Source organism: Ranitomeya variabilis, chromosome 1 (genome assembly GCF_051348905.1).
Source record: "Ranitomeya variabilis isolate aRanVar5 chromosome 1, aRanVar5.hap1, whole genome shotgun sequence".
Taxonomy (NCBI): Eukaryota; Metazoa; Chordata; class Amphibia; order Anura; family Dendrobatidae; genus Ranitomeya; species Ranitomeya variabilis.
The window spans coordinates 1119397326-1119541504 of NC_135232.1; the positions used below are offsets into that span (position 1 = coordinate 1119397326).

Here is a 144179-nt window from a genome sequence, read left to right on the forward strand (position 1 = left end):
GGCGCAGACTTACTAGGCCTGAAATAAAAAAAGCAGGCTCTATGCAGGTTTAAATAGGTTACAGGGGTACACAGGCAGCATTGGTGTGGTCAGCGGAGGACGATTGCACCGAGGGGCAGACACAGTTAGTAGAGCCAAAAAAGTAATAGGCAAAATGCAGTTAAAAATAGGTTACAGGAGTACGCAGGCGGCCTAGCGTACTCCTGTAAGGAGTGTCTGACACAGTTAGTAGGCCAAAATAATAAAGTGAGGTTAATGTCTGGCAAAAAAAAAAAATTACAAATAAACAGGTGGCATACCTAGGTACAGGGGTGGGCTCCTCTGCTGACTTGCAGACAGTGGTAGTTGGCGCAAAGTATTAACTGGTGTAAATGTAGGACAGGGCCCCTGAATATTTTTACTAGCATCAATCATGTCAACAAATTGGTATTGGCAGTGCCATTGAAGGATTTATCAGCACAGACTAAACAGTGGTGGAGCAGTGAGAGGTAATTTTGCAAGTGGTAGAGCACTGTTTGAGCTTGGGGGGGGAACACTCTCTCGTGGGCGGCGGTACTGGCCCAGGGCCCCTCATGTTACGACGGTGTGTCTGACGTTGGTTGTGCACCACCACCGCCAGAGACACTTCATTGTACTATGAGGGACCCTGTGCCAGTGCCGTCACCCAAAATTGGGCACACCCACCTGTTCAGCCAAATGGCACTCGCACGGGTGCTTGCGCCAAGTGGTGACTGTAGCGCCCCCACTGCCGCAGGGCCGAGGGGTACCCGGTACCGGGCCTCTGAGTCTCTGCTCTGGGGTTGTCACGGTGGCTAGACCCGGTCCGTGACCCTGCTGAGGGGCGTACAGTGATAGATGTAGATAGTGGTGGTGGTGCGGTGCGGTGCAGTAAATAACGAGGACACCAGGTTTCAGTCTCTTTACCTCTTTACTGAAGATCTCTGGGTCCTCAGTCCGGAATACGGTTCACCAGGCTGCGCAAGTCCGGCCGGTCCGATGGCACCTCCAGAGTTCTCCTTGCAGGTGGAAATCTGTGCCTTCCTGCTAGCGCTATGTGTTGTGGTCCTCCCCTGCTGTGCTTACGGGATAGTCCCCACAACTGTTGTGTCTGTTTCTCGTGTTCCCTCACAACAACTCGATTAGATGATGTTCTGCTAATCCTCCGTCCCTCCCGGTGTTATGGTTGGGACGCACCCGTATGACGGGTAGGCTCGGAGCTCTTCTGGGACCCTAGAGTCGCCCCTCTCCACAGGTTGCCCCCCAAGTCTGCATAGGTGATTTAGGTGAGACAGCCCGCCTGTGACTGACTGTCCTGCCGTTGGTTTGAAGTATTGCTTGGAGCTAGATATATGAATACTCCCTCGGTGTTCCGGCCGCCAGTTGTGCGCCTCAGTAGGATGTTGCCTCGGTCTTACAGCACGACTCCTACTGGTATTCTCCTTCTTGCTTTGATCTCGTTTCTCACTCAGCACAATATATCTCGCTTCTGATCCTTTCTTAGGGCGCCGCCGCTATGCTGAGCAGGCACGGTCCCGTGACGTTCTTTCTTGTTGCCAGGCCTCTGTCAGGATCCCACCCCTGACAGGGACCCTACCAAATCTTCCCCACAACACGCCCTGCCACAAGGTGTTGCCTGGTTCCAACCCAGTCAGCTTTCTGTCTAACTTCCTGCCTGACCCCCAGTTTACCCACACGGTGAGGAGTGGCCTAATAAATAGCACCCTTAGCTCCCCCTGGAGGCCCGACTGTGAAATGTATTGGTGTATGTGATACCTGGTCAGATGAACTCCTTCAGGGCCATCAGACGTACCATAGCCCCCCTTAGCGGCGGAGCCACAGTACTGCAACGACCAGGACTCTGGGGCGCTGCAGTGACCATGGCCCCGTGGGGGGAGTCAGCCCATTTAGGGAGGTCTAAAAATGGCCTATGGTGGACATACAGCAGCTGCAAATGGAGAAATTGGAGCAGTCAGTAAGATGAGTCCAAAAGCAAGACCTTTTTACAGGAAAGCTAGGTGTCAGCAGGGGAAGGTGGGGCAAAATAATTAGAAATCCATGATTGGTTCATTTTAATGAAGGTTAGATCATCAACATTTTGGGTAGCCAGACGAGTCCTTTTTTCGGTCAGTATTGAACCAGCAGCACTGAATACTCTTTCTGATAGCACACTAGCTGCTGGGCAAGCAAGCTCCTGTAATGCATATGCAGAGCCCCAGAGACCTGGTCGTTGCAGTAACATCACTCTGCCACTAAGGGGAGTGATGGTACGTCTGATTGCACTGAAGGAGTTCACCTGACCAGGTATCACAGGCACCAGTACACTTCACAGTCTGGCCTCCAGGGGGAGCTAAGGGTACTATGCATTAGGCCACTCCTCACAATCTGGTAAAACCGGGGGTTGGATAGAAAATGAGAGAGAAGCTGACTGGGTTTTCCCCAGGCAGCACCGAGTGAGAGAAGGGGTTGCTTGAGAAGATTCAGGGGGGTGTCTGTCAGGGGTGGGATCCTGACAGGGGCCTAGCGAACAGAACAGAATGTTAAGGAACCGCGCCTGCACGACATTGCGGCGGTATCTCAAGAAAGGACAAGAAACGAGGTTTATTGTGAAGCAGTGAGAAACGAGATCACAGCTAAAGGGAGATAACACCAGTAGGAGTCGTGCCGTAAGATCGAGGCAACATCCTACTGAGGCGCGTAGCCGGTGGCCGGAATGCCGAGGAAGTATTGGGCTCCAAGCATTACTTCAAACAGCGGCAGGACAGTTAATTATAGGTTGGCTGTCTCACCTAAATCACCTAAGCAGACATAGGGGGCAACTGTGGGAGAGGGGCGTCACTAGGGTCCCAAAAGAACTCCAGGCCTACCCGTCATACGGGTGCGTCCTAGCCATATCATCTGGGGGACAGAGAAGAACATCAGAACAGATATAAGTTGTGACAAAGAACATCAGAAACAGACACAACAGTTGTGAGGACTATCCCGTGGTGCTCAGCAGGGAAGTACTACAACACACAGGCGCTAGAAGGTAGGCACTGATTTCCACCTGCAAAGGGAACTCTGGAGGTGTCTTCGGACCGGCCGGTCTCAGCCAGCCCTGTTAACAGTGCTCTGGATTGAGGATCCTGAAGCCTTCAGTAAAGAGGTAAAGAGACTGCAACCCCGTGTCCTCGTTATTCACCGCGACCTACACCATGCACCATCATCACACCTTTCATTGGACGCCCCTTAGCAGGGTCACGGACCGGGTCTAGCCACCGTGACTACCCCAGAACTGAGACAGAGAGGCCCGGTACCGAGTACCCCACGGCCCTGCGTCTGGGGGCGCTCCACATATTCTGCCAATTCAGGCCAGGTGTCTATTTTGGATGCCCAGTAATCAAATGGGAATGCCGTGTGAGGGAGAACATCTATAAGGGAGGAAAAATAGTTAGTAACCATACTGGACAAATGTTGTCTCCTGTCACTTTGAATTGATGCTGCAGTACCTGTCGTGTCTGCGGAAATTGCGAAATCACTCCACAACCTGGTCATAAAACCCCTCTGTCCAACGCCACTTCTGATTTGTGCATCTCTAACACCTCTGCCATGTTGCCCCCTGCAGCTCGTGTGAAAACCATCACCGCCGCTGTGTGCTGGGAATGCCTGAACCAAGCGGTCTACAAGAGTTGCTTGTTTGGTAGCCAATAGTGTTGAGCGATACCGTCCGATACTTGAAAGTATCGGTATCGGAAAGTATCGGCCGATACCGGCAAAGTATCGGATCTAATCCGATACCGATACCCGATACCAATACAAGTCAATGGGACTCAAGTATCGGACGGTATCCCTGATGGTTCCCAGGGTCTGAAGGAGAGGAAACTCTCCTTCAGGCCCTGGGAACCATATTAATGTGTAAAATAAAGAATTAAAATAAAAAATATTGCTATACTCACCTCTCCGACGCAGCCTGGACCTCACCGAGGGAACCGGCAGCGTTCTTTGCTTAAAATGCGTGCTTTTACTTCCTTCCGTGACGTCACGGCTTGTGATTGGTCGCGTGCCGCCCATGTGGCCGCGACGCGACCAATCACAGCAAGCCGTGACGTAATTTTAAGGTCCTCAATGCCTAATTCTAGGCATTCAGGAATTTAAAATTACGTTCCGGCTTGTGATTGGTCGCGTCGCGGTCACATGGGCGACGCGTCCAATCACAAACCGTGACGTCACGGGAGGCAGGAGACGCGCGCATTTTTAAAATTACGTCACGGCTTGTGATTGGTTGCGTGCCGCCCATGTGACCGCGACGCGACCAATCACAGCAAGCCGTGACGTAATTTCAGGTCCTGATGTCTATTTCTGCATTGAGGACCTGAAATTACGTCACGGCTTGCTGTGATTGGTCGCATCGCGGTCACATGGGCGGCACGCAACCAATCACAAGCCGTGACGTAATTTTAAAAATGCGCGCGTCTCCTGCCTCCCGTGACGTCACGGCTTGTGATTGGACGCGTCGCCCATGTGACCGCGACGCGACCAATCACAAGCCGGAACGGATATCGGAATGCTCAACACTAGTAGCCAATATTTGCTCAAGGTTCTCATGTGGCATGATATTTTGCAATTTCCCTTTATAGCGTGGATCCAGGAGGCAGGCCAACCAGTAATCGTCATCGGTCCTCATTTTGATAATGCGGGGGTCCCTTTTTAGGATACGCACGGCATAATCCGCCATATGGGCCAATGTTCCAGGTGTCAATTCACTGCTTGTGCTGGGTTGAGGAGCACTTTCTGGCAAATCAACATCACTTGTCTCCCTCAAAAACCCTGTACCTGACCTTGCAACGCCACCAGTTTCTATTGCCCCCTGAGAAGCTTCCTCCTCCCATAAATATTCATCCCCATCATCCTCCTCGTCCTCCTCCTCTTTGTCCGCCACCTCGTCCAGGGGACTTCCCTGAGCAGACAATGGCTGACTGTCATCAAGGCTTCCCTCGTCCTCGGCTGCAGACGCCTGCTCCTTTATGTGCATCAAACTTTGCATCAGCAGACGCATTAGGGGGATGCTCATGCTTATGATGGCGTCGTCTACACTAACCAGGCGTGTGCATTCCTCAAAACACTGAAGGACTTGACACAGGTCTTGTAGCTTCGACCACTGCACACCTGACAACTACATGTCTGCCATCCAACTGCCTGCCCGTGTATGTGTATCCTCCCACAAATACATAACAGCACGCCTCTGTTTGCACAGCCTCTGAAGCATGTGCAGTGTGGAGTTCCACCTTGTTGCAACGTCAATTATTAGGCGGTGCTGGGGAAGCTTCAAAGATCGCTGATGGTTCTGCATAGGGCTGGAGTGTACGGGCGAACGGCGGATGTGCAAGCAAAGTCTTCGCACCTTCAGGGGCAGGGCGGGTAACCCCGGATAACTTTTCAGGAAGCACTGCACCACCAGGTTCAAGGTGTGAGCCAGGCAAGGAATGTGTTTCAGTTGTGAAAGGGCTATGGCAGCCATAAAATTCCTTCCGTTATCACTGACTACCTTGCCTGCCTCAAGATGTACACTGCCCAGCCATGACAGAGTTTCTTGCTGCAAGAACTCGGACAGAACTTCCGCGGTGTGTCTGTTGTCGCCCAAACACTTAATTTCCAACACAGCCTGCTGACTCTTACCACTAGCTGTTCCATAATGGGACACCTCGTGTGCAACACTGGCAGCTGCGGATGGAGTGGTCATGCGACTGCGGTCTGTGGACGAGCTCTCGCTTCTGCTGGAGGACGAGGAGGAGGAGGAAGGGTGGCGAACGCCTACAGCCAACTGTTTCCTAGACCGTGGGCTAGGCAGAACTGTCCCAATATGGCTGTCCCCTGTGGACCCTGCATCCACCACATTAACCCAGTGTGCCGTGATAGGACACGTAACGTCCCTAGCCATGCCTACTGGTCCATGCATCTGTTGTGAGGTGCACCTTTCTATTGACAGATTGCCTGAGTGCATGGACAATGCGGTCTTTGACATGCTGGTGGAGGGCTGGGATGGCTTTTCTCGCAAAGAAGTGTCGACTGGGTAGGTCATAGGGTGGCACTGCGTAGGCCATCAGGGCTTTGAAAGCTTCGCTTTCAACCAACCGGTAGGGCATCATCTCTAACGAGATTAGTCTAGCAATGTGGGCATTCAAACCCTGTGTACGCGGATGAGAGGATGAGTACTTCCTTTTCCTAACGTGAGTCTCTTATAGGCTGAGCTGGACTGGAGAGCTGGAGATCGTGGAACTAGTGGGGGTGGTGGTGGACATGGCAGACTGAGAGAGGGTTGGTGATGGTATTCTTGCTGTTGGCCTACATACAGTGTTTCCTACCAAGAACCTGGTGATTCCCTGACTGCTTTGGCCTTGCAACGATACCTCCACATTTGCTGCAGGTGGTTGTCGTAAACGGTGGGCTTACAGTGAGGGAAGGAATGTCGCGTTGCTGACTAGCTTCATTGTGAGCGGGTGCAACAACGTTACGGGATGTTAGGTAGTTAGTCCAGGCTGCAAGTGCATTGTGGTTAAATGTCTATGCATGCAAGTTGTATTTAAATTTTTGACATTCTGACCTCTGCTAAAGGTCCTTGAGCATTTCTTACAGATCACTTTGCACTGATCATTCGGATCTTGGTTAAAAAATTGCCAGACTGCACTCTTCCTACTATCGAATACCTTTTCAGGCATTGCACACTATGCTACTTTAAACAGATGGATATGCTGTCCTACAACTGTTTTTGGTTTTGACACACGTTTTTGGACAGATACGGGCCTGCCAGATGAAAGCTGTTGCGATGTTGATGCCTGCTGCGGCTCCTCCTCCTCCGCTTCAGAGCTACTGCCAGCGGCACCCTGTTCCCCCAATGGCTGCCAATCGGGGTCAACAACTGGGTCATCTATCGCCTCCTCTTCTATGTCCTGTGCACCTTCCTCTGTGTCACCGTGTAAGCCGGTGCTATAGCATTCGGGACGGGGCACCATAGTCTCATCAGGGTCAGATTCTGGCTCAGTACACTGCAAGGGCAATGTTGTGATCTGAGTGAATGGAACAGCATAATAATCTAGCTGTGGCTGTGCAACTGTGCACTCCATGTCCGATTCATTTTGTAATGGGCATGGCCTGTTAACAATTTTCCTTTCTAACCCAGGCACGGTATGTGTAAAGAGCTCCATGGAGTAACCTGTTGTGTCGCCTGATGCATCCTTCACTGTTGCTCTGGGTGAAGGACACAAGGAAGCGACTTGTTCCTGACTGGGAGCATCCACTGACGACGCGCTGCTTTTAAATTTTGCACTTTCTGAAGAGGAGGCGAAAGAGCTAAAGGTAGAGTCAGCAAGGAAAGCCAAAACTTTTTCCTGCTTCTCCGGCTTTAAAAGCGGTTTTCCTACTCCCAGAAAAGGGAGCGTTCGAGGCCTTGTGAAGCCAGACGATGACGCTGGCTCAACAACTCGAGACTTAGGTGCTATATTGCTTTTCGCACGACCACCTGATGCTCCATGACCACCACCACTACCATCATTACCAGCTGGCAATGACCGCCCACGGCCACGACCTCTTCCACCAGACTTCCTCATTCTTGGGAAAATGTAACCAAACTAACAACCGTTATATGGTACTGTAAAACAAGGTAGAAGGTGTATGTAAACTTGTTGTGAATTTAAATCTCCCTTTCTATATGTGTGGGAGACAGCAGAAAAATCAGGCTTACTGTATTACACTACACAGTTTGAGTGGCAGAATGTGGCTGGCAGATATATCAAAAAATACAAGGGCTGTAGTAGAATTTCAATCTCCCTACAATGATCAAAGGACAAGTATGGCAGCAATAAAAAGGACTGCTGCACACAAGAGTGTGGACAAAGAAACAAGAGAACTGTGCAGAAAGGAGCAACTGGATTTTTGCTTTGAAAAAAGCAGTTGGTTTGCACAGCGGCGTACAAACAGCAATGCAGCTATCAGGGAGCCCAATAAGCTACAGAGCTGATGCACAGAAATCTAGCCTCCACTGTCCCTGCAAAGAAAAGGTGGTGTTGGACAGTGGAAATCGCTACAGCACAAGCGGTTTGGGGGTTAATCTTCCCTCCCTAACTATATCCCTTCTTCTGACGAAGCTGCAGCAACCTCTCCCTATGCTCAGATCGGCAGCAGTAAGATGGCGGTCGGCGTGCACGCCCCTTTATAGCCCCTGTGACGCCGCAGAAAGCAAGCCAATCACTGCCATGCCCTTCTCTAAGATGGTGGGGACCGAGACATAGTTACATAGTTACATAGTTAGTAAGGCCGAAAAAAGACATTTGTCCATCCAGTTCAGCCTATATTCCATCATAATAAATCCCCAGATCTACGTCCTTCTACAGAACCTAATAATTGTATGATACAATATTGTTCTGCTCCAGGAAGACATCCAGGCCTCTCTTGAACCCCTCAACTGAGTTCGCCATCACCACCTCCTCAGGCAAGCAATTCCAGATTCTCACTGCCCTAACAGTAAAGAATCCTCTTCTATTTTGGTGGAAAAACCTTCTCTCCTCCAGACGCAAAGAATGCCCCCTTGTGCCCGTCACCTTCCTTGGTATAAACAGATCCTCAGCGAGATATTTGTATTGTCCCCTTATATACTTATACATGGTTATTAGATCGCCCCTCAGTCGTCTTTTTTCTAGACTAAATAATCCTAATTTCGCTAATCTATCTGGGTATTGTAGTTCTCCCATCCCCTTTATTAATTTTGTTGCCCTCCTTTGTACTCTCTCTAGTTCCATTATATCCTTCCTGAGCACCGGTGCCCAAAACTGGACACAGTACTCCATGTGCGGTCTAACTAGGGATTTGTACAGAGGCAGTATAATGCTCTCATCATGTGTATCCAGACCTCTTTTAATGCACCCCATGATCCTGTTTGCCTTGGCAGCTGCTGCCTGGCACTGGCTGTTCCAGGTAAGTTTATCATTAACTAGGATCCCCAAGTCCTTCTCCCTGTCAGATTTACCCAGTGGTTTCCCGTTCAGTGTGTAATGGTGATATTGATTCCTTCTTCCCATGTGTATAACCTTACATTTATCATTGTTAAACCTCATCTGCCACCTTTCAGCCCAAGTTTCCAACTTATCCAGATCCATCTGTAGCAGAATACTATCTTCTCTTGTATTAACTGCTTTACATAGTTTTGTATCATCTGCAAATATCAATATTTTACTGTGTAAACCTTCTACCAGATCATTAATGAATATGTTGAAGAGAACAGGTCCCAATACCGACCCCTGCGGTACCCCACTGGTCACAGCGACCCAGTTAGAGACTATACCATTTATAACCACCCTCTGCTTTCTATCACTAAGCCAGTTACTAACCCATTTACACACATTTTCCCCCAGACCAAGCATTCTCATTTTGTGTACCAACCTCTTGTGCGGCACGGTATCAAATGCTTTGGAAAAATCGAGATATACCACGTCCAATGACTCACCGTGGTCCAGCCTATAGCTTACCTCTTCATAAAAACTGATTAGATTGGTTTGACAGGAGCGATTTCTCATAAACCCATGCTGATATGGAGTTAAACAGTTAATCTCATTGAGATAATCCAGAATAACATCCTTCAGAAACCCTTCAAATATTTTACCAACAGTAGAGGTTAGACTTACTGGCCTATAATTTCCAGGTTCACTTTTAGAGCCCTTTTTGAATATTGGCACCACATTTGCTATGCGCCAGTCCTGCGGAACAGACCCCGTCGCTATAGAGTCCCTAAAAATAAGAAATAATGGTTTATCTATTACATTACTTAGTTCTCTTAGTACTCGTGGGTGTATGCCATCCGGACCCGGAGATTTATCTATTTTAATCTTATTTAGCCGGTTTCGCACCTCTTCTTGGGTTAGATTGGTGACCCTTAATATAGGGTTTTCATTGTTTCTTGGGATTTCACCTAGCATTTCATTTTCCACCGTGAATACCGTGGAGAAGAAGGTGTTTAATATGTTAGCTTTTTCCTCGTCATCTACAACCATTCTTTCCTCACTATTTTTTAAGGGGCCTACATTTTCAGTTTTTATTCTTTTACTATTGATATAGTTGAAGAACAGTTTGGGATTAGTTTTACTCTCCTTAGCAATGTGCTTATCTGTTTCCTTTTTGGCAGCTTTAGTTAGTTTTTTAGAGCTTCAATGGTGCCATCCTGCTTTAGTAGTGCAAATGCTTTCCTTTTACTGTTAATTGCCTGTCTTACTTCTTTGTTTAGCCACATTGGGTTTTTCCTATTTCTAGTCCTTTTATTCCCACAAGGTATAAACCGCTTACAGTGCCTATTTAGGATGTTCTTAAACATTTTCCATTTATTATCTGTATTCTTATTTCTGAGGATATTGTCCCAGTCTACCAGATTAAGGGCATCTCTAAGCTGGTCAAACTTTGCCTTCCTAAAGTTCAGTGTTTTTGTGACTCCCTGACAAGTCCCCCTAGTGAAAGACAGGTGAAACTGTACAATATTGTGGTCGCTATTTCCTAGATGCCCGACCACCTGCAGATTTGTTATTCTGTCAGGTCTATTAGATAGTATTAGGTCTAAAAGTGCTGCTCCTCTGGTTGGATTCTGCACCAATTGTGAAAGATAATTTTTCTTGGTTATGAGCAGAAACCTGTTGCCTTTATGGGTTTCACAGGTTTCTGTTTCCCAGTTAATATCCGGGTAGTTAAAGTCCCCCATAACCAGGACCTCATTATGGGTTGCAGCTTCATCTATCTGCTTTAGAAGTAGACTTTCCATGATTTCTGTTATATTTGGGGGTTTGTAACAGACCCCAATGAGAATTTTGTTACCATTTTTCCCTCCATGAATTTTGACCCATATGGACTCGACATCCTCATTCCCTTCGCTAATATCCTCCCTTAAAGTGGACTTTAGACAAGACTTTACATAGAGACAAACCCCTTCTCCTCTCCGATTTTTACGATCCTTTCTAAACAGACTGTAACCCTGTAAGTTAACTGCCCAGTCATAGCTTTCATCTAACCATGTCTCGGTTATTCCCACTATGTCAAAGTTACCTGTAGATATTTCTGCTTCTAGTTCTTCCATCTTGTTTGTCAGGCTTCTGGCGTTTGCGAGCATGCAGTTTAGAGGATTTTGTTTTGTTCCAATCTCCTCGCTGTGGATTGTTTTAGAAATGTTCTTACCTCCCTTCTGAGTATGTTTTCCTGGGTCTTCTTTGTTCGAGTCTAATGTTTTTCTTCCCATCCCCTCTACTTCTAGTTTAACGCCCTCCTGATGAGTGTAGCGAGTCTTCTGGCGAATGTGTGTTTCCCAGGTTTGTTGAGGTGTAGTCCGTCTCTGGTGAGGAGTCCATCGTACAAGTAATTCACCTATGTCATCACGCTGCCCACACTCTGCGTCCTCCTTCATTGGCTGAGAAATGGCGCTGAACGCATCATATGAAACGCGACTTTGGCGCGAAGATCGCCGACCGCATGGCCGATCCCACACTGGGATCGGGTCGGGTTTCACGAAACCCGACTTTGCCGAAAGTCAGCGATTTATGAAATTGACCAATCCGTTTCGCTCAACCCTAGTGGACACCTCTTCTTGGCTCAGGGTGTATGTCCCACCTGCGTGCCTTATGATATTATCGAGAGTTACGAAAATTAAGATGAAGCTACACATTTTGATTATTATTTGGAAATTTTCTTTTATTCCCTTATTTTCATTTCTTAACAAGATTATTAAAAAAAAAGTGTACAGAGCACGAGCGCTCTAGGACACACAGTGAAGATGTACTTGCACTGCACACTTGAACACTAGTGCTGTGCCTTTAAGACACACAGTCACATGACTCTGGGTGCAGAGGGCAGATCCCTGCTGAACACAGAACTTTGCAGGATCTCTCCTTACCCGTAGAAAGTATTTGGGCGTTTTCAATGGAAATTGAATACCAACACAAACTAAATTAGTTTTTTCTGTGAAGTGACCCCAGGAGGCTTCTGATCAGGTACCAATCCCAGGACTGACCATTATGTGTGTAACTGTCACCCTGACCTCAGAAGATTAACCCTTCCTCTCCTATATTTGTGCAGCACCAGCACTCTGCAGTACAGGCTGATTATTGCTTTATCAGATGCTATAAAGGTTTTATGTGCTGGGTTGTTTTTACGATAAAATACTGGGAAGACAAAGCCTGTAACTGGTTAGTAGTGATTTATGGAGAAGTTAAAAATTTCCACCACCCGTGGTATGTTATATGTGAGAGTACATGTAAGTCTGACAGCAGGAGTCATAAGAGATGACTGTAGTGACTGAGCAATAGCTCGTATATCATTGTATATGGAGGACAGTATTATAGAAACTATATTCTTGTACACAGGAGCAGTATTATAGTAGTTATATTCTTGTATATAGTGGCAGTATTATAGTAGTTATATTCTTGTACATAGGGGCAGTATTATAGTAGTTATATTCTTGTACATAGGGGCAGTATTATAGAAGCTATATTCTTGTACATAGGGGCAGTATTATAGTAGTCATATTCTTGTACATAGGAGCAGTATTATAGTAGTTCTATTCTTGTACATAGGGCAGTATTATAGTAGTTATATTCTTGTACATAGGATCAGTATTATAGTAGTTATATTCTTGTACATAGGAGCAGTATTATAGTAGTTATATTCTTGTACATAGGGGCAGTATTATAGTAGTTATATTCTTGTACATAGGGGCAGTATTATAGAAGCTATATTCTTGTACATAGGGGCAGTATTATAGTAGTCATATTCTTGTACATAGGAGCAGTATTATAGTAGTTCTATTCTTGTACATAGGGCAGTATTATAGTAGTTATATTCTTGTACATAGGAGCAGTATTATAGTAGTTATATTCTTGTACATAGGAGCAGTATTATAGTAGTTATATTCTTGTACATAGGGGCAGTATTATAGTAGTTATATTCTTGTACATAGGGGCAGTATTATAGAAGCTATATTCTTGTACATAGGGGCAGTATTATAGTAGTCATATTCTTGTACATAGGAGCAGTATTATAGTAGTTCTATTCTTGTACATAGGGCAGTATTATAGTAGTTATATTCTTGTACATAGGAGCAGTATTATAGTAGTTATATTCTTGTACATAGGGGCAGTATTATAGTAGTTATATTCTTGTACATAGGGGCAGTATTATAGTAGTTACAGTTTTGTACATAGGGGGCAGTATTATAGTAGTTATATTCTTGTACATAGGAGCAGTATTATAGTAGCTCTATTCTTATACATAGGGGCAGTATTATAGTAGTTATATTTTTGTACATAGGGGCAGTATTATAGTAGTTATATTCTTGTACATAGGGTGCAGTATTATACTAGTTATATTCTTGTACATAGGAGCAGTGTTATAGTAGTTATATTCTTGTACATAGGAGCAGTATTATAGTAGTTATATTCTTGTACATAGGAGCAGTATTATAGTAGTTATACTCTTGTACATAGGGGCAGTATTATAGTAGTTATATTCTTGCACATAGGAGCAGTGTTATAGTAACTATATTCTTGTACGTAGGGGACAGTATTACAGAAGTAATATTCCTGTACATAGGGGTAGTATTATAGTAGTTATATTCTTGTACATAGGAGCAGTATTTTAGTAGATATATTCTTGTACATAGGGGCAGTATTATAGTAGTTATATACTTCTATATAGGAGCAGTACTACAGTAGTTATATTCTTGTGCATTGGAACAGTATTATAGTAGCTATATTCTTGTACATAGGGGCAGTATTCTAGTAGTTATATTCTTGTACATAGGGGGCAGTATTCTAATAGGTATATTCTTGTACATAGGGACAGTATGATGGTAGTTATATTCTTGTACATAGGGGGCAGTATTATAGTAGTTATATTCTTGTACATAGTGGCAGTATTATAGTAGTTATATTCTTGTACATAGGAGCAGTATTATAGTAGTTATATTCTTGTACATAGGGGCAGTATTATAGTAGTTATGTTCTTGTACATAGGGGCAGTATTATAGTAGTTATATTCTTGTACATAGGGGGCAGTATTATAGTAGTTATATTCCGGTACATAGGGGGCAGTATTATAGTAGTTATATTCTTGTACATAGAATGCAGTATTATAGTAGTTATATTCTTGTACATAGGGGCAGTATTATAGTAGTTATATTCTTGTACATAGTGGCAGTATTATAGTAGTTATATTCTTGTACATAGGAGCAGTATTATAGTAGTTATATTTCTGTACATAGGAGCAGTATTATAGTAGTAATATTTCTGTACATAGGAGCAGTATTATAGTAGTCATATTCTTGTACACTGATCATAAAAACAAAGGGAACACTTTAACAACAGAATATAACTCCAAGTAAATCAAACTTCTGTGAAATCAAACTGTCCACTTAGGAAGCAACACTGATTGACAATCAATTTCACATGCTGTTGTGCAAATGGAATAGACAACAGATGGACATTATTGGCAATTATCAAGACACCCTCAATAAAGGAGTGGTTCTGCAGGTGGGGACCACAGACCACATCTCAGGGCCAATGATTTCTGGCTGATATTTTGGTCACTTTTGAATGTTGGTTGTGCTTTCACACTCGTGGTAGCATGATATGGACTCTACAACCCACACAAGTAGCTCAAGTAGTGCAGCTCATCCAGGATGGCACATCAATGTGAGCTGTGGCAAAAAGGTTTGCTGTGTCTGTCAGCGTAGTGTCCAGAGGCTGGAGGTGCTACCAGGAGACAGGCCAGTACACCAGGAGATGTGGAGGGGGCCGTAGGAGGGCAACAACCCAGCTGCAGGACCGCAACCTCAGCCTTTGTGCAAAGAGTAACAGGAGGAACACTTCCAGAGCCCTGCAAAATGACCTCCAGCGGGCCACAAATGTGCATGTGTCTGCACAAACGGTTAGAATCTGACTCCGTGAAGATGGTCTGAGGGCCCAACTTCCACAGATCGGGGTTGGGCTCACAGCCCAACACCATGCTGGACACTTGGCATTTGCCACAGAACACCAGGATTGGCAAATTCGGCACTGGCTCCCTGTGTTCTTCATAGATGAAAGCAGGTTGACACTGAGCTCATGTGACAGACGTGACAGAGTCTGGAGATGCCATGGAGAGCGATCTGCTGCCTGCAACATCCTGCATCATGACCGGTTTGGAAGTGGGTCAGTAATGGTGTGGGGTTGCATTTTTTTGGAGGGCCGCACAGCCCTCCATGTGCTCGCCAGAGTTAGCCTGACTGCCATTAGGGACCGAGATGAGATCCTCAGACCCCTTGTGAGACCATATGCTGGTGCGGTTGGCCCTGGGTTCCTCCTAATGCAGGACAATGCCAGACCTCATGTGGCTGGAGTGTGTCAGCAGTTCCTGCAAGATGAAGGCATTGAAGCTGTGGACTGGCCCACCCGTTCCCCAGACCTGAATCTGATTGAGCACATCTGGGACATCATGTCTCGCTCCATCCACCAACGTCACGTTGCACTACAGACTGTCCAGAAGTTGGCGGATGCTTTAGTCCAGGACTGGGAGGAGATCCCTCAGGAGACCATCCGCCGCCTCATCAGGAGCATGCCTAGGGGTTGTAGGGAGGTCATACAGGCACATGGAGGCCCCACACAATATTGAGCATCTTTTCCTTGTCATGAGTCATTTCCACTGAAGTTGGATCAGCCTGTAATTTGATTTTCCATTTTGATTTTGAGTATCATTCCAAATCCAGACCTCCATGGGATATTAATTTTTATTTAAATTGATAATTGTTATGTTTTATTGTTCTGAACACATTCCACTATGCAATGAATAAAATTTGCAACTGGAATATTTCATTCAAAGATATCTAGGATGTGGGATTTTAGTGTTCCCTTTATTTTTTTGAGCAGTGTATATAGGGGCAGTATTATAGTGGCTATATACTTGTACATATGGACAGTATTATAGTAGTTATATTCTTGTACATAGGGGCAGTATTATAGTAGTTATATTCCTGTACATAGGAGCAGTGTTATAGTAGTTATATTCTTGTACATAGGGGCAGTATTATAGTAGTTATATTCTTGTACATATGGACAGTATTATAGTAGTTATATTCTTGTACACAGGAGCAGTATTATAGTAGTTATATTCCTGTACATAGGGGCAGTATTATAGTAGTTATATTCCTGTACATAGGAGCAGTGTTATAGTAGTTATATTCTTGTACATAGGAGCAGTATTATAGTAGTTATATTCTTGTACATAGGGGGCAGTATTATAGTAGTTATATTCTTGTACATAGGGGTAGTATTGTAGTAGTTATATTCTTGTACATAGGGGGCAGTATTATAGTAGTTATATTCTTGTACATAAGGGCAGTATTATAGTAGTTATATTCTTGTACATAGGGGCAGTATTATAGTAGTTATATTCTTGTACATAGGGGCAGTATTATAGTAGTTATATTCTTGTACATATGGACAGTATTATAGTAGTTATATTCTTGTACACAGGAGCAGTATTATAGTAGTTATATTCCTGTACATAGGGGCAGTATTATAGTAGTTATATTCTTGTACATACGGGGTAGTATTGTAGTAGTTATATTCTTGTACATAGGGGGCAGTATTATAGTAGTTATATTCTTGTACATAGGGGCAGTATTATAGTAGTTATATTCTTGTACATAGGGGCAGTATTATAGTAGTTATATTCTTGTACATATGGACAGTATTATAGTAGTTATATTCTTGTACACAGGAGCAGTATTATAGTAGTTATATTCTTGTACATAGGGGCAGTATTATAGTAGTTATATTCTTGTACATACGGGGTAGTATTGTAGTAGTTATATTCTTGTACATAGGGGGCAGTATTATAGTAGTTATATTCTTGTACATAGGAGCAGTGTTATAGTAGTTATATTCTTGTACATAGGAGCAGTATTATAGTAGTTATATTCTTGTACATAGGGGGCAGTATTATAGTAGTTATATTCTTGTACATAGGGGTACAAAGAAGAGCAGATCTGGAGGCAAATATACTGGTCTTGGGGGTTTAGAGATAATTTAGGTCTGGTAAACTGGAGACAAGATGATACTACCTGTCAGAGGAGCTGGATGCAACAGTGTGGCAGGAGTGCTTGATGAATGGGGCTAATGTGGGAAACCTCGGATTTTGGTATTCGGACTGTGAGCTTTTTTTGGAAAAGCTTTCACTATCAATATAACTGTAGGAACTGGGTATCATTACTGTGAAGGGAGCAGGATCTGGATGTGTCTCGCGATCCTTTCTCAGGGCTTAATGTGGCTCACGACCTACTCTGAGAGCTGCAGGTGGCTCTCTAAATCAGAAGTTTGGGGACCACTGCCCTAGATTTTGTAGAGGAAATCCGAGAGTTTGTCTATGATAATCTCCCCACCCAAAAATTGTTTGTTCCACCTTAGTTCCATATATGAATCCTGCTACAAACTATAACTCCTGGCATGATTATATATTATATATTTTTTTATTTTTTTATTTTTTTATTTTTATTTTTCATTGTTTTTCATTTTTTTCATTATTATTATTTTTCACTAATTTTCGTTATTTTTTCGATATCATCATTTCTCGCTCTCACAGATCTTTATTCCTTAAATTTCATTTATTTCAATTAATTTTTCATTACTTCATTACTTCCGTCCAGGTACAATCTTTATATATTTCTTTTTCTTATTTATAATTACCAGAGTGTCTCTTTTCACCCCTCCGTTAACGTACTATATGGCACTGTAGATGTGCGGTCAGACAGACACTGACATCATTGTTCAGCCCCCTACACAATACTATATGGATGCGAGAGCCCTTTTTGAGTTCCCTATAATACTCGGACATCCCAATTATAACAGCACTACGTCACTTCCGGTAGTGACATCAGCTCTATCCTTTCACAGAGTAGCGCCATAGCAACTATCCTCAGCCCCATGTGCACCACGTCATTTCCGCCTAAACAGAGCTTACTAGTAGCGCCATGGCAACCGAGCGGTATGAGCTCATGCGGACGCTCGGGCATGCGCACATCCTCAGTTTCATGTGCGCAACGTCACTTCCGGTTAGCGACATACACGAGAGCGGCAACGCTATTTAAAGATCTCACATCTCACACAGCATGCCGCAATACAGGACACAGGAACGCCGGGCTTCTACCCTCACAGGTAACAGCATTAGTCTCCCACCGCACGTTGTACAGGATGCCCGTGGTTGTGATAGCTTTATTTATTCATTTGTATCCCGTGCCTTGGTAACTTCAACAGGGTCACCTACCTACACAAGCAAGACGCTGATGCGCCGCTACTATCCCCTAATAAGGTAATGATCTACCCCGGTTACTCTAAGGCACCATAGACTATACCAGCACCGTTCTCAATCATACACCCATAATTTTTCAGGTTGTACCCAGAGAAGCACCACCCATTCTACCATACCTTTGCTCCAAAAACGGACACTATACCCAGCAGAATGCTGATGCATCACTATTGACATTTAATAAGGTAATGATTTAATTCCGTTGCCACCAGACACCACGAATTACAATACCACCATTCCTTACCGATATATTCACCAGGGCAGTTTCTAGCCCAAAAATGACACAGGGCGAGAGTAGGAAATTTCTCCCCCCCCCCCCCCCCCCCGGCACCGAAAATAATAAACATTATTTTTGTGGGCTTGAGTAATAAATAGAGAGCAGGCTTGTATCTTCCCTTTTTTTAATAAATTATAATTTGCCTTTAACTTATATAGAACTTGGGGAAAAGGGACAAGTATGCTAATTATTAACGGTGAGAACAAAGTTGTAGGTAAATAATATCTATTAATTATTTTGGAAACAGATCCTAAAAATTGTAGGTTGCAGATTTATGAGAAACTGACTCTTCTAGATTTAGCCGCTGCAAAAGCATTAATAGCTTCCGAATAATTCAGCTTTTCTGCCAGTTCATTTTCTAATTCCAGGTCACATTTACTAATCTCTTCTAAAAGGAGATTGGCGAGACTTTCCCCAGATGTATCAGTAGCAGGACGATAGCCAATAAAATGTTCCTTTATTGCTACGTGATCATCATCTATATCAACAAATCTTAAGGTGTATGACAACTGTTCAGTGTGACCTGCATCTTGTGTGCAGTCCAACATTATTGAAAAATACTTAGATCTTTTGGCTTTTTCTAGAATACATTTCTTCACCTGAGAGGCCATCAAGCAGATAATTTCATTTTGAATTAAATTTCCACAGTAATGTGTATGGATTTCCTGGGAAGTAATTCGTTTTAAATGATCTCTCATTACTGGTTCAAATTTTCCAAGAAGCTCTATAAGCCCAAGGAAATGTCCATTATTTGGTGTAAACAATGTATTTGACGATCCTCGAAAAGCTAAATTATTGGTTGCCAGGTATACAGTTACTGCCATAACTCTTTCCAACACTTCTCGCCTGGGTGAGGATGCCACCAGACTGCCAAAGATGAGGTAAGTCAGCTGGGCCCCCTCCCGGGTTTCATGCTGTGGGGCATGCCAAATCAGCATGCCCCAAGGGTGGTTGGGGGGGGGGCAGGTGTGGGGGTCCCCATCCAAAAAAAAAGGCTAGCCCAACCCATCCCATCCCTCAGACCCCCTCACCTGTTCAGTGTGTCAGTGCCCTCTGCCCTCTGAGTCTGAGCGCGCTCAGACTGCTAAATGGGGCTGCTGGGAAGGGAAGGACTAATCCATAGGCAGGGGGTGGGCATTTTTGCTATACTGCTACCACTGTCAGACTAGACTGCAGCCTGTCCTGTCCAGCATTGAAATTGGCAACAGCCAGGCAGCCTAGTCTGACAGTGATAGTGTGTGTGCTTAGCTCTTTGATCACTGTCTCAGGGAGCGCCCGTGCTCAGCCGAGAGCGCGGCGCCCCTGCTATCAGTGTGGGAGTGGCCGAGCTGCCTCATCCTGGCTGTTCATTCTCGCTGTTCATCCAGCGCGGAGCGGAGGTGAGTCATACCTCCCAACTTTTGAAGATGGGAAAGAGGGACAAAGTTTGCGGCGCGCTTTGCGCGCCGCGGCAAATTTTAGGCCACGCCTCTGACCACACCCATTCATAATTAGTCACACCCATATCCACATCCCAACCACACCCATTTAGCACTGCCGATCACACTGTTTCATATACAATAATTATAAACAAAAAAATATGGCCACACAGTGCCCCATACTGTATAATGGCCACACATGATGCTCCATACTGTATAATGAACACACATGACGCTCCATACTGTATAATGGCCACACATGATGCTCCATACTGTATAATGAACACACATGATGCTCCATACTGTATGACCGCACATGATGCTCCATACTGTATAATGACCGCACATGATGCTCCATACTGTATAATGACCCCACATGATGCTCCATACTGTATAATGGCCGCACATGATGCTCCATACTGTATAATGAACACACATGATGCTCCATACTGTATGACCGCAAATGATGCTCCATACTGTATAATGACCGCACATGATGCTCCAGACTGTATAATGACCGCACATGATGCTCCATACTGTATAATGACCCCACATGATGCTCCATACTGTATAATGACCGCACATGATGCTCCATACTGTATAATGACCGCACATGATGCTCCATACTGTATGACCGCAAATGATGCTCCATACTGTATAATGACCGCACATGATGCTCCAGACTGTATAATGACCGCACATGATGCTCCAGACTGTATAATGACCGCACATGATGCTCCAGACTGTATAATGACCGCACATGATGCTCCAGACTGTATAATGACCGCACATGATGCTCCAGACTGTATAATGACCGCACATGATGCTCCAGACTGTATAATGACCGCACATGATGCTCCATACTGTATAATGGCCGCACATGATGCTCCATACTGTATAATGGCCACACATGATGCTCCATACTGTATAATGGCCGCACATGATGCTCCATACTGTATAATGGCCACACATGATGCTCCATACTGTATAATGACCGCACATGATGCTCCATACTGTATAATGACCGCACATGATGCTCCATACTGTACAATGACCGCACATGATGCTCCATATTGTATAATGACCGCACATGATGCTCCATACTGTATAATGACCGCACATGATGCTCCATACTGTATAATGGCCACACATAATGCTCCATACTGTATAATGACCGCACATGATGCTCCATACTGTATAATGACCGCACATGATGCTCCATATTGTATAATGACCACACATGATGCTCCATACTGTATAATGACATACAGGCACGCAGCTCACACACAGGCACGCAGCTCACACGCACGCAGCTCACAAACACATGCAGCTTTGACACAAATGCATCACACACGCAGCCATCACACACACACGCAGCCATCACACACACACACACGCAGCCATCACACACACACACACGCAGCCATCACACACACACACGCAGCCATCACACACACACACACACGCAGCCATCACACACACATGCAGCCATCACACACACACGCAGACATCACACACGCAGCCATCACACACACACACACACGCAGCCATCACACACACACGCAGCCATCACACACACGCAGCCATCACACACACACAGCCATCACACACACACAGCCATCACACACACACAGCCATCACACACACACAGCCATCACACACACACAGCCATCACACACACGCAGCCATCACACACACACAGCCATCACACACACACGCAGCCATCACACACACGCAGCCATCACACACACGCAGCCATCACACACACGCAGCCATCACACACACGCAGCCATCACACACACACACGCAGCCATCACACACACACGCAGCCATCACACACACAGCCATCACACACACACACGCAGCCATCACACACACACACACACGCGCAGCCATCACACATGCAGCCATCACACACACACGCAGCCATCACACACACACACGCAGCCATCACACACACACACGCAGCCATCACACACACACGCAGCCATCACACACACACACGCAGCCATCACACACACACACACGCAGCCATCACACACACACACACGCAGCCATCACACACACACAGCCATCACACACACACACGCAGCCATCACACACACGCAGCCATCACACACACACACACGCAGCCATCACACACACACAGCCATCACACACACACACCCAGCCATCACACACACACACACGCAGCCATCACACACATCACACACACACAATCTCCTCTGTGATGCAGGGGCGGCTGATGTCCATGTGCAGCTCTCTGCTGAAGTCTTCAGTCTCCTGCTCACAGCTCTGCACTATCCCGGCACCTCCCCCGTCTCTCCTTCTCTGCCGGGATAGCAGCTAAGAGCAGAAGCCGGAGCTCCGTGCACACACAGCCAGAGGTAGTGAATCGCTGACCTTTCTTCTTGATTGCTGCAGGCTCTCTCCTTCAGCGTGGCAGCGCCGCACAGGGGGCGGGAGGGGGGGGGGGGTGTTGCGCGGGCGGTCAGGAGGCAGCTTTTATATAAAAAAAAAAAAAAACAGGCTCTCTCTACGTCCCGGAAGTGGGCGGGGCTTCACCGGCGGCCGCAAATTCGGGATTTTAAATGCCCGAAGCGGGACAGCGGGACCCCGGTGCCAAAGCGGGACTGTCCCGCTGAAATCGGGACGGTTGGGAGGTATGGGTGAGTGGCGGCGCCGAGGTGGCCGCAACCATTATGTGCGGTGCGGGGGGGGGGGGGCGCGGCGACGCGAGGCGATGATCTGACCGCTCAGCTGTCAGATTTGCAGCTGAGTTCGGGCAGGGCGCGCCCGCGCTCAGCACTGAGCGCGGCATCCGCGCCCCTGACAGCCCTTAAACAGCAGCAGCAGCGGGCAGGGGACCACCGGGGCCCGAGGCCTCTCCTGCGCCCCCCGGCCCCACGGCGCCCCGTGTGGCCGCCCTGCCCGCCCTGTTGAAGAAACGGCCCTGATATTCACAATATTCCAGGTCACATACGGATCACCCACCAGGCCATATTTACTACTAGAGAGTTGTACCTGGTAAATATTCACAATTCCTTATCGTTCATTCATTCTGTTTAGCTCACTATATGGTTGGTTACTGACATTACTATTGTTTCCTTTAGCCCCTGGATACCTCAGGGACGACGTTCTTCTTTCTTTATTATAAGAAATTGCTCATTAAGGTAATTGATCGTAGCTCATTAATAGGAGGACCTCATAGACACCATGTCACTAGACGTATTCCCCTACTCCATATTGACGGTCTAACCTCATGACATATGCTAAATGGTACTCATTTGGGGAGTTTTAGCCATAGGCTACAGTGCTTTGTACATAGTGTATTATATGATTTTGTCAAATTATTTGTTGTTAATTCTCTATTTATTTGTTGTATTATGCTTTTCTTAAATGTATATACTGTTTGTTCTTGTGTTTACAGTGCGACCTTAGATTAAGACCCGGGAGGGTCGAAACGTCACATTCTGAGTCGCTTGCACATTGTGATAACTATTGCCTTCTGTTTGATCCTATATATTTGATTCTTTTTCTATTGAATAAATTAGCATGTTCAAAAAATCATTGCACATTTCTGCCTAAGATATTCCACTGAGGGAGTGCGGTGGATAGTGTTTACAATCCTGGCATGATGGGCGTTGTAGTCTCCCAACAGCTTGAAAGCAACATTTCACTCTAGATCCATGTTGGATAACTTGTGAATATTATCGAGCCTTAGCTGAGGCAGAACTAGGTGTCTCCTCTCTCAGCCCCATCACATCTGTAACCTAACCCTGCTCCTAACAATCACTATCTTTGGTGACAGAAAATGTAAAGTGAGATCATAAGGGCGGTGCAAGGTGAGAAGGTAAAGAACCGCGTCTATAAGTTGACACCAGCTCTGTTCTTTGATCTCACATGGTCAGTTCTTAGATGAAGCTGGCCATCTAGGTTGCAAGGATGTAAGTTAGAAGTTTAAGTGTTTCTCCCCTTCCCCCTGACAATTCGCCATCAGTTACTAAATGTACCTTCACACTCAGCAACTTTACAACGAGAACGACAACGATCCGTGACGTGGCAGCGTCCTGGATAGCGATCTCATTGTGTTTGACACGCAGCAGCGATCTGGATCCCGCTGTGATATCGCTGGTCGGAGCTAGAAGTCCAGAACTTTATTTGGTCGCCAGATCGGCGTGTATCGTTGTGTTTGACAGCAAAAGCAACGATGTCAGCAATGTTTTACATGGAGCTAACGACCAGTGAGAATGATAAGTGAGTCACTGCTACGTCACAGGATCGCTCCTGCATCGTTCTGGAGTTGCTGTGTTTGACGTCTATACAGCGACCTAAACAGCGACGCTGCAGCGATCGGCTTGTTGTCTATATCGCTGCAGCGTCGCTGAGTGTGACGGTACCTTTACTGATGTTGTTCTTAGATCCAAGTAAACAGTTTAGAAGAAGGATTTCCCAGAACTCCATTTACTTGGTTTCATTGTCCTTGATTTCATGGGATGCATAAACGTCTGGAGGAGATCACTACTTGTCCAGCCATTAATGGTATAAGAATTTCATGAAAAAGTGTTGACCAAATATCAGTACTGGTCCTATTTACATTTGTAATTACATGGCTTTATTTATTGTCCATATTCCATTTCTAGTTTCTTTAACTTCCCAATGGTCAAAAAGCAAAGTAGACCTCTCAAGTTTGGCAATGATCATTGCAGACAAAGGAAAATTTAGATAGTTGTGTTCTAAGCACCAGAACTAAACGACTTACACCCCAGAGAACTCAGGGAGCTGAGAGCACTATTTTGTATCAAGGGTTACTGTGGTCCCAGCAAGGGAAAACTTTGTGGTCACCTTATTGTCAAGGAATTGTCCAAAGCAGAGAAGAAGCTGAGTAGATTCTCTTATGGCTGACATAATGCCAGAGGATTGGTGCAAAGCAGATGTGGTGTCACTGATTAAATCCAAGTACATAAACTGAGTTTGATTATTTTTTTTCGAGTGAAATATGATTTCAATTGTCCATGCAAAGAGTTGTGGTTAATGATGTACACAATGAATGGTGACAATATTCTTCAGAATATTTATGAACTACATATTCCAAAGGACTAGAAAGGGTTATCCTGCTCTTGTTTAAAGCTTCGTAATGGGAAGCCATGCAAATAAAAGTACAGAAGAAGCCATACTTACCCCTGGGATCCAACTGTATCCAAGCGAAGGAAAGGATCCTGGGAATAAGTATAGCTTTTCTGTTCCTTATATAAGCATGGTTTCCCAGCGTAAAATTTTATACAAGGGCAGAGATCCCCTTTAGTAACATCAGCCCACTATTTACAAAATGTGTCCCATGGTTTCGGTCTTAGCTGGTGACGCCAAGCTACAGTATTTAATATAGTACAGACAATGGAAGATATTTCTATGTTATAGAACAACATGGGCACAGTGTTTGACCATCCATTTGAGTTCAAAGTGGACAAGTTTAAATTTTGACCTTTTGGCTAATAATAATCTGCATGCCATAGATGCCTTAGGGCAGGGGTAGGGAATGATCCTGCTTTTAGGAGTCGGTTTTGTCAGGGCCTATCTGAAACATTAAAAGATGCATTAGTGCTTTACGAAACTCCTGAGTCATTGGAGGCCACCATGGCTCGGGCCATACGTATAGATAGACGCCTCAGGGATAGACCTGTTGTGACTTTGTTTCCTATGGTGCTTCCTAAAAGCGAAGTTCTCCCTGGGTGCTCTGAAGAATCGATGTAGTTAGGGGGGCTGCTCTCGGTAGGGGTCTCTTGCGGTTCACCAAAAAACAGGGTTGTGTTTTTTCTGCGGTCAAAAGGGTAATTTCATTGAAATGTGTCCTTCTTTACCAAAGCACAAAAAGCCATGGGAAAACTTCTAACCCCAGGTTGTGAGGAGGATTACAACCTCAGTGTATATCTCCTCTGCATGCGTTTCTCAGTTTATCTTACCTGCGACATTGGTTATAGGTACGAAAACTGAGAGAATAGCTATCCCTTTGGATAGTGGGGCGGGAGTCAATATCGTGGATGCTCGGTTCGCACAAATTTTTGTGTTTGATGAAAAGTTTGAACAGGAATAGTGTTTTTTGAGTATATGTCTGCTCTGACCAGTTTATCCCTGAGTTTTGGAGGGTATTTAATGCAAGGAAGGAATGGTATGAACAAAGGCTTCTCTTTTTGCGTTAGAACTTAGTGTGGCTGTTCGTGAAATTTGTTCTTCTGACAGTTCGATTTGGATAGTCCTTTTCTAGGAATTTATTTCTCATTTCAACCAGTCTTATTTCTTTTGTTTGATGTCGGGATATTATTTTTTTTACTCTCTGAATTTAGGAGGATGGAATGGATTTCTTTGTCGCTTTGGAGAAATGTAACAAACTGTTAAGATCAGTCTCTTTTGTGAATCCAATCGTTAAATTTCCATTATCTTCCCTGCAAATTAGAGTGTCCAGAAAGTGGATTTTTTTGTAATCGTAAATTGTAGTTCTGGACAAATGTTCATATATGTGTTAAAGGTTTGCACAGTTTCATCCAGTCCATGCCATATACAGAAGATATCGTCAATAAATTTCCACCAACGGCAGGAATGATTTTGGAAGAGTATGTTGATATAGATGTAGTCCTCCTCAAGGGAGCACATGTAGGCAATGGCCCAGTACTGTGCCCTGTATTTGAAGGTAGAAAGCATCCTGAAAAAGGAAGAAGTTCTCCTTAAGGACTAAATCAAATAGGTAGAGCAGAATCCTCTGATGTTATCGTCAAAATGTGCCTCCACCAACAATACATCTATTGTCCTCAAAACTTTCACATGTGTGATAGATACACAGGGTGGGCCATTTATATGGATACACGTAAATAAAATGGGAATGGTTGGTGATATCAACTTCCTGTTTGTGGCACATTAGTATATGGGAGGGGGAAAACTTTTCAAGATGGGTGGTGATCATGGCGGCCATTTTAAAGTCGGACATTTTGGATGTAACTTTATTTTTTCCAATGGGAAGAGGGTCATGTGACACATCAAACTTATTGAGAATTTCACAAGGAAAACAATGGTGTACTTGGTTTTAACGTAAGTTTATTCTTTCATGAGTTAGTTACAGGTTTACAGCCATTGACATGTCACAGAGGAGCAGATAGAAATTGTTTTGATGTCTAGTGAACGCAGTACCCGGGTCATTGCAGCAGATTTCAATGCAGGACACCCTACGCAAGAAAATTGTCACCATTCCCATTTGATTTAGGAGTATCCATATAAGTGGCCCACCCAAAAAAGTTTGCCTCATCACTGAACATAATGTTCTGTGTAAAGTGAGGGTCCTGTTCCAATTTTTGTTTTGCCCATTCTGTAAGTTCAACGTGCCGATCTGGGTCAACCTCATCCAGATGCTGCAGCAGCTGGATTTTGTAAGGATGCCATTTGTGAGTAGCTAACAAAAATTGGAACAGGACCCTCAATTTACACAGAACATTATGTTCAGTGATGAGGCTAACTTTTTTGGGTGGCTATTTATATGGATACACCTAAATCAAATGAGAATGGTGACTGTTTTCGTGATAGGGTGTCTTGCATTGAAATCTGCTGCAATGACCTGGGTAGTGCGTTCACCAGACATCACAATGTCTGTCTGCTCCTCACGCATTAACCTCTGTGACATGTCAATGGCTGCAAACAAAGAGAAACTTGTAAATAACTCATAAAAGAATAAAGCTACATTAAAACCAAGCACACCATTGTTTTCCTTGTGAAATTCTCAATAATTTTGATGGGTCACATGACCCTCTTCACATTGGGAAAAAATAGTTGGATCAAAAATGGCCGACTTCAAAATGGCCAAGGGATTGGTTACAATCCTAAGAGATCTCAAAATGATAACCATGTCTTTTAACCCCTTCACGACCTTGCCCTTTTCCGTTTTTGTGTTCTTGTTTTTCGCTCCCCTCCTTCCCAGAGCCATAACTTTTTTTATTTTTCCGTCAATATGGCCATGTGAGGGCTTATTTTTTGCGGGACGAGTTGCACTTTTCAATGACATCATTGATTTTAGCATGTCGTGTACTAGAAAACGGGAAAAAAATTCCAAGTGCGGTGAAATTGCAAAAAAAGTGCAATCCCACACTTCTTTTTTGTTTTGCTTTTTTGCTAGGTTCACTAAATGCTAAAACTGACCAACCATTTTGATTCTCCAGGTCATTACGAGTTTATAGACACCTAACATGAATAGGTTACGTTTTATCTAAGTGGTAAAAAAAAAATCCAAACTTTGTTAAAAAAAAAATAAAAAATTGCGCAATTTTCCGTTACCCGTAGCGTCTCCATTTTTTGTGATCTGGGGTTGGGTGATGGCTTATTTTTTGCGTGCCAAGCTGGCGTTTTTAATGATACCATTTTGGTGCAGATGCATTCTTTTGATCGCCCGTTATTATATTTGAATGCAATGTTGCGGCGACCAAAAAAATGCAATTCTGGCGTTTCGAATTTTTTCTCGCTACGCCGTTTAGTGATCAGGTTAATGCTTTTTTTTATTGATAGATCGGGCGATTCTGAATGCGGCAATACCAAATACGTGTAGGTTTGATTTTTTTTATTGTTTTATTTTGGATGGGGCGAAAGGGGGGGTGATTTAAACTTTTATATTTTTTTATTTTTTTCATATATGGGAGGCTAGAAGCTGGCACCACTCGATCGGCTCTGCTGCATAGCAGCGATCATCAGATCGCTGCTATGCAGCAGAAATGCAGGCTTGCTATGAGAGCCGACCTCAGGGGCGCTCACAGCAGGCCTGCATCAGTAACCATAGAGGTCTCAAGGACCTCTATGGTTACCATCCTGAGGCATCGCCGACCCCCGATCATGTGACAGGGGTCGGCGATGCGATCATTTCCGGCCGCGCGGCCAGAAGCGTCGGTTAAATGCCGCTGTCAGCATTTGACAGTGGCATTTAACTGGTTAATAGCGGCGGGTGAATCGCAATTTCACCCGCCGCTATTGCGGGCACATGTCAGCTGTTCAAAACAGCTGACATGTCCCGGCTTTGAGGTGGGCTCAGCGCCAGAGCCCATATCAAAGCAAGGGACCCGACCTCTGCAGTAATAGTACAGGAAGGGGTTAAGGGCAATTGGGGGCTTTACGGTTTTGTGATTTGTGGCGTATTAGTTCATTTGCAGATCAATTTTTTGGGAAAAATTTGTTGGGCCTGGCAAATTTGAATTTCAAAAAGTTTGATCATCCATGCAAGTATAATGAAGGCATATAAAGTAATTTTCTCTAACATCAGTGTTGGGTTCCCAATCTGTCTTCTGACAAAACTTGGGCAAACCTGTGAAATGTCTGCTATTCTGCCAGTTCGCATGTTACCACTGAACAGTTTTATTTTTATGTATACTGAGCATCCTGAGAAAGAAAATCTTGGAAGATATTGACGAATTTACATAAATATCCAACTGTCTACTCCCACATCACTGGCCGCAAATTCTACTTGCCATAAAAGATGGAATTCTTGAATGCCGGGTGAAGAACATTCTAAATATTACTGCATTAAATAGAAAGAAACCTGAATGTGATGATGGTGCAATAAGGATTGCGTAGTATTTGTGGATAAAGGCCCCGTCTCACATAGCGAGATCGCTAGCGAGATCGCTGCTGAGTCACAAGTTTTGTGACGCAACAGCGACCTCAGTAGCGATCTCGCTATGTGTGACACGTACCAGCGATCAGGCCCCTGCTGCGAGATCGCTGGTCGTGTCGGAATGGCCTGGTCGTTGAGGTCCCGCTGACATCGCTGAATCGGTTTGTGTGACACCGATCCAGCGATGTCTTCACTGGTAACCAGGGTAAACATCGGGTTACTAAGCGCAGGGCCGCGCTTAGTAACCCGATGTTTACCCTGGTTACCAGCGTAAATGTAAAAAACAACAAACACTACATACTCACCATCTGATGTCCGTCAGGTCCCTTGCTGTCTGCTTCCCACACTGACTGAGCGCCGCAAAGTGAAAGTGAAAGTACAGCACAGCGGTGACGTCACCGCTGCGCTCTGCTCTCACTGTACGGCCGGATCTCAGTCAGAGCAGTAAGCAGACGGCAAGGGACCTGACGGACATCAGATGGTGAGTATGTACTGTTTGTTTTTTTTGGTAACCAGGGTAAACATCGGGTTACTAAGCGCGGCCCTGCGCTTAGTAACCCGATGTTTACCCTGGTTACCCGGGTGCTGCAGGGGGACTTCGGCATCGTTGAAGACAGTTTCAACGATGCCGAAGTCGTTCCCCTGATCGTTGGTCGCTGGAGAGAGCTGTCTGTGTGACAGCTCCCCAGCGACCACACAACGACTTACCAACGATCACGGCCAGGTCGTATCGCTGGTCGTGATCGTTGGTAAATCGCTATGTGTGACGGGGCCTTAACACCATGACTAATCCTTTAATTCCTCGGTTAAATATACATTGTGTTGGGTTTCGTAGACTTCTGGCTCAGGACATGTAAACTGTGTCATTGTAAGACCAGGAAGACTCTTCCATTTATCCTAAGCCCTTGTGAAGCTTCAGTAGGATCACAGTCTGATCTCCTGAGTATTTAGGTTGGCTTACAAGTAATATCAAAGCCAAATATGAGATGTGGAAGCCACCTGTCATCAGCTATGGGAAGGACAAGATCCGTGAAGGGCTTTGGATCAGGATTATATTCTTTGTCCTCTGTTTCTTATTTCAGGTGAAGGGTCAGGTAGGAAAACCATTCTTGGTGAACTTTATTTGCACATATCAGTGGAGCATTGGTGAAGCATTTAGCGGAAGGAATGATGAGCCTTGTAGACGCTAACACACCATGATGACAGACTCGGTAAACTGATCGGAGGAAAAGTCCAACTACTAAACTGGTTTATTAAAACAATGATATGTTTATAGGGAAGCAACACCAGATCAGACACTGTTCTGAATTGTGTGAAGACTTTCACAAATAATGTTTTAATCCTCCAATTCTTTTAAATTAAAAAATACAAAATCAAGCTGTACAAATACAGTAGTTTTACAAATTTTGTACTGATTTGAGCTTATAGCTCCTATGCAGAGATAGCCCCAACTCCGTTATTTTGATGGGTTTTCTCCCATGAGAACTATTCGCTTCAGGTACTTCTACAATATTACTTTAGGACTTCGATTTGACCATTCCAAAACGTTAACATTCCTTTGTGTCCTATGGCTCGTTGCCTTGCTGCACAACCCATGTTCTCTTGAGGTTCAGCTGATTGTGACATTTTCCATTAGAATTTAATTTTAAAATTCAGAATTCTTTTTCCATTGAATGATGGCACGTTGCCCTTGCCCAGATGCAGGAAGACAGATCAGAACAGTTTGATCGCGTCTCCAACAAAACATTGTTTCTGTAGACCATAGCTGTAGAAAAGACATAAACCTCACATCCAAAACGTATACATTATTGCAAACTATTTATAAAAGTGAACATGAGATTCTTAGTTTAACATTCCGATCAGACTGTATGAAGCCCCCTGCCACGTCACGGCGAACCTCTTGGAGTGCGGAGCATTCTGGTTTGTCCAGGTGATATTTAGCAAACTGCAGATGTGCAGTGATGTTCTTTTTCAAGAGCAATAGTTTTCTTCTTGCAATCTTGCAGTGCACACCATTGTTGTACAGAGGGCTCCTAAAGAAGGACTTATGAACATGTGAGAGAGGCCTTTAGTTGCTTACAGGTTGTCATGAGATCTTTTGTGATATCCTGGACTGTTATTTGCCTTGTTCTTGGAGTCATTTTTGTTGGTTAGCCACTTGTGGGGGGAGTAAAAATGGTCCTGAGTTTCCTCCTTTAGTACACAATCTGTTTCACTGTGGACTGGTGGTGGCCAAACTTTTTAGAGATGGCTTTGTAACTTTTCACATATTGAAGAGAGCCTTAGAAATCTGATTTGTTTGTGCCATTGAACTCATCCACAAACATTTAATGCTAACATTTTATAAAACAAATGTGTAAAAAAAATCTAAGCACACAGAAGATCATACTTTAATATATACCTGTTCTTTAATTAAAACATGTTACTCACTCACACTCGATTGTCATCCTATTGATTGAAAACAACAGACTCTAATTTCACCTTCAAATTACCAGCTAATCCTGAAGGTTTACATACTTTTGCACTCACGACCTTTGACATCACAGTCTAATACTTTTTACTCTTTTGATTTCTATTATTAAGACATGTGAAAATCTGTTGTCATTTTAAAACAAATTTATGAAAAAATATGAAAAATTCTGAAGGGTTCACAAAACTTAAAAGCACCATTGTAGGTGACGACCCTTCTTCCTCTATGCAGGGACTTCGTCTTACTCTCTGCCTCGGACCCATGGTGTGGTTCCTCAGCATGCTTCCTGCTCTGTGCACGCCCCAACATGGAAGCTCCCCTGCTCTTAAAAGGGGCAGCATATAATAAATTCCTTCAGCTTGTAGCCGAGAGGCATTTAGTATAAGTAGTCCACCTGCAAGATGGCTCCCAGCCAATTACTGGTAGTCATCCTGTATATAAGACTCACTCTCCCTTAGGGAGTTGCCAAGCAACGAGTTTAGTCATTAGGAAGTGTGGTGTTCTACCAGAGTAGTTATGAAGTCCACTAGTCCCATTGCGACTAGTTTCCTGAACCCGAATCCCTGGTTCCGGTGTAGCCAGTGTCCTGAACCCGAATCCCTGGTCCCAGTGTGGTCCTGTTCCCGAAGTCACCTGGTCCCAGTGTGGACAGTGCCTGTATGTAATCCCCTGGTCCTAATTCAGCCAGTCCTGAATCTGATGGCCCTGGTTCTGGTGCGGTCAGTCCTGTTCCCAAAGTCCCCTGTTCTCAGTGCCTGAACATTGTCCCCCAATCTGTATGTGTATGGCCAATCCCTGATCCAGTAAATTGGTGGGTCTGAACATAGCCCTAGTCCATGTCAGTGAACCAGGCCCCTGGGGTGAGCAGCTGCAGTACCGGGATCTGCCTATGAATGGTACCTAGCGGCTACCTGGGGCCCAGTCTGTCTCCACCATCAGAAGCTCCAATGAACACCTGGGAGCTGCTTAGCTATGCCCCTTCCTGGGCAGGCCCAGTCCTGTGGCACAGTGGGTCCACAAATGCACTTGCACCACCATTGGGCGTCAATTATGGACTCTGGTTGCACCTATTAAAAGCTCCATTATCAAATTTTGTCTAACAAAGGAAAAGGTTCAGTTTTCAGGTGATGTTATGTATAAAAACCCTGGCCAAAGTAAAAAAAAAATTTTTTTTACCCTTCCCTTTCACCTTGAGCACTCAATTTCTTATTTTTATGCGTTTCATGAGCAGTTGTAAATTTGCGCCACAAACTATTTGAAAAGTGAAAATATTAAGATTAGTCTCGCACATTTTTCTTGTCCATTTTCTTGTTTGGAATGAGGAGACAAATATTGCAAAATTTTTGCACGAGTTTGATTCAAATTTGGTGCAATTTTTCATTTTAACCCCGTGAAACTTATACCAAAATTAGGCTTATAAATTGGTTAAACCAGTTTTTCTCTAAATTTTTCCTCTGAGGCCTCACCAGAAAATGCTATATGATGCCCAGTAGATTCACAAAAGATCCGATGTAATAGAAGACTGGCTTTATTGAAAGTACTGATTAAAAACTTTATATAGCAGCCACATTTCAGACCTATAGTATGTTCTTAATTATAATACTAAATTTAAAAAATCTGAAAAGCGTCAATTGCAGCTCTAACCTTACTTTTATGTTTGTTTATCCAATACATTAAAAAAATCATGTTTTCCCTATACCAATCCATTAATCGATATAGGAAAACACCAGTAAAGGTCTTGTGACACCCATTGAAACGCAAACGTAGGGCACCAAAACTCTGGTACCAAATACTACTATGCTCTCTTCCTGTTTGTCAATATTCACGTGTGCTTTTTCTATTTTTTGTCTTGGTTCTTACAAATGTATATGTTTCTTAACTGTTTTTTGTTTAATTTCATCTCTTATAGTTGTACCTATTCGTGAGGTTATGCTTTGTAGCTTTGTTGATATTGTATTGTGCAAATAATTATTCTGTTGATCTAACTGGAATAATGTCATATAATTAGATTGTTACCGTTGTGCTCACTGGATGGGTGAACTATTTAGGTGCACTTCCACTACTTCCAAAACACCATGAGTGAAGGTCTCATGCGCACCTGAAACGCGTTGGTGTTTCTACACATGAACTAATGCTTGGCTGTAAAAATGTTTTTTATACTCGCCAACAAGGGTTGAAGATTTTATGTCCATGAAGCTGGATCCTTTTCCACTGTGACCTAGGTTTGCCTGGTGCTGATGGAAGTCTTAGAATCATAGAATGGTAGAGTTGGATGGGACCTCCAGGGTCATCGTGTCCAACCTCTGCTCAGTGCAGGATTCACTAAACCATCTCAGACAGATGTCTGACCAGCCTTTATATGTTCCAGTCTCCTAGTTTGGAACATATAAAGCCTGATTTATGGTTGTGTTTACACCTTCATTAGTTACAACATTTTTGCACAGTTGGAAGTTGTATAAAAGTTTTGCAACATTGGGCATTTTCACGCCAATCCCACCCAGTGTGTGGTGGTGTGCGCCTCTTAGTGAATCAGGCGCATTTCACTCCAGTGGAGCCGATCCATCGTTAAGACAACGTCAATCTAAAGGCCCCGTCTCACTAAGCGATTTACCAACGATCACGACCAGCGATACGACCTGGCCGTGATCGTTGGTAAGTCGCTGTGTGGTCGCTGGGGAGCTGTCACACAGACAGCTCTCCCCAGCGACCAACGATCAGGGGAACGACTTCGGCATCGTTGAAACTGTCTTCAACGATGCCGAAGTCCCCCTGCAGCACCCGGGTAACCAGGGTAAACATCGGGTTACTAAGCGCAGGGCCGCGCTTAGTAACCCGATGTTTACCCTGGTTACCAAAAAAAACAAACACTACATACTCGCCTTTCAGTGTCCAGGTCCCTTGCCGTCTGCTTCCTGCTCTCTGACTGAGCCGCCGTACACTGAGAGCAGAGTGCAGCGGTGACGTCACTGCTGTGCTCTCACTTCTCACTGTACGGCCGGCAGTCAGTGAGAGCAGGAAGCGGACAGCGAGGGACCTGACGGACATCAGAAGGCGAGTATGTATTGTTTGTTTTTTTTTACATTTACGCTGGTAACCAGGGTAAACATCGGGTTACTAAGCGCGGCCCTGCGCTTAGTAACCCGATGTTTACCCTGGTTACCAGTGAAGACATCGCTGGATCGGTGTCACACACACCGATTCAGCGATGTCAGCGGGGCCTCAACGACCAAAAAAAGGTCCAGGCCATTCCGACACGACCAGCGATCTCGCAGCAGGGGCCTGATCGCTGGTACGTGTCACACATAGCGAGATCGCTATGGAGGTCGCTGTTGCGTCACAAAACTAGTGACTCAGCAGCGATCTCGCTAGCGATCTCGCTATGTGAGACGGGGCCTTTAATGAATCAGGCTCATAGTGGTGTAAAAGCCCCAAAGTGCTAAAGGTGCACATTAACATACAGATTGGGAGCAATTTATCTCAAGGGAGGACACTCTGGGTGTTCCTGTCTTCTAATGGTTAACAATTAAAGTATTAAATAGGGCAACAGGTCAGAGGACTTAATGCAAATTCTCTTTAACAGATCTGTAATTCTATCCACTTAAGGTGAAGAATTCATAGCCCTGAGGGACTGGGTAAGTCCTGGATCCTATGCTGGTCCTTTGTCCAGGGCTACAACCTATTCAGAGGAACTTTTTTGCGACCTTTTGTTCCTGTCAGCCGGCCAAGGGATGCTGGCTCCAGCTACTCGTCTGCTGCCATCCAATTTGTTTCAACTTGTAGCCCAGGTCTGAGAAAAAGAGGTCTTCATTATTGAAGACCCATAGACATCTCATCGATGGTCTTTTACCCAGAGTTTGTAAAGTTTGCAGAAGTGCCTAGAGTACATTCATGTGATTGTATGGTTTTTGAAAGGTATTTACTTGGAGAAAGACTCCTTTAGCTTTATGTCTACTTTCTTATGTATTATGAAAGATATCTGGACCATAGTACAAAGCAAGGTAGACATTCCAGGACAGTCTGTAAAATAAGGGCACTTTTCTTTCCCCCAGTTGATGGAAAAAAAATTGATGTCATCATCTCAGAATTATGGTCTGTGTGTTGCTTCATGTATAAACATCTTAATGATTTATTATGGTTTTTAATGTGTCTGTAAAATAAAACTTGGCTGTCCGGGATTTTTGAGAAGTTATCCAGAAAAAAAAAATCAAGTTGGCAACCCTTGTACAACATAAGAACTTTTCACCTCTTGTGTCACCCCAATATCCTCATAGATAGAGTCCTCACTGCTATCGCAAAAATTGTTAATTAGTTATGTCTGATTTAAGCCCCCCAAGCACATTATTAGGCTAATGTCGGCTGAACTTTCCAATATCGATGGGATTGGCTGATGGTCTAATGTATATGGGGGCACCTGCTGACTGGTGGTCGGGAGATAGGATGATTCGGCAGGTCTGATTTTGGAACTCTGATCATATTGTCCTCTCTGAGATAAGCTGCCGGTTCAAGTGTTCAGCCAGCGGCTTTCTTACAGAAAACACGTCCATTTACGCTGAGTAAAAATGAAGGACAGTAGCATTGAGATCTCTATGAATCCCATTCCCTTTTTTGTGGAACTGAAGTGCGTTGCATATTTGATGCAAAAATATGCAGCGCCAAAAATGCACCTAAAAAAACTAATTGTGGTCACACAGCCTAACATGGATTTTCTGCATGCTCAGCAGTTTGTCATTAAACACTCCACCATTTACATAGTTTCTTTTGCCATTATAGACCCCCAGACACTTTTGCCTTTGTTTCTGGTCTGGAAGGTGGAGAGAGAAAATGTTCTCAATTGTGAGTCAACGTGTAAGAATAAATCTCTTTAGATTGTTTACAGAACTTGTCATCCTCGGCTTCTTCATTTTGAGTAGGGATTAAAAACATTACAGCTCAGGTGGAATTAAAGGAAACTTCAGTTTAATTGAAAAGTGGTCTCCCAAAAAATAGGAGATCTAAGAAACTGGCACAGGAATTCTGCTCTGGGTTTGCACAGCGTTGTCTTATACTGAGGTTGTCTTCTGGAAAGCCTTCTTCTCAAGGAAATGGCTTTTGCAGATGTTGTCCAGGATTGCATGTTATGAAAGAATGGTCTCCAAATAAATATGAAGGATGCTCCTTTTATTGTACAATATTTAGAATTGAGAGTCCTCAGTGGTTGATACCTTTTAATGGCTAACTGAAAAGATGGTAACAAATTGCAAGCTTTCGAGACTACTCCGGTCCCTTCTTCAGGCTTAGACTAATACAAATTCTGAAGAATCCCATATTTATGCACAACACAGCACAGAAATAATGCCATAGATAAGACAGGTGACGTGAAGCAGAATTACCATTATGTGAGTGATAAACAGATATTTCCATAAATATTGGAACAGTTCATATATACACATACTCACACTCACATTTCCTCCCCCACCCAGCACTCTCCTACCTACAACACATTCAGAAATCTACAAGCCATTAACTCTCATACACTTTCAGACTCCTTACACTCATCACTGTCCCCAATCTCCTCTTTTTCCTGTCCTGATCTGGCTGTACATCACTACAATGACATTCTTAGAAGCACCCTGGACCAAGTAGCTCCCCTCACCCTCAGAACCTCCAAACACAGAGTGAAACAGCCCTGGCTCAAATCGCAAACCCGATTTCTCCAGCGATGCTCTAGGAGTGCTGAATGCTTATGGAGGAAAACTCGCACACCAGAAGACTTCATCCACTTCAAATTTATATTAAGGACCTATAACTCTGCCCTTCACCTCGCCAAACAGACCTACTACACCACCCTGATCTCCTCACTATCCAACAACCCCAAGAAACTTTTTAACACCTTTCACTCCCTCCTCAGGCCAAAAGCACAAGTCCCTATCACAGACATTTGTGCTGATGACCTGGCCTCCCACTTTATAGAGAAAATAGACAATATCCATCAGGAAATCCGCTCCCAATCACAAAGTTCAGTGACTCCCATCCCTCCCTGCATCTCCCCTGGCTCACTCTCCACATTCGATCCCATCACAGAAGAAGAAGTCTCCAAGCTCCTCTCCTCTTCTCATCCGACTACATTGCACTACCGACCCCATTCCCTCACACCTTTTCCAGTTGTCACAACTCACCTAACCACAATCTTTAATCTCTCACTCTCCTCTGGCATTTTCCCCTCCTCCTTCAAACACTCTATCATTACTCCATTACTAAAAAAAACCACCGTCGACCCATCCTGCACAAACAACTACAGACCGGTCTCCCCTTCAACTTCAAATGCCAGAGAGACTGAAGAGTCTGGGAATATAAGCTGATGATGACCTTTGACACACTAAGTGCAGGAATGAATGTGTCGCATGGATTTATGTCTTTTTACATCAATTAAGAAATTTGCTCCTCAGATCGTGTGGGGTCATCATAACATAGAACCAGACCCCAATCAGAGGACAATAAAACATTCACACTCCTTATATATGAACTGTTCCAATATTTATGGACATATCTGTATCTATTTATCACTCACATAATGACAGTTCTGCTTCACGTCATCTGTCTTATCTATGGCATTTTTCTGTGCTGTGTTGTGAATAAAAATGTGATTCTTCAGAATTTGTATTAGTCTATGCCTGATGAAGGGACCGGAGTAGTCTCGAAAGCTTGCAATTTGTTACCATCTTTTCAGTTAGCCATTACAAGGTATCAACCACTGAGGACTCTCAATTCTAAATATTTTTCAATCAACTGGCTAACACGGTACCAAGATATATATCTTTCCTGTACCTTTTATTATACTATGGCATCTATCTGAAAAAACCTTACAACCACTAGACCCTCCTAGATGCCGCTCAGTTTGTGCCATTGATCAGTTGAAGATATCTTTTTTAATAGCCTTTGGCTCGATATCAAGCCATGGTGACTTTATGGATGAACACTCTGTAGGAAGATCGATCAGTTGGCCCCTGCGCTATAACCAAATAAATAAATAAATGGTTAGACCAAGACCTGGAGAGGCATACAAGCCACAGTGTCTTGCACCTACTGTGAAATTTGGTGGAGGATGGGAGATGATCTGGGGATGCTTCAGCAGGGCTGGAATTGGGAATGTTGTTCATTGCAAAGGACGTATGAATCGAGGCTCATACATTGTTATCCTGGAAAAACACTTGATTCTTTCTGCTCAGGCAATGAGGACTGTTTTTTCAAGCAGGACAATGCACCATGCCACACAGCTAGGTCAATCAAGGTGTGGATGAAGGACCACCACATCAAATCCCTGTCATGGCCAGCCCAATGTCCAGACCTGAACCCCATTGAAAACCTCTGGAATGTAATCAAGAGGAAGATGAATAGTCAAAAGCCATCAAACAAACAAGAACTGCTTACATTTTTGTACCAGGAGTTGCATAAGGTCACCCAAAAGCAGTGTGAAAGACTGGTGGAAAGCATGCCAAGACGCATGAAAGCTATGATTAAAAATCATAGTTATTCCACAAAATATTGATTTCTAAACTCTTCTTGAGTTAAAACATTAATATTGTTGTTTCTAAATGATTATGAACTGTTTGTTTTGCATTATTTGAGGTCTGCAAGCAAATGCATTTTTTTGTTATTTTGACTATTTCTCATTTTCAGAAAATAAATGCAAAATTTATTTCTTGGAACTTCGGAGACATGTTGTCAGTAGTTTATAGAATAAGACAGAAATTTACATTTTACTCAAAAATATACCTATAAAGAGAAAACTCAGACTAACTGAAAATTTTTAAGTGGTCTCTTAATTTTTGCTAGAGCTGTATATTGGGCACCTAATACTACTCCATATGTAATTGGTTTCATATATTGCTCCCCATGTAATTGGCCCCATAAGATGCTCCATATGTAATTGGCCCCATGTGATTCTCCAAACATTAAAAAAATGAAATACTCACGTCTCCTCGCTGGCTGCTGCTCTGTTCCTGACTCCTCAGCGTCGCCATCTTCTGGCTCTCAGCACTGACTGTTCAGGCAGCGGGCGCACATAACATCATTGCGCTCTCTGACCTGAACTTTACAGTCAGAGGACCCAGAAGATGCCACAGCGGTAGAGCGGAAACAGGCAAGTATCGCAAGTGCTGGGGCCTGGAGCAGGTGAGGGACACACTGGTGGGCAATAGCACAGGCACTGGGTGCTTGATGGGGAGTGCCCCCCCATGCCTGCTCAGGGTCCTGGCCTGCTGATGCTGGCCTTGGTTGTAACGAACATCGTTGACGCTTGTTACATGAGTCTATGGAAAAAGACTGCTGTAAAAAAGAGAGAAGGGTATTAAAAAAGAAAAGCAAAAAATAAACTTTTAAATATATTTTATAGAGCTTACATTATAATGGAAAACTGACCAGGGGCATCATCTAAATCACGGGTCTCAAACAGGGGGCCCACAGGCCAAGTCACCAAATAAACACACAGATTGCCTGCGGCTGCCTATACCAGCTGGGCCATTTAACTGTATGTAGGGGGACTTTGCGTCCTTCATACTTTATTTAGGTGTCTGTGGGTCCATCATACTGTATATAGGGGTCTGTGCGGCCAACAAACTCTGTGTAGGGATCTGTGGGGCCATCATACTGTATTTAGGAGTCTGTGGAGCCATCATACTGTATGTAGGAGTCTGTGGGGCCATCATACTGTATGTAGGAGTCTGTGGGTCCATCATACTGTATGTAGGAGTCTGTGGGGCCATCATACTGTATGTAGGAGACTATGAGTCCATCATACTGAATGTAGGAGTCTGTGGGGCCATCATACTGTATGTCGGGGTCTGTGGGGCTATCATACTGTATGTAGGAGACTGTGGGGCCATCATACTGTATGTAGGGGTCTGTGGGGCCATCATACTGTAAGTGGGGGACTGTGGGTCCATCATACTGTATGTAGGAGACTGTGGGGCCATCATACTGTATGCAGGAGTCTGTGGGTCCATCATACTGTTGCAATGAGTCTGTGGGGCCATCATACTGTATGTAGGGGTCTGTGGGTCCATCATATTGTGTGTAGGAGTCCGTGGGTCCATCATACTGTATGTAGGAGTCTGTGGGGCCATCATACTGTATGGAGGGGTCTGTGGGTCCATCATATTGTGTGTAGGAGTCCGTGGGTCCATCATACTGTATGTAGGAGTCTGTGGGGCCATTATACTGTATGGAGGAAACTGTGGGGCCATCATACTGTATATAGGAGTCTATGGGGCCATCATACTGTATGTAGGAGTCTGTGGGGTCATCATACTGTATGTAGGAGTCCGTGGGTCCATCATACTGTTTGAAGGAGTCTGTGGGGCCATCATACTGTATGTAGGACACTGTGGGGCCATCATACTGAATGTAGGAGTCTATGGGGCCATCATACTGTATGGAGGCGTCTGTGGCTCCATCATACTGTATCTTGGAGTATCTGGGGCCATCATACAGTATGTAGGAGACTGTGGGGCCATCATATTGTATGTAGCAGTTTTGGGGCCATCATACTGTATGTCGGGGTCTGTGGGGCCATCATACTGTAAGTGGGGGACTGTGGGTCCATCATACTGTATGTAGGAGACTGTGGGGCCATCATAATGTATGTAGGAGACTATGTGGCCATCATACTGTATGTAGAAGTCTGTGGGTCCATCATACTGTTGGAGTCTGTGGGTCCATCATACTGTATTTAGGAGACTGTGGGGCCATCATACTGTATGTAGGAGTCTGTGGGGTCATCATACTGTATGTAGGAGTCCGTGGGTCCATCATACTGTTTGTAGGAGTCTGTGGGGCCATCATACTGTATGTAGGAAATGGGGCCATCATACTGTATGTAGGAGTTTGTGGAGCCATCATACTGTATGTAGAAGTTTGTGGGGTCATCATACTGTATGTTGGGGTCTGTGGGGCCATCATACTGTATGTAGGAGACTGTGGGGCCATCATACTGTATATCGGGGTTTGTGGGGCCATCATACTGTAAGTGGGGGACTGTGGGTCCATCATACTGTATGTAGGAGACTGTGGGGCCATCATACTGTATGTAGGAGTCTGTGGGTCCATCATACTGTTGGAGTCTGTGTGTCCATCATACTGTATTTAGGAGACTGTGGGGCCATCATACTGTATGTAGGAGTCTGTGGGGTCATCATACTGTATGTAGGAGTCCGTGGGTCCATCATACTGTTTGTAGGAGTCTGTGGGGCCATCATACTGTATGTAGGAAACGGGGCCATCATACTGTATGTAGGAGTTTGTGGAGCCATCATACTGTATGTAGAAGTTTGTGGGGTCATCATACTGTATGTTGGGGTCTGTGGGGCCATCATACTGTATGTAGGAGACTGTGGGGCCATCATACTGTATGTAGAAGTTTGTGGGGCCATCATAATGTATGAAGGAGACTATGTGGCCATCATACTGTATGTAGGAGTCTGTGGGTCCATCATAGTGTTGGAGTCTGTGGGTCCATCATACTGTATGTAGGAGACTGTGGGGCCATCATACTGTATATCGGGGTTTGTGGGGCCATCATACTGTAAGTGGGGGACTGTGGGTCCATCATACTGTATGTAGGAGACTGTGGGGCCATCATACTGTATGTAGGAGTCTGTGGGTCCATCATACTGTTGGAGTCTGTGGGTCCGTCATACTGTACGGAGGAGTCTGTGGGGCCATCATACTGTTTGTATGAGTCTGTGGGGCCATCATACTGTATGTAGGAAACGGGGCCATCATACTGTATGTAGGAAACGGGGCCATCATACTGTATGTAGGAGTCTGTGGGTGCATCATACTGTTTATAGGAGTCTGTGGCGCCATCATACTGTATGGAGGAAACTGTGGGGCCATCATACTGTATGTAGGAGTCTATGGGGCCATCATACTGTATGTAGGAGACTGTGGGTCCATCATACTGAATGTAGGAGTCCATGGAGCCATCATACTGTATGGAGGCATCTGTGGGTCCATCATACTGTATGTAGGAGATTGTGGGGCCATCATACTGTATGTAGAAGTTTGTGGAGCCATCATACTGTATGTCTGGGTCTGTGGGGCCATCATACTGTATGTAGGGGTCTGTGGGGCCATCATATTGTAAGTGGGGGACTGTGGGTCCATCATACTGTATGTAGGAGACTGTGGGGCCATCATAATGTATGTAGGAGACTATGTGGCCATCATACTGTATGTAGGAGTCTGTGGGTCTATTATACTGTTTGTAGGAGTTTGTGGCACCATCATACTGTATGGAGGAAACTGTGGGGCCATCATACTGTATGTAGAAGTTTGTGGGGCCATCATACTGTATGTCGGGGTCTGTGGGGCCATCATACTTTATGTAGGAGACTGTGGGGCCATCATACTGTATGTAGAAGTTTGTGGGGCCATCATACTGTATGTTGGGGTCTGTGGGGCCATCATACTGTATGTAGGAGACTGTGGGGTCATCATAATGTATGTAGGAGACTATGTGGCCATCATACTGTATGTAGGAGTCTGTGGGTCCATTATACTGTTGGAGTCTGTGGGTCCATCATACTGTATGTAGGAGACTGTGGGGCCATCATACTGTATGTCGGGGTCTATGGGGCCATCATACTGTAAATGGGGGACTGTGGGTCCATCATACTGTATGTAGGAGACTGTGGGGCCATCATAATGTATATAGGAGACTATGTGGCCATCATACTGTATGTAGGAGTCTGTGGGTCCATCATACTGTTGGAGTCTGTGGGTCCATCATTCTGTATTTAGGAGACTGTGGGGCCATCATACTGTATGTATAAGTCTGTGGGGTCATCATACTGTCTGTAGGAGTCTGTGAGGCCATCATACTGTATGTAGGAAACGGGGCCATCATACTGTATGTAGGAGTCTGTAGAGCCATCATACTGTATGTAGGAGTCTGTGGGTCCATCATAATGTATGTAGGAGTCTGTGTGTCCATCATACTGTATGTAGGAGTCTGTGGGGCAATCACACTGTATGTAGGAGTCTGTGGGGGCCATCATACTGTATGTAGGGGTCTGTGGGTCCATCATGTTGTGTGTAGGAGTCCGTGGGTCCATCATACTGTATGTAGGAGTCTGTGGGTCCATCATACTGTATGTAGGCATCTGTGGGTTCATCATACTGTATGTAGGAGTCTGTGGGTCCATCATACTGTATGTAGGAGTCTGTGGAGCCATCATACTGTATGTAGGAGTCCGTGGGTCCATCATACTGTATGTAGGAGTCTGTGGGTCAATCATACTGTATGTAGGAGTCTGTGGAGCCATCATACTGTATGTAGGAGTCTGTGGGTCCATCATACTGTATGTAGGAGTCCGTGGGTCCATCATACTGTATGTAGGAGTCTGAATCGAACCAGAGAATAAGACACGGAGTATAAGTCCCATTTACAAAAGGTATAAGCTCATATTTTTATTCATAAAACAATCAAAATACATTATTCATATACAATTAATCATTACAGACATAATGTAAACAGCGAGGGAACCAAAGGAAAACACTGAAAACAATCTACACGGCGGCAGCCCCAGAAGTTATCTACTTATTATACATACTAAAGTGCTACTAGTGCATATTTAAGGCAAAGATCCTACATAGACCGGGTGGCTACAGGTCATTCCAAAAATGAATCTCACAGTGGGGTACCGATCAAAAATTCGGCATATACCACGCTCAACCCGGTTCAATAGCTCTTACCCATTCCAAAGGTATACAGGGGTCACCGCCGAAGCGGTTGTATGTAGGAGTCTGTGGGACCATCATACTGTATGTCGGGGTCTGTGGGGCCATCATACTGTATGTAGGAGACTGTGGGGCCATCATACTGTATGTAGGAGACTGTGGGGCCATCGTAATGTATGTAGGAGACTATGTGGCCATCATACTGTATGCAGGAGTCTGTGGGTCCATGATACTGTTGGAGTCTGTGGGGCCATCATACTGTATGTAGGAGACTGTGGGGCCATCGTAATGTATGTAGGAGACTATGTGGCCATCATACTGTATGCAGGAGTCTGTGGGTCCATGATACTGTTGGAGTCTGTGGGGACATCATACTGTATGTAGGAGTCTGTGGAGCCATCATAATGTATGTAGGAGTCTGTGGAGCCATCATACTGTATGTAGGAGTCTGTGGGTCCATCATACTGTATGTAGGAGTCTGTGGGGCCATCATACTGTTCATAGATAAGCTTTACAGAAACTTGATGTATTTGTCAAAAAAAAAAAAGTTTAAAAACTTATGAAGTGTTTCTAATTGTACTTTAGTAACCAAAGAAACACCAGAAACACTGAAACAGGAAAACTGTGAGAAAACCAAAATTTGTATCAGTCTCAAAACTTTTGACCACAACTGTAGATTGAAGGCCTACACAGGTAAGTGATACGTCATTACTAAGGGCGATGATCTGGTGGTCTGCCACTCAAATGTCATAAGAGCAAATCTTGCTTGCAGTTTGACTGCATCTTTGATGATGGATTTTGTGTAATGTGCTGTCAACAATAATGAAACTGTAAGCGAATGAAGAATCGCTCTGATCTTGTAGTTGTGCCGATGATTCCTCCATGGAAAAGAGCCATGGGAGCACTGCCTGGTTGCTATATGAATAATTATAAATGTTTGCTCGTGCTTTTTTCTGTACCAAAATAAACAACAATAATGTGCTGTGATTATTGTGTTCCTGCTGAGGTTTTTTCATGCATTTTTCTCTTATTTGATGCAGCCTGGATGCCACATCTTACTGCATTTTTTTTAGGGCAGGAACAGGATTCTGCTCTTATGATCAACAATAAAACAATAATTATGGACCCCTTAAAGTAGAAAAAAACAAAAGCCCCTAAAAATGTATCTTTATTAACCTATGAAACAGGTACTCACAGCACCTGGATGCAGAGAAACAGACACTTATAAGTTAGGTCACATAATGGAATGGAAAATTGGGGACTAATTCGCCTTAAACCATTCCCTTCCTCTCTGCGTGGATCGGCACCCAATAAGTATGATGTGACGCCCTCGCTCAATAAAGACTCTCACTCTTTGACCCTATCAAATATTATTAGATGTGATGCCACAAAAAAAAAAAAAAAAAAGTATGTCTTAGGTGGTGGACAACCCAACATAAAACAGACAATATCAGATAAGCTCAGATGGCGCCAGTACAGTGGGGCAAAAAAGTATTTAGTCAGTCAGCAATAGTGCAAGTTCCACCACTTAAAAAGATGAGAGGCGTCTGTAATTTACATCATAGGTAGACCTCAACTATGGGAGACAAACTGAGAAAAAAAAATCCAGAAAATCACATTGTCTGTTTTTTTATCATTTTATTTGCATATTATGGTGGAAAATAAGTATTTGGTCAGAAACAAAATTTCATCTCAATACTTTGTTATATATCCTTTGTTGGCAATGACAGAGGTCAAACGTTTTCTGTAAGTCTTCACAAGGTTGCCACACACTGTTGGTGGTATGTTGGCCCATTCCTCCATGCAGATCTCCTCTAGAGCAGTGGTATTTTTGGCTTTTCGCTTGGCAACACGGACTTTCAACTCCCTCCAAAGGTTTTCTATAGGGTTGAGATCTGGAGACTGGCTAGGCCACTCCAGGACCTTGAAATGCTTCTTACGAAGCCACTCCTTCGTTGCCCTGGCGGTGTGCTTTGGATCATTGTCATGTTGAAAGACCCAGCCACGTTTCATCTTCAATGCCCTTGCTGATGGAAGGAGGTTTGCACTCAAAATCTCACGATACATGGCCCCATTCATTCTTTCATGTACCCGGATCAGTCGTCCTGGCCCCTTTGCAGAGAAACAGCCCCAAAGCATGATGTTTCCACCACCATGCTTTACAGTAGGTATGGTGTTTGATGGATGCAACTCAGTATTCTTTTTCCTCCAAACACGACAAGTTGTGTTTCTACCAAACAGTTCCAGTTTGGTTTCATCAGACCATAGGACATTCTCCCAAAACTCCTCTGGATCTTCCAAATGCTCTCTAGCAAACTTCAGACGGGCCCGGACATGTACTGGCTTAAGCAGTGGGACACGTCTGGCACTGCAGGATCTGAGTCCATGGTGGCGTAGTGTGTTACTTATGGTAGGCCTTGTTACATTGGTCCCAGCTCTCTGCAGTTCATTCACTAGTTCCCCCCGCGTGGTTCTGGGATTTTTGCTCACCGTTCTTGTGATCATTCTGACCCCGCGGGGTGGGATTTTGCGTGGAGCCCCAGATCGAGGGAGATTATCAGTGGTCTTGAATGTCTTCCATTTTCTAATTATTGCTCCCACTGTTGATTTCTTCACTCCAAGCTGGTTGGCTATTGCAGATTCAGTCTTCCCAGCCTGGTGCAGGGCTACAATTTTGTTTCTGGTGTCCTTTGACAGCTCTTTGGTCTTCACCATAGTGGAGTTTGGAGTCAGACTGTTTGAGGGTGTGCACAGGTGTCTTTTTATACTGATAACAAGTTTAAACAGGTGCCATTACTACAGGTAATGAGTGGAGGAAAGAGGAGACTCTTAAAGAAGAAGTTACAGGTCTGTGAGAGCCAGAAATCTTGATTGTTTGTTTCTGACCAAATACTTATTTTCCACCATAATATGCAAATAAAATGATAAAAAAACAGACAATGTGATTTTCTGGATTTTTTTTTCTCAGTTTGTCTCCCATAGTTGAGGTCTACCTATGATGTAAATTACAGACGCCTCTCATCTTTTAAGTGGTGGAACTTGCACTATTGCTGACTGACTAAATACTTTTTTGCCCCACTGTATGACCTGAAATAAAAAGGTACTACATTTTATGAACTTCTAGGTAATTGGGATTCTGTACTGATGAATATAATTTTTTGTAGGAATGTACTTTTTCACGCTCCACTTAAATCCTATAAGGAAAAAACCCAGACCCCCCAAAAAAATTACGCAGTTCAACATCTTTAAACCCTCAGTTTGGATAAGTTTGCATGAAAACACATCTACTGTGCTTGAACTGTAAAATGCAACAAATTTTTTTTGCCCCACAAAAAAAGTGGGAAAAATAAAAAGCATAATTTACGCTATGTGGGAACATATCCTTAAATGACTCTCCTACGGAGCGAGCTCTGCAGTAGGGTTTATCTGACAACACAAGTTTATCCCTAAATACAGTACGAAGACGAATATACATCTAAGCATAATAAGAACAAGAAATAAAAAAAAAGAAAAAACAGAAGCAAAAAAATAAAAGTAATTAAAAAAAATCTTCTTTGAACTTCACAGTCTCGTAAAAAATCAAGAGTAGCGAAATACTATTCATCAGTCTTCACCCCTTCCATTATCATGGGCTTCTTACACTGTTGGGAGTAAACGAGGCGGCAGTGTCAGTGAGATGTTATCCCATTACTTGGTTATATAAAGAGCTGATGTCCCCATGGATAGCAGATTGTTGTCACCAGTCTGACTATCCCCTGAGCAGTGAAGGTACAGTGTGATCAATGGCCGCCTTATCAGTGGCTACTGCCCTCCTCCTGCCTGAAGCTATGAGCAGGTTGTTAGGACCTGATGCCTTTATTGACACTCATCACATGGGGCATTGTGGTAATCCATATCAGTAAAATAGCTTGTCAGATGGCAATCATGAATTCTCCATGAATTAACTGGTTCATGGCTTAGAGGGGCTGGAGAATGACTTTAAAAACAGAGCCGTACATGGCGACAATTAGGGAAAATAGTAATGAAGCATGACAAAATGATTAAGAGCCAATAATTATTATTATTGCTATTATTTATTTATATAGCACCATTAATTCCATGGTGCTGTACGTGAGAAAGGGGTTCCATACAGAGTTATAGATATCGTTTAGAGTAAACAAATTTGCGATGACAGACTGGTACAGAGGGGAGAGGGCCCTGTCCTTGCGGACTTACACTCTACGGGATAATCGGGAAGAGACAAAAGGTCGGGGGTGCAGCAGCTCCGATGGTGGTGAGGCGGCAGCTCGGGTGGTGGTAAGGCGGCAGAATGGTAAGGCGTAGGAAGGGTCCTCTGCGGGTTCTCCCACAGCGGATTTGATAAATCTGCTGGGCAAAACTGCTGCGGTTATCCCTGCAGATTTATCGCAGTTTGTCTTGCTGTTTCCTCTGCGGGTTTAAGGCCCCGTCTCACATAGCGGGATCGCTAGCGAGATCGCTGCTGAGTCACTAGTTTTGTGACGCAACAGCAACCTCAGTAGCGATCTCGCTATGTGTGACACGTACCAGCGATTAGGCCCCTGCTGCGAGATCGCTGGTCGTGTCGGAATGGCCTGGACCTTTTTTTGGTCGTTGAGGTCCCGCTGACATCGCTGAATCGGTGTGTGTGACACCGATCCAGCGATGTCTTCACTTGTAACCAGGGTAAACATCGGGTTACTAAGTGCAGGGCCGCGCTTAGTAACCCGATGTTTACCCTGGTTACCAAAAAAAACAAACAGTACATACTCGCCTTTCGGTGTCCGTCAGGTCCCTTGCCGTCTGCTTCCTGCTCTGAGTGCCGCCGTACAGTGAGAGCACAGCAGTGACGTCACCGCTGCGCTCTGCTCTCACTGTACGGCGGCACTCAGTCAGAGCAGGAAGCAGATGGCAAGGGACCTGACGGACACCGAAAGGCGAGTATGTAGTGTTTGTTTTTTTTGGTAACCAGGGTAAACATCGGGTTACTAAGCGCGGCCCTGCGCTTAGTAACCCGATGTTTACCCTGGTTACCCGGGTGCTGCAGGGGGACTTCGGCATCGTTGAAGACAGTTTCAACGATGCCGAAGTCGTTCCCCTGATCGTTGGTCTCTGGAGAGAGCTGTCTGTGTGACAGCTCCCCAGCGACCACACAACGACTTACCAACGATCACGGCCAGGTCGTATCGCTGGTCGTGATCGTTGGTAAATCGCTATGTGAGACAGGGCCTTTACTCCTGCACTTGATGCTGCAAAGATCTACTGTTGAAAATAATAAAAAAATGGTTATACTCACCCTCCGACGTCCCGATCTCCTCGGCGCTGCATGCGGCGGTCCGGTTCCAAAGATGCTATGCGAGAAGGACCTTCATGATGTCACGGTCATGTGACCGCGACATCATCGCAGGTCCTGCTCGCATAGCAACCCTGCGACCGGATGGCCGCGTGCAGCGCTGAGAGGCGGGAGGACTTCAGGGGCCATCAGAATGTGAGTATATCATTATTTTTTATTTTAATTCTTTTTTTCTTTTTTTACACAAATATGGTTCCCAGGGCCTGGAGGAGAGTCTCCTCTCCTCCACCCCGGGTACCATCCGCACATGATCCGCTTACTTCCCGCATGGTGGGCATAGCCACATGCTGCGGATTGTAAACCGCTGCGTTCCCGCGCTGTTTTTTCCACAGCATGTGCACAGCGTTTTCGGTTTCCCATAGGTTTACATTGAACTGTAAACTCATGGGAAACTGCTGCGGACCCGCAGCTGCAGAAACGCTGCGGATCCGCAGCAAAATCCGCAATGTGTGCACATAGCCTAAAAGTTTAAATGAATCTCATCCAAACCTTGCAACCTTGAGTAAGCCATAAGACTGTTTAATATGAGTTTCTCCTGACTCTCCTCTCAAGGCTTCTATTTCTCCTGCAGCTATAGCAATTTATGTAACACACATTCAGACTACTATCAGGAATACAACTGTCGAATGTAATGGTAGATCCAGAAAAGTTCTAATAACGGTGAGTAATGTCAGAATGTAGGTCAGCAGATCTGTAGAGAGCCCCATGGGCAGATTTTGCACCCCTGGCATTCTTCTTGATTTGCTACCTCACAATCTGGAATGTCACTGTATTTTTGGGGGATTTGCATCAGTCATTGTAAAGAACATGCCTACAACTGTGAACATTTGGTTTTCTTTTTATTGTGAAGCAAACATCAAATAGGACAAAATAACTGAAAACATCAGTGTACATAACTATTCACCTCCCTAAAGACAGTACATTGTAAAGCCTCCTTTTAAAGGCAATCACCGCTGCAAGTCGCTATCGATAAGTCCCTAAGAGATTTCCACATCTTCTTACAGTGTTGGGAGTAAACGAGGCGGCAGTGTCAGTGAGATGTTATCCCAGTAGTTGGTTATATAAAGAGATGATGTCCCCATAGATAGCAGATTGTTGTCACCAGTCTGACTATCCCCTGAGCAGTGATGGTACAGTGTGATCGATGGCCACCTTATCAGCAGCGGCTACTGCCCTCCTCCTGCCTGAAGCTATGAGTAGGTTGTTAGGACCTGATGCCTTTATTGACACTCATCACATGGGACATTGTGGTAATCCATATCAGTAAGATAGCTTGTCAGATGGCAATCATGAATTCTCCATGAATTAACTGGTTCATGGCTTAGAGGGGCTGGAGAATGACTTTAAGAACAGAGCCGTACATGGCGACAATTAGGGAAAATAGTAATGAAGCATGACAAAATGATTAAGAGCCAATAATAATTATTATTATTATTGTTATTATTTATTTATATAGCACCATTAATTCCATGGTGCTGTACATAAGAAGGGGTTACATACAAAGTTATAGATATTGTTTACAGTAAACAAATTTACGATGACAGACTGGGACAGAGGGGAGAGAACCCTGTCCTTGCGGACTTACATTCTAAGGGATAATGGGGAAGAGACAGAACGTTGGGGGTGCAGGAGCTCCGATGGTGGTGAGGCGGCAGCTCTGGTGGTGGGGAGGCGGCAGAATGGTTATTGCAAACTGTAAGATTTCCTGAAGAGATGGGTTTTCAGGTTCCGTCTGAAGGATCCGAGGGTGGTGGATAATCGGACGTGTTGAGGTGTAGAATTCCAGAGGATGGGGAATATTCGAGAGAAATCTTGGAGGCGGTTGTGTGAGGAACGAATAAGTGTGGAGGAGAGTGGGAGGTCATGTGAGGATCGAAGATTACGAGAGGGAAGATATTGGGAGATTAGTTCAGAGTTATAGGGAGGGGACAGGTTGTGGATGGCTTTGTAGGTCAGTGTTAGTAGTTTGAACTGGATTCGTTGGGGAATTGGGAGCCAGTGGAGGGATTTGCAGAGGGGAGAAACAGGGGAACAGCGAGGAGAGAGGTGGATTAGTCAGGCAGCAGAGTTGAGGACAGACTGGAGTGGTACATGAGAGTTAGTGGGGAGGCCACAGAGGAGAGGGTTGCAGTAATCCAGGCGGGAGATGATGAGGGCATGCACAAGAGTTTTAGTAGATTGAGGGCTGAGGAAGGGACGGATTCTGTAAATATTTTTGAGTTGGAGGCGACAGGAGGTGTAAAGAGTTTGGACGTGCGGTTTGAAGGACAGGGCAGAATTGAGAGTTACTCTACAGCGGATTTCAGGTGAGGGAGAGCGCGTGATGCCGTTTACCATAATAGATAGGTCAGGTAGGGGAGATACGTGAGATGGAGGAAAGATGATGAGTTCAGTTTTGTCTACATTGAGTTTTAAGAAGCGAGAGATGAAAAAGGAGGATATGGCTGATAGAGACTCCGGGATTCTGGACAGCAGAGAGGTGACATCTGGACCAGAGAGGTAGATCTGAGTGTCGTGATACTGGAAGCCATGGGACTTTATGAGTTGTTCTATGCCAAGGGTATAGATGGAAAAAAGTAGGGGCCCCAGGACAAAGCCTTGAGGGACTCCAACTGAGAGAAGGCGGGATGAGGAGGTAGTGTGGGAGTGGGAAACACTAAATGTACGTTCGAAAAGGTATGAGGCAATCCAGGACAGGACAAGGTCTTTGATGCTAAGGGAAAAAAGAATTTGTAGCAGTAGGCAGTGGTCGACTGTGTCAAAGGCAGAGGACAGGTCGAGATGGAGGATGATGGAGAACTGTCTGTGAGCTTTGGCTGTGAGTAAGTCATTAGTACTTTTTGTCAGGGCAGTTTCGGTGGAGTGGTGGTGGCGGAAGCCAGATTGGAGGTTGTCAAAGAGAGAGAGATGAGTTAGATGAGAGGTGGGAGGAAAGTTGAGCATGGTTGAGTTCAAGGAGTTTGGAAGAAAATGGGAGCAATTATATGGGGTGATAGCTAGGCATAGCAGCTGGGTCAAGGTTAGTTTTTTTGAGAATGGGTGTGATGGTGGCATGTTTGAAGGCAGAGGGGAAGGTACCAGAAGATAGCGATAGGTTGAAGAGATGGGTTAGGGCTGGAATGAGCGTGTTAAGGTACCTTCACACGAAACGACTTTACAACGAGAACGACAACGAGCTGATCGCTGCAGCGTCGCTGTTTACATCGCTGTAGAGATGTCAAACACAGCAGCTCCAGAACGACGCAGGAGCGATCCTGTGACGTAGCGGTGACGCACTTATCGTTCTCACAGGTCGTTAGCTCCATGTTTAACATTGCTGGCATCGTTGCTTTTGCTGTCAAACACGACGATACACGGCGATCTGACGACCAAATAAAGTTCTGGCCTTCTAGCTCCGACCAGCGATATCACAGCAGGATCCAGATCGCTGCTGCATGTCAAACACAACGATATCGCTATCCAGGACGCTGCAACGTCACGGATCGTTGTCGTTCTCGTTGTAAAGTCGTTTCGTGTGAAGGTACCTTTAGTGAGGTTGGGGAGCAGGTGGGAAGGGATGGGGTCGAGTGCACAGGTGGTGAGGTGTGATTTGGAAAGGAGGTGAGTGAGCTCTCCTTCCGTGATGTTGGAGAGGGAGGTTATTAGGGAAGGACAGAGGTCTGGTATATGGAGTGGTTGGGGTGATGGAACAGTAAAGGTTAGCCAGAACAAAAGTTCTGATCTGATCTTCAGTCATGGTCATATTCAACATGTTTTAACCTGGCCTGCTCTAGTGGCCAGGTTAGTATTCTGTAGCCACTGGATGGGAGACCTGTAAACTGACTCTTACCTAGCAGTAGCCATGGCTCCTCTGTTGATTAGTCGGATTTGGGGTTGATACATGAACGACATAACGCAAAGTTGACTAATCAAACGAGGAGCCAAGGATGCAGTCAAGAGAAAAATGCTTTGCATGGCTCACATCCAGCAGCCATGGAAAGTTGGCTTGGCTGTTGGACCTGCAAATTGTTTGTCTCATCTCTAATGGGCTTAAAAGATTAAATGAATCTCATCCAAACCTTGCAACCTTGAGTAAGCCATAAGACTGTTTAATATGAGTTTCTCCTGACTGTCCTCTCAAGGCTTCTATTTCTCCTGCAGCTATAGCAATTTATGTAACACACATTCAGACTACTATCAGGAATACAACTGTCGAATGTAATGGTAGATCCAGAAAAGTTCTAATAACGGTGAGTAATGTCAGAATGTAGGTCAGCAGATCTGTAGAGAGCCCCATGGGCAGATTTTGCACCCCTGGCATTCTTCATGATTTGCTACCTCACAATCTGGAATGTCACTGTATTTTTTGAGGATTTGCATCAGTCATTGTAAAGAACATGCCTACAACTGTGAACATTTGGTTTTCTTTTTATTGTGAAGCAAACATCAAATAGGACAAAATAACTGAAAACATCAGTGTACATAACTATTCACCTCCCTAAAGACAGCTTTTTGTAAAGCCTCCTTTTAAAGGCAATCACCGCTGCAAGTCGCTATCGATAAGTCCCTAAGAGCGTTCCACTTCTTGCCACTGGGATTTTTGCCCTTTCCTCAATCCAAAACTGTTCCAGCTCCTTCAAGTTAGATGGCTTCCTCTGGTGAACAACATCTTCAAGTCTGACTATCGATTCTCAATTGGATTAAGGTCTGGGCTGTGACTAGGCCACTCCAAAACATTTACACGTTTCCCCTTAGACCACTCGAGTGTTGCTTTAGCAGTATGTTTTGGGTCATGGTCTTGTTGGAAGGTGAATCTCCATCCCAGTCTCAAATCACTGTCAGACTGAAACAGGCTTTACTCAAGAATATACTTGTATTTTGCACCATCCATCTTCAACTCGACTCAAGTAATTTCCCCTGTCTGTCCTGATGAAAAACATCCCACTATGTTTCCCTGTGGGGATGGTGTTCTTGGAAAGATGAGCTGTGTTGGTTTGGTGCCAGACATTACGTTTACCTTGGTGGCCTAAAGTTAAATTTTGGACTCATCTGGCCACAGCATCTTCCTTCGTACATTTGGGGAAAACGAGCCTTACAATTTTTGTGTGCATGTAAAGGCTTTTTACTGTGAACTCTTCTATAAAGGCCACCTCTATGTGGTGTACAGCTTATTGTAGTAGTATGGACAGATTCACCAGTCTCTGCATGGGAACTCTGCAGCTCCTTCAGGGTTACCTTTGGTCTCTGTGCTGCCTCTCTGATGCCTGGGCTGAGAGTTTTGGTGGGTGGCCCTCTCTTGGCAGGTTTGTTGTTGTACCATGTTCTTTCCATTAGATGATAATGGATTGATTGTACTCTGGGGGATCATCAGAGATTGGAATTTTTTTTAATAACCCAACCTCGATTTTTACCTCTCAACAACTTTGTCCCTGTGTTTGGAGATCTCCTTGGTCTTCATGGTGTTTGGTTAGTGGTACCTCTTGCTTAATGGTGTTACAGCCTCTGTGGACTTTCAGAATAGGTAAAGTGTATATACTGACAGACATGTGACACTTAGATAGCACACAGGGAGACTTCCTATCACTAAGCACGTGACTTATGAAGGTAATTGCTTTCACCATAAATTTTTAGGGGTTGCATAGCAAAAAGGGTGAATACGTATGTACATGCCAATTTTTAGTTATTTGATCCCATAAAATGTATGCCTATATTTTTCTCCTTTTGCTTGATCAACTTGGATTAGTATTGCTGATGCACAACATACAAATCTGCTTACAAAAATATTCAAACACAGGTTGTAATGTTCCAAAATAGGTAAAAAGCCAAGGGGGTGAATATTTTTGCGAGCCATTGTTTATTGATCAATGATTATGAGATGGATCACATAAAAGATCTTAGCTCCTCACACGTTCATTACTGTTGGCACTACGTCTCTGTTTAGATCTGTGGATTTGCCTCTATTTGCTCCTTTGCAGGCTGATCACTGGGCCTATTGTATTTACATGGGGTAATGAGCGGCAATAAACATTTATCTGAAGGTTCATTCAACAGATCATCAAGTTGGCCAAATGCATAAAATGTCAATGTCTAGGAAAAAGTGGATTAGCAACATTCAAATTTGAGGCTGTCTTAAAAGGTGGCCAATTACTTACCGTAAATGTTTATGGGGTCATTGGCCTCTCCCTCAATGGCAAATGTAGGGAGAAAAAATGAATTGGCATGTTGGATGTTAATAAGTCTGGCAGTGGCTCATTCCTTCTATGACTGGACATGCACAGGATGGGGGAGTGTGGACGCAGTGGCTTAACTTGAGGCCCTTAGGTCCGAATGCTAAATCCTTAAAAAGAGCCACTAAATATCATATGATTTCAATAGTATTGGTCAAAGGGACCTTTGGGCCCCTTAAGCAACTATTGGGACAGAGAGCTGCTTGTCGATCTAGACAATTGTTCGCATGACACCTATTTAAAGCATATGGTCAACTAACCTCAAGAACCAAGTTACCAGATGATATTCCCCTGTATGACTGCCCTGACTCATGAATGTCTAATGGTGGCAAAGACCAAACAAGTTACGTGACCCTCCCAAAAGACAAGAATCTAAATCTACACAAAGAGAAGTGTGCATCCATTAGGGTGATTGCATCAACCAAATTGTCCGTAGGTTTATGAGCAGGGTAACTATCTGATGGTCAACAGTTCTGGCCTTTCTGATGTTCATTGTCACAGTTTCTGTCCCTCGGGGTGTATGTGAATGTCTCTTTGGTGCACACAAGGGTGGAGACACAGTGGCAGCACTTATCCATAGTTCCCTCATTGAAGTGTAGAGCAGCATAAAGTCTGAAATTAGTCTTATTTCTATATAAACAAAACATTAAAGGAGATCTACCAGCATGCCCCACCCGTGGACTTTCACCTCCCTAATAATGCTTCATGAAGAACGTGGAATACTCCACAATATAGAAGAAAAACATCTACGTATTTAGGTTTTAAAGCTCACATCTTAAGTCAGTTACCAAACTGGTGTCCAACCTGTGGGTATATTTACTTGATCTGACAACCACGTGAATGTTTAGCACATTGTGAATACTGGTAGTCATTAAAATTGTTAAGCATTGCGCAAAAAAAAGATTTAAGGAGTTGATCGGTTTAGGAAATCTTTGTCACAGACGCAGTTTGGTATTAAAAACCAATCTGAACTCTACTCTCTGTCCCTAGGGACACCAGTAAGTCTCCACCGCTGTTCTCGGTGTGTGTGTTGTAATCTGCAGGGCTAAAATCACATGGACAGAGAAGAAGCTAATTATTAAGTTCAGCGGCTCTGCCAATGTAGACGAAGGTCCCTGTCAGAGCAGTTGAACTGAATGATTGGCTTTCGCATTTGTTTTGATGATTAGAGATGAGCGAATATTTCAATATTCGGTTCAGATTACGATTGTCGTGTTTGCAATATTCGCCTACCAAAGCCGAGAGTCAATGGGAGAACAGATGAGTGAATATGTTCGGAAACTATTGTCAAACGTAAATTTGGCACAAATATGGCAAATTCGGATTCGGCAATCTGTTTCCGAACATATTCGCTTATCTTTAGTGATGACAGCACTGCAGGCAATGCCAGATACAGAGCAGCAGTGGAGACTCTTGGTGGAGTATAGAATGGTTTGTTTTCTTATACTAAACTACACCCAGGGATCAAGAGTTCCTGAAAGGGGTCAACAGTACGGCAGTATAAAGTGCAAGTGATCAATTGATTGCAGGTTCAAGTTACCTAAGAGGACAAAAAAAACCTGTGAAAATTAATAAAGAATGTTTACAAATATTAAAATTCTATATGTAAATTACACAGTTTCCCATATTCTTAAAGACATATAGATACACAATTATATATATATATATTAAGCGCTTTGCATGTGTAGTTTACTGTACGCCTCACTGTGAAGAAAAAAAAAACGTTCCGATTTCGGTCTTAAATAATATGCAGAATATTCTAAATAAAAAATAGTGATGCCTTTCAAGATCCAAAACTTTGTTATTTTTCCATTGACGGGGGGTTTGTCTTTGTACACCGAGATGTATGGTTTTATTGAATAATTTGGGGTACTTACGACGTTTTGATCACTTTTAAATTGCATGTTTTTTTGGAAAAGTCTTGGGATCGAAAAACACAACAAATTTCCATTCGTATTTTTCTACCACGTTTATTGTTAAAGGGAACCTGTCATTTCAGATAACACCAGTAACCAGCAGATATGGGGTTAATCGGCAGGTGGAGGGCGAAGTCAGACAGATGTATAAATCAGAGTGGAACGCAGTACCCGGACTGGTCGGCAGCTCTCCTGACCTAAATGTGACAGCTGCGCAGAAATATATGAAGCAGTCACACTCGGGTCGGGAGAGCCGAGTGCATGTGGGGGTTGCCTGGTTGCTAGGGAATCCCCACATGTAATCAAACTGGCTAATAGCTGTAAATCATTCAGCTGAGGTAATGAAAACTAAATCTCCGAGCACTAAAAAATACTCGGAGGACACCCCAGCGTATACTCGCTCATCACTACTCTGTGTCTCTCTGCCAGGGGCCGTCCTCTGCAGGACACGGTCTCTCCTTCACATCTTCCAGGTCTACACCTTGTGAGTATAATCTGCTCTCATACAAGGTCTTAGGCTGGGGTCACACTTACCGTATGGAGAATCGGTCCGCGTCTCTCTGTCGAGAGTCGCACGAGTGTTCTCGATATGGTCAGCCGTATGTAATCCATTTGCTATGCGATGATGCGATTTTCTTGCACCTATGTAGCCTTATGTCATGCGTATGGCTTTACATTTCTCACTGATTTTCCCCATTGAATTTACTGGCTCAATGGTCTGAAATGAGGAAAATGTGTGCTGATTTCTCTCAAGTAATACAGATGGTCCGTGTGGTGTCATATTTTTTATTACACCCATAGACTTGTATTGGCGAGACTCGACCGATATACGCGTATAATTGCAGCATGCTGCGATTTCACTTACACACAGAATACGCCTGAGGAAAAAAAAAGGTGATGTGAGCTGCCCCATAGACTAATACTGGGCCAAGTGCTATGCGATGTTAACTCGCATAGCACTCGTCCGTATTCTACGCTAGTGTGACCCCGGCCTTACTTGCAGTCTCTCTCTACCTGCAGGATTTTCCTGCTAGAACTCATCCATGTTTTTGACCAGTCTCCTCCACCAGCTGCAGCTCGGCAGCATGCGTTGACTTTGGTATTTAGTTTTGTCAATGGCTCAGGCTCCTTAAATATAGAATGACCCTTAGGCTACTTTCACACTAGCGCCGAGCACTGCACGTCGCAATGCGTCGTTGTGGATAAAAAACGCATCCTGCAAAGTTGCCCACAGGATGCATTTTTTCTCCATAGATTTTTATTATCGACGCATTGCGACGCAGTGCCACACGTCGCAACCGTCGTGCAATGGTTGCGCCGTGTTTTGGCGCACCGCCGCCACAAAAAGTTACATGTAACTTTTTTGTGCGTCGAGACTGCCATTTTCGACCGCACATGCACGGCCGAAACTCCGCCCCCTCCTCCCCGGACCTTGCAATGGGGCAGCGGAAGCGTCGTAAGACACGTCGGGCATTTTTTGCACAGTATGCATCGGTACGTCGGGCCGACGCAGCGCAACGGCCCCGTACCGACGCTAGTGTGAAACCAGCCTAATGTTAACCATCACTGGTAACAGGAACTCACAGCACTTTACTGCTGCCACCTGACCTTGTGCATCTGTGCCAGTCACCAGGTCACCACTTCTCTCTGCAGGATTTTCGGGAGTGATTGTCTCTACAGAGATGTCTTCCCTGGTTGCTGCACACCTGCGGCCTATGATGGCCTCTGCCTCACCTCATGCGCACCATGTTGGTTTCCACTTTCCAGATTCTCAACAGAAGATTCCTTTGGGCTTTTTGTTGTGGATCAGGACACTGTGGCCTTGGCTGGTCGACTGCTTCGCTTCACTTCGTTCACATACAACCAAGGCTTTTTCTTCTTTTTTGTTTTACTTACATTACTTCATTTCTTTTCTTGATGTTGGTTCCAATCTTCTTTTGTTATTGCTTAGAAGCCACTTTAGGCCACTTTCACACGTCAGCGTGTCCGGTACGTGTGGTGACAGTGCAGCGCCCCAGAGTCCTGGTCGTTGCAGTACTGTGGCTCCGCCACTATGGGGAGCCATGGTGCGTCCGATGGCACTGAAGGAGTTCATCTGATCAGGTATCACAGACACCAATACATTTCACAGCCGGGCCTCCGGGGGGAGCTAAGGGTTCTATTCATTAGGCCACTCCCCACCATAGTGGGTAAACTGGGGGTCAGGCAGGAAGTTAGATCAGAAAGCTGACTGGATTGGACGAAGCAACACCTAGTGGCAGAGGGTGTTGTGGAGGAAGAGACAGTAGGGTCTCTGTCAGGGGTGGGATCCTGACAGAGGCTTGGCATTGAAAAGAACGTAACGGGTCCGCGCCAGCTCCGGGAAGCGGCGGGGCCCAAGAAAGGACTAGAAGCAAGATAGATTGTGCTGAGTGAGAAACGAGATCAAGCGATAGGAGAATTCCAGTAGGGGTCGTGCTGTAAGACCGGAGCAACACCCTACTGAGGCGCACTACCGGTGGCCGGAACGCCAAGGGAGTATTATAACATTCAGCTTCAAGCAATACTCTAAACAGCAGCAGGACAGTCAGTTTAAGGCGGGCTGTCTAACACATATCACCTATGAAGTCTTGGGAGGCAATTGCGGGAGAGGGGCGTCTCTAGGGTCCCGGAAGAACTCCAGGCCTACCCGACAAACGGGTGCCGTTCTAACTGTAACATCAGGAAGGGACGGACGATTAGAAGAACATCATTTAATCGAGTTGTGAGGGAACTTAAGAAACAGACACAACAGTTGTGGGGTACTTTCCGTAAGCACAGCAGGGAAGGACTACAACACATAGCGCTAAGAAGGAAGGCACCGATTTCCACCTGTGAAGAGAACTCTGGAGGTGCCATTGGACCGGCCGGACTTGCGCAGCCTGGTGAACCGTATTCTGGACTGAGGACTCAGAGATCTCCAGTAAAGAGGTAAAGAGACTGCAACCTGGTGTCCTCGTTATTTACCGCGACCTGCACCCCACAACTGCACCGTTACAACACCACTTACTGCACCGGACGTCCCCCACTGACAGACAGGGCCACGGACCGGGTCTAGCCACCGTGACAACTCCAGGACTGAGACCCAGAGGCCCGGCTCCGGGTACCCCTCGGCCCTGCGGCGGTGTGGGGGCGCTCCAACAGAATTTACACATACCGGAGACACTTAAAGGTACCTTCACACTCAGCAACTTTACAACGAGAACGACAGCGATCCGTGACGTTACAGCGTCCTGGATAGCGATCTCGTTGTGTTTGACACGCAGCAGCGATCAGGATCCTGCTGTGATATCGCTGGTCGGAGCTAGAAGTCCAGAACTTTATTTGGTCGTCAGGTCGGCGTGTATCGTCGTGTTTGACAGCAAAAGCAACGATGCCAGCAATGTTTTACATTGAGCTAACGACCTGTGAGAACGATAAGTGAGTCACCGCTACGTCACAGGATCGCTCCTGCATCGTTGTGGAGCTGCTGTGTTTGACGTCTCTACAGCGACCTAAACAGCGATGCTCCAGCGATCGGCTCGTTGTCTATATCGCTGCAGCGTCGCTGAGTGTGACGGTACCTTAAGGCTGAGTCACACATAACGATATTGTTAACGATATCGTTGCAACGTCACGCTTTTGGTGACGTAGCAACGATCCCGCTAACGATCTCGTTATGTGTGACAGCGCCCAACGATCAGGCCCCCGCTGGGAGATCGTTGGTCATTGGGGAATGATCAGGACCATTTTTTGGTCGCTGATCACCCGCTGTCATCGCTGGATTGGCGTGTGTGACGCCGATCCAGCGATGTGTTCACTTGTAACCAGGGTAAATATCGGGTTACTAAGCGCAGGGCCGCGCTTAGTAACCCGATATTTACCCTGGTTACCATTGTAAAAGTTAAAAAAAAAACAGTACATACTCACATTCTGATGTCTGTCATGTCCCCCGGCGTCCACAGGGTTAAAACTGCTTTCGGCAGGAGCGCTGTTAATGCACGCGCTGCTGCCGAGAGCTTGCCTGCACTGACTGTGTCAGCGCCGGCCGTAAAGCAGAGCACAGCGGTGATGTCACCGCTGTTACTGCCGGCGCTGACACATTCAGTGCAGGGAAGCTCTCGGCAGCAGCGCGTGCATATTAGCAGCACACTGATGATACACAGATGTCATCAGTGTGACAAGTGCCAGCTTCTGGGAATTAGCGGTACTGTTTGCGCAGTTCCCCGGCGCCAGATGCTGAAGACATCTCTCATCATTCTTCCCTGCTCACACTGCAATCATCGCTAGCAGGGGACAATGTTGAGAGTTATATTCAGCTGATAGGTGGTGACTGAGGGGAATATTCATCAGCCTGCGCTATAAATAAATAAATAAATGAAAAAATGATGTGGGTTTCCCAGACAGGCAAAACTTACAGCTGCTGGCTCTAGCCTTCAGCTGTCAGTGTTAGCAAGGTTAATTATCAATAATAGAGGGGTCTCCATACCGTTTTTAATTATTTAAATAAATAATTTAAAAAAAAAAAACCAGTGTGAGGTGCCCCTCCATTTTTGACTACAAGCTAAGGTAAAGCAGACATCTGAGGGCTGGTATTCTCAGGCTGATAAGGTGCCAAGGATGTTGTCTACCTCCAGCCTAAAAAGCTGTTGGTTTTGTCTGAGTGGATATCGAAAATTCAGAGGAACCCCACGTCATTGTTTTAAAACAATTATTTATTCATAGTGTAGGTTAATACCTCCATCAGTCGCCGCCTGCTCTAGCTGTTATTCACTGAATACACCTCTCAACATTGTCCAGTGCTAGCGCTGAAAGCAGCGCAAGCAGGGGACAGTGATGTGAGCTGTCTTCAGCACCCAGCACTGGAGAACAGCACAAACAGTACCGCTGATTCCCAGGTACCGGTATGTGTCATACTGACGCGGCACACAGGTGGTATGCGGTTGCCACATGTATGCCACAAGCATCACACACACGTACACACAGACATGGATACCTCTGCTACTGTTTTTTCTGGTACCATAATTATCACATTATCATGTGTAAAAGAGCCCTTAGGACTTGCATCCACAGCAGATAGAGATTGAGCGTTTCCTCCCAGTGTAGGCCTGGACCCTGCTTGGGGAGCTTATTCACCAAAGGCTGCCCCTCCTTGGGCTTCTCCAGAAATCAGGAGAACTACAGACACACAATCTCACAGCTAGAAGGCAATATTATAGTAGTTATACTATTGTACATAGGAGCAGTATTAATAGTAGTTATATTCTTGTACATAGGGGCAGTATTATAGTAGTTATATTCTTGTACATAGGAGCAGTATTATAGTAGTTATATTCTTGTACATAGGGGCAGTATTATAGTAGTTACATTCTTGTACATAGGAGCAGTATTATAGTAGATATATCCTTGTACATAGGGGCAGTATTATAGTAGTTATATTCTTGTACATAGGAGCAGTATTATAGTAGTTATATTCTTGTACATAGGGGCAGTATTATAGTAGTTATATTCTTGTACATAGGGGCAGTATTATAGTAGTTATATTCTTGTACATAGGAGCAGTATTATAGTAGTTATACTATTGTACATAGGAGCAGTATTAATAGTAGTTATATTCTTGTACATAGGGGGCAGTATTATAGTAGTTATATTCTTGTACATAGGAGCAGTATTATAGTAGTTATATTCTTGTACATAGGAGCAGTATTATAGTAGTTATATTCTTGTACATAGGAGCAGTATTATAGTAGTTATATTCTTGTACATAGGAGCAGTATTATAGTAGTTATATTCTTGTACATAGGGGCAGTATTATAGTAGTTATATTCTTGTACATAGGAGCAGTATTATAGTAGCTATATTCTTGTACATAGGAGGCAGTATTATAGTAGCTATACTATTGTACATAGGAGCAGTATTATAGTAGTTATATTCTTGTACATAGGAGCAGTATTATAGTAGTTATATTCTTGTACATAGGGGCAGTATTATAGTAGTTATATTCTTGTACATAGGAGCAGTATTATAGTAGTTATATTCTTGTACATAGGGGCAGTATTATAGTAGTTATATTCTTGTACATATGAGCAGTATTATAGTAGTTATATTCTTGTACATAGGAGCAGTATTATAGTAGTTATACTATTGTACATAGGAGCAGTATTATAGTAGTTATATTCTTGTACATAGGGGGCTGTATTATAGTAGTTATATTCTTGTACATAGGGACAGTATTATAGCAGTTATATTCTTGTAAATAGGAGCAGTATTATAGTAAGTATATTCTTGTACATAGGAGCAGTATTATAGTAGTTATACTATTGTACATAGGAGCAGTATTATAGTAGTTATATTCTTGTACATGGGGGCAGTATTATAGTAGTTATATTGTACATAGGAGCAGTATTATAGTAGTTATACTATTGTACATAGGAGCAGTATTATAGTAGTCATATTCTTGTACATAGGGGGCAGTATTATAGTAGCTATATTCTTGTACATATGAGCAGTATTATAGTAGTTATATTCTTGTACATAGGAGCAGTATTATAGTAGTTATACTATTGTACATAGGAGCAGTATTAATAGTAGTTATATTCTTGTACATAGGGGGCAGTATTATAGTAGTTATATTCTTGTACATAGGAGCAGTATTATAGTAAGTATATTCTTGTACATAGGGGGCAGTATTATAGTAGTTACATTCTTGTACATAGGAGCAGTATTATAGTAGATATATCCTTGTACATAGGGGCAGTATTATAGTAGTTATATTCTTGTACATAGGAGCAGTATTATAGTAGTTATATTCTTGTACATAGGAGCAGTATTATAGTAGTTATATTCTTGTACATAGGAGCAGTATTATAGTAGTTATATTCTTGTACATAGGAGCAATATTATAGTAGCTATATTCTTGTACATAGGAGGCAGTATTATAGTAGCTATACTATTGTACATAGGAGCAGTATTATAGTAGTTATATTCTTGTACATAGGAGCAGTATTATAGTAGTTATATTCTTGTACATAGGAGCAGTATTATAGTAGCTATATTCTTGTACATAGGAGGCAGTATTATAGTAGCTATACTATTGTACATAGGAGCAGTATTATAGTAGTTATATTCTTGTACATAGGAGCAGTATTATAGTAGTTATATTCTTGTACATAGGAGCAGTATTATAGTAGTTATATTCTTGTACATAGGGGCAGTATTATAGTAGTTATATTCTTGTACATAGGAGCAGTATTATAGTAGTTACATTCTTGTACATAGGGGCAGTATTATAGTAGTTATATTCTTGTACATAGGAGCAGTATTATAGTAGCTATATTCTTGTACATAGGAGGCAGTATTATAGTAGCTATACTATTGTACATAGGAGCAGTATTATAGTAGTTATATTCTTGTACATAGGAGCAGTATTATAGTAGTTATATTCTTGTACATAGGGGCAGTATTATAGTAGTTATATTCTTGTACATATGAGCAGTATTATAGTAGTTATATTCTTGTACATAGGGGGCTGTATTATAGTAGTTATATTCTTGTACATAGGGACAGTATTATAGCAGTTATATTCTTGTAAATAGGAGCAGTATTATAGTAAGTATATTCTTGTACATAGGAGCAGTATTATAGTAGTTATATTCTTGTACATGGGGGCAGTATTATAGTAGTTATATTGTACATAGGAGCAGTATTATAGTAGTTATACTATTGTACATAGGAGCAGTATTATAGTAGTTATACTATTGTACATAGGAGCAGTATTATAGTAGTCATATTCTTGTACATAGGGGGCAGTATTATAGTAGTTATATTCTTGCACATAGGGGCAGTATTATAGTAGTTATATTCTTGTACATAGGGGGCAGTATTATAGTAGTTACATTCTTGTACATAGGAGCAGTATTATAGTAGATATATCCTTGTACATAGGGGCAGTATTATAGTAGTTATATTCTTGTACATAGGAGCAGTATTATAGTAGTTATATTCTTGTACATAGGATCAGTATTATAGTAGTTATATTCTTGTACATAGGAGCAGTATTATAGTAGTTATATTCTTGTACGTAAGATACTAAATAAATATTCCTCTCTACCCCACAGGTGAAGGTATGAAGTACACTAGCACACGTGGAGGAGTGTCAGATGTGGATTTTGAAGGCGTGCTGTTTTCGGGTTTCTCTCCAGATGGAGGCCTATTTATGCCGCAGCACATTCCTAAGTTGAATGCCGATACATTGACAACATGGAGCTCTTTCTCCTACAAAGATTTAGTGAAGGAAGTCTGCTCTCTCTTTGTACCCCATGAAGCTATACCCAGAAATGAGCTTAACGGTATGTTAAAGGTAGAACTCCATTTTTCACTGTGTAGAAGTAAATGTGTTTTGGAGGGTGTTAGTATATTACCCTAATGACTTAAAGGCATATTTTACATTTAAGGAAACCTGTCATGTACCCGAATGCTATTAATCTTCTGTGATTGGGTTAATCTGCAGGATAATATCGTTGCAGTGCTGCCTGAGTGCTTTACGTAAAGTGCAGCTACTGGTAGAAAATGAACTTTATTCTTCCTGGGAGCCACTGGTTTACAGTCACGGAGCTGTACCGCGAACGGCTACCATCACCGCCCAGTGATCAGCGGTTCTAAGCACGGCCCGGCACTTAGACTGACAGCCAGTTTTGCAACACTTCTGTGCAGAGCGAGCTGTCAATCAAAGAGCTCCAGCGTACTTACAGCCGCCACTCACAATGCAATAGTTGTGGCCACTCCATGTGCGACTTTATGTCACGAAGTCAGTAGCTCCGAGGACGAATAAAGTTCACATTTTCTAAGAAAATGTAAAGACCAATTCAGTACGACATTGTCTAAAAGAAAAAATCACCACGTGTTACAAAGCATGCCCACAACACTTTCCTATAGATTGGGGCAGATCCCCTCCCTGCACATGTCACAGAGCATGCCCACGACAGTCTCCCATAAAATGCACAAAGTTATAGGTTTTTTACTCTGTCCATGTTTGCATACATTTCTTTCTCCTCCAGGCCTAATAGACAAAGCATTAAGTCGCTTTAGACACAAGGACGTCCTTCCAATGTCTAGGTTGGAAAGTGGGCTGAATGTCTTGGAGATGTGGCACGGAGCCACTCACGCTTTTAAGGATCTTGCGATGTCCTGTTTGGGGCAGTTTTTGGATTACTTTTTGAAGAAGAACGATAGACATGTAAATATCTTGGTTGGTAAGTCCTGATCAGATTTCTTCTAGCTATTATAAGAGGTATATGGGTCATCTCAGAAGATACAGAGAGTTGGGGGTCTGTAACTTTAGAGCTAAATTTTACCCAATGTATCTAAACATCTGCAGGTCCGATAAGAAAAATCTGGAGTTTGAAAATTTTGTGACAAGTCTTGCTATGCTGGTCATCAAATATAGAACAGACCCCAAGTCATTTAAAAAAGAAAAATGTATTTATTTATAGCGTAGGTCCCGGCTGATGAATACTCCCATCAGCTGCCGTCTGCTCTCACTGTTATCAGCGACAGCAGGCATAGGCTGAAGGGAGTAGTACTCCCATCTGTCGATGCCTCTGCCACCATTGGTAAACTTTTTACCGCCGGTCACAGCTGCTGGCTCACACTATCTGACAGCATAGGGAATCACAGCTCTCTGACCGGCGGTAATGATCTTCCTGCCAATCAGAGACGGTGTTTGACGCGCTGTCATGCAGATGACAGTGTGGCAAATAACGGATGTTCAGGCACGCCATTCATATGAATGGGTTCTGGGTTCGGGTGATGTTCTGATACCCGAACCAAACTTTTTTAGAAATGTTTGGCCAAACCCGCCAGACCCGAACATTCAGGGTTTTGCCCATCACTAATTACCTGTTATATATACAGTATATGGCAGTACCATAGTAAATAGTGAAAAAGACAATTTCCTATGAAGCATAGCTACGACGACAGCCAGGAATTCATCCCGGGTCCAGTTAGGAGCTGGTGCACTGTCAAGAATATCCTGCTGTCAGAGATTGACCCTAGCATTTAAGTGATTAAACAGCTGTGATCAGAACTAGCTCTGGTCGCTCCTGTTACAGGCAGATGCTGGCTATTTTGAGGTCTAACCACAGATTTTCAATGATGTCCAGATCAGGGGACTGTGAGCGCCGTTGTAAAACCTTCAGCTTGCGCCTTTTGAGGTCATCTGTTGCGGATTTTGCTGTGTGTTTAGGGTCATTATCTATTTGTAGAAGCCATCCTCGTTTCAGCTTTTTTTACAGATGGTGTTATGTTTGCATCAAAAATTTGTTGAAATGTCATTGAATCCATTCTTCCCTCTACCTGTGAAATGTTCCCCGTGCCATTGGCTGCAACACAACTGCAAAGCATGATTGATCCATCCCCATGCTTAATAATTGGGAGATGTTCTTTTCCTGAAACTCAGTGCTCTTTTTTTCACCACACTTATCTTTTATCAGTGTGGCCAAAGAGTTCTATTTTAACCTCATCGGTCCACAGGACTTGTTTCCAAAATGCATCAGGCTTATTTAGATGTTCTTCTGCATACTTCTGATGCTGAATTTTATGGTGAGGACGCAGAAGATGTTTTCTTCTGAGAACTCTTCCATGAAGGCCATATTTGTGCAATAGGACAATGTACCACAACTCCACAGTCTGCTAAATCTTTCTGAAGGTCTTTTGCAGCCAAGAGGGGGTTCTGATTTGCCTCTCTGTCAATCCTACAAGCAGATCTCTTTTAAATTTTGCTTGGTTTTCCAGACCTTATCTTGATCCTGACTGTTTCTGTTAACTGCCTTTTCTTAATTACATTTTGAACTGAAGAAAGGGTAACTTGAAGACACTTTGCTATCTTCTTATAGCCTTCTCCTGCTTTGTGCGCCTCCACCATTTTCATTTTGAGAGTGCTAGGCAGCTGCGTAGAAGAACCCTGCTTTTTGGCACAAGGTTAGAGGTGGCTGGGTTTTTATAAAGCTGGAAAATTTGCATCTCCTGGCCTTTCCGAAGAAAGATAGCGAACAAGCCATAACCCAAACAAGGTAATTAAGGTCTGAAACCTTGGTCATAGTTATCTGAGCACACAAATCTCCAAGGGTGCACAAACTTTTGCATCTTCCCATTTCTTTTTTTGTAACTCTGGCACATCTACAATTCACTCTAACCAATAATGGATAGTATTGGAATTCCTCTTGGTAAACCCCGAATCATATCCTCTGGTAGCCCAAGTCCAATCCATTGAGCCATGACCCTGGCAGTGAAAGGGTTACCCACAGTACTTTTTGTGGCATTGCCCTTTAATACTATCATCCCAAGCTTCCATAGTAAACAATGATATTTAGTACATATACAGTACATCTTTTACTTTCTGCTTCTTACCTTACCTCCCAGGGACATCGGGAGACACAGGGAGTGCTGCCATTGAGAGCGTGCGTGGAATTCCCAATATCGATATCCTTGTTCTCCTGCCACACGGGCGGTGTACGGAAATCCAAGAGCGGCAGATGACCACAGTGATTGAGGACAATGTCCACGTGTTTGCCGGTCTGTATATATAGTATGGTTAAGCAGCCCATGAAGAACAACAGCATTCTCTGGCAAAGAGAATGGTAACGCCCAGTTGTCAGTTTACTGATAAATTTCCAGGAGGAATAACAGAGGGATGGAACAACACAGAGTTCTAGGAATGTTGTGACATGAGGAATAATAGTATTTACAATAACAGTCATGTAAGGAGAGATGACAGCCCCCATTAAATAAGAATCCCACCTACCTTTACCAAATTCAGGATCTGAAATCAGAATCTGATTGGGATATTATGGTATATACTAGTAATATCCCATGCAGTACAGTTATTAAAGGGGGCTGTCCATGCCTGGGGCTGGTGTAGTCCCTACTCTACAGAGCGCGCATCGCTTATCAATTATGACGTATGCTCAGTAGGATCTTGTCACTGTGTGATATTCTTTTTAGTGCATAGTGACAGTGCGCTCCCTCCCCGACTCTAAAGAAAAGTGACTAGTCAACAAGAGAGTGCACTGTCAGTGTGCTTTGTAAGAAGAGTACGTGGCGAGCAGGGAAAATCCCTACCCCCGAAACAGATGTCACTTTTTGGGCAGAGCTGGTCCCTGCTCATCACAAGCTCTTCTTACAATGCGCACTGACAGTGCATTCTCTTGCAGGCTCATCACTTCTCATCAAAGATGGTGAGGGAGTGCACTGTCACTATGCACTGAAAAGAACATTGCAGAGTGAAAAAGGAACTTGTACTAAGCATATGTCAGAATTGACAACCGATGAATGCTCAGTACAGCAGGGACTTGGCCAGTCCCTGATACGTACGTCATTGACACTTTGTCTCAGTGTGAGGACAGAGGCTACAGCCCTGATGATGTCCCTTTTGAGTATCCGAAAATGCACTGAGGATTCTCAAAAGAAGCATCAAACACTAAAGCAATTAGAACAGTGAGTGAACGGGAGGGGACTTTTAGTTAAAGTATAGTAATACCATGTGCACATCTTTTTTTTTTTTTACATAGATTAACATTATACTGCACATCACAGTGCGGATCTGCAGCGTTTCTGCGCGGAAAAATCCGCTGCGGATCTGCAGTAAATCTGCATCGTGTGCACATAGCCTAAAAAGAGATTAGATTATAACAATAAATAGACATTTAGGATGAAAATAAATGTTATTTTAGGACCACAGCCTTAGAGTGCTTCCGCACATTCATGAAGTAGCAGTGCCGTGTTCATGTCAAATTTTTACATCTATCCCGTTTTCATTGATTTTTGTGTAGTTGATGGAACATCAGATGAGTTGGATGAGCCCATCAAGAAGCTCTTCATGGACACTGAATTTGTGAAGAAGCATAACCTGATGAGTACAAACTCTGTGAACTGGGCCCGAGTGATGGTGCAGATTGCCCACTTCTTCCATGGGTATTTCCAATGTGCAGCCACACAGACTAATGAGGCGCTCCCTCCAGTGGAAATAGTGGTACCAACAGGTGGAGCTGGGAACATTACAGGTAAGGTGTCATGTGTTAGATTGCTATTGTCAGAGGTGGCTTTAAAACCAGTCTACATTATAAAGTTATTTAAGTCTATATGTTAACACATTGCATTAATTCTCTTCTACTGATCCTGAGTTACGTCCTGTATTATACCCCCAGAGCTGCACTCACTATTCTGCTGGTGCAGTCACTGTGTACATACATTACATTACTGATCCTGAGTTACATCCTGTATTATACTCCAGAGCTGCACTCACTATTCTGCTGGTGCAGTCACTGTGTACATACATTACATTACTGATCCTGAGTTACATCCTGTATTATACTCCAGAGCTGCACTCACTATTCTGCTGGTGCAGTCACTGTGTACATTACATTACTGATCCTGAGTTACATCCTGTATTATACCCCCAGAGCTGCACTCACTATTCTGTGGTGCAGTCACTGTGTACATACATTACATTACTGATCCTGAGTTACATCCTGTATTATACCCCCAGAGCTGCACTCACTATTCTGTGGTGCAGTCACTGTGTACATACATTACATTACTGATCCTGAGTTACATCCTGTATTATACCCCAGAGCTGCACTCACTATTCTGCTGGTGCAGTCACTGTGTACATACATTACATTACTGATCCTGAGTTACATCCTGTATTATACCCCAGAGCTGCACTCACTATTCTGCTGGTGCAGTCACTGTGTACGTACATTACATTACTGATCCTGAGTTACATCCTGTATTATACCCCAGAGCTGCACTCACTATTCTGCTGGTGCAGTCACTGTGTACGTACATTACATTACTGATCCTGAGTTACATCCTGTATTATACCCCAGAGCTGCACTCACTATTCTGCTGGTGCAGTCACTGTGTACATACATTACATTACTGATCCTGAGTTACATCCTGTATTATACCCCAGAGCTGCACTCACTATTCTGCTGGTGCAGTCACTGTGTACATACATTACATTACTGATCCTGAGTTACATCCTGTATTATACCCCAGAGCTGCACTCACTATTCTGTTGGTGCAGTCACTGTGTACATACATTACATTACTGATCCTGAGTTACATCCTGTATTATACTCCAGAGCTGCACTCACTATTCTGCTGGTGCAATCACTGTGTACATACATTACATTACTGATCCTGAGTTACCTCCTGTATTATACTCCAGAGCTGCACTCACTATTCTGCTGGTGCAGTCACTGTGTACATACATTACATTACTGATCCTGAGTTGCCTCCTGTATTATACTCCAGAGCTGCACTCACTATTCTGCTGGTGCAGTCACTGTGTACATACATTACATTACTGATCCTGAGTTACATCCTGTATTATCCCCCAGAGCTGCACTCACTATTCTGTGGTGCAGTCACTGTGTACATACATTACATTACTGATCCTGAGTTACATCCTGTATTATACCCCAGAGCTGCACTCACTATTCTGCTGGTGCAATCACTGTGTACAGACATTACATTACTGATCCTGAGTTACATCCTGTATTATACTCCAGAGCTGCACTCACTATTCTGCTGGTGCAGTCACTGTGTACATACATTACATTACTGATCCTGAGTTACATCCTGTATTATACTCCAGAGCTGCACTCACTATTCTGCTGGTGCAGTCACTGTGTACATACATTACATTACTGATCCTGAGTTACATCCTGTATTATACCCCAGAGCTGCACTCACTATTCTGCTGGTGCAGTCACTGTGTACATACATTACATTACTGATCCTGAGTTACATCCTGTATTATACTCCAGAGCTGCACTCACTATTCTGCTGGTGCAGTCACTGTGTACATACATTACATTACTGATCCTGAGTTACATCCTGTATTATACCCCAGAGCTGCACTCACTATTCTGTTAGTGCAGTCACTGTGTACATACATTACATTACTGATCCTGAGTTACATCCTGCATTATACTCCAGAGCTGCACTCACTATTCTGCTGGTGCAGTCACTGTGTACATACATTATGTTACTGATCCTGTATTATACCTCAGAGCTGCACTCACTGTTCTGCTGGTAGATTCACTGTATGACATTTGTAAATCCCTCAGCGGGGTGTATTGCCCAGAAGATGGGTCTGCCTGTCCAGCTTGTGGCTGTAGTGAATAGTAATGACATTATTCACAGAGCTGTGCAGCGCGGTGACTTCTCTCTCGGGGCCACGGCGATGACATTGGCTTCTGCCATGGATATTCAGGTAGTGATGTCTGCACACTTTATGCGTCACTTAGACCTTTTCTCCATGCGGACTATGACAATATGAGCTTATCTCGGCTTTTGTACCGTCCTCTGCTGCACAGGAGCCCTATAATATGGAGCGGATACTGTGGCTGGCTGCAGATTCAGACAGCGCAAAAATCAAAGAGATGATGGATGAATTTAATGGGAGAAAAAGACTGAAATTACCACAAGACCTGCACGGAAAGGTAGAGTATAAATCCATTGAATACGGTAAGCCCATTCTCCGTACATTATCTTTGGGTTTGGAATTCAGAGCTGAAAAATTCAGAATATGTGTTTAGAATGTGCAGTTGTGTTATTCCAGCAACCTTCAGCTGCCACTAGAGGGAGCTCAGGAGCTTACTGCATACTAGAGAGAGCATGTAAGGAGAGGCATAAGATGAACAATAAAAGTACAATACTTTATTAGAAATAATTTAAAAGACAAGCAATGTTAAAAAAAATGCCAATATAGTGCAAGGTGATGAGCCAAAGAAAGTAAGTGGCACTGCCAGATGGCAGGCAACAGCAAGATGTAATGCTAGTAGACAATGTAGTCAGTCTTGTGTGCGGCATCGCAGCAGTTATGGCAGCTCTGTAGCTAAGCCTCAGGCACACTGCTAGCTATTTGGTTTCGCCGTAGCCTATCCGCAAACAATCAGTGTGGCCAGCTGCCAGACACATTGTTCTATCAGCAGCGTTTTCTGGCACCCAACTCTTTATCGCCGCCCCTTTGTTTTCTGACGTGGCAGTAGTTTTAAGATGGCGTCTGAATGGGACCCTCATTTGCGTCGTCCTGCTTTCAGCACTCACCGAAGCATAACAAACACCAGCGAAACGGCTGCAATTCTAGGACCACGGACAAGGAGAGCTGTTGACATCTGAGGGTCATTATCAGTTCTTCTCAGCAACTTTTCTTAAAGCGCTGCTCGCAGTCGTTCATTTTTCCATCTGCTCTCTGGCTCTTTACCATTCCAGGGGTCTCACCTATTTAGTACTAAATTGGACAAGATCATTGCTGACGCCACGAGCAGTAGACGCACTCTGCTTCCCCATTTCGAAGACTGGGGGCTTTGCAATTTCACCCCTTTCGTCAGTTTCCTGCACCAGAGGATTCCAGATGTCGGGTTAGACCCAGAGTCTACCAGAGGTCAAGGAGAGCATCCTTTAAACACATTCCCACCGGGCCTTCTCTCAGTCCGGGTGCTAAGCCCTCTGGTTCCAGAGGCAGTAGAGGCGTTAACACATGGCGGGTAGCTCCCTCTCGGTTATTCCTTCCGGGTGGGTGGTTGCCTCTTCCTCTCCAGAGACGCATGGTCCGGGGTCAGTCAGTTATGTATGAGTCAGAGAGGTAATTTATTCTTGCTACAAAATAGTATGTCGCTCTCCCGTAAGATCTCTTTTTCAAATCTCAGCCCCCCACTTTCCTTAGTATAAGACCCAATTTCGATCGAGCGATAGCTTCCCTGCTTCAAGCAGGAGTAATCAGAATATTTCAGAGGGTTCTATTCAAACCTATCCGTCATCCCCAAAAAGGATGGTTCGGTACGACCTAGTCTGGATCTAAGAAGGCTGAACAAATGGGTACAGCTGTGTCACTTCAGGACGGAGCCGCTCCGGTCAGTCGCAACATCCATGGAGGCTGTGGAGTTTCTGTCCTTGATGGATTTTCTGGACATCTATCTTCATTTACCTATCTTTCTGGCTCATCAAGGCTCCTTTCTTTCAACTGCACTCAGGGTGTTTTCAAAGGCTCTGGCTCCAATCATGGATTTGGTCCAGATTCAGGGGGTGGTGGTAATTCACTACCTGGATGATTATGTGGTCAAAGTGCCTTCCTTTTCCCAGTATATGGACAGTTTGCAGATTGTTGAAGATTCCCTGGAAAAATTCAGATGGATTATTTCCAACACAGTGGCTTTGGTTCTTATGGATGATATTCGATATAGTTCAAGGCTATCACTCAAATTCTCTGTCCAAATTCTGAAGCGACCAGAGAGACATTCTCTCTATTTTTGCATGAGAGTCTTGGGGAAGATGGTAGCAACGGTCGAGGCAGTCTAGTTTGCACAATTTCATTTGAGGCCCCTACAGAACACACTTTTGGCCCGTTGGGACAGGTCAATACAGTCTCTAGACTGTTCAGTCCTCATTCCACTTCACTGTTGCCAGAGTCTCAGGTGGTGGTTGACATCGCCATTATTAATCCAGGGTCACTTCTTCTAACTCATCCAGTGACAGCTTCTGACCACAGATTCCAGCCTTATTGGGTAAGGGGCCATCTTCTGCCACTTATCAGTTCAGGGATCCTTCAACAGTCAAGAGAGACTCCTTATGATCAATGTGTTGGAGCTCAGAGCTGTCTGGCCGGCTTTTCTACATTGGCAGCACCTAGTGCTAGGATTGCTCATCATGGTCGGGTCAGGCAATGCCACGGCAATGACCTACTGTACATCAACCATCAAGGAGGGACCCTGAGTCTATCTTCCATGTCAGAGATGGCAGAGATACTAAGATGGGCAGAGGACAAAGTTCCTCTGATCTCGGCGATTCATATACCCGGAGTGGACAACTGGTTAGCAGACGTCTTCAACCACCAGCAGGTATTGGCAGAAGAATGGGCACTTTGCCCAGATTTGAGCAGATTTGTCATTAGTGGAGCACACCAGATGTCGATCTGCTGGCATCCAGACTATACCACAAGGTGCCAAGATTCATTGCAAGATCTCGGGATTCTCAGGCAGTCGTGGCCAACGCATTGGAAATTCGTAGAAAATGTGAAGGTAGTTCCAGTTCCTTGCAAATAAAAGTCTTTTATTGATCTATAAGATATAAATTCATCCCTGCACAAAATAGAATGTGAACAAGCGACAAAACCTGCTAACAGCGACGCGTTTCGATCTGTACGATCTTCATCATGGCTATTATATACCTGAATGCTAAGGGAGTATATGTATAGTTCATTGACCTATCACAATGAAAGCTCCCAATCACATGATCTAATCGTAGGTCCTATTGCACAAAGAACCAAACATATAATAACATTAAAACAACATAATTAAATAAAAATTTCAACAGTAATGGTACATAATTGTGTTCCTTTTATTTAGTCCCAATGGCAACCTAGTTTGTAAATTATAAATCCAGTATGCCTCCCTTGTGAGGAGGGGTCTGTTAATGTCTCTTCCGCGAACAGACCGCTTTATCTGCTCAATCCCTTGAACGGACATAGCAGAGGTATTCCCCCCGTGGCACATTGCAAAGTGTCTTGCGACCATGGATATATTTCTAATAATAATACCTTTACATTTTCTACGTCTTCAGCTTATGCTACGTCTGGGTCAGGACGAGTTCACGTGCTCCTTTTTCTGTTGGTGAGCTGACTGGGCTCTTGTAGCCCCTACATTTCTTTGCTTATCTACTATTTAGCATTGGAAATTCCCTGGTCCTAGTTCTCGCATTGCCTATTCTTGCCTTTATTTCTTCTGCCCAGACTCCTCAGGGAGGTCAAGGCAGAGGAGATTCCAGGTATCCACAGATTCGCAACAGATTGGCCTTGGAGGGTCTAGTACGCGGACAAAATCAACCTTTTGGCAGATGTCCCTTGGACGCTTGCTCACCTTCCAGATCTTCTGTCTCTGGGTCCATTCTTCTACCAGAATTTACAGTCACTCAGTTAAACGACATGGCTATTAAAGCCTCTCTCGATACAAGTGTATGAAGCGAGGCCGCACCCACTAGACCAGCTCTGGTTGGGATTATGTATAATGCATGCATACCCCCTGGTCCTGGCTCAGAAGCAAATCCTCGTAGCGCACAGTGTGTGCACTGGGGGGATTCATAAGTCTGCAGTCGCACAGATTTGGACCCGACAACCACTTTAATCTAGTCTTGGAGTATCTTCACTCTCCACCATTTGAGCCTGTCAGAGAGACTTGTGCTCTTCATCTTGCCAATAAAGTAGCTTTCCTTATAGCCGTCACCTCCTCCTTTCCTGTCAAGCTCCTTTCCTCATCCTGCGCCAGAATAATGTAGCTTGAGACTTGTTCTGTCCTTCCTCCCCAAGGTGCTTCGTCTTTCCACCCTAACGAGAACATCATCTTACCTTCCTTTTGCCCTGCGCGTTCTCATCCGAGCGAGAAGGCTCTATACGAATGTTGTCAGAGCCGTACGGTGCTATTTATCAGCCACCGACCTTTTTAGACAGTCTGATTCTATGTTTGTCACACCAGTTGGCCCTCTCAGGATTAGAACAGCTATCATTCAGGCCTATAGAGCGAAGGCCGGATGCCTCCTTTTAGGGTTAAGGTGCACTCTACGCAGCAGTGGGGGCTTACTGTGTGGTTTGCCATTAAGAATCGGTCCTGCAACTCTGTAAAGCAGCTATTTAGTCATCAGTACATATCTTCTCTAAGTATTACAGGGTCCACACCTTTGCTTTTTCGGATGCAAGCCATGGCAGGAAGATTTTGCAGGTGGCAGTTGCTCAAGCTTCGGCCTCAGCAACAGTGGAGATTTTGGTGGTAACAGTATATTATTTATTTTCCCACCCCAGGGACAGCTTTAGGACATCCCTTGATTCTCCGTGTCCCCATATGAAGCGAATGAGAAATAAAAATTTTTGGTAGTCACCGTAAAATCTGTTTCTCGATCGTCTTCATTGGGGGAAACAGCATCCACCCTTAGTTGTTCGGCTGGGTCGATTTTATGTTGTTTTCTTCTCTCAGGGTGTAATTGCATTATTTTTGTCCAAATGCGTTAATGTTTTTTGTTTTTCCTACTGCCTTCTCACTAAACTGAGGGAGCCTGAGGCTAACAAGCAAGGTATAGTCTGCTGGGGAGGAGCCAATTTTTAAAATATTAATTTTCTGTGTCCTCATCTCTTTGCAGGGAATTTGGAGCTGTAAGTCACAGAATTAGGGCTCAGATTGCCATTAAGAAATATGGAATAAATTATCAGCCCACATTAGATTAGATTACAAAACAAAAAAATTATAATAAGAATCTATTTACTTTAATCAATTGTTAAGGGGAATCGGTCATCAGCATTATGCTATTTAATCTGAGAACACCATAATATAGAGCAGGTGAGCCTGATTCCAGGGATGTGTCACTCATTAGGCTGTGTGTTGTTTCAATACAATCAGTGTTTTATCAGCTGGAGATTATCATTGCAGGACTAGTTCTCAAGTGCAGGCAAGTCAGTCTAATTTGTGTAGCCCTGCCCCCACCACTGATTGGCAGCTTGCAGACAGTGTACACAGAAAGCTGCCAATCAGAGGTGTGGGAGGGGTTATACACAGCTCAGCATTTTGACTACTGCTACATCTACAGCAGAGAAAACAAGGATTCTATCAAAACTGCAATAAGCAATTCAGTAAGTGACATATCACTGGAATCAGGGTGTCTGCCCCTACAACATGCTGCTCTCAGATTACATAGCAAAAACCAGCTGACGGATTCCCTTTAAATATGTGTAGGGACATTGATGGACAAAATGTTGACCAGATAGATCCCTTCAGGTACTAATTTGACTCTTGTTCATTATCAGATTTGAAAGCTTCTTATCTACCTGTGTCCTGGATGTGTCTCGCCCTCTTGTGATATAACAAGTATAAAGCACAACTATCAATAGTGATATTACTTGTAATAACAATAATAGTGATAGCAGCAGTAAGAGATTTCCACTGTCTCCCCATCTCCTACAGCTTCTAGAAATGATGAAATCCTGCTCAGTCACAGATGATAACATCCTGCAGACCATAAGACGCTGCTGGCAGGAGAACCAGTATCTACTCTGTCCACACTCCGCTGTTGCCGTTTATTACCATTATCAGCAATTCAGCATCAATCAAAACTTGTAAGAACTGATTTATTACAAAGAGTTACTGCTGCTTGATTTATGCTTTTGCATTATTTATTATTTTTTTAGATTTGTTTTTGTCCTATGCATGTTGTCATCCATAGTCTCACTACTCACAGTAAAGAATCCATAGTCTCACTGCTCATATAGTAAAGAATCCATAGTCCAAGGCCGGAGACACACTAGTGTTTGTAGTCCCATGGCACTCGGCTCCAGCACTGCTACAAACGTTAGCCAAGTGTCAGTTCTCTGTGCTTCGATCCTTTCCCATGTGAGAATTGATTGGAGCACAGGTGCGGAGAAGATGGAGAAATTAATTTCTCCATCTCCTCCATTGCCGTCTGCGGAAATCTGAGTGTAGTGCAAGGTTTCACATACACCCATAGACTTGCATGGGTGCGTGCAAACTAATTCTCGGCATGAAAGAACAATCGCAGATGTGAGCTGCCTCATAGAGTAACACTAGGCTGAGTGCAATACAATTTTTTTTATCAGATTACAGTCTTCCAATTGCATCACAAGTGCTCTTACAGTAAAGAATCCATAGTCTCCCTGCTCTTACAGTAAAGAATCCATAGTTTAACTGCTCTTACAGTAAAGAATCCATAGTCACACTGTTCATACAGTAAATATTCCATAATCACACTGGTCATACAGTAAAGAATCCATAGACTCACTTCTCTTACAATAAATAATCCATAGTCTCACTGCTCACACAGTAAAGAATCCATAGTCTCACTGCTCATACAGTAAAGAATCCATAGTCTCACTGCTCATACAGTAAAGAATCCATAGTCTCACTGCTCATACAGTAAAGAATCCATAGTCTCACTGCTCACACAGTAAAGAATCCATAGTCTCACTGCTCATACAGTAAAGAATCCAATGTCTCACTGCTCATACAGTAAAGAATCCATAGTCTCACGACTCATACAGTAAAGAATCCATAGTCTCACTGCTCACACAGTATAGAATCCATAGTCTCACTGCTCACACAGTAAAGAATCCATAGTCTCACAGCTCATACAGTAAAGAATCCATAGTCTCACTGCTTTTATTGTAAAGAATCCATAGTCTCACTACTTTTATTGTAAAAAAATCTATAGTCTCACTGCTCATACAGTAAAGAATCCATAGTCTCACAGCTCATACAGTAAATAATTAATAGTGTCACTGCTCTTACTGTAAAGAATCCATAGTCTCACTGCTCACACAGTAAAGAATCCATAGTCTCACAGCTCATACAGTAAATAATTAATAGTGTTACTGCTCTTACTGTAAAGAATCACTGTCTGTGATAATGATTAAACCTTTTTTCCACTAGACATAGTGGATGCTCCCTTATCACTATACTCCCTAATCACGGATCATTATAATTATCTCTTTCCTGCATTTTCATATATTTGTACATTGTAATAACATTGCCTCTAAGCCTTCGCTTTACCAGGCTGAATAACCCCAATTCTGATAACCTGTCTGGGTCCTGCAGTTCACCCATTCCCTTAGTAACCCTGGTCGCTCTTCTCTGCACCCGCTCTACTTCAGCTATGTTCTTCTTATACAATGGAGCACAAAATTGTGCACAGTATTCTAAGTGTGGTCGCACTAGTGACTTGTATAGAGGCAAAGCTATGTTCTTTTCTTGAGCATCTATCCCATAATTAATGCATCCTATTATTTTATTTGCCTTGGCAGCAGCTGCCTAGTACTGACCACTAAAGTTCAGTTTGCCGTCCACTCACCCAAGTCTTTTTCAGTGACAATTTTACCATTTAGTACATCATTTTGCATATTGTTTTCTCGGCATAAGTTCACAACTCTACTAAGTCGACTGCCAGGGCAGTGGGGTACTCGGTACCGGGTCCCATCGCAATTATAGGGATTGTCACAGTGGCAGCGACCCTGTCACGATCCATTTTTGGATTTGTGACAGCTCTGGTTCCACACACATTAAAGCTTTTTTCCTTTCAGGCCATTGGGGGTTAAATGCAGTTTTTCCCGAGCTGGCAACCTGGTGTTACTGCAGTGTTGCTGGGTCAGCTGGTGTGGCTGGTGACCATGCCCACATCCTTTAAATGGTCACCTGGTGCATCATCTGACTGTTGGCGATACAGGTCCTTTCTGGAGACCAACCCAGCAGGAGCAGCTCCCTGGTGTCAGCCAAGTCTGGTGTTTGGAGCTCTGTTGCTGTACTATCTGTGATGTGCACAAGCTAAGTGCTGAGTTTTTGTTACCTTGTTCCTTTGTTGTTTGTGCATTCCCCTTTTGGTATTGTGTTCCCCTCACTCTCATATTGTGTTGTCCTGTTTATTTGCTTTGTGGTGCTGTTTACTTTGTTCACCCCAAGGGGTGAGGATTGTGGTGGGGATTGGGTGTTTAGGTCAGGGTTTAAACAGGATAGAGGCAGGTCGGTGACTTGGGCCTCCCTACCTTCAAGGGTACCTCAAAGTTAAGGAAAGACAGGGCTTCCCCTAGCCTGAGGGGCAGTTCAGGGGCCCAGATTCCTCATCTCCTGTTTTCCCATTATTGCCCCATGACAGCCCCAGTCCATGGCCCTGGGCACTCAAGTAAAAGGGGAAAGGTCTCTTAACACTGTGACTACGAGCTCTGGAATGCTGCTGTACCTTAGGTTTAAGGTGAGCAGGTCACTTTAAGCTCTCTGCCCTCTGGTTCTATTGTGAGACTTGCAGTTCCACACAGCCTTGGGTTCCCGGTGCCCGGTTTCTGCTCTTAGCTTAGAGGGGTCCAATCACAGCCCTCCCTCTAGCTCTTAGGTTCCTCTCTTCTTGTCTGCACCAGACTATCTCACTTGGTCTCCCTGGACCAACTGTCTAACTCCTCCTCCAGACCAGGATGTATATGGAGGGAAACTCCCCTTAAACTGGGTTTAGAGCTCCCCCTTCTGGCCTGGATTCAGAAAGTGTTGCATGTACAGCTTACCTGCCAAAGGGATCCCTCCTGCCTCCAGGCATGGCATTTCCCTCCCCGAGAGGAAGGCAGCACCACTGTGGTACCCGAACTCTTGGGGTGATATTACATTTTTCTCGTCTGTGTTAATTACCTTGCTAAGTTTAGCAGTATGGTCAAATATGGAAATTGTGCTATGAATGCCCTGCATCAACTAATTAATAAATTAAAAAGAAGAGGGCCCAATACGAACCCTTTTGATCCACCACTGTTAACTCTGAGCCAATAATGTATTGTATTAATAGCCAATGGTTTCAGTAAAATATGTCTGTATTGTATTGAACAACATAGTGGAATGTAGTCAAAATAAAGCTTTTCAAGAGTATGTGTTGTAAAGATAGCGCCCTCTGCTCCAGATCCCCATTATCGGCTTTAGTCTCCTTGCCCATATATTTGCATAGCTAGTATGTGTGTGATACTGACAGAAAGAGCCCGCATAATAAGAATGTCATGGACGGCCCAGTGTCAGTATGCTGTTTTAAGAGCCCAGTATTTACATCAGTCACAAGGCAATTGACTGAAGACAATTTTTCTGGTTCATTTTAAGATTAATTTGCAAAATTATCACATTTTCATTCCACAGACTTAGATGCTGTTTGGCCCCGGCGTCAGCAGCTAAATTCCAGGACGTCATTCTTCGAGCCGATCTTGTACCGGAGATACCGCCAGCGATCGAGGCATTGATGAAGAGGGAAACACGGTCCATATTCCTCAAAAAGCAAGATGACTGGGAGAAAGTGCTGCGTGAGAAAATAGAAGCTATCGCCCAGAAGAGGATGTAAAACATTGGCACTCTCAGCAAGCAGAAATATGGCAAGGCTCGTTAAAGGGTCGATACTGACTTTTAGGGTTGCGATATCCAGTAGATAAAGTCACCTTCTTTCTGAAGAGGTTATTTGCAAAGCTAAATATATTCAGAAATCTGAGATCTGTGACTCCTGCAGAAATATTACATGTTCACCAGTTTTAGGATCGGGCCTTTAAATGGATGGGTTGGGTTAACCAAGGCAGAAAACACCTTTTTGGAGCGGTTTTACGTGACTTTTCATACATTAAAAGAAGCAAAGTAAATAAATAAAATACAGTAAATGGCACTTACCACTTGAACCCCAAGCTGCTCCAATGCTGTCGCTTCAGTGGTGTCTCTTATTTTTGTTTTATAACGTTTGCTGCCTATTTAGATATTTTTTTAGATGTTTACCATGGACTGACTAGAGGTATGTATACTGTTTTATACTCTTTAGTGAGCTCGTACAACCAGAGGGGTCTAAAAAAAATCTACATTCACCAACATATGACTTATACGACCCCTCTCTGACACCCACTGCAGCTCTTCTTTCCATTGAGAGTTTTCTTCCATCCTCTTCTGACATTGCTGGTTTCATGACTGCAGCCAATCATTGGCAGCAGCAGTAACCCTGCTGAACCCGGTTAAAAAAGGGATCACATAGCTCCTTTAAATACACTAAATTATGCTGCATAGCGCCGCAAGGAAGAGTTTAACCGGAGCATTGGTCATGTATTCAAAGTCTATGGAAGTGACACGGGAGGAACAAGGTGACTCAAGACCCCCATTCTCGTGATCTCCAGGACCCCAGCAATCACACATTTATCACCAATCCTGGCAATGGGCTATTAATGTCCTTGTTAAACTACTGGCACAGAAGGAACAGTTGATGCTGACAGTTTAACCCTTTAAATGCTAAAGTCAATTGCGACCGCTGCCTGTAAAGTGTTTGCCAGAGGGAGAAGGCTCCTTCTGTCAACCCATCGGCGTGGGTGATAAATCCAGAAGTGGTGACGACTTTCTATTATACTTTTCCGCTGATTGTTCCACTCCTGGTTTTGGCTTACACATACTGATGTAAAATACTGAAAGTGTGAACGTGGTCCATCTCTAACGGGCAATAAATCTGTGGAATACTTTGTATTCTAAAGCATTATGTAAGCGATCAGACGATTGCCCCAAGTGGGGAAAAAAAAGAGTAAAATAAAAATCAGTAAAGTATCATAAAAAAACCCTTCCCTAAAATTAATAAAAAAATACTTTCCATCCAAAATGACTTTTTTTTAATACTTTGAGATAAAATATGTAAGTGTTTAGTGGAACCCATAATTTAATATTAATCTATCCAACAGCACTTTGCGTTAAAAAAAAAGTTTTAAAAGTTAGTTATGGAATAATACGTACTCTGCGTTCATGCCGTACCATCGAATGATATTAATTTTTCAGTAAACTGCGTAAAACATCACAAAGAACACTACTGAAATTTTTTTGGCTTTGCATTCTTTTCCCCCAATTAATGAAAGCTAATCAATAAGAAAAAAATTTCCTGAAATGGCGGTGGTGAAAAACAGAACTCATCGTGTAAAAATATAAAAACAAAATCAAGCCTACAGCTTTATCAAAAGTAAAATAAAAAAAGATCCATAAGGATGAAAAAATTAACTACTTGGTCATTAAAGTGGTTGTCCCCTTTCAGAAAACATTCCATTATAAGATGCAGGAGCTGTAAAAACAAAAGAAAAGGAATATTACTTACCCTCCCCCGGTCCAGCGTGGAATCCCCAGCTCTGCTCGGTCTCTCCTGTTTGTCTGCAGCAGTAAAGTCAATCGGTGAGCTCAACAGTTCTGACTGTATATAATGTAGAGCTACTGAACTCACTGATTGGCTGCAGTGTTGTTGATGTGATGTCAGCGCTGCAGACAAACAGAGATCGGGCGGAGGTGGAGATTCCCCACCTAACATGTGAAGGGTAAAGAATATTTTTAGTTTATTTACAGCTGCTGTATCCTATGAAGGAAAGTTTTCGGAAAAGGGTCAACCCTTTAATTTGGCCAACGATGAAAAGTGCCTGTTTTCTGGTGGTCCTACCCAACCCAAGACCATGAGCAGGCTACATATTCCTCTAGACTTCCATAGCTTTTTATTCGCACCTGTAGTCTTCTGTACCTACATACGGATTCTTATCCAGTTGACCATCAGTCCTGACTCCTAAACCCTTGAGGATGTGCCCTGATAGGTTTATCGAACGCGTAGGACGATATTTAGGGCTAGCCCTTTCCGATGTGCCCTTTAGCCAGATGGTGTGAGAATAGACCGGCTGTCCTTTATTGTGCACACTCCGGTGATGTAAACTCCTGCACTTTTACCTTGTAAACGATCTGATAAATCCGTCATGAGGTCTCCTCTGAAACGTGAGACTCGCTTTACTTTATCACGAGAGAATGTTCTACACATGACAAAGTCTAAAGTCAACGATCCTTTAATTGGCCGCCTCCAACTCCGAGAACCGGTTTTTCATCTTTGCCACCATTCTCCGGGCAAAGTATCGGTGTGATGTCGTGGATTTCTATCTTCAACATCTCTCTACGTTTTTTGTTTTGTAGGACATTTTCACAGTATTGCTTATAGCTATGTACCCACATGTGTGACCAACGGGGAACCTAACGCTCCTGTCGCTGGCTACAACCACAGGAGCCGGTGTTGTAGATTCAATACAAGATGCAATGAGATGAGTAATTGCAGGGATCAGATCTGGGGTCTGGGTCTTTGGTGTCTGAATTTTAGGGCTGGTCTTAGATCTAAATTTTGAGATCTCGTATGGACTGAGTAACCCAATCCCCCTTGATAAACAACAGCCCACAAAACCCACCCCAATGACAAGATATGGATTAACACCCTACCCTTATATCTGACCACATGTCCCCCATACATCATAAAATGTTTTTAGGTTTTTGGCAACGAGGAATGTGTCCACTGGTATGTGGCAGAAGACACTATACGTCCGGCCAGGTTCCTGGGTCCAGATGCTTCTGCATCCTCCACATAGTTACACCTCTGTCTCTAGCTCTATGGGAGGAGTAATCTACCAAACGGGACGTCTTCTCTGTCAGACACTGACGTTATACACCTTGTATCCACTAGCAGAGATCGTGTGCAGATCGTGTGCTCGATTTCCACAATACATGGCAGGCTACAAATTTCCTCCCAATATTCTCCTTAAATTTTTAGTCCGATTCAGAAGTAAGCGTTGCCGGATAACTCCTTTAAGCAGGACTTGTCACCAGATGAGGAGTTTCCAGTATTTGCTCTTCCTTTATTCCCGCTGATCCCCTGAATATGACGGTTTTTGTTTTATTAAAATCCACAATACGGTTCCGGAGATAAGAGCCTTCTTATTTAGTGATAATATATGGTTTTTAATAAGTGGGTGTGGCTAATTATGCAGAACAGCCTAAAGACCCGCCCCAGAGGATCCAGGCCATAAAAACTAGCAATAAAAAGGCCCATATCTCTGGAACTGTATTGCAGATTTAAAAGAAACAAAAAAGAGAATACTCAGGGAAGCAGCCGAAATAACATAACATCAAAATCTGGCCACTTTTCACCTGATGATCGGTTTTCTTAAAATTTTTAAGTCTCGGCCAAGGAGAGGTAAGTCTGATAGTGTTGTATATAAAGAGGTCGCCTTGTCGTCAGCAGATGGGTTCTCATTTAACTCATAAATTAAGCTTTTCCATCATAGAAGAATATAACACAGCACTTTAGATGGGCGGACGTAACAATGAGTGGCTAATCCTAAAATAACAATGCAAATTAATTCATTAGACATCATATATTGACAACAGTCAAAGCATCTTATTGTCTTAGATAGAAAACTCCAAATATACAATGTTTATGTTGCAGGGGGAGCTCATTGCATACAGATTTATTCATAAAACCCATGGAAGACAATGAAAAAAAACAACATATTAAAGGTTAATCTTGTTTCTAAATTTTAGGCTGAACTTCCCCTTTAACAAAGTTGAGATTGAGAGATTAAATGGGAACAAGTAAATTCCTCAAACACTATTTACCTGCACATATGTGGTCAGTAGGTTAATAGGGTTAGAAAAGTGTCTGGCTACATTACTGAAAGAGCAGGAGAAAAGGAACTTTATTCTTCCCGCGAGCCCCCAACTTTCAGTCGTAGAGGCTCGGCCGGCGCTGCTGCAGTCACCGCTCAGTGCATGGTGATCGGCGGATGTAAGCACTTGTTGACTCACTTTTTTGTGCTGAAGTTATTTGATTATGATTATGTAATTATAATTATAGTATAATAAGTCGCACATGATAAGTGCGGGGATCAGGTGCTGATTTTACCCTGAGACCCTGCACCATGGATACAGATTAATGAGCAGTTCCAAATACTGAAGAGCAATAGAGACATCTGCTGGCCAAAGAATGGTACTGCACAGGGTTAAATTAATTGAAAAATGTGCACTAAAAAAACAAGCGTTTTGGGCCAATGTGTTCATTTTTACAATCTGTATGCCATCTGCCTTTTTTCTCATATGCAAGAAAAAGAAAAGATGTATGTTTAATAAATTTAACCCTTTCACACCCAAACCAGTTTTCACTTTCCTGACCAGGCCAATTTTTTGCAATTCTGACCTCTGTCCCTTTTGTGGTAACAACTATGGAACGCTTCAACGCTTACACTGGGGATTCCGTGTAAATCTTCAAAAGACATGATTCAGGCGGAACCTCTGGAGGAAGATTTTCTGTAATGAGGCAGATGTAAACATGTCCGTCATTGTAGGCGAGCATAAAAGCGCTATCGGCCACAGTTTTATTTCCTTCTGAAAAGAAGGAAACCGCTGAACAGAGTAACTATTCTGCTTCACTACAGTGAATGGATTCATTGGGGGTCTCATCTGAATCGCGTCACTCAGAGATTTAGATGGAAACCGCGATGTAAGTGCTCAGCGTAGAGCGCAGGATAAATGTGATCCCAAACGTTAAGTAACATATTTACAGTAAAAGCTTCAAATCAATCCACAAAAAAGCACAAGTCTCCACTCAAGTCCGTCATCCGTCAATAGAAGAATAGGGGACATCCATGTTACTGGTAGTAGAAAGGCTCTGGAAAAACTAAATGGCTCCTCACTCCCCCCTCCCCAAAGAAATTCAGAAAATTCTGCCCTCCCAAATCCAAATGCCTCCTCTCTTCTGAGCCCACATTTAGAGTCCACATGTTTGGCATTTCTGTAGCGATGAGAGCCCGCCTAATTTACACATGCATGTCTCTAGAAGCATGAGCTGGGCGTAACGTACTGGTCACTACAACGTACTGGTCACTATAATGTACTGGTCACTACAATGACAGTTTGCAATTTTCACTCATCAACATCCACTGCTGCTTTGTATCTGGAAAACACCCATGGAGTGAAAATCATCACTACACCTGTAGATAAATTCACAAAGGGGTGTAATTTCCAAAATGGGGTCACTTGAAGGGGATTCTGCTCTTTTGCACTTAGGGCTTTTTATATGGAGTCTGCAAACTATTCTAGGAAAATCTGCGCTCCAGGAAACAACTAGTGCTCCATGTCTTTTGAGCAGTACTGTACAGCCACAAATGGGGTATTTCTACATTCAGCAAAAATTGGAGGACACATTTTGGTTTGATTTTTACCCATTTTCCCTTGTGAAAATGTAAAATCTGGAGCAAAAAAAAATTATTATTTTTTTCTTCACTGCCTATTGGTATAACATTCTGTGGTGTCAATATGATCACTGCCCCCCTAGATGAAATCATTGAGAGGCGTAGTTTGTAAAATGGGGTCACCGATGGGGGGGTTCTGCTGTTCTGGCACCTCAGGGGCTCTACCATTGTGATATGGCACCCTCATACCTGGCTATACACCTTAAAAATGTGACATTCCTTTAATCGTATTGACCTGAAAAATCATGTTGCCAGATCACCGAACGCCGCAAGAACAAATATCCACCCCCTGGAAGAAAAAAATAAACGATGGCGGAATTGCATTTTTTTTTTTTCACCGTTTCATTATACTGGGAGTAGTTTTCCCATTTTTCAGATCTTTATATGTTAAAAAAAAAATGGTGTAATTCAAATCTTCAAGTCGACCAATGAAAAACAAAGTCTTCATACAGGTATGTCATGGGAAAAATAAAAAAGAAAAAGGCTTTTGGGAGAGGAGTGAAAAATTGGAAGAGCAAAATCGGAAAATGTTCAGGTCCTTATGGTGTTATTGATTTTCATGGGAAATCCACATCCACATCGCTGTTCATAATGAATCATTTTCCTACATGGTTTTGAAAACGTCACCACGGAAAAATAAAGTGACATGTCGCTTCTTGTATGCGGATTCCACACTAAACTTAGAGGCTCCCAGATCAGAAGTGGACAGTTTTGCTCTTATCTTATTACTTCTGCTCCCCTGAGTATTTTATTTTTTTTTTTTAAACCCGCCATACAGTGGCAGACATGCGGACTTTTTATACAGTGCAATTTTTTTTGGTGTTTATCAAGAGGCGAGACTCACAGGCTGAATAGGTGGAGCAGCCTGAAGACCCGCCCCAGAGGATCATTTGAGCCACGCCTCCTTTGTTAAATATCATAAAAATTAGCGCTAAATAAAAAGGCTCACATCTCTGGATTTAAAAAACAAAAATCTGAAATCTCGGGAGCAGCGAGAATAAAATAAGAGAGAAAATTGGAACCTTTTGACTTGGTGACAATTTAACACTGAAGTCAAAAAGTTGCAAGAAAACTGCAATGAAAGTGAAAAAAGGGTCCTAAAGGAATTCCATAAAAGCTGCATAACACGTGAGTCAATACTGGAAACCACAATTTCTGACATATTGGAATCCGCATTGGATTTTTTCTGCCTTGAAAAAAAACTCTGTGCGATCCCTCGTGATCTTGTAAAATAAAAGACATAACTGTAATTCACTGAATAAGGCTCGGTCACTCCTGTGTGCTGCAATTCTGTTTCTATATTTTTATTTCTAGAAACCTATAGTCATTGCAGAGGACAGATATGAAATGCATATCAGATGCAAAGGGCACGATAAGGACCCCACTGACTATGATGGTCCCTGTCTGGTTTGCATTATGATCTCTTAATCTTAATTAAACCAAATTAGTTGAGTAGGTTTTAATTTCCCTTTATTTGTGCAGACATGCTATTCCCCTGAGGACCACTAGGTGTCCCCATAAGCCATCTATACACTTTGCTAAATCCATATTATAGTATATACTCCAGAATAATTGGAGGAGCCCAATATACCGGCCAGAAATCTCATCTATTACAGCATCCTAATAAAAGAAAATGGGGGCTCTGATGCTTCTGGTTCGCGCCATCATAGCCCACCATCCTGCCAGCTTTCTAAAGATAGACTTTTATGGTAACTTAAAGAGTAACCGTCAATAAATCAATAGTACACATGAAAATAAGCAACTTTATAATATATCTTATCAGAGAAATCTGCTTCTTTCTCCATAAAAACTGATTTTTTAATTGTCAAAATTGTCAATTCTCGGATAAAATCTGTATTCAGGAGAACTTGCAACAGAATGTTTGTGTCTAGCTCCTTCCTCCTTTTTTTAATTATTATTTATTTATATAGCACCATTAATTCCATGGTGCTGTACGTGATAATGGGTTACATACAAATTACAGATATCGCTTACAGGAAACAAACTAACAATGACAGACTGATACAGAGGGAAGAGGACCCTGCCCTTGCGGGCTTACATTCTACAGGAGAATGAGGAAGGAGACAGTAGGTCGAGGGTTGCAGTAGCTCCGGTGTTGGTGAGGTGGTCGTGTGGTCATTACAGGCTGTAAGCTTCTTTGAAGACGTGGGTTTTCAGGTTTCTTTTGAAGGATCCGAATGCGGTGGATAACCGGACGTGTTGGGGTACAGAATTCCAGACGATGGGGGGGATATTCGGGAGAAGTCTTGGAGGCAATTGGGTGAGGAGCGAATAAGTGTGGAGGAGAGGAGGAAGTCTTGGGAGGACCGGAGATTACGTGAGGGAAGATATTGAGAGATTAGTATGGAATTATATGGAGTAGACAGGTTATGGATGGCTTTGTTGGTCAGTGTTAGTAGTTTAAACTGGATGTGCTGGAAAATTGGGAGCCAGTGAAGGGATTTGCAAAGAGGGGGAGCAGGAGTGTAGCCAGGAGAGAGATTAATTAGTCGGGCAGCAGAGTTAAGGACGGACTGGAGGGGTGCGAGAGTGTTAGAATGTAGACCACAGAGGAGGATGTTGCAGTAGTTGAGGCGGGAGATGATTAGGGCATGCACAAGCATTTTGGTAGCGTGAGGGTTGAGGAAAGGACGGATTCTGGAAATATTTTTGAGCTGGAGGCGACAAGAGGTGGCGAGAGCTTGGATATGCGGTTTGAAGGACAGGGCAGAATCCAGGGTTACTCCGAGGCAACGGACTTTGGGGACAGGGGAAAGTGTGATTTCATTTATTTTGATAGATCAGGTAGGGAAGATATGCGAGATGGAGGAAAGATCCATTAGTTCAGATTTGTCCACATTGAGCTTCAGGAAGCGAGAGGAGAAGAAGGAGGATATGGCTGATAGACACTCTGGGATTCTAGAGAGCAGAGAGGTGACATCTGGGCCAGAGAGGTAGATCTGAGTGTCATCAGCATATAGATGGTACTGGAAGCCATAGGACCTTATGAGTTGTCCCAGGTCGAGTGTATAGATTGAGAAGAGTAAGGGCCCTATGACAGAGCCCTGAGGGACATCAACAGAGAGGGGGCGAGATGAAGAGGTAGTATGGGAGTAGGAAACGCTAAATCTGCGGTTGGCAAGGTATGAGGAGATCCAAGATAGGGCAAGGTCTTTGACACCAAAAGAAGAGAGGATCTGTAGTAGGAGGCAGTGGTCAACTGTGTCGAAGGCAGAGGAGAGGTCTAGGAGGAGGAGTATAGAGAATTGTCTGTTAGCTTTGGCTGTAAGTAAGTCGTTAGTAATTTTGGTCAGGGCAGTCTCAGTGGAATGGTGGGGACGGAAGCCAGATTGTAGGTTGTCGAAGAGAGAGTTAGATGCAAAGTGAGAGGAAAGTTCAGCGTGGACGTGCTGCTCAAAGAGTTTGGAAGCAAATGGGAGCAAAGATATGGGGCGATAGCTGGACATAGCGCTTGGGTCAAGGGATGGCTTTTTGAGGATAGGTGTGATTGTGGCATGTTTGAAAGCAGAGGGGAAGGTACCAGAAGTTAGTGATAGGTTAAAGAGATGGGTTAGGGATGGGATTAGTGTGGTGGTGAAGTTGGGGAGGAGGTGGGTGGGATGGGGTCAAGTGCACAAGTGGTAAGGTGTGATTTGGAGAGAAGATGAGCAAGCTTCCCTTCAGTGATTTTGAAGAGGGAAGTTATGGGGTTTGGGCATTGGTCTGGTATACAAAGGGGTTGTGGTGGTTTGACAACAAAGACTTGCCTTGTTTGGTCTATCTTATTTTTGAAGTGTGTGGCAAAGTCCTCGGCAAAGATTAAGGAACTCGGAGGGGGCAGTGGTGGGCGGAGGAGGAAGTTAAAAGTGTTGAACAACTGTTTGGGGTTGTGGGATAAGGAAGATACGAGGATTGTAAAGTAGGCCTGTTTAGCAGAGGTGAGAGCTGATTTGAATGCCAGTGTTGCTTGTTTGAGTGCAGTGAAATCATCTTGCGAATGTGTTTTCTTCCAACGCCATTCTGCAAATCTCGATACTTGCCGAAGCTTTTTAGTGATGTTATTGTGCCAGGGTTGTCTATTGATACGTCGCACTCTGCTATGCATGACAGGGGCGACCATGTCGATAGCTGATGCAAGAGTGGCATTGTAGAAAGCAGTGGCAGTGTCTGTGTCGTGGAGTGAGGATATGGATGCTAGTGGTAGGACAGAGTCAGAGAGTGTGTGGGTGTTTATGTGTGCGAGGTTCCTGGTGAGTGCGCATGTTGCTGGACATGGGTGACAGGTGAGTAGAACAAGGATGAGAAGGTGAGCAGGTGGTTGTCAGATAGAGGGAGAGGGGAGGTGGTGAAGTTAGATAGAGAGCAAAGACGGGTGAAGACCAGGTCTAGTGTATGTCCGTCTGTGTGGGTGGCTTCGGAGGACCACTGAGTAAGTCCAAAGGATGAAGTAAGGGACAGCAGTTTGGAGGCTGCTGACTGGTGGGTGTCAATGGGGATGTTGAAGTCACCCATGATGATGGTGGGAATATCAGCAGAGAGAAAGTGAAGGAGCCAGGTGGAGAATTGATCAATAAAGGCAGTGGTCGAGCCCGGAGGTTGGTATATGATGGCCATTTGGAGGTTGTAGGGGGAGTAGATGCGGACAGAGTGGACTTCAAAAGAGGGGAGGATAAGGGGGGTAGAGGTGGGATTGGGTTAAAGGTACAGTTGGAAGGAGAAGGCCCACTCCTCCACCATGTTTGTTGCCAGGGCGAGGGGTGTGGGTGAAGTGGAGGTCACCGTAACATAGTGCAGCAGGGGAGGCTGTGTCAAAGGGTGTCAGCCATGTTTCGGTGATGCCCAGAAAGAAAAGATTATGAGAGGTAAAGAGGTCGTGAATCACGTGGAGTTTATTGCAGATGGGGCGGGCATTCCATAGTGATCCAGAGAGAGGGTGCAGGGGGGGTGGGCGTCATGGGCACTTATTTGAGGTGAGCAAGATTTAGGCTGTTTATATTGGGTTGGGAGCAATAAGAGGGGCTAGTAATGGGAGGTATGAGCTGTGGGGGTCCAGGATTGGGAGATATGTCGCCAGCAGTGAGGAGAAGCAGAGAGAGACAGAGCAGGTGGGAGGAGAGTGGGCAGCTTGTTTTGTGTTTTATCAGGAGAGATCTGAGGTTGAGGAGCAGGTCAGCAGAAGAGGTCAGGTGGGAAGGCAGGAGGGAAGGCGAGATTATTACTTGGTTAGAGGGTGCTGGGGTTTGGGGATAGCGAAGGAGGCTGAGGAGTAATGGAGCTAAAACTGTTAGAGCATATGTCAGCATGATGAGAGTAAGTGTGGTGGAAAGGGAAATAAATTTAGTACATTTATTAACAGTGGTTAGTCGTACCTTCTGTTCACTTCTGGCTCATTTCTGGCATATTTCTGCTGTTATCCTTTTAGAGCAATCCTTATAGAGACAGACTACGGTCCAGACAGACCTGTGTCTCTGAATTTATAACAAGCTAAGTGCTCATGAAATAGGCCAGGTGTGATCAGGAGGGAGGAGCAGCAGGGAGACTGGTCACAGACACGGGAGGGGATTAATTAGAAGTCAGAAGGGAAAATGCCAGGGGAAATAGATCCAAATGGAAAGATAAAGCCAACTGTGTATTGGCATCAAGGAATTAAGATGAGAAAACATGCAGGGGAAGGAAAAAAAAAACGCAATAATAGCAGCCATCGGACATACTAGGAATAGCAGGGTGAGGAAGATCAGGAAAGTTGGGTGATGGGATTGGGGGTGCAGCCAGCGGACATACCTGAGGATGAAGCAGATTGATTGTCAGATTGATAGCAATAACGAAGCATAGTTATAATAGTGAAGCATCTATAGCAGGGGGTAATTTTTCGGACATATTTCTGATGTTATCCTTTTAGAGACGTCCTTCTAGAGACAGACCATGAACCAGACCACCAACTTTCTCCATAGAACTTTATAAGCACCAACTGTCACTGAATTTTACCCATGATTTGAGAGTGAATGATCAGTCCAGGAGGAGAAAGAAGCAGATTTCTCTGATAAGATATATTACAAAGTTTTTTTATTTTCACTGTAGTGCCGTGGGTTTGGTGCAGGGTGACGGACAGGCCTGACCACAGAAAAGTTCAAAACAAATGTCTTTTAATGTCCAAAGAAACCTACAACTAGAACACAAAAAGGAATCATCCGGATCGCAGCCGGGAAACAAGACAGTCCGTAACTGAGACCAGTTGCCGTGGGCGACTGCACCGCCGTGTCACGCTGAGAGGTGCCAAGCCTTTTGGCTCCACTTGGCTCTGTGTTGCTTCACACAGGCTGAAGCTTTGCAGAGCATCTTGCTCTGCAAGGTTGCAAATCAAGACTGACACACCCTCTGCTGCAGGGTTTTTAAAATGGAATCTGTGGCCATGGGCCATTTGTAAGACCCGACCTGGAGGGAGTGAACCGCCCCACTACCATGTTGTAGATGGCTCCAAAAATAAAAGCCGATGCCAGGTTTTCTTAAATCTGCCTTGGGCAAATAGCTTGCCCAAGACCAAACTTACATTTATTTTGCACTGCAATCACAGCTATATCTGTGACTGCAACGCACTCCCGTGACCTCAATACGCTTCTATGCGCATCATAAGAGACACGTAGCGACCCTCGCATATAACACCTGTCACTGCCTCACATCACGTATACATTTTATGAAATAGAATTGCTTACTCTTTAAAGGGGTTGTCCACTACTTGGACGTCCCCTTCTAAATTCCCATGTTTGCCCCCAGTAAAATAATAATAACACTCGTACTCACTTCCAATATGTTTCCAGTGGTGTCAGCACTGGCCCTCCCGGGGTTTACGTGACATTGTCACGCAATCCCTGCAGCGAATCACTGCTGATTTTCCTCTTCTCACATTTGGATAAATCACATACTTTCGGATGAAGTGAGAGTACAGGCCTTGTCCAATAATGACAGCTTAAAGCCGCCATTAACCCAGCCTTTATTACAATAATACAAGTTACAGACTTCAATGATAAAATTCTAGTTGCCTGCAGTCACCACCAGGGGGAGCTCACTGTATGCATACATTCAGTGCAGCAATAGCTCCCTCTAGTGACAGCATCTGGTAGCCATACTGTGGAAGACCATAAAAAGCAGGCAACATGCCTCATGTACCAGCGCCGGGGGAGAGGAGATGGCAACCTCCAGAAGGCACTGATAGATATATAGTACGAGAAGACATGATGCCCAAACAGAAGGAATATCCTGCTGTATCACCGCATAGCGCTCCACCTGCATCTATGACTGTGTGCCTTGCCGGTTAGGTCCGCAGATTGCAGCAGGATAGCATTTAGCCCACAATTAATGATCCACGTGCAGAGAGGACGTTACCTGGGGTGTTAGATTCCCTTCCTGGTATTTACTGCCCAAAGGGAGAAGTAGTTTTCTGTTACCAGTATCCTCTCCCAGGAGATTAATGGCGGCTCGTCAGTCTCAGGTTACCATATAGTCACTTCAAGCTTCACCAATGCCCTAAACTCTACTCACAGGGAAAATGAAAGAAAATTGTGCCAAAAAATTAGAACATTCCTAATGGATCCTTCTGCTGCAGACCGGCCATTCTGGAGTTTGGGAAAGCCGGGTGACGAGCCCTCAGGAGGTGATATAACCCCTTACTGAATGTAACCAGTCATGTCTGGTTGGATTCATGTGAAATATACTGCGCTGGGGTCCAGATTTCAAGATCATTGTGTCTTGCAATCCCTGACTCTCTATATCTTGTGGAACAAGAACTACAACTTCCAGCATGCAGATCTTAAAGGGAACTTGTTACATTGGACAAGTGTCTTATCTGCAGGCAGCATGTTATAGAGCTGGAGGAACAGATTGCAATATAATAATGTCCTTGTTTAGGAGTCTAGTGGGCAGTCTTATCAGTGAGAAACCACCTACTCTATATGAATAGGACCGCCCACTGGACTCCTAAGCACAGAATCTGCCAGGATTTACATTACTAAATCTGTTCGGCTTCATACATCACAGTCAGGAAACGTGTGTACGGACCATGCTCTGGAGCTGGTATACATAAGGGGACATCATGCTACAGTATAAACTGCAATATGATTGAAGGTGCAAGTCCCCCAAGGGGACTAAAAAATCAGATAAAAAATTAAATCTTTAAATAAAATGTGTGTATATATATATATATATATATATATATATATATATATATATAGTGCATATACAGTGGGGAACATAAGTATTTGATACGCTGCTGGTTTTACAGGTTTTCCCACCTACAAAGATTGGAGAGGTCTGTAATTTTTATCATAGGTACATTTCACCTGTGAGAGGCAGAATCTAAACATAAAAAAAGAAAATCACATTGTATGATTTTTACATAATTAATTTGCATTTATTGCATGAAATAAGTATTTGATACAATAGAAAAACAGAACTTAATATTTGGTGCAGAAACCTTTGTTTGCAATTACAGAGGTCAGACATTTCTTGTAGTTCATGTCCACGTTTGCTCAAACTGCAGCAGGGATTTTGGCCCCTTCCTACATACAGGTCTTCCCCAGATCTTTCATGCTTCGGGCCTGTCAGTGGGCAACATTGAGTTTCAGGTCCCTCAAAAGATTTTCTATTGGGTTCAGGTCTGGAGACTGGCTAGGCCACTCCAGGACCTTCAAATGTTGCTTACAAAGCCACTCCTTAGTTGCTCTGGCTGTGTGTTTCAGGTCATTGACATGCTGGAAGACCCACCAAAGATTCATATTCTGCTGAGAGAAGAAGGTTGCTGGCCAAAATCTCAAGATACATGACCCCATCCATCCTCTCTTCAATACGGTGCAGTCGTCCTGTCCCTTTTGCAGAAAAGCATGCTGTTTCGTCCACCATGCTTCATGATTGGGATGGTGTTCTTTGGGTTGTACTCATCTTTTTCTTCCTTCAAACACGTTGAGTGGAGTTGATAGCAAAATGTTCTATTTTGACCTGATCTGACCACATGACCTTCTCCGATGCCTCCTCTGGATCATCCCAAACGTCATTCGCAAACTTCAAACCGGCCTGCTCATGCGCTGATTTGAGCAGGGGAATCTTACATGCCCTGCAGGATTTTAATCCATGACAGCGTAGTGTGCCACTAAAGGTAATGTTTGAGACTGTGGTCCCAGCTCTCTTCAGGTCATTTAGCAGGTCCTCTGGTGTACTTCTGGGCTGACCTTTCTCAGAATCATCCTTACCCCAAAAGGCGAGATTTTGCATGGAGCCAACGACCGAGAAAGATTGAGTCATCTTGTGTTTCTTCCATTTTCTAATAATTGTTCCAACAGTTCTCACCAAACTGCTTGTCTATTGTCCTGTAGTCCATCCCAGCCTTGTGCAGCTCTACAATTTTTTTCCTGGTGTCCTTAGACAGCTTTATAGTCTTGGCCATAGTGGAGAGGTTGAAGTGTGGTTGATTGAGTGTGTGGACAGGTGTCTTTTATACAGGTAACAAGTTCAAACAGGTGCAATTAATACAGGTAATGAGTGCAGAGTAGGAGGCTTCTTAAAGAAAAACTAACAGGTCTGTGAGATTCAGAATTCTTGCTGCATGTTAAGTGATCAAATACTTATTTCATACAATAAAATGCAATTTAATTATTTAGAAATCCTACAATGTGATTTTCTGGTTTTTATTTTTAGATTCTTGCTCTCACAGGTGAAGTGTACCTACGATAAAAATTACAGATCTCTCCATTAGTAGGTGGGAAAACGTACAAAATCGTCAGTGTATCAAGTACTTATTCTCCACACTGTGCATATATATAAAAGTTTGAATCCCCCCTTTTCCCAGTAAACATTTGTTACCATCGTGTCCCAAAAATTCAGATTTTTCAAAATATAAAATTATTTAAACTCGTCCTGAAGCAGGTAATTTATTTATAAATAATAAACCTTTACTGTTCCACCACCCCAACCACTCCAAATACCAGACCTCTGCCCTTCCCTAATAACCTCGCTCTCCAACATCACTGAAGGAGAGCTTACTCGCCTCCTTTCCAAATCACACCTCACCACCTGTGCACTTGACCCCATCCCTTCCCACCTGCTCCCCAACCTTACTAACACGCTTATTCCAGCCCTAACCCATCTCTTCAACCTATCGCTATCTCCTGGTACCTTCCCCTCTGCCTTCAAACATGCCACCATCACACCCATCCTAAAAAAAACTAACCTTGACCCAACTGCTATGCCCAGCTATCTCCCCATATCACTGCTCCTGTTTGCTTCAAAACTCCTTGAGCAGCATGTCCATGGTCAACTTTCCTCCCACCTCTCATCTAACTCTCTCTTTGACAACCTCCAATCTGGCTTCCGCCACCACCACTCCACCGAAACTGCCCTGACCAAAAGAACTAATGACTTACTCACAGCCAAAGCTAACAGACAGTTCTCCATCTTCCTCCTTCTGGACCTGTCCTCTGCCTTCCACACAGTTGACCACTGCCTACTGCTATGAATTCTTTCTTCCCTTGGCATCAAAGACCTTGCCCTGTCCTGGATTGCCTCATACCTTTCTGACCGCACATTTAGCATTTCCTACTCCCACACTACCTCCTCATCCCACCTTCTCTCTGTTGGAGTCCCCCAAGGCTATGTCCTGGGGCCCATACTTTTTTCCATCTATACCCTTGGCCTAGGGCAACTCATAAAGTCCCATTGCTTCTGTACCTCCTGTATGCAGACGACACTCAGATCTACCTCTCTGGCCCAGATGTCACCTCTCTGCTGTCCAGATTCCCAGAGTGTCTATCAGCCATATCATCCTTCTTCAACTCTTGCTTCCTAAAACTCAACGTAGACAAAACCGACCTCATCATCTTTCCCCATCTCGTGTTTCCCCCTACCTGATCTTTCTATTATGGTAAACGGCATCACGCTCTCTTCCGCACCTTAAATCCACTGCCTCGGGGTAACTCTCAACTCTGCCCTGTCCTTCAAACCACACGTCCAAACTCTTGCCTCCTCCTGTCGCCTCCAACTCAAAATTATTGCCAGAATCCGTCCCTTCCTCAGCCCACAATCTACCTAAACTCTTGTACATGCCCTCATCATCTCCCACCTCGATTACTGCAACACCCTTCTTTGTGGCCTCTCCGCTAACTCTCTTGCACCACTCCAGTCTGTCCTCAACTCTGCTGCCCAGCTAATCCACCTCTCTCCTCGCTACTCCCCTGCTTCTCCCCTCTGCAAATCCCACCACTGGCTCCCAATTCCCCAACGAATCCAGTTCTAACTACTAACACTGATCTACAAAGCCATCCACAACCTGTCCCCTCCCTATATCTCTGAACTAATCTCCCAATATCTTCCCTCACGTAATCTTCGATCCTCACAAGACCTCCCACTCTCCTCCACACTTATTCGTTCCTCATATAACTGCCTCCAAGATTTCTCCCGAATATCTCCCGTCCTCTGGAATTCCACGCCTCAACACGTCCGATTATCCACCACCCTCGGATCCTTCAGACGGAACCTGAAAACCAATCTCTTCAGGAAAGCCTACAGCCTGCAATAACCATTCTGCTTCCTCACCACCACCCGAGCTGCCGCCTCACCACCACCAGAGCTGCCGCCTCACCACCACAGGAGCTGCTGCCTCACCACCAGAACTGCCGCCTCACCACCACCACAGCTGCCGCACACCCCAACATTCTGTCTCTTCCCCATTATCCCATAGAATGTAAGTCCGCAAGGACAGGGTCATCTCCCCTCTGTACCGGTCTGTCATTGTTAATTTGGTTACTGTAAACGAGATCTATAACTCTGTACATAACCCCTTTCTCATGTACAGCACCATGGAATTAATGGTGCTTTATAATAAATAAATAATTATAATAATAATAAATGCACAGGGTTTTTGACGCTTGTTTTGTAAAACGCTGCAAAATCACAGAGAAGTGACTGCTTCAAATCTGCAAGGAAAAAATGTAACGTGTGCATGAGACTTCAGAAATCTTTTTTGGGATAGTAAAATGCTGCATTTTTGGAGACAAAAAGTAGTGACGTGCACATACTCTAAAAGGCAATTTTCACATTATGGTCACACTAAGCAGTTCTTTTTTCTGCAGCCAAAATCTTATTTTGGCAGTCTAACTGCTGCGTTCAAAATACCCATCTTGTGGCGTTTTCTGTTTTCTTTTGCAACATTGTTTGGAAGTGGAACGCCTGCCAGGGATGTGTCAAGGTGGCGGTGACCTGGTCCGTGGCCCTGGACGCCAATGTAAAAGGGAAAGGACTTTATGGGGTTGTTTGAATAAAGTTTGTTTGTGACGCCACCTGTGGTATTCAGTCAGAGATGACGACGATGCTTAAAGGGGTCCACTGGGGTGATGTTATGACAGCTTGGATGGCTTCCCACAGGTGGAGCTGGGTCCCCAGGGCTCCCGCTGTACAAATAAGGATGGTGGGTGGTGTAGCAAGAAACAGAGGACACAGGTTTGCAGTCTCTTTACCTGGTTTACTGATTAATTCAGCCAGTCATAGTCCAGGGCACCAGATCACGGATGCAGGTGTGGTCCGGCCAGCTTGGGAGCGAGTTGGGAGTCCCCCTTACCAGGTAGAGTTAGAAGCCTTCCTTCTAGCGCTGTGGTGTAGTTCCTTGCTGCGAGGTCAGTAGCTGGGACAGGAGCATTCACGGGAATGGGGTCGGTCACCGGGGCAGGGTCGTTCTCCATACCTGCTTCAGATGTGATCCCTCCTCTGCTGGTCTGCTCCGCCGCTGAGGCTATGGACGCTGATCGCAGGACAGGCTGTGGCTCCTCCAGTGCGGTCTTTCTGCGCAGGCCCGCCTTCCATTTCTCCACCGCGGTCAGCTCCGTGCTCAGGAGCTGGAGGCTCAGCTCCTCTATTTGCGCTCTCAGGAATTCCGGATCCTCAAGCGGTGGTAGATCCGGGTCCTTTTCCCATGGTCCTGCACAGTCTTCGGCTGCTTCTCCACCCTCTGGGTGGCCATCTTTTCCTCCGGATCCGCAACTGCACACACGCACTGTTCCTGCTCTGTTCTCTGTGGGCGGGGCTTCTTCTTCCTCTGGTTTCTGCCATAACAGGTAAGGAGGCGGACCTCCCTTGCCGATGGACATGTCCTTGTAGCATAATAGCACTTGAAGGGGAGTTCATGGCTTCTCTTCTCTGTCTTCTCTGTCCCTCTGACAGACTGTCAAAATTCAGTTCCTGTCTCTGGCAGACTAACTAACTTTCCCTCCAGACCAGAATATATATAGGAGAGCCATCCACAAACTGGATCAGAGCTCCCCCTTCTGGCCTGGAGTATGAACATGTTGCATTCTTGTGGTTACCTGATAAAAGAGATCCTTCCTCGCTTCCAAGCATGACATCACTCCCCAGTGAGGAAAGCAATGTCACTGTGACAACCAGGAACCTGGGGTGTCACAGATGCAGATTACATGTGTGCCTTGTCTTCAATACATACTTAACTCCTTAAGGACCAGAGGTATTTCCGTTTTTGCATTTCCATTTTTTGCTCCCCTTCTTCCCAGAGCCATAACTAATTTTTCCATCAATATGGCCACTTGACGGCTTGTTTTTTGTGGGACAAGTTGTACTTTTGAATGGCACCATTGATTTTACCATATCGGGTACTGAAAAATAGGAAAAAATTCCAAGTGTGGTGAAATTGCAAAAAAAAGTGTAATTCCACAATTGTTTTTTGGATTTTTTTTTACCATGTTCACTAAATGATAAAACTGACCTGTTATTATGATTCTCCATGTCTCGGTTTTAATGCAATGTTGCGGTGACCAAAAAAATATAGTTCTGGCGTTTTGATTGTTTTTCTTTTTACACCGTTTACCGATCAGATGAATTCTTTTTTTTATGTTTATAGATTGCGCGATTCTGAACACGGCGATACCAAATATACCAAATATGTGTATGTTTGATTTTTTTATTGTTTTATTTTGAATGGGGCTGAAGGGGGGTGATTTGAACTTTTTATTTTTTTTTTATATTTTTAAAAACATTTTTTTAACTTTTTACTTAGTTCAATAGTCTCCATGGGAGACTAGAAGCTGTGATCATCCGATCACTTGTGCAGCCCTGCTCTATGTAGCAGATATGCTCAGTTGCTATGAGCACTGACCGCTGCTCCTGCAGACCCCAGGTTGTCACACCATCCCATTGGCAGCACGGTGGTTCAGTGGTTAGCACTTCAGCCTGGCAGAGCTGGAATCCTGGGTTCTAAATCCCAACATCTGCTAGGAGTTTGTATGTTCTCCCCGTGTTTGTGTGGGTTTCCTCCCACATTACAAAGACATACTGATAGGGAATTTAGATTGTGAGCCTCATTGGGGACAGCGATGATAATGTATGTAAAGCGCTGCGGAAAATGTTAGCGCTATATAAAGATTATTATATTATTATTGGCAACCCGCGGTCATGTGACAGGTGCCGATGGGCGGTGTTAATGACGCGCTTCCTGCTCGTGCATGTTAAATGCCGCTGTCAGAGTTTGACAGTGGCATTTAACATGTTAACAGCGGCAGGTGGATCACGATTCCACTCGCCGCTGTTAGGGGCACATGATAGCTGATCAGATCAGCTGTCATGTACCAGATAAGGTGCGGGCTCATTGTCGAAGCCAGCACCAAACACGGGGAGGCGTCCAATGTTGGCTATATCTGTCATTGGACGTTAAGGGGTTAAGAACGTTATTTGAAATTACCAAAATCGCAGCATAAAGCTTTTTGTGTTTTTTTTTTTTGCAACATTTTTCAGTTTTCCATTGCTTTCTATAGGTGCAAAAACACTGAAAGAATTGACATCCTGTAGATTTAAAAAAAACGCTGCAATTCTCAAATACAGTGGGAGTGGGTGATAAATGCAGAAGTGGTGACTGGTGACGCGTTTCTATTAAACTTTCCCTCTGATTGTTCCACTCCTGGTCTTGGCTTACAAATAATGATGCCAAATACTGACCAAATACTGAATGTGTGAACTTGGCCTTAAGGCCCCAAATGTTCTTTTAGAGTACATCAGAGAAAGTTATACACTGACACTACATATTTTTTGTGGGATTGTCCAGGAATATAAAAACATAGCTGCTTTTCCACCCAGCAGAAACAGTGCCACCCCTGTCTATAAGTTGGGTGAAGTATTGCAGTTCATCCATTCTCCTGTCAGGAGAATTTCAATATCATCTACAACCGGTTGACAAGTGAGTCACTGTTTATAGAACTAAGCAGCCATTATTTTCTAATTTTGGACAACCTCTTTAACCAAGTTCTATAAACCAGAGCACTGACATCTGTAGACCAGTCCTCAGGAAACGTTCCTACAGAGTTAACAGTGAATCTTCAGCTCTCGGTGACATCACCGCTCCAGTACAACCCCTTGAGCAGGTTAGACTGGCCCTCATGTCTGTCATCACCTTGAAACCATAGCTTTCCAAATAGCTGTCCACATCTCCATGTTCCTCAGAGCTTCACGTGATTGATGGCCTCATCCATCTCGTAATTTGCCACAGATCTTTATGAGTGAATGCACAAATGTCTTTTCCTAAATAACATCGTGTCAAGGAAAGTTCCTGCTCATCTTTGATTTATCACCATGACAGACTTGAGGAATGGTCCCTGTGATCCTGTAGAACCTACTTAGTGATGTAGGTCCATCCATACCAGCTCGTGTGACAGGAATTTACTCAAAGAAGTCTTCTCTGGAGAGGAAGAGGATAGGAAGTTGTCAGTCTGTGATTGACCAGCAGCAAAATAAACATTTAGGGCTGTTAGATAAAAAACAAATATACGAAGGCTCCTAATTGTAGACTCTGATCTTGAGGGTGGAGGGGCCTGTGTACAGATGTTCACTGGGATAATATGGGAAAAACTAGAGGTATAATGACACATGTCTGACTTTCATTGTCCCAGTACTGACCAAAATGTCTGGACCGGTCGTGGGTCTCATGACCCAAATTCAACAGTCTCGTATATGCCTATGAGGCTATTGAGTTTTGGTCAGGAATCCCTGGGCGGGTCCGGACTATTGCTGTCCTTACTCAGACTGTATGTGTTGGACATGGTAGGACAATTTGCGGTCTACTTAAAAAGTTTGTTCTAAAATATCTAGTTATCACCCAACTATAGGGTACATAACTTACTGACTGTGGGGAAAGGTCTAATGGGATGCTCCTGCAATGCCTTGAATGGGGCTCTGCAGTCTCGAAGGCAGGCCATACACATTAAAAGGCTGTTGGCCAAATGATGCTTTGGCCGATCGTTCGGCCGTCAGCCATCTCAACCGACTCTAACACACAGGAGCAATTGGCTCTATGAGAATGCTGCCAACTGACAAGTCCGCTTATTTCAACAGAAGCAATGGGATCGGCAGTTCAAAATTGGACATCTCCGATCGATATATCCCAACAACCAGTCAAACGGCTCCCCCATACACATTAGATTGTTGACAGACATTAGTCTGATGTGTATGGAGGCCTTCAGACAATAGAGAGGTTGTGCTCTGTTCATATGGGATGCTGCAGAATCCTATTCTCGGGAACAGTTGGAGTCCAAAAGGTGCATATACAGTCGGTGTGGAAAGTATTCAGACCCCTTTAAATTTTTCATTCTTTGTTTCATTGCAGCCATTTGGTAAATTCAAAAAAGTTCATTTTTTTCTCATTAATGTACACTCTGCACCCCATCTTGACTGAAAAAAAATCAGGAATGTAGAAATTTTTGTAAATTTATTGAAAAAGAAAAACTGAAATATCACATGGTCATAAGTATTCAGACCCTTTGCTCAGTATTGAGTAGAAGCTCCTTTTGAGCTAGTACAGCCATGAGTCTTCTTGGGAATGATGCAACAAGTTTTTCACACCTGGATTTGGGGATCCTCTGCCATTCTTCCTTGCAGATCCTCTCCAGTTCCGTCAGGTTGGATGGGGAACGTTGGTGGACAGCCATTTTCAGGTCTCTCCAGAGATGCTTAATTGGGTTTAGGTCAGGGCTCTGGCTGGGCTAGTCAAGAAAGGTCACAGAGTTGTTCTGAAGCCACTCCTTTGTTATTTTAGCTGTGTGCTTAGGGTCATTGTCTTGTTGGAAGGTGAACCTTCAGCCAAGTCTGAGGTCCAGAGCACTCTGGAAGAGGTTTTCATCCAGGATATCTCTGTACTTGGCCACATTCATGTTTCCTTCAATGACAACCAGTCGTCCTGTCCCTGCAGCTGACAAACACCCCCATAGCATGATGCTGCCACCACTAGGGTTGAGCGAAACGGGTCGGCAATTTTCAGAAGTCGCCGACTTTTGGCAAAGTCGGGTTTCATGAAACCCGACCCGACCCCTGTGTGGGGTCGGCCATGAAGTCGGCGATCTTCTGTATCTGGAATCGGAATTCCGATACCGATTCCCGATATGTTTAAGATATCGGGAATTGGTATCGGAATTCAGATTTAAGTGTAAAATAAAGAATTAAAATAAAAAATATCGCTATACTTACCATCTGACGGGCCCTGGTACTAACCGGGAACCTTCCTTCCTTAGAATCAGCCTTCCAGGACCTCGCGGTGACGTCGCGGCTTGTGATTGGTCGCGCGGCCGCCCATGTGACCGCTCGCGCGACCAATCACAAGCCGCGACGTCACCGTGACGTCACCGAAGGTCCTGGAAGGGCTGATTCTTAGGTAGGAAGGCAGCCGGAACGAAGCCGAGGGTGAGTATATTCCTATTAGGTATATACTCACCCTCGGACACGCCCTGCTTCTTTCCGGCAGCCTTCCTTCCTAAGAATCAGCCCTTCCAGGACCTTCGGTGACGTCACGGTGACGTTGCGGCTTGTGATTGGTCGCGCGAGCGGTCACATGGGCGGCCGCGCGACCAATCACAAGCCGCGTCGTCACCGCGACGTCACCGCGACGTCCTGGAAGGCTGATTCTAAGGAAGGAAGGTTCCCGGTTAATACCAGGGCCCGTCAGATGGTAAGTATAGCGATATTTTTTATTTTAATTCTTTATTTTACACTTAAATATGGATCCCAGGGCCTGAAGGAGAGTTTCCGCTCCTTCAGACCCTGGGAACCATTGGAAACCCAATGCACTGCATTGGGTTTCGAGTTTCGGCCGACCCCGACCCCGACTTTTTTATAGGATCAGCCGATTTCACTCGACCCGACTTTTGAAAAAGTTGGGTTTCGAGAAACCCGACCCGATCCTATAAAAGTAAAGGTCGCTCAACCCTAGCCACCACCATGTTTCACTGTTGGGATTGTCTTGGGCAGGTGATGAGCAGTGCCTTGTTTTCTATCTTCATCTCATCAGACCAGAGAATCTTATTTCTCATAGTCTGGGAGTCCTTCCTTTTACAGGAAACTCTATGCAGGCTTTCATATGTTTTGCACTGAGGAGATGCTTCCGTCAGGCCACTCTGCCATAAAGGCCCGACTGGTGAAGGGCTGCAGTGATAGTTGACTTTGTGTAAGTTTCTCCCATCTCCCTACTGCATCACTGGAGCTCAGCTATAGTGATCTTCAGGTTCTTCTTTACCTCTCTCACCAAGGCTCTTCTCCCACAATTGCTCAGTTTGGCTGTACGGCTAGGTCTAGGAAGACTTCTGGTGGTCCCAAACTTCTTCAATTTAAGGATTATGGAGGCCACTGTGCTCTTAGGAATCTTGAGTACTGTAGAACTTCTGTTTTGAACACTGACCAAATCTGTGCCTTGCCACAATTCTGTCTCTGAGCCCCTTGGCCAGTTCCTTTGACCTCATGATTCTCATTCGGTCTGACATGCACTGTGAGCTGTGAGGTCTTATATAGACAGGTGTGCGCCTTTCCAAATCAAGTCCTATCAGTTTAATTAAACACAGCTGGACTCCAATGAAGGAGCAGAACTGTCTCAAGGAGCATGACAAGGAAATGGGCAGCATGGGACTTAAATATGAGTGTCTGAGCAAAGGGTATGAATACTTATGACCATGTGATATTTCGTTTTTTCTTTTTTAATAAATTTGCAAAAATTTCCACATTTCAGATTTTTTTTCAGTCAAGATGGGGTGCAGAATGTACATTAATGAACTTTTTTTAATTTACCAAATGGCTGCAATGAAACAAAGAGTGAAACATTTAAAGCGGTTTGAATACTTTCCGTACCCACTGTATGATACCTTAATATCTTGGTACAAACCCTTTAAAACGCAGGTCCCCCAAAGGGTAAACCTAGGATTAAAAAGGACTGTTTAAAATTTTTTAAAGATCCAGTGACAATAGCACCTCCTCCAATTGTTGCTGCTCCACTAATTCTGCAACAGTTTTTCTTTTTCTTCTCTGCACCTCTCTTCCAATGTTATGACCCCCTGTAATGTGAAAATCTTCCCCTTACCAACTGGGCGTATACCACAGAACTTTCTTTTTCTCCTCTGACACTGGCCATTCAAAACACAGCCATGGCCCCAGAGGAGTTCTGTGGTATACGCCCAGTTGGCTGAATGGAAGATTTGCACATTTATTACCGGGTGGCATAACTTTGGAATGGAGCAGCACAGAAGAAAAAGCAAAACTGTTTTGGAATCAATGAAGGAGCAGAAATTGGAGTGAAATACAGTGAAAAGTCCTCTTTAAAACTTTCACCCTATCCCTAAAACTATACATTCTGCAGGTTTAGTCACTTCCTCGCTGAACTCCATTCTGATGCTGCCTCCTCCTTTAGTCGAGTATTCTGGTACTTTTAAATCCAACTTGTGTGGTTCAGTGGCATTGGAAGCAAAGTGTAAGTCTAAACCAATGTCTCCAAAACACAGGAAAGACGGGGAGATTTTGACTTACTGCCGAATTCCTCATGCAACTGCGTCGGCCATTTTGAATCGTAGAGGACCAGAATGCCGAGAGCAGTGGAGGTGGAAGTGGGAGAAAAACGGAGGTCATCAGGAAAAGTGACTATGGTATCTGATCACTTTTGCCGTCTTGACCGATGCCCTACTGTGCTGATACAAGTGCCACTGTTGCCGCCTCCACTGCTTTTGCATTCCTGTGTTTGCCAGATATCTGGACATGTGACCTATCTAAGCCCAAGTCCTGATAGTGACACTAGCAACATGTAGTGTGAGGAAAATAAATAAAAATTTTGCCTAAAAAGTCATTTTTTGACCTTATGATGGACACATAAAAATCTTAAAATATAAAGTAGATAACAAATAAAAAATAATTTTACTTGACAACATTTAGATCTGAAGATCTTGCCCGAGATAAGGTGATCTGAACTAGGGCACGTGATATATAGAAGACATGACATGAATTCTATTTTATGTAATTGTTTACATGAATAAAAATAATTCAAACTTTGAATAAAGTTGCATGAAATTTCCTATATTTCAATAAACCAATTAAATTTGGTAAAGATGTAAATCCCTCTTTCTGTATTACAAAAATGAGTGAATCTACTGAATTGCCACTTGGCTATGAAATTCAATTTGCATCAAATATATTTTGTGCAAGTTAAGTCTGATGGCAAGGGCTTGAAGGGTTTCTGCATGACTTTAACATTGATGGCTTATCCTTAGGATAGGTGAAGGTGATCAATGTCTGATCGATAGAGGTGTGACATGCGGCACCCATACCAATCAGGTTTTCCCGATGTCGGCGGTGTCTGAAACTGTTCATTTGTGGTAGATGCCCCGTACAGTTCTGTCAACTGTATAGTGGCCACTCCCAGGAACAGCACAGCCGCCCCCTATTCAAATCAATAGAGGGTGTATGTGCAGTATCTGGCTATGTCCATTATTCCATCGATGGAGCTGTGCAGCTCCACAACTGACCCATCCCAGCGACTGCCAACACTAGGGACATCTGATCAATGAGGGAACCTGGTGTTGCATCCCCTCCTTTCATATCATAGAATCATTGAATCATATCAGATCTTGATGACCTATCCTAAAGAAAGGCCACCAACATTAGAGTTGTGGACAATACCTTAAGAAAAGAATACTCCCCCTTTTATCGTCCATCCCCATACCTTTCCGGTCTCCAACGATCCTTTGATCAGCTTCTCTGTCTTCCATTTTCTTTAGTCTTCTGTTTCTAGGACTTCAATGGAACCGTTCTTCACTAACGCCGTCACGTCAACACATTGACATCAATCAAGAGTGCCGCGCTCCATTTTGCCTAAATCCGCATGTATCTGAACAACAAAAATTTGGATTCTGGGAAATTTTGGAGAAAGTTCAACCTTTTCTTACATATCATGCTTACATGCGTTCCTTACTTTGGACGGTCACGTGATCACCTACGTCACGCAAGGTCCTGTTCTGGCGTCTGCAGTGCCACAGGTTCCAAGCGTGTACCGGCTTCTATTGTGCACCACCACTGAGGACGCATGGGGAGTGTATGTCACCGGCCGGGACTACACTCCTGAAGGAATATTTCTTCCACCTCGGATTTCTTCTGGATAGCATCTGGGACTGCACCTCTACTGCGGAGACTGAGAATATCGTTTAAGGAGGTACTTACTAGCGCTATACATCTTATCATATTGAACTGCTAATGAACTTGAGGCACTTGAAATAACTGATATTGAGGTAAAGCAAGACTGGTGGATTGTTTTTATTGATAGTTTTTTATCTGTTTATCCTTGTGTTGATTTTAATTGATGTGGGCGGATTTGCTGCTAATGGCTGCATGATACTTATTTATACACTAGATGGCAGCCCGATTCTAAAGAATCGGGAGTCTAGAATCCATATACAGTGGGGCAAAAAAGTATTTAGTCAGTCAGCAATAGTGCAAGTTCCACCACTTAAAAAGATGAGAGGCGTCTGTAATTTACATCATAGGTAGACCTCAACTATGGGAGACAAACTGAGAAAAAAAAATCCAGAAAATCACATTGTCTGTTTTTTTATCATTTTATTTGCATATTATGGTGGAAAATAAGTATTTGGTCAGAAACAAAATTTCATCTCAATACTTTGTAATATATCCTTTGTTGGCAATGACAGAGGTCAAACGTTTTCTGTAAGTCTTCACAAGGTTGCCACACACTGTTGTTGGTATGTTGGCCCATTCCTCCATGCAGATCTCCTCTAGAGCAGTGATGTTTTTGGCTTTTCGCTTGGCAACACGGACTTTCAACTCCCTCCAAAGGTTTTCTATAGGGTTGAGATCTGGAGACTGGCTAGGCCACTCCAGGACCTTGAAATGCTTCTTACGAAGCCACTCCTTCGTTGCCCTGGCGGTGTGCTTTGGATCATTGTCATGTTGAAAGACCCAGCCACGTTTCATCTTCAATGCCCTTGCTGATGGAAGGAGGTTTGCACTCAAAATATCACGATACATGGCCCCATTCATTCTTTCATGTACCCGGATCAGTCGTCCTGGCCCCTTTGCAGAGAAACAGCCCCAAAGCATGATGTTTCCACCACCATGCTTTACAGTAGGTATGGTGTTTGATGGATGCAACTCAGTATTCTTTTTCCTCCAAACACGACAAGTTGTGTTTCTACCAAACAGTTCCAGTTTGGTTTCATCAGACCATAGGACATTCTCCCCAAACTCCTCTGGATCATCCAAATGCTCTCTAGCAAACTTCAGACGGGCCCGGACATGTACTGGCTTAAGCAGTGGGACACGTCTGGCACTGCAGGATCTGAGTCCATGGTGGCGTAGTGTGTTACTTATGGTAGGCCTTGTTACATTGGTCCCAGCTCTCTGCAGTTCATTCACTAGGTCCCCCCGCGTGGTTCTGGGATTTTTGCTCACCGTTCTTGCGATAATTCTGACCCCACGGGGTGCGATTTTGCATGGAGCCCCACATCGAGGGAGATTATCAGTGGTCTTCAGTGTCTTCCATTTTCTAATTATTGCTCCCACTGTTGATTTCTTCACTCCAAGCTGGTTGGCTATTGCAGATTCAGTCTTCCCAGCCTGGTGCAGGGCTACAATTTTGTTTCTGGTGTCCTTTGACAGCTCTTTGGTCTTCACCATAGTGGAGTTTGGAGTCAGACTGTTTGAGGGTGTGCACAGGTGTCTTTTTATACTGATAACAAGTTTAAACAGGTGCCATTACTACAGGTAATGAGTGGAGGAAAGAGGAGACTCTTAAAGAAGAAGTTACAGGTCTGTGAGAGCCAGAAATCTTGATGGTTTGTTTCTGACCAAATACTTATTTTCCACCATGATATGCAAATAAAATGATAAAAAAACAGACAATGTGATTTTCTGGATTTTTGTTTCTCAGTTTGTCTCCCATAGTTGAGGTCTACCTATGATGTAAATTACAGACGCCTCTCATCTTTTTAAGTGGTGGAACTTGCACTATTGCTGACTGACTAAATACTTTTTTGCCCCACTGTATACTTTATTTATTCAAATGTAAGAATAATACAATTAATAAATAATAGTAAGAAAGAACAAAAAATGGCTGCACTCACCAGCTCTTGACAATTCTTGACAGTACGGCACATTTCTGATTGGTCGCTCGCGGCAGGCGGCAACCAATCAGAAAAGTGCCGCGCACCACGAAGGCATATATCTTTGTCCACCCTGAGCGGGTGTAGGACGCTGGTGACGTCACTTATCTCCAGACATTATCTCCGGACAAAGCCACAGAAGTTGGCACAAATTGCCGGAAGTAGTATTCTAGGCAATTATATATTAGATTTTAATGTTATCAGTGTTGACCTTTGAACGTTTATATTGTATTGTCCTGTCACCAGCCATGTGTACGATTATCGGCCGAAAGCCTCTCTGGAACCAATAATCACCCCATGTAAAGGTATCTTTATAAGTTAAAGATTCAGAATACTATGACTTTTATCATATCCTGAACAGTCAAGTTTTTTATGAACCGTTAAGGTTTTCTGGTTGAAGTAAAAAAAACTCTGAGTGTTTACAGTTTGAAACCATAAAATGTTGAAAAATTATGTCATTCTTGAGTATATCACTCAATGGTGCTCATAAACGTGTCAAATTTGATCTATAATATACTTTAATATACGTTACTTTAATCTTTAATATACTTAAGAACAGGGCCCCAGACATCACACAGGGGATCTGAAACACCGCACAGTGGTCCAAAATATCGCTGTGCTCTGCCTGGGGCCCCATATGCTGCCTGGGGCCCCTGTGCTCTGCCTGGGGCCCCATGTTCTGCCTGGGGCCCCTGTGCTCTGCCTGGGGCCACTGTGCTCTGCCTGGGGCCCCATATGCTGCCTGGGGCCCCTGTGCTCTGCCTGGGGCCCCATATGCTGCCTGGGGCCCCTGTGCTCTGCCTGGGGCCCCATAGGCTGCCTGGGGCCCCTGTGCTCTACCTGGGACCACTGTGCTCTGCCTGGGGCCCCATATGCTGCCTGGGGCCCCTGTGCTCTGCCTGGGGCCCCTGTGCTCTGCCTGGGCCCCCATGTTCTGCCTGGGGCCACTGTGCTCTGCCTGGGGCCCCATAGGCTGCCTGGGGCCCCTGTGCTCTGCCTGGGACCACTGTGCTCTGCCTGGGGCCCCATATGCTGCCTGGGGCCCCTGTGCTCTGCCTGGGGCCCCATATGCTGCCTGGGGCCCCTGTGCTCTGCCTGGGGCCCCATATGCTGCCTGGGGCCCCTGTGCTCTGCCTGGGGCCCCTGTGCTCTGCCTGGGGCCACTGTGCTCTGCCTGGGGACCCATGTTCTGCCTGGGGCCACTGTGCTCTGCCTGGGGCCCCATAAGCTGCCTGGGGCCCCTGTGCTCTGCCTGGGACCACTGTGCTCTGCCTGGGGCCCCATATGCTGCCTGGGGCCCCTGTGCTCTGCCTGGGGCCACTGTGCTCTGCCTGGGGCCCCATATGCTTCCTGGGGCCACTGTGCTCTGCCTGGGGCCCCATATGCTGCCTGGGGCCCCTGTGCTCTGCCTGGGGCCCCTGTGCTCTGCCTGGGGCCCCATATGCTGCCTGGGGCCCCTGTGCTCTGCCTGGGGCCCCTGTGCTCTGCCTGGGGCCCCATGTTCTGCGTGGGGCCCCTGTGCTCTGCCTGGGGCCACTGTGCTCTGCCTGGGGCCCCATATGCTGCCTGGGGCCCCTGTGCTCTGTCTGGGGCCCCATATGCTGCCTGGGGCCCCTGTGCTCTGCCTGGGGCCACTGTGCTCTGCCTGGGGCCCCATAGGCTGCCTGGGGCCCCTGTGCTCTGCCTGGGACCACTGTGCTCTGCCTGGGGCCCCATATGCTGCCTGGGGCCCCTGTGCTCTGCCTGGGGCCACTGTGCTCTGCCTGGGGCCCCATAGGCTGCCTGGGGCCCCTGTGCTCTGCCTGGGACCACTGTGCTCTGCCTGGGGCCCCATATGCTGCCTGGGGCCCCTGTGCTCTGCCTGGGGCCCCATATGCTGCCTGGGGCCCCTGTGCTCTGCCTGGGGCCCCTGTGCTCTGCCTGGGGCCCCATGTTCTGCCTGGGGCCCCTGTGCTCTGCCTGGGGCCACTGTGCTCTGCCTGGGTGTAGGACACTGGTGACGTCACTTATCTCCGGACATTAGCTCCGGACATTAGCTCCGGACATTATCTCCGGACATTAGCTCCGGACATTATCTCCGGACATTAGCTCCGGACAAAGCCACGGAAGTTGGCACAAATTGCAGGAAGTAGTATTCTAGGCAATTATATATTAGATGGGCATTTCCTGAAGGAAATACATGGTGCTTGAACAGCGCTACCAGCTTTACAGCAGCACTTTTCACACACGGGACTGGGGGGCGCGCTTACTTTTGCACCCGGGGCCGGAGGCGCGCTTACTTTTGCACCCGGGGGCGCACTTACTTTTGCACCCGGAGGCGCACTTACTTTTGCACCCGGGGGCGCACTTACTTTTGCACCCGGGGGCGCACTTACTTTTGCACCCGGGGGCGCACTTACTTTTGCACCCGGGGGCGCACTTACTTTTGGGGCCGCACTTACTTTTGGTGGGCGGGGCTCCTTGGCCTCCGATTTGGTTGGTGGGGCCCCTCGTCCTCCGCTTTGGTGGGTGGGGCCAGGCCCCTCGGCCTCCGCTTTGGTGGGCGGGGCCGCTCGGCCTTCGATTTGGTGGGCGGGGCTCCTCGGCCTCCGATTTGGTTGGCGAAGCCCCTCGGCCTCCGATTTGGTTGGCGGGGACCCTCGGCCTCCAATTTGGTGGGTGGGGACCCTCGGCCTCTGATTTGGTGGGCGGGGCCCCTCGGCCTCCGATTTGGTGGGCGGGGACCCTCGGCCTCCGATTTGGTGGGCGGGGCCCCTCGGCCTCCGATTTGGTGGGCGGGGACCCTCGGCCTCCAATTTGGTGGGCGGGGACCCTCGGCCTCCAATTTGCTGGGCGGGGACCCTCGGCCTACGATTTGGTGGGCGGGGACCCTCGGCCTCCGATTTGGTGGGCGGGGCCCCTCGGCCTCCGATGTGGTGGTCGGGGCCCCTCGGCCTCCGCTCTGGTGGGCGGGGCCGCTCGGCCTTCGATTTGGTGGGCAGGGCTCCTCGGCCTCCGATTTGGTTGGCGGGGCACCTCGGCCTCCGATTTGGTGTGTGCTCTGCCTGGGGCCACTGTGCTCTGCCTGGGGCCCCATATGCTGCCTGGGGCCCCTGTGCCCTGCCTGGGGCCCCATATGCTGCCTGGGGCCCCTGTGCTCTGCCTGGGGCCCCTGTGCTCTGCCTGGGGCCCCATGTTCTGCCTGGGGCCCCTGTGCTCTGCCTGGGGCCACTGTGCTCTGCCTGGGTGTAGGACACTGGTGACGTCACTTATCTCCGGACATTAGCTCCGGACATTAGCTACGGACATTAGCTCCGGACAATAGCTCCGGACAATAGCTCCGGACAATAGCTCCGGACAAAGCCACGGAAGTTGGCACAAATTGCAGGAAGTAGTATTCTAGGCAATTATATATTAGATAAAAAAAGCTGTCGGCTTCATAGGAAATAGGAATTTCTTGTCATCACTAGGTGGAGATTATTTGCATAGCGCAAAACAAACCTAAGGTTTTTGAAATTTATTGGTTATTTAAATTTTTTGTGGAAATTCAAAAACTGAAAAGTGGGGCGTGCAATATTATTCGTCCCCTTTAACTTAATACTTTGTTGCGCCACCTTTTTTTGCGATTACAGCTGCAAGTCGCTTGGGGTATGTCTCTATCAGTTTTGTACATCGAGAGACTGAAATTCTTGCCCATTCTTCCTTGGCAAACAGCTCGAGCTCAGTGAGGTTGGATGGAGATCGTTTGTGAACAGCAGTTTTCAGCTCTTTCCACAGATTCTCGATTGGATTGAGGTCTGGACTCTGACTTGGCCATTCTAACACCTGGATACGTTTATTTGTGAACCATTCCATTGTAGATTTTGCTTTATGTTTTGGATCATTGTCGTGTTGGAAGACAAATCTCCGTCCCAGTCTCAGATCTTTTGCAGACTCTAACAGGTTTTCTTCAAGAATGGTCCTGTATTTGACTCCATCCATCTTCCCATCAATTTTTACCATCTTCCCTATCCCTGCTGAAGAAAAGCAGGCCCAAACCTTGACACTGCCACCACCATGTCTGACAGTGGGGATGGTGTGTTCAGGGTGATGAGCTGTGTTGCCTTTACACCAAACATATCGTTTGGCATTGTTGCCAAAAAGTTCGATTTTGGTTTCATCTGACCAGAGCAGCTTCTTCCACATGTTTGGTGTCTCCCAGGTGGCTTGTTGCAAACTTTAAACAACACTTTTTATGGATATCTTTGAGAAATGGCTTTCTTCTTGCCACTCTTCCATAAAGGCCAGATTTGTGCAGTGTATGACTGATTGTTGTCCTATGGACAGACTGTCCCACCTCAGCTGTAGATCTCTGCAGTTCATCCACAGTGATCATGGGCCTCTTGGCTGCATCTCTGATCAGTCTTCTCCTTCTTTGAGATGAAAGTTTAGAGGGACGGCCGGGTCTTGGCAGATTTGCAGTGGTATGATACTCCTTCCATTTCAATATGATCGCTTGCACAGTGCTCCTTGGGATGTTTAAAGTTTTGGAAATCATTTTGTATCCAAATCCGGCTTTAAACTTCTCCACAACAGTATCACGGACCTGCCTGTTGTGTTCCTTGGTCTTCATGATGCTCTCTGTGCTTCAAACAGAACCCTGAGACTATCACAGAGCAGGTGCATTTATAGGGAGACTTGATTACACACAGGTGGATTATATTTATCATCATTAGGCATTTAGGACAACATTGGATCATTCAGAGATCCACAATGAACTTCTGGAGGGAGTTTGCTGCACTGAAAGTAAAGGGGCCGAATAATATTGCACGCCCCACTTTTCAGTTTTTGAATTTCCACAAAAATTTAAAATAACCAATAAATTTCATTCACAATTGTGTTCCACTTGTTGTTGATTCTTCACAAAAAATGTACATTTGGTATCTTTATGTTTGAAGCATGATATGTGGGAAAAGGTTGAAAAGTTCAAGGGGTCCGAATACTTTTGCAAGGCACTGTATATGATAAGCTCCATATAATGCTCCATACAGTATAGGATGGGCCCCTTAAAGTATAATGAGCCCCACATATTGCTCGATACAAAATAGGCCCCAAATAATGTTCCACACAGTATATGATGAGCCCCATATGATGTTCCAATATATTATGGGCCCCATATATGATGCTCTAGTGTATAATGGGCCCATATGTGATGCTCCAGTGTTTGATGGGCCCAATATATGATGCTCCAGTGTATAATTGGCCCCATATATGATGCTTCAGTGTATAATGGGCCCCATATATGATGCTCCAGTGTATGATTGGCCCAATATATGATGCTCCAGTGTATAATGGGCCCCATATGTGATGATTCAGTGTGTAATGGGACTCATATACGATGCTCCAGTGTATAACGGGCCCATATATGATGCTCCAGTGTATAATGGGCCCCATATATGATGCTTCAGTGTATAATGGACCCATATATGATGCTCCGGTGTATGATGGGCCCCATATATGATTCTCCAGTGTATATAATGGGCCCCATATATAATGCTCCATATATGATGGACCCATGTATGATAAATTCAGTGTATGATGGGCCCCATGTATGATGCTCCAGTGTATGATGAGCCCATATATGATGATCGAGTGAATAATGGGCCCCATATAAAATGCTCCATATATGATGGGCCCAATATATGATAAATTCAGTGTATGATGGACCCATATATGATGATCCAGTGTATAATGGGCCCCATATATGATGCCCCAGGGTATAATGGGCCCCATATATAATGCTCCATATATGATGGACCCATATGTGATGCTCCAGTGTATAATGGACCCATATATTATGCTCCAGTGCATGATGGACCCATATATGATGCTCTAGTGCATGATGGGCCCCATATATGATGCTCCAGTGTATGATGGACCCATATATGATGCTCCAGTGTATGATGGACCCATATATGATGCTCAGTGTATAATGGACCCATATATTATGCTCCAGTGTATAATGGGCCCCATATATAATGCTCCTTATATGATGGACCCATATGATAAATGCAGTGCATGATGGGCCCCATATATGATGCTCCAGTGTATGATGGACCCATATATGATGCTCCAGTGTATGATGGACCCATATAAGATGCTCCAGTGTATGATGGACCCATATGTGATGCTCCAGTGTATAATGGATCCATATATTATGCTCCAGTGTATAATGGGCCACATATATAATGCTCCATATATGATGGACCCATATGATAAATGCAGTGCATGATGGGCCCCATATATGATGCTCCAGTGTATGATGGGCCCATATATGATGCTCCAGTGTTTGATGGGCCCATATATGATGCTCCAGTGTATGATGTACCCATATATGATGCTCCAGTGTATGATGGGCCCATATATGATGCTTCAGTGTATGATGTACCAATATATGATGCTCCAGTGTATGATGGGCCCATATATGATGCTCCAGTGTATGATGGGCCCATATATGATGCTTCAGTGTATGATGGGCCCCATATCTTGCGCCAAATATAAAAAAAGAAAAATAGAAATACTTACCTCTGCTCGCTGGCCGCTGTTCTGCCCCGGACTCTACCCACTCCACTGCGTCGCCATCTTCTGGCTCTCTGCGCTATGCTTGTTCAGGCAGAGGGTGCACATACATGACGTTATCTCACCCTCTGACCTGAACGTCACAGTCAGAAGACATGGAAGATGCCACAGCAATGAAGAGTGGGAGAGGTTAGTATCGCAGGTGCCGGGGCCGTGATCATGCGGGGGGGCCCAATTGAAGGCACTGGCACCAGGCCCCATAACACGCTGGTGTCCCCGATGGTGAGCGGGCTCCACATGCCTGCTCAGGGCCCCGGTACTTGCCCGGGTGCGCCGTGTGCTGAGGCCGGCCATTCCTTGTGCAGCGCCACAGAGTCCTGGTCGTTGCAGTACTGATGCTCCGCCGCTAAAGGGGGCTATGGTACGTCTGATGGCACTGAAGGAGTTCACCTGACCAGGTATCACAGACACCAATACACTTCACGGTCTGGCCTCCAGGGGGAGCTAAGGGTACTATGATTAGGCCACTCCTCACAATCTGGTAAAACTGGGGGTTAGATAGGAAGTTAGACAGAAGCTGACTGGGTTGGAACCAGGCAACATCCTGTGGCAGAGGGTGTTGCAGGGGAAGATTCAGGGGGGTCCCTGTCAGGGGTGGGATCCTGACAGAGGCCTAGCGAACAGAAAGAACGTTATGGGACCGCGCCTGCACGTCATTGTGGCGGTACCCCAAGAAAGGACAAGAAGCGAGGTTTATTGTGCTGAGTGAGAAACGAGATCAACGCAACAAGGAGAAACACCAGTAGGAGTCGTGCTGTAAGACGAGGCAACATCCTACTGAGGCGCGCAGCCGGTGGCCGGAAACGCCGAGGAAGTATAGAGCTCCAGGCCTTACTTCAAACCTACGGCAGGACAGTCAGTTATTGGCGGGCTGTCTCAACCAACATCACCTAAGCAGACACAGGGGGCAACATTTGCAGAGGGGTGACTCTAGGGTCCCGGAAAACCTCCGAGCCTACCCGTCATACGGTTGCATCCTAGTTATAGCATCTGGGGAGACGAAGAAGAACATCATAATCGAGTTGTGAGGGAACTTCAGAAACAGACACAACAGTTGTGAGGACTATCCCATAAGCACAGCAGGGAAGGACTACAACACACAAGCGCTAGAAGGTAGGCACAGATTTCCACCTGCAAAGGGAACTCTGGAGGTGCCATCAGACCGGCCGGACTCAGGTAGCCCGGTTGACCGTATTCCAGACTGAGGATCCTGAAGCCTTCAGTAAAAAGGTAAAGAGACTGCAACCTGGTGTCCTCGTTATTCACCGCGACCTACACCACACCACAACATCTGCACATTGGCAACTTTCACTGGACGCCCCTCAGCAGGGTCACGGACCGGGCCTAGCCACCGTGACAACCCCAGAACCGAGACACCGAGGCCCGGTACCGGGTGCCCCTCGGCCCTGCGGCAGTGGGGGCGCTCCAACTTGGCGTCACGAACAGCATCTACTTAAGCCTGAAGAATCGGGTCATGTGTGCCTTGGAACTGTGATTTATTGTGCTTGGACTGTGACTTATTGCAAAGACTGTGTGTTACCACTTGCCGCCAAAAATTCCCGCCAAAACCGCCACCATTGCTGTGCTGAAGGAGAAGAAGGGCGTGCCATAGGCGGAGACTATCCAAACGGCGCCAAAAGTGGTGACCACCCCCTCCAACTTCTGCTGCGAGATGACGACCTGCCCAGAAACAGAGAGGAATCGCCCCCTGGCTTGCAACTGCAAGAGCCAAGACCAGAGTGGCCTCGGCCCCGAAGAAATGGAGGAGTCAGGTGCATGCACGGCTGCCGATCTCAAGACAGCGAAGGTGACCAGCGAGTACCTGAGCGGCGACGTAGCGATCCAGGATTATCCCCACCGGCTGGAAGCGGGCCCGAACCCCCAGCAGCTGAAGGACCTGAACTCCTTGGAGCCGCCGGTGGAGGAGCCGAGTCTACCTATCCCGACCCCGGAGCCAGTCGATGCGAAGCAATGGGGAGCGGAGCCATACCAAGAGGCCGCCCTGGAGGAACCGCGGTCCGGGCTGCAGCCGATTCCAGTGTCCTTGTCAACGGAACGGATCGACACCGGTGGAATCACATCAGACGCAGGTATGGGAAGCGTCCCTGTTCCCCCGACCAACCCTGCTCTCCTGACCGATCCCGCTCTCGCGACCGCTCCTCACCCCGACAATGACCGGTTCCTCTCAGCGGAGCTGGTGGTGCTCACCCCCGACGCGATGGGGAAGCTGGTACCTCCGCTACCGACCAAGATGGGGGAACCCCTAGATGTGAGCTCAGAGGGGGTGATCTTCCAGTGGGACACGCCCCGGATTGGGCTAGATGGAGCCCGGGAGGAGGGCCTCACCCTTGCTGTGCTTACTTGGGAACAATATAAACAATGCTTGATCCTACATTGGAAAAACCGAAAAAAAACAGAACAAACTGACGCGCCAACAGTGAAACACCCAAAGCCTGCGCACGGCAGGAAAGACGTGGTAAAGCGGGGAACTGTGCTGGCCTTTCACCCAAAGCTGGGTTGGGGCTCCATACAGGAACCGGGACTACCGACTGACGTCTTCGTTACCAGTTGCAATGTGAAGACTCCCTTTCGCAACTGATATGGTGATCCATTACTGCAATGGGGGGATCAGGTGACTTACACCCGCCACCGGAGTGCACAAGGGTGGTGCGCTCGGAACGTCCAACGATGTGGGCCTGAGGAGGTGTCACCTGTTACCCCAACCATGACTGATCCGGACTTGACAGACCTTGTTACTATTGCCACAGTGCACCTTGTTGCGGCTACCGAGCTTGCAGCCAGGGTTAGCCTTCGAATCCAGACACCGGGTGAACTGGCTGCACCCGAGAGACCAACCATCGATACTGACACCGCATCAGCCGGAGACCAGGGATCGAAGCCGCCACGGTCAGGAGATATCCACTACCGACTGATGTCTTGCAATTTACTATGAAACTTTAAAGTGCTTTACGAACTGTATATAGTTAACTGTCCGTCTTTCTATGTGTCTTCTTGCTGCTGCAACCCGACTTGGGTTAACTTTTAAAGAAATCCCTTAGATTACCCGGGATCCCTACTTTTGCTTTTGTTTTTGTTTCTCGTTCATCATTGTTGAAAAGAACTGCTGGATCATGAACACTGCATGATTACAAACTTATTGTACATAGTTGCACCTTCTTAAAGGTGCCCTCTACTGGTTTTACAAAGAAAAGGACTCTTTGCGAAGAAACTGTTCCTGGAAACAGCACTGGAGTCCTTGCTGAATACGAACTTGCAGCTTGAGAAGTTGCACTACCTCATAGAGACTTGGTCCCCTCTTAAAGGGGACGTTCACCAATAGCACTTAAAGTTGAATGATGCTTACATGTTGAAGTTATATGTAGCTAGCTAGTTAATTGTAAGAAATGTTTAATAATGTGTTAGAGAATGAGGACAGGAAGTGAACCCGTATGGGGTTAGTCGGCGAGTCCTCCTGGGAGCCATAAAGAGATGGCTCAGTGATCTTGAACTGAGAGAAGGAAAATAAGTTTTATACTGTGTATAGTAGCAGAAAGGCAGTAGGCCCGGATGAGGAATGGGGCGGTCCTGCAACAGAGCGAGAGGCAGTAGGCCTGGGGCAGATAGACAGGCGGTCCTGCAGATGTAAAGATGGAAAATGAAGAAAAGTTGATTAGCCTTATAGCGTTTTATAAGAAGGTCTTTAGTGGATTCAGCTTGTACGTCCTTAAAGGCAATGTTAAATTATTGTTTAGAGATTGCACTAAGTAGAATACCCAGTTGGGTAAGAGAAGTTATTTATAGTATGTTATTTAAAATATTTAACCATGTTTGTAACGTTCAAGTGTCCTCACCTCCCATAAAGGGAAGCTCTGTTCAAATTTACTTGTTATTGCATTTTAAAAATTGTATGTCTTTTTGCTGACATGTATTATTGTTTTCTTCCCAGTCCAGGAGTACTGGATTTAACCGGGGGGGAGTGTGTTGTGAACTCTGTTTTTGGGCTCCCTCTTGTGGTCACAAGTGGTACTGTGTGAGTGTTGTCTTTGGGCTCCCTCTGGTGGCTCTTTGTGTCATTCTGCAGGTCTGAGGTTGGATCAGCTGTCTCGTTATCTGTTAGCTGGTTCCTATTTAGTGCAGCTGGACTCTCAGTGGTTGCCTGCTGTCGTTGTATTCAGTGCTATTCTGATTGCTCCTGTCTACATCCGTTATCAGTCTCTCCAGGAGAAGCTAAGTTTTGTTTGCTTATTTTTGCTCATCTGTGTTCTGGATGTGTTCTAGTGTATGATGTGTTTTGGTCCAGCTTGCTAGTATGTGATTTCCCTGCTTGCTGGTGCTCTGGGGTGCTGAGTTGCTCCCCCCACATCGTTAGTTGGTGTGGGGGTTCTCGCATTCTCTGCGTGGATATTTTTGCATGGGGTTTTTTGCTGACCGCACAGATCCCTTGCTATTTTCTGCTATCTGGCGTTAGCGGGCCTCATTTGCTTAACCTGTTTCATCTCTGCGTTTGTCTTTTCCTCTTAGCTCACCGTTATTATTTGTGGGGGGCTTCTATATCTTTGGGGTATTTCTCTGAGGCAAGTGAGGTCTTACTTTCTCTTTAGGGGTAGTCAGTTTCTCGGGCCGTGAAGAGACGTCTAGGATTTCAGGAAACGTTCCACGGCTACCTTTAGTGTGTTTGGTTGGAATCAGGTTTGCGGTCAGTCCAGTTACCACATCCCCAGAGCTTGTCCTATTATCTCTGACTTGGCTGGTTGGATTTGTGATCCTAAGCCACTGGGATCATAACAGTACAGCAGGCCTGAAAAGTGTTTAATGCATCGCAGAAGTGGGATAAGAGAAGTCCTGAGTAGGGTTGAGCGAAACGGGTCGACCATTTTCAGAAGTCGCCGACTTTTGGCAAAGTCGGGTTTCATGAAACCCGACCCGACCCCTGTGTGGGGTCGGCCATGAGGTCGGCGATCTTCTGAATCTGGTATCGGGATTCCGATACCGAGTTCCGATATGTTTGCAATATCGGAAATCGGTATCAGAATCCACATTTAAGTGTAAAATAAAGAATTAAAATAAAAAATATTGATATGCTCACCTCTCCGACGCAGCCTGGACATCGCCGCTGGTAACCGGCATCTTCCGTTCCTAAAAATGGCGCTTGAAAGAGCTTTCGAATGCTTCACGGCTTGTGATTGGTCGCGGCGGCCCACGTGACCGCTGAGCGACCAATCACAAGCCGGTGACGTTATTCTCAGGTCCTGTTCTGGTTCTCAGGTACATGAGAATTACGTCACGGCTTGTGATTGGTCGCTGAGCGGTCACGTGGGCCGCCGCGACCAATCACAAAGCCATGACGTCATCGGAAGGTCCTTCACGCGTTCATTCTTAAGAAGGAAGGCTGCCGGAAAGAAGCCGAGGGTGAGTATATTCCTATTAGGTATATACTCACCCTCGTACGTGCCCTGCTTCTTTCCGGCAGCCTTCCTTCTTAAGAATGAACGCATGAAGGACCTTCCGATGACGTCACGGCTTTGTGATTGGTCGCGGCGGCCCACGTGACCGCTCAGCGACCAATCACAAGCCGTGACGTAATTCTCATGTACCTGAGAACCAGAACAGGACCTGAGAATAACGTCACCGGCTTGTGATTGGTCGCTCAGCGGTCACGTGGGCCGCCGCGACCAATCACAAGCCGTGAAGCATTCGAAAGGTCTTTCAAGCGCCATTTTTAGGAACGGAAGATGCCGGTTACTACCAGGGCGCGTCAGAGTGTGAGTATATCAATTTTTTTTATTTTAATTCTTTATTTTACACGTAAATATGGATCCCAGGGCCTGAAGGAGAGTTTCCTCTCCTTCAGACCCTGGGAACCATAGTATCCCATTGCACTGCATTGGGTTTCGCGTTTCGGCCGACCCCGACCCCGACTTTTTTATAGGATCGGCCGATTTCACTCGACCCGACTTTTGAGAAAGTCGGGTTTCGTGAAACCCGACCCGATCCTATAAAAATAAAAGTCGCTCAACCCTAGTCCTGAGTACAATTTATTTTTTTTTTCCTCTCCCTTTGCTGCAGTCTGTCCAGCTTCTCTCATCCCCTTAATCTCTGGGTGGCTTTGAGTTCAGCTGCAGACATGGATATTCAGAGTCTGACTTCTAGTGTGGATCATCTTGCTGCAAGGGTGAAAAGCATTCAGGATTTTGTTGTTCACAGTCCTATGTCTGAGCCAAAAGTACCTATTCCTGAGTTGTTTTCTGGTGATAGATCTAGGTTTCTGAATTTTAAGAATAATTGTAAATTATTTCTTTCTTTGAGACCTCGTTCCTCTGGTGATTCCGCTCAGCAAGTTAGAATTGTTATCTCCCTGTTACGTGGCGACCCTCGAGATTGGGCCTTCTCCCTGGCGCCGGGAGATCCTGCATTGCTGAATGTGGATGCGTTTTTTCTGCCGCTTGGATTGCTTTATGAGGAACCTAATCTTGAGAACCAGGCAGAAAGGGCCTTGCTGGCTCTCTCTCAGGGCCAGGATGAAGCTGAGGTGTATTGTCAAAAATTTCGGAAATGGTCGGTGCTTACTCAATGGAATGAGTGTGCCCTGGCTGCAAATTTCAGAGAAGGTCTTTCTGAAGCCATTAAGAATGTTATGGTGGGGTTCCCCACGCCTGCAAGTCTGAATGACTCAATGGCTTTGGCCATTCAGATTGATCGGCGTTTGCGGGAGCGCAAGTCTGCGCACCATCTGGTGGTGTTTTCTGAACAGAGACCTGAGTCTGTGCAATGTGACCGAATTCTGACCAGAATTGAGCGGCAAAATCATAGACGTCAAAATGGGTTGTGCTTTTACTGTGGTGATTCAACTCATGTTATCTCAGCATGCTCTAAGCGCGTAAAAAAAATTGCTAAATCTGTCACCATTGGTACTATACAGCCTAAATTCATTTTGTCTGTTACTTTAATTTGTTCTTTGTCATCCTACTCGGTTATGGCTTTTGTGGATTCAGGTGCTGCCCTGAACCTGATGGATTTGTCGTTTGCCAGGCGCTGTGGTTTTGTCCTGGAGCCTTTGGAATTTCCTATTCCACTGAGGGGTATTGATGCTACACCATTGGCTGAGAATAAGCCTCAGTATTGGACTCAAGTGACCATGTGCATGACTCCTGTACATCAGGAGGTGATTCGCTTTCTTGTGCTGCATAATCTGCATGATGTGGTCGTTTTGGGTCTGCCATGGCTGCAGGCCCATAATCCAGTTCTGGATTGGAAAGCTATGTCTGTTTCAAGTTGGGGTTGCCAGGGGATTCATGGCGATGCTCCTTTGGTGTCAATTGCTTCTTCCACTCCTTCTGAGGTCCCTGAGTTTTTGTCGGACTACCAGGATGTATTTGATGAGCCCAGATCCGGTGCCCTGCCTCCTCACAGGGATTGTGATTGTGCTATAAATTTGATTCCTGGTAGTAAGTTCCCTAAGGGACGACTTTTTAATTTGTCTGTACCAGAACATGCCGCAATGCGGAGTTATATAAAGGAGTCTTTAGAGAAGGGACATATTCGCCCGTCCTCCTCCCCTCTTGGTGCAGGATTCTTTTTTGTGGCCAAGAAGGATGGTTCTCTGAGACCTTGTATAGATTATCGTCTTCTAAATAAAATCACGGTCAAATTTCAGTATCCTTTGCCATTATTATCTGATCTGTTTGCTCGGATTAAGGGGTCCAGTTGGTTCACCAAGATAGATCTTCGTGGTGCGTATAACCTTGTGCGTATTAAGCAGGGGGATGAATGGAAAACAGCATTTAATATGCCCGAAGGCCATTTTGAGTACTTGGTGATGCCTTTTGGACTCTCTAATGCTCCTTCTGTGTTCCAGTCCTTCATGCACGACATCTTCCGAGAATATCTGGATAAATTTATGATTGTGTATCTGGATGACATTTTGGTCTTTTCTGAGGACTGGGAGTCCCATGTGAAGCAGGTCAGGATGGTATTTCAGGTCCTGCGTGCTAATGCCTTATTTGTGAAGGGCTCAAAATGTCTCTTCGGAGTACAGAAGGTTTCCTTTTTGGGTTTTATTTTTTCTCCTTCTACTATTGAGATGGACCCAGTCAAGGTCCAGGCTATTCATGACTGGACTCAGCCTACATCTGTTAAGAGTCTTCAGAAGTTCTTGGGTTTTGCTAATTTTTACCGTCGCTTCATTGCTAATTTTTCTGGCGTGGTTAAACCCTTGACGGATTTGACCAAGATGGGTTCTGAAGTGACTAATTGGTCTCCTGCGGCCATGGAAGCCTTTCGGGAGCTGAAGCGCCGGTTTTCTTCGGCTCCAGTTTTGTGTCAGCCTGATGTCTCTCTTCCTTTTCAGGTCGAGGTTGATGCTTCTGAGATTGGAGCAGGGGCTGTTTTGTCGCAGAGAAGCTCTGATTTCTCTGTGATGAAGCCTTGTGCTTTCTTTTCAAGAAAGTTTTCGCCTGCCGAGCGGAATTATGATGTTGGTAATCGGGAGTTGTTGGCTATGAAGTGGGCATTTGAGGAGTGGCGACATTGGCTCGAGGGAGCAAAGCATCGTGTGGTGGTCTTGACTGATCACAAAAATCTGATTTATCTCGAGTCTGCCAAGCGGCTGAATCCTAGACAGGCTCGTTGGTCGTTGTTTTTCTCCCGTTTCGATTTCGTGGTCTCGTACCTGCCTGGTTCGAAGAACGTGAAGGCTGATGCTCTTTCTAGGAGTTTTGTGCCTGACTCTCCGGGAGTTTCAGAGCCGGCTGGTATCCTCAGAGAGGGAGTGATATTGTCTGCCATTTCCCCAGATTTGCGACGAGTGCTGCAGAAATTTCAGGCGGATAGACCTGACCGTTGCCCACCAGAGAGACTGTTTGTCCCAGATAGATGGACCAGCAGAGTTATTTCCGAGGTTCATTCTTCGGTGTTGGCAGGCCATCCTGGGATTTTTGGTACCAGGGATTTGGTGGCTAGGTCCTTCTGGTGGCCTTCCTTTCCTTGTCGTGGGATGTGCGTTCCTTTGTGCAGTCCTGTGGGATTTGTGCTCGGGCTAAGCCTTGCTGTTCTCGTGCCAGCGGTTTGCTTTTGCCTTTGCCTGTCCCGAAGAGGCCTTGGACGCACATTTCTATGGATTTTATTTCGGATCTTCCAGTCTCTCAGAGAATGTCTGTCATCTGGGTGGTGTGTGATCGTTTTTCCAAAATGGTCCATTTGGTGCCCTTGCCTAAGTTGCCTTCCTCCTCCGATTTGGTTCCTCTATTTTTTCAGAATGTGATTCGCTTGCACGGCATCCCTGAAAATATTGTGTCTGACAGAGGATCCCAGTTTGTGTCCAGATTTTGGCGGATCTTTTGTGCTAAGATGGGCATTGATTTGTCTTTTTCGTCGGCCTTCCATCCTCAGACGAATGGCCAAACCGAGCGAACTAATCAGACCTTGGAAACTTATTTAAGATGTTTTGTTTCTGCTGATCAGGATGATTGGGTGACTTTTTTGCCATTGGCCGAGTTTGCCCTTAATAATCGGGCTAGTTCTGCTACTTTGGTTTCGCCTTTTTTCTGCAATTCTGGTTTTCATCCTCGTTTTTCCTCGGGTCAGGTTGAGCCTTCTGACTGTCCTGGGGTGGATTCTGTGGTGGATAGGTTGCAGCAAATTTGGAACCATGTGGTGGACAATTTGAAGTTGTCACAGGAGAAGGCTCAGCGCTTTGCCAACCGCCGTCGCGGTGTGGATCCCTGACTTCGTGTTGGGGATTTGGTATGGCTGTCTTCTCGGTATGTTCCTATGAAGGTTTCCTCTCCTAAATTCAAGCCTCGCTTCATCGGTTCTTATAAGATTTTGGAAATCCTTAACCCGGTGTCATTTCGTTTGGACCTCCCAGCGTCGTTTGCCATTCATAACGTGTTCCATAGGTCTTTGTTGCGGAGGTATGTGGTGCCTGTGGTTCCTTCTGTTGAGCCCCCTGCCCCGGTGCTGGTTGAGGGCGAATTGGAGTAAGTGGTGGAGAAGATCTTGGATTCTTGTATTTCGAGACGGAGGCTTCAGTATTTGGTTAAGTGGAAGGGCTATGGTCAGGAGGATAATTCCTGGGTTGTCGCTTCTGATGTTCATGCGGCCGATTTGGTTCACGCCTTCCATGTTTCCATGTGGCTCATCCTGATCGCCCTGGGGGTTTTGATGAGGGTTCGATGACCCCTCCTCAAGGGGGGGGGGTACTGTTGTGAACTCTGTTTTTGGGCTCCCTCTTGTGGTCACAAGTGGTACTGTGTGAGTGTTGTCTTTGGGCTCCCTCTGGTGGCTCTTTGTGTCATTCTGCAGGTCTGAGGTTGGATCAGCTGTCTCGTTATCTGTTAGCTGGTTCCTATTTAGTTCAGCTGGACTCTCAGTGGTTGCCTGCTGTCGTTGTATTCAGTGCTATTCTGATTGCTCCTGTCTACATCCGTTATCAGTCTCTCCAGGAGAAGCTAAGTTTTGTTTGCTTATTTTTGCTCATCTGTGTTCTGGATGTGTCCTAGTGTATGATGTGTTTTGGTCCAGCTTGCCAGTATGTGATTTCCCTGCTTGCTGGTGCTCTGGGGTGCTGAGTTGCTCCCCCCACATCGTTAGTTGGTGTGGGGGTTCTCGCATTCTCTGCGTGGATATTTTTGCATGGGGTTTTTTGCTGACCGCACAGATCCCTTGCTATTTTCTGCTATCTGGCGTTAGTGGGCCTCATTTGCTTAACCTGTTTCATCTCTGCGTTTGTCTTTTCCTCTTAGCTCACCGTTATTATTTGTGGGGGGCTTCTATATCTTTGGGGTATTTCTCTGAGGCAAGTGAGGTCTTACTTTCTCTTTAGGGGTAGTCAGTTTCTCGGGCCGTGAAGAGACGTCTAGGATTTCAGGAAACGTTCCACGGCTACCTTTAGTGTGTTTGGTTGGAATCAGGTTTGCGGTCAGTCCAGTTACCACATCCCCAGAGCTTGTCCTATTATCTCTGACTTGGCTGGTTGGATTTGTGATCCTAAGCCACTGGGATCATAACAGGAGTGCAGCGCCACAGAGTCCTGGTCATTGAAGTACTGATGCTCCGCCGCTAAAGGGGGCTATGGTACGTCTGATGGCACTGAAGGAGTTCACCTGACCAGGTATCACAGACACCAATACACTTCATGGTCTGGCCTCCAGGGGGAGCTAAGGGTACTATGATTAGGCCACTCCTCACAGTCTGGTAAAACTGGGGGTTAGATAGGAAGTTAGACAGAAGCTGACTGGGTTGGAACCAGGCAACATCCTGTGGCAGAGGGTGTTGCAGGGGAAGATTCAGGGGGGTCCCTGTCAGGGGTGGGATCCTGACAGAGGCCTAGCGAACAGAAAGAACGTTACGGGACTGGGCCTGCACGTCATTGCGACGGTACCCCAAGAAAGGACAAGAAGCGAGGTTTATTGTGCTGAGTGAGAAACGAGATCAACGCAACAAGGAGAAACACCAGTAGGAGTCGTGCTGTAAGACGAGGCAACATCCTACTGAGGCGCGCAGCCGGTGGCCGGAAACGCCGAGGAAGTATAGAGCTCCAGGCCTTACTTCAAACCTACGGCAGGACAGTCAGTTATAGGCGGGCTGTCTCAACCAACATCACCTAAGCAGACACAGGGGGCAACATTTGGAGAGGGGCGACTCTAGGGTCCCGGAAGACCTCCGAACCTACCCGTCATACGGGTGCGTCCTAGCCATATCATCTGGGGGGACGAAGAAGAACATCATAATCGAGTTGTGAGGGAACTTCAGAAACAGACACAACAGTTGTGAGGACTATCCCGTAAGCACAGCAGGGAAGGACTACAACACACAAGCGCTAGAAGGTAGGCACAGATTTCCACCTGCAAAGGGAACTCAGGAGGTGCCATCGGACCGGCCGGACTCAGGTAGCCCGGTTGACCGTATTCCGGACTGAGGATCCTGAAGCCTTCAGTAAAAAGGTAAAGAGACTGCAAACTGGTGTCCTCGTTATTCACCACGACCTACACCACACCACAACATCTGCACATTGGCAACTTTCACTGGACGCCCCTCAGCAGGGTCACGGACCGGGCCTAGCCACCGTGACAACCCCAGAACCGAGATACCGAGGCCCGGTACCGGGTGCCCCTCGGCCCTGCGGCAGTGGGGTCACTCCACTTGCCTCTTCCATCTCCCAAAAATCATAAAAGATTGGCTTAGTTAAGAGTTCACATGTTGTTGATAATATCTATTTTACCATGATTTCAGGCAAACACGCTGTTTTCATTTTATAACTTCTGACATTTGCTCTATTTTATTCTTTATTATAGCATTCTGTGACACCCAATATGATGACAGCATTATGGCTATGTCTCACGACATTAGTAGACCTTGGGTTTGGAATGTCCCCATCTTTCCCAGAACATGGGGGTATTTTTTTTTGTCTCTCAAGCTATTTTATATGTATATATTCAGAGTAGATTTGGTATAATATGTCCTCTGATCTTCAACCCTAACCAATTTTAGTGTTTGCAAAATCTGATTGATGACTTACAAGGTTCCCAGCCAGCGACGGATACCAGCTAATATGGCCACCAGTAGCGGCTCGGCCATGTTTTAGGAAGTGATAGTGTAGCTCGTCTACAAAATCCTGATGGATCATGACAAAACACTCGCAGGAACCTTTTGTCTGACTCCAGCCACCATGAGAAAACATAAACAAATGGATAGAGGTGCTGCCCTGTCATCAATGCCTCGGGCCAGGCTGGTCAGGGACTTGTATTACTAGAGAGGCCTCCTCATTCTGCCTTCAGGCCCTTCACATCCTGAGTTAAACATTCCTCTTCACATAATAGCTGCACTTAGGACATTAACCCCAGAGTGATGCTCCATCAGGGTTTTACCTATAGCATTTAAAAAATGGAACCTAATCTGTGAAATGGGGAAATTTATGTTTTTTTTTCTTTTTGTGAAAAGCATTTGAGATAAAAATATGGAAGATCTATGAAAATGAACAAATGAAAGTCAGACATTGCTTTTCAACCATGCTTCCACAGAATTAAAAACAAATAAATAAAACTCATGAAATAGGCCTGGACAGAAATGATGGCACCCTTAACTTAATATTTTGTTGCACAACCTTTTGAGGCAATCACTGCAATCAAACGATTCCTGTAACTGTCAATGAGACTTGACAGTCAATAAGCAGACTGCTCCAGTTGTCTCGTGTTTGAAGGTTGCCTTTTCCAGACGGCATATTTCAGCCCTTTCCAAAGATGCTCAATAAGATTGTAGCAAAGTCTGCAGCTCAGACCTGAGGAAGTATAGAGTCCAAGGCAGTACTAGCCAATGGTGTAACAGAGCTGAGACAGTCACAGAGTCCAAAACAGTACGGCAAAGTAATTAACTCCTCAGTATTGTAGAACTGTACCAATCTAAGAAAGACCTGGCCAGCGATGTAGCAGAGCTTAGTTCATAGTAGTGGCATGGACACTATATACCAAAATTTTCAGGCAATCACTCAACACCTTAGCAAAGTCAAAAGGTTCAGAGAGTGATGTTAAAGGAGCACGTTTTGGCAATTCGGCATGCAGAGGAGGAGAGGTCAGTAACTGTGCCACGACAAAGCTGTCGGGTGACCCAGGGCTCCTTCCCTGTCCCTAACACTAGGGGGCGCCCTAGCTCGCCCTACTCCCCGCGATACTTCCAAAGGTGAAGATGCCGGGGCCTCCGCCCTTGCTTTATTACCTGAGTTAGCCCTCCGTCTTTTCTCTTCCTCCACCCGGAGAAGAGTGGCTCTACTCTGTACTGTAGTAGACCAATCCGACAAACAAGGCAACACAAACAAGGGTTAACGGAAAACTCCAGGCATACAAAATAATCACTCACATATAACAGAGGAATGCACCGGGGTGTGAAGGTAGGGGAATAAACCAAAATAGAGAAGGATAAGGAATTACCATGCATACAAACCAAGCAACAGCCACTGATAACTCCTCCAACTCTCCTTCTCATATGAACTCCTCTCCTTCAGTTAGCCATGCAGCAAATGCTAGCTCTGACAAGGATTTGTATCAGAGCCCAGATTATAAAAGGGCAAGGAGTGGCTAACCTAGCTCAGCTATGAGCACAGGGATCGCCAACATGGCCGATTAACCAGTCCTGCCAGGAAGAATAAACAGATTTAAAATAAAGGAGAAGTGCTTCTTCTCAGCGCCGAAGTAGGAGCAATCAGACACTGCGGTATTCTGGCTCCACACTGTCGCGGTAACCCCGTGACAAACTGTTAATAGAGGACGGCCACCACAATCATGGAGGCCATGGGCATCATACCCATGTACGCTACCTATTACCAAGCTTTTTAGTAGAGTATTTGTGAACATTTAAAGTCACATCTTCAAGTGAAAATATAAGAGTGAGCGGCCCCCAAACAAGTGAAGAATGGCCCCTCTATGCTGATGCTCTAGTGTCCAATAAACATGGGCCGTATTATGGATGTGGGCACAAGGTCAGATGATGATTTATGGAGAATATCAACCACTAGGTGTTATACATATTACTGTATGTGTGACTCTCTATGGACCCGAGATAAAACTTTCATGATGAGATTTCCTGTTATATGACCTGCAGACGCCTCTGTTCTGCTGACTCATGAACTGAAGGGTTAAATGTGATCCAGCAAAATTCTTCATCCCCTCAAGAACCCCCCACTCTTGACTTTAAGTAACCAATCATGTCTTTGAAGTGAACTGGAAGCCTAAGGTCTAAACTCTCCGATTGATGTTGATTAGTCCTAATCAGTCTCTAATTCTCCGCTCAAATCCCATTTAAGTGAGAAGGAAGACATCATTAACGAGAAAGGGGCATTTAAAGTCGCAGTGACCCCATTAATGATTCTGGCCCAAACTTCTTATTTGGACTTAAAAAAATGTGCAAAGTTTCCTTCCAACTTGAATCAAGAATGTCATGTTAAGCAACAAAATGTCTAGGTTATAGAAGAAATGGGAATAATTTCTATAGATTTCCTATAGGTGGGTACCGCTGTCATTAAGGGGCATATCAGGGGACTTATGATTGTAATTTGGTGTAGCCTGATAGCGGTGTAGCACTACACTGGGATAGTAACTGAATCTGCCCAAATAAAGGAGTCTATCTACAAATTGTCAGCAGGGTCGGTTTTAGGCAAAGTGGGGCCCTAGGCAAAAGTTTATAATGGGGCCCCAAATACTAAAGGTACCGTCACATTAAGCGACGCTGCAGCGATAGCGACAACGATGCCGATCGCTGCAGCGTCGCTGTTTGATCGCTGGAGAGCTGTCACACAGACCGCTCTCCAGCGACCAACGATGTTTACCCTGGTTACCAGCGTAAAAGTAAAAAAAACAAACAGTACATGCTCACCTGCGCGTCCCCCAGCCTCTGCTTCCTGACACTGACTGAGCTCCGGATCTCAGTCAGAGCAGGAAGCAGACGCTGGGGGACGCGCAGGTGAGCATGTACTGTTTGTTTTTTTTACTTTTACGCTGGTAACCAGGGTAAACATCGGGTTACTAAGCGCGGCCCTGCGCTTAGTAACCCGATGTTTACCCTGGTTACCAGTGTAAAACATCGCTGGTATCGTTGCTTTTGGTGTCAAACACAACGATACACAGCGATCGGACGACCAAATAAAGTTCTGGACTTTATTCAGCGACCAGCGACATCACAGCAGGATCCTGATCGCTGCTGCGTGTCAAACTAAACGATATCGCTAGCGAGGACGCTGCAACGTCACGGATCGCTAGCGATATCGTTTAGTGTGACGGTACCTTAACATATTGCACATCACACAGAAGCATTTCTGTTATATTTACGTGCGCTGAGTTCAGGCCGCTAAACGAGCGTGATCGACAATATTGAAGTCGTACGAAACTTGTTTCTCGGCCTCTTTACACCAACTGAGAAACAATGATGGGAACAGAACAATCACTATTAGATCAATCTGTCCTCATACAGTATCATGTTATCAGCAGCACATCTACAGTTTACACCTGGTGATGTGCTGCTGAGAACAATGATTCCTGTTCCACTATAAACAATCCAATTACTCGATGAATATGCAGCATTTTGCTTGTTTAGTATAATACACCCCATAGTTCTCCTTATATTATAATGTGCACCATAGTCCTCCATATTATAAAATGCACACCCCATTGTCCTCCATATAGTATAATGTGCCACATAGTCCTCCATATAGTATAATACACTCCCCATAGTCCTCCATATAGCATAATACACTCCCCATAGTCCTCCATATAGTATAATACACCCCCTATAGTCCTCCATATAATAAAATACACTCCTCAGTCCTCCATATAGTATTATACACTCCCCATAGTCCTCCATATATTAAAATACACTCCTCAGTCCTCCATATAGTATAATACACTCCTCATAGTTCTCCATATAGTATAATACACTCCTCAGTCCTCCATATAGTATAACACTACTCATAGTACTCCATATAGTATAATACACTCTTCATAGTCCTCCTTATAGTATAATACACTCCTCAGTCCTCCATATAGTATAATACACTCCTCATAGTCCTCCATATAGTATAATGCACTCCTCATAGTCCACCATATAGTATAATACACTCCTCAGTCCTCCATATAGTATAATACACTCCTCTTAGTCCTCCATATATTAAAATACACTGCTCAGTCCTCCATATAGTATAATACACTCTTCAGTCCTCCATATAGTATAATACACTCCTCATAGTGCTCCATATAATATAATGCACCGCCATAGTCATCCATGTAGTACAATTCACTTCCCATAGTATAATGAACCCCATAATTCTTAATGTAGTGTAATGTATTCCCCATAGTCCTCGATATAGTATAATTCAGCCACCCCATAGAGTATAATACAGCCACCCCATAGAGTATAATTCAGCCCCCCTCATAGTATAATGCAGCCCCTCCATAGAATATGTGGTAGCCCCCACAGAATATAATGCAGCCCCTCCATAGAATATGTGGTAGCCCCCACAAAATATAATGCAGCCCCTCCATAAAATATAATGCAGCCCCCTTATATAGTATAATGTAGCCCCTCCATGGAATACAATGTTGCCCTCCTCATATAGTATTATGCCACCCCCATAGAATATAATGTAGCACCCTCATAAAGTATAATGAAGTCCACCCCCATACAGTACAATTTAGCCCCCCATAGAATATAATGCAGCCCCCCATAGAATACAATGTAGCCCCCTCATATAGTATAATGTAGCCCCTTCATAGAGTATGATGCAATCACCCCTCATAGAATATAATAAATATAATACAGATCTCATAGAATATAATGTAGCACCCCAGAGAATATAATACAGCCCACCTCCCCATAGAATATAATGTACCCCCCATAGAATATAATACAGCCCACATCCCCATAGAATGTAATGTACCCTCCATAGAATATAATACAGCTCACATCCCCATAGAATATAATGTACCCACCATAGAATATAATACAACCCACATCACCATAGAATGTAATGTACCCCCCACAGAATATAATACAGCCCACCTCCCCATAGAATGTAATGTGACCCCCACAGAATATAATGCAGCCCACCTCCCCATAGAATATAATGTACCCCCCATAGAATATAATACATCCCACATCCCCACAGAATATAATGTGCCCCCCACAGAATATAATACAGCCCACATCCCCATAGAATGTAATGTACCCCCCACAGAATATAATACAGCCCACCTCCCCATAGAATATAATGTGCCCCCCACAGAATATAATACAGACTCCCCCACGAGAATGGCCCCACAGTCCAGTATTCACTGATATATTAAAAAAAAGCAAAAACCCCCACACAATCCTCACCTCTCCTCATGCCCCGCGCTGCTCCAGGCTCTCCTCCGGTCTCAGATGCTGCACTGCCCGGGCCCGGCACACAGCGGGTGCGCGATGAAGTGACGTCATCGCGCATCTGCAGTGTCAGAGGCAGAGGGGAATGATGGGAGAGGGAGCTTCATCTGACGCTCTCTCCTCCATCATTGCTTTGAACTGTACCGGCGTCCCCATAGCGACTGCATGTAGTGCCTCTATTAGCAGCACGCCACTGACAGGGGGCCCCTGGGAGTGGGGGGCCCTAGGTAGCTGCCTGGTCTGCCTGCTGCTAATGCCGGTCCTGCTCATCAGCTTCGTGTAGCCACCTCATTTTGACTCTATACAGCGTAATGTGTTCACTTTATGGCACTATTATTTGGGCACTATATAATGATGCTCTATGGCACTATACAGCACTATACACTCACCGGCCACTTTATTAGGTACACCTGTCCAACTTCTTGTTAACACTTAATTTCTAATCAGCCAATCACATGGCGGCAACTCAGTGCATTTAGGCATGTAGACATGGTCAAGACAATCTCCTGCAGTTCAAACCGAGCATCAGTATGGGGAAGAAAGGTGATTTGAGTGCCTTTGAACGTGGCATGGTTGTTGGTGCCAGAAGGGCTGGTCTGAGTATTTCAGAAACTGCTGATCTACTGGGATTTTCACGCACAACCATCTCTAGGGTTTACAGAGAATGGTCCGAAAAAGAAAAAAAATCCAGTGAGCGGCAGTTCTGTGGGCGGAAATGCCTTGTTGATGCCAGAGGTCAGAGGAGAATGGGCAGACTGGTTCGAGCTGATAGAAAGGCAACAGTGACTCAAATCGCCACCCGTTACAACCAAGGTAGGCCTAAGAGCATCTCTGAACGCACAATGCGTCGAACTTTGAGGCAGATGGGCTACAGCAGCAGAAGACCACACCGGGTACCACTCCTTTCAGCTAAGAACAGGAAACTGAGGCTACAATTTGTACAAGCTCATCGAAATTGGACAGTAGAAGATTGGAAAAACGTTGCTTGGTCTGATGAGTCTCGATTTCTGCTGCGACATTCGGATGGTAGGGTCAGAATTTGGCGTAAACAACATGAAAGCATGGATCCATCCTGCCTTGTATGGAGCATCTTTGGGATGTGCAGCCGACAAATCTGCGGCAACTGTGTGATGCCATCATGTCAATATGGACCAAAATCTCTGAGGAATGCTTCCAGCACCTTGTTGAATCTATGCCACGAAGAATTGAGGCAGTTCTGAAGGCAAAAGGGGGTCCAACCCGTTACTAGCATGGTGTACCTAATAAAGTGGCTGGTGAGTGTATGTGCTCACTGTATGGCACTACTATATGAGCACTGTATAACACTGCTCTATTGCACTTCGGTGCACAATTACTTTCACCCTATACAGCACCGTCATATGTATACTGTATGGCACTATTATATGGGCGCTGTATTGCACTATTCTATGGAACTATGTAGCATTATAATATTGACTCTGTACAGCACTTTTATGTGCTCACCGTATGGCACTATTATATGGACTGTAATACTCTGTTCCATTGTACTACCTTGCACCAGGGCTGCCACTAGAAATTTAGGGGCCCCATACTGGCAAAAATTTTTTGGCCCCCTTGAGACTCCGCCCAGGCTCCACCCCAGCCCCGCCTCCACGCTCCACCTCTCGAACTGTCCACAGTCCCACTGCTCTCTTTTGGAAAAACTCCACTTCTCACCTATCACACATTAACAGTTCCCATCACCAGATCACACATATAGCCAGCAGCTTTTGATTTGGCCAAAAGATTTTTTAAGCCACCACCATAACACGGTGGACACTTTTGGCCAGGCCCTACTCTACTGTAACCTACTAAATATTTGTTAAAATATGCAATACAATTTAGGTACATTTTTATTTATTTTTCAATTTTTAAAATGACCAATAATATCACATACAACGAACAAATACCACTGCACCATGACCAGACCACATATTACCACCAGTGACCAAATAATATCAAATACAGGTAACATATATCGCTACACCATGTCAAGACCACATATTACCACCACAAAGTGATCAAATAGCACATACAAGGGACAAATACCGCAACACCATGTCCAGACCACATATTACCACCACACAGTGACTGAATACTACAATACTGATCAGTAATAAAAAAAAACACAATACTATCACCATCAGTGCCATTATACACAGGAGATCTGTACTTAGTATGCAGTGTCTGTGTACAGGTAATAGTGATCACTGGTGGTATTATACACAGGAGCTCTGTATATAATGTACAGCTAATACAGTGATCTCTGGTGACATTATACAGAGGACCTCTGTATATTGTATACTGTACAGTGTATAGTGTCAGTGTATAGGTAACACACTGACTCACCAGTGACGTCTCTAGGTGAAGTCCTTCATCATTGTTTTTCATCTTTCATCCAGCACAGACCGCCATCACTTCTTCCAGCCAGGGCTCGTCTCTGCAGGAAATAACACAGTTATCTCGAGCTCCGCTTGCAGAACACATTACTTAATTTTTCCCAACTTCTACATTGCACCACATGAAGAAAAAAAGGCGACATAGTATCACTCTACACAGTAACAGGACCGCCCCCCATTTAAAACAGTATCCTCAAAAAATAAAATGAATACATGACTGCAGTAATAATATCCCTTAATTAGCCCCTATGGTAATAATATTCCCCATCCTGGCCCCGTGTATCTCATTCCTGGCTCCAGCCATATGTTCTCCCATCCTGCCCTCATGAGTATCCATCCTGCCCCATATGATCTCCCCATCCTGCCCCATCTGTCTCCATTGTATCCATCCTGCCCCATGATCCAATCCTGCCCCCATGTCTTTCAGTCTGCCCCGTATCTCCATTCTTGCCCCACCTGTCTCCAGTCGTGCCCCCAGTGCTCCAGCATTCTGCCCCCAGTGTGTCCAGCATTCTGCCCCCAGTGCTCCAGTATTCTGCCCCAGTGTGTCCATTATTCTGCCCCAGTGCTCCAGCATTCTGCCTCCAGTGTGTCCAGCATTCTGCCCCAGTGCTCCAGCATTCTGCCCCAGTGTGTCCAGCATTCTGCCCCAGTGTGTCCAGGATTCTGCCCCCAGTGTGTCCAGCATTCTGCCCCAGTGCTCCAGCATTCTGCCCCAGTGTGTCCAGCATTCTGCCCCAGTGCTCCAGCATTCTGCCCCAGTGTGTCCAGCATTCTGCCCCCAGTGCTCCAGCATTTTGCCCCAGTTTCTCCAGCATTCTGCCCCAGTGTGTCCAGCATTCTGCCCCAGTGTGTCCAGGATTCTGCCCCCAGTGTCTCCAGCATTCTGCCCCCAGTGCTCCAGCATTCTGCCCCCAGTGTGTCCAGCATTCTGCCCCCAGTGTGTCCAGCATTCTGCCCCCAGTGTGTCCAGCATTCTACCCCAGTATCTCCAGCATTCTGCCCCAAGTGTGTCCAGCATTCTGCTCCCAGTGTGTCCAGCGTTCTGCTCCCAGTGTGTCCAGCATTCTGCCCCCAGTGTGTCCAGCATTCTGCCCCAGTGTCTCCAGCATTCTGCCCCAGTGCTCCAGCATCCTGCCTCCAGTGCTCCAGCATTCTACCCCCAGTGTGTCCAGCACGTCAATAGTGTTGCTGCAGCGCCGCTAAGGGCCCGGTTTAGCCTACCAGTAGGGGCCCGGTGAGCAGATGTGACGGGCCCCCTCTGCCCACCGGGCCACATACGCCAGTCAGGGCAGTAATGCCCTGATGGTGGCCCTGCCTTGCACAATTACTTTGATTATGTATTGCACCATCGTATGTGTACTGTATGGCACTGCTATATGGGCTCTGCATTACACTAATCTATGGCACTACATAGCATTATAATATTGTCTCTGTATAGCACTGGTATGTGCTCAGTGTATGACACTATTATAGGGGCACTGTTACTTTGACTCTAAATAGCACTCTGTACAACACTTTTATATGTATACTGTGTGGCACTATTATATGAGCACTGTATAATACTGTTCTATGGCACTATTTAGCAAGATCATTTTTACTATATACATCACTGTGTGTTCACTGTATGGCAATATTATTTGAGCACTGTATAATGCTATTTTATGGCACTATGTTGCATTGTCAAAATGGCTTCATACAGCAATGTTCCTGTATGTACTCACTGTATAGCACTATTATATGGGCACTGTATGTTCTGTTGTGCTCTGTTTATGTGGGTTTCCTCTGTGTTCTCCGGTTTGCTCCCACACTCCAAGGGCATACAGATAGGAAATTTAGATTGTGAACCCCTGTTAAGAGCTGCTAAAGTCCCACAACTGTTCAAAGCTGCTATATAACTGCTGCTATATCACTACATACAGGGGGTGAAATAGGTATTGAACACGTCGTCAATTTTCTAAGTAAATATATTTCTAAAGGTGCTATTGACATGAAATTCTGATCAGATGTCCGAAGCAACCCTTCCAATCCACACAGGCAAAGAGATCAATCCATAAATGTCCATAAGTTAAGTTGTGGATAATAATGAGAAATGACCCAGGAAAAAAGTATTGAACACTTTTTACTGAAATTTAATTAATATTTTGAACAAAAGCCTTTGTTAGTGATGACGCTTCAAGATGCCTCCTGTATGGAGAAACTAGTCGCAGGCATTGCTCAAGTGTGATTTTTCCCTATTCTTCCACACAAACACTCTGCGAATCCCGAAGGTCCCATGGGCTCCATCTATGAGCTCTGAGCTTTAGTTCCTTCCATACATTTTCTATTGGATTCAGGTCCAGTAATTGACTGGGCCAGTCTAGCAGATTTATTTTCTTTCTCTGAAATCAATTGTCTTGCTGAAATGTCCATTTGTCCATTCATCCTTCCTTCAATTATATCAAGCTTGCCAATGCCGTATCCTGAAAAGCAGCCCCACACCATGATGTTCCCACCTCCAAATTTTACTGTTTGTATGGTGTTTTGGGGGTGATATGCAGTGCGTTTTGTCTTCCAAATCTGGTGGGTATTATGGCAGCCAAAGGTTCAATTTTGGTCTCATCTGACCGGAAATCAGATTGTCTGAAATCTTGGGGGGGTGCACCTAATCATGGCCAGTTTATGGTGAAATGATGTTCTTTTCCCTTCTAGATTATGGCACCAATAGTGCTCACTGGAACCTTTACAAGTTTAGAATTTTTTCCTTAACCAATGCCATCAGTGTATGTTTTCCAACAATAAGGTTGTGAAAGTCTTGAGACAGCTAACCGGTTTTACCCATCATGAAATATTCCTTGTGCGGCACCTTGGTGACGAGACTTTTTTATATAGGCCATCAACTGAATAGCTGATGATATTTTTCACTAAGTGGTAGGATTGCATTTTTAATCATTGATAGATTTCAGCTGGTGTCAGGACTTTGCATGGCTTTTTGATCCTCTCTTTCTTCACGTGTTCAATACCTTTTCCCTGTGTCATTTCTCATTATTGCACATAATTTATGGATATCTATGGCTGGTCTCTTTGCCTGTATGGATTGGATACGTTGTTCATGACATCTGGTGAGAATTTCATGTCAATAGCACCTGTAGAAATACAGTATATTTACTTAGACAATTGGTGACGTGTTCAATACTTATTTCACCCGCTGTATGCAGAATCCTGTCTTCTTATGAAGTCTTCTGAGTGGCTCAATAATGCTACTATGATTTAAAAATGAAGTTTTAGGCCTTATTCAGATATCTGATTTTTGCGTACGAGTGCTATTCGTGTTTTTAACGAACAACACTCGTCCCCATGATATTCTATGGGACAATTCACATGTCCAATTTTTTTCCTCGAACCAAATGGTCCTCTACAAATATTGGAGATGTCCAATTTTGACCCGAGAGTCGGATCAAAATGGGGAATCCAAGTCAATGGGTCTATGAAAAATCGGACCAGGCTGGGATGACATCCGGGTGAGGTTCCGATATGCACGGACTTTCAGAATGGAAAAAGTGAAGACCATTTTTTTTCAAATTTCTCCACGTATGAGAAAATCAGATGACATTCGTACCACACTCTTATTAAACTCTGGACGGAATATTCTGCTCAGACGCTGATCAGAGTTTGGTCAATTTTCTCGTACGCGAAAAAATTGGATGCCTGAATGAGCCCTTAGTCTACAGGGTCGCATGTGCAAATGAAGCAGGACTAGCCCAGAGAGGGGAGGACTAGCCCAGAGAGGCATCTATTTTCCAGGACTAGCCCAGAGAGGCATCTATTTTCCAGGACTAGCCCTACCGCAGATCTTCTAGCCTCACCTCCCTGGTTATGGTTGACAGCCTCAGTACAATCTCCATTATAGCTGGACACCCGACACATCGCACATGTAGAGTGATCAGAAGATCTGAGACTGGACTATCTTCATTCGTTACTTTGTCGCTTAAAATATGTCATTCAAATACACCATTTGGCGCATCTATAGTAGCGGTTTAGACCAGTTATGGGATCTGACATGTCCCCTTTAATCAATTTCCAATGAATGTTATGAAGCCCAAGAACAGATCCCATCCTGAGATAGACCACCATTGACCTCGCTGAGAGGAGTGGTGCCCTGGGTCAACATATCCTACGTACCTGTTTGCACAAAAGGCGTCCCAGTGCGTATTTCAACAAGGCCATTTACCTTTCCTACAGCATTAACCCATCTATATATTAATGGCAATAAGGCATTTTCAACACCTCGGTCCCCGGAGACCTCCACCAGGTATCTTGTCAGTAGAGTAGGTTCTTGAGAAGTTCACAAGGACAGTGTGAGAGTTTTGGGTTGAGTGAAGATGACCTAAGTTAAAAAAGCACCATATTTCACTAGTCTTCCTTAACACCTTGCGCTGTCAGTGAGGGAGCCATTGTTCAGACCCCCAGTGACCTGCGATACGGGGGGCTGACCTGTTACTGGACAATGGAGTGTTGAGAGGCGGTGAACTTCTTACTCCAGAGAATAAATGACTGAAGGAAACTTCGGGGAAGAGACTGAAAGAGTAAACGAAGGGCAATCTATGGGCAGGTATACAAGGCTGGGGAAAAAGTCCTGGTCACCTATAAGGCACCATCACAGTTGTAGAACTTCTATATGGAGACACGAACATAAATCATGGGGCATTTTTCTTTTTTACATGCATGTATATTGGTGTGCGATAATTTTTACGATTTGGTGTCATTCAAAATTTTGCACCGTTTTCCTTCTGTAGCTTCTGTGTTTCTTCGTCTATCGCCGGCTGCAGAATAAGTTGACTATGGATCCGTCAGTGAGCTCATTCTCGCAGAGAGACTGTAAC

The 144179-nt window shown here is 44.9% G+C and overlaps 1 protein-coding gene across 4 annotated transcripts; it reads left to right on the forward strand.

The window, feature by feature from the left end:
* Positions 1-11840: 11840 nt before the first annotated feature.
* THNSL2 (threonine synthase like 2) lies at positions 11841-83578 on the forward strand. 4 transcript variants are annotated; one of them, XM_077280259.1, is made up of 10 exons: positions 11841-11990; positions 45441-45548; positions 66442-66672; positions 67381-67575; positions 69743-69895; positions 71152-71382; positions 73459-73604; positions 73708-73833; positions 79336-79487; positions 83041-83578. In XM_077280259.1, the coding sequence occupies exons 3-10, from the start codon at positions 66450-66452 to the stop codon at positions 83237-83239; spliced, it is 1425 nt and encodes a 474-aa protein (XP_077136374.1). In that variant the 5' UTR covers positions 11841-11990; positions 45441-45548; positions 66442-66449; the 3' UTR covers positions 83240-83578. The 4 variants fall into 4 exon arrangements, with proteins under 4 accessions (XP_077136374.1, XP_077136373.1, XP_077136372.1 ...); XM_077280257.1 differs by lacking the exon at positions 11841-11990 and adding an exon at positions 18094-18185 and having other exon boundaries at positions 83041-83568; XM_077280258.1 differs by lacking the exon at positions 45441-45548 and having other exon boundaries at positions 11852-11990; positions 83041-83568.
* The last annotated feature ends 60601 nt before the right edge of the window (positions 83579-144179 follow it).

Coding starts and splice junctions, on each gene's coding strand:
- THNSL2 (XM_077280257.1), top strand. CDS start 18,140: ATGCCGCAATACAGGACACAGGAACGCCGGGCTTCTACCCTCACAG. Junction 45,549..66,441: donor TAGATTGAAGGCCTACACAG/GTAAGTGATACG, acceptor TCTACCCCACAG/GTGAAGGTATGAAGTACACT. Junction 79,488..83,040: donor TTCAGCATCAATCAAAACTT/GTAAGAACTGAT, acceptor TTCATTCCACAG/ACTTAGATGCTGTTTGGCCC.